Source organism: Heterodontus francisci, chromosome 35, assembly GCF_036365525.1.
Source record: "Heterodontus francisci isolate sHetFra1 chromosome 35, sHetFra1.hap1, whole genome shotgun sequence".
Lineage (NCBI taxonomy): Eukaryota > Metazoa > Chordata > Chondrichthyes > Heterodontiformes > Heterodontidae > Heterodontus > Heterodontus francisci.
In genome coordinates, this window is record NC_090405.1 from 46,478,175 (window position 1) to 46,622,353 (window position 144,179).

Sequence of the window (144,179 nt, forward strand, 5' to 3'; positions counted from 1 at the left end):
TCCATATCCCTTGATACCTTAGCATAACAAAAATTTATCCTCAGTTTTAAAATGAAAAATTGATCTAGCATCAATTGGCATTTGCGGACGAGAGTTTGCCACCCTTTTCTGTAGAACTGTCTCCTAACTTCTCCCCTGAAAGGTCTGGCTCTAATGTTTTTTTTAAACAAGCCTCCTGATCCTAGATTCCCCAACTAGCAGAAATAGTTTCTCTCTATCGATCCTATCTGTTCCCCTTAATATTTTGGAAACTTTCATCAAAACACCCCTTAACCTTCCAAATTCCTGGGAGTACAACTCTAGTTTGTTTAATCTCTCCTTGTAGCTTAACCCTTGGAGTCCCGGTATCATTCAGGTAAATCTATGCTGTACTCCTTCCATGGCCAATATATCCCTCCACATTTTATTAGCTGTGACTCAGTTGATCACACTCTCACCTCTGAGTCACAAGGTTTTGGGTTCAAGTCCCACTCCAGAACTTGCGCACAAAACTCAAGGCTGACACTCCAGTGCAGCACTGAGGGAATGCTGCACTGCCAGAGGTTCTGTCTTTTGGATGAGACCCTGTCTGCCCTCTCAGTTAGGCGTAAAAGATCCCATGGCACTATTTTGAAGGAGCAGGAGAATTATCACCAGTGTACTGGCCAATAGTTATCTCTCAATCAACATCACAAAAAACAAATTATCTGGGCATTAGTGGGAGCTTGCTGTGTGCAAATTGGCTGCTGCGTTTCCTACATTATAACAGCATCTATGCTTTAAAAATACTTCATTGGCTGTAAAGTGCTTCGAGACATCTGGTAATCATGAAAAGTGCTATGTAAAAACAAGTCTTTTTCTTTTTTAAAGGTATGGTGCCCAGAACTGTTTGCGGTATTGGAGGATGAGTGATCATATCTACTTTGGGGGGGGGGGGGGGGGTGGAAATCATTCTATTTTCCCCTCGAGAGGTGCATTAACTGCACAACCATTGTTGCCCCTAAGCAGTCAAATTGTATAAGACTGGAGTGAGACATGTAGGACAGTGATTTTTTTCAGTCGTTTTTCCCCCGACACCAGCTTACAAGTTGGCACAGAATTTGGCAACTCCAAATCAGCAGGGTACCCTACCCAGGGTTTCAGATGTTGAGGTGCATCATTTGGCCACGCCCACTTACAAAAAGTTACTGGCAGTGATAATTCTCCCATTTGAAACAGTGCCAAAAATAACCTTCCTTAAATATAAAAGGCATTACCTGCAATCGGAGCGGTGATCTTCTGGTCCTGTGAAGTCCCTCGTAGCTCCTGTCCAGCTCGGAGAGAGTGAGAGGCGGAGATCGCAGGAGCCCTTGGCAGTTCCAGCTCCCGCTTGCCCCCAACCTGTGGCGCCGATCCTGCTCAGCCAAGTACCGAGGGGAACCTCGGCTGGGGGTGAAATCAGCCATTTGTCAATTACACGCTGCCCGAGCCAGGCCGGGAATGTGTTCCTGCAACCACATGCAGCATTTTGGGAGGGATCAGCCAGAAATAGAGTTCCAACGCAGCACAACTCGCCTGCAACTCTTTGCTGGATATTCCTAACTCCATGAAAGATACTTCAAATCACCTCTGCATTGTTCACCGCAAAAAAAAAGACAGAAAAATCCTGGCACTTGCGAGATGACAGTGAGAGAAATAATTCTTCTGTTGTCACTTGGAAATACCCCCGCCTTCTGCACCCACAGTAACCAGAAACACACACGTATCTGCAGCCAGTCCTATCTTTCTCCCTGGCTCTTTGTGACAAGTTTTCGGGTGGTTTTGTAGCCCCCTCCTCCCCCTTTCCAGTGAGTTTCAATGTATCCGAGGTATTGTATACTTTCTTGGAACCCCGCGACAATGTATCCACCTGAAAACGGTCACTTTCAGTTACAATGTATCCAGCGCCCTGTGATTTCAGGCGGACTGCGCCTGCGTGGCAGCCCTGGCGGCGCGGGGAACCGCGGGAATTCCACTTGTGAATCAAATAGAAAAATAAGACGGGCATTTATATAGCGCCTTGCACGACCACAGGACGCACCCAAAGCACTTTACAGCCAACTAAGTCTTTTGGAAATGTCACTGTTGTAGGAAACATAGCAGCTACTTTGCGCACAGCAAGCTCCCACAAAAAGCAATGCGATGAGGACCAAATAATCTGCTTTTGTGATGCCGATTGAGGGATAATTAGTGGCCCCACATCTGGCTCTTCTTCAAAATTGGGATCTTTCATATCCACCCGAAGGGGGCAGACAGGGCTTCGGTTTTACCATCTCATGTGAAAGGTGGCATTAGTGACAGTGCAGCACTCCATCAGTGCTGCACTGGAGCATCAGTATTGATTTTTGAGCTCAAGTCCTGGAATGGGACTTGATCCCACTACCTTGTGCCTCAACAGCAAGAGCCACAGCTAACACTGAGAAGGAGAACAATCAGCAGAACAATCAGGAATCACTAACATAACACAATGACCTCTACATAGGCTCCATCACTTGCATTTTTAAATTTCCATTTACTATCTTATTACTCAGCTTACAACAATAACTACTTATATTTATATAGCACCTTCAATATAACAAAATGTCCCAAGGCACTTTACAGGAGCATTAAAAAACAAAATATGATACCAAGCCAAAAAGGAATATTAAGTGAGATGGCCAGCAGCTTGGGTTTTAAGGAGCGTCTTAAAGGAGGAAAGTGAGGTGGAGGGGCAGAGAGGTGTCGGGAGGGTATTCCAGAGTTTGGGGCCTAGGCAAGTGCAGGCAAGGCCACTAGTGATGGAGCAATTGAAATCAGGGATTAAAATCAGAGATCAGAATTAGAGCAGTGCAGAGAACTTTGAGGGTTGTGGGGCTGGAAGAGATTAGAGATAGGGAGGGGTGAGGCCAAGGAGAGATTTGAAAACAAGGATGAGAATTTCAAAATCAAGACGTGGCTTGACTGGGAGCCAATGTAGGTCAGCGAGCACAGGGGTGACAGGGGAACAGGACTTGGTGTGAGTTAAGACAAGGACAGCAGAGTTTTGGGTGATCTCAAGTTTACTGAGGATAGAATGTGGGAGACCAGCCAGGAGTGCATTGGAATAGGGTTTCAGCAGCTGATGAGCTGAGACAGGGGTGAAGTTAGGCGATGTTACGGAGGTGGAAATAGGCAGTCTGCATGACGGCACGAATATGAGGTTAGTTCCGATGAAAGGTCACTGACCTGGAATGTTAACTCTGCTCCTCTCTTCTACAGATGCTGCCAGACCTGAATATTTCCAGCACTTTTTGTTTTTACACCAGGAAGGGAAGTTGGGCTATCAACAGTTTAGTGTGAATAGCTTTGAGCAGACAGGAGTTGGGTTTCATGGACAAGATGAGCTGAGAGGGCGTGAGGCGAGATGGGAGAGAAACTAGAGAAGTGCACGAGCTCCTTGCACTTATTGTTGGAGGTGAAGGTGGAGGAGACAGGGGAGAGGGGGTTAAGAACACAGTAGAGAAAAGCTGGGGTTATCTTTGCATTCCATGATGATCCTGGAATAGTGAGCAGTTTTAGCAGATGAAAGCAGGACTCAATAATGTTTTAAGTGCTCCAGCCAGATCTAGCGGTAGATGATTAAAACAGTTGTCGGCCATATCCTTTCAGGTCTGCGTCCTTTGGACTTAAGGGAGCAGAGAGATGGATCGTACCGGCGGTATCAGTTAGGGTGAGATAGACTGATCTTTTTATTGTGGACTAGGGCATCAAAGGTGGAGTTGAGGGTGTGAAGAGGGCCAAAGGCTAGACAATTGAGATTTTGAAAGTGCAGTTGTAAGTGAATAGGGGATAGGTTTTTTTCCGGGGATGGATACAAAATGAGGTCAGGTTGAGGCATGGAAGGGGGATATGGGTGGAGAATGATACAAGGAAGTGATGAGATGGCCTTATCTGTAATTAAAACAATGGGACTAGCAAGGCCAGGTGAGATGGCAAGGTTGCAGGGTGGCTGTGAATATGGATTGAAGAGTTTACATGCAGGGAGGCATTTAGGGAGGATAGGAAGGTAGTGAAGTCAGAGCAGAGAGCACACGATGAGTTGAGATGGAGATAGAAATCATCTAGGATGAGAAGTTGTTTGGTATAGAGGCTGAAGGAGGAAAGCAGTGAAGATGGGCGGCACAGTGGCGCAATGGTTAGCACCGCAGCCTCACAGCTCCAGCGACCCGGGTTCAGTTCTGGGTACTACCTGTGCGGAGTTTGCAAGTTCTCCCTGTGTCTGCGTGGGTTTTCACCGGGTACTCTGGTTTCCTCCCACCACCAAAAGACTTGCAGGTTGATAGGTAAATTGGCCATTATAAATTGCCCCTAGTATAGGTAGGTGGTAGGGGAATAGAGGGACAGGTGGGAATATGGGATTAGTGTAGGATAAATGGGTGGTTGATGGCCGGCACAGACTGGGTGGGCCAAAGGGCCTGTTTCAGTGCTGTATCTCTAAATAAATAAAATAACTCGGTGATAACATTTTTATCGTTTTTGGCAGGGCCCTAGAGAATGATGATTTTGGAAATGAGAGGTGAGAGGGGTGAAACAAGGTATATTTTGAATTAAACAAGAATAAATGGGCAAATTTGAGACAATTCAAAGCTTTGGGACTTGAAGACTCCCCTTTACCTTATAGTCTTGCAGGTCCCTTGGAAATGACTCTCAGGTTGTGATTGTAATGTCAATGTGCTTTGCTCAGGAGTCAGGTAGGCTCCCGATTCCAGACACCAATGTTGCACACCCTACAGCCTTAAATGTTCTCGCTGAAGTACCTGATTTCTCTAGACCCCTCCACTGCTTCATCACACTGTTTACCAAGGCATCCAGTCCTGGTTAAGCCAAAATTTCCTCCAATTAAACATTGGGAAGACAGAGGCCATTGTTGTTGGCCCCTGCCACAAACTCTGCTCGTGAGCCACTGACTTCATCCTTCTGCTTGGCCATTGTCTCAAGCTGAACCAGAACATTCACCACCTCGGTCTCCTATTTGACCCCGAGTTGGGCTTCCAACTCTCTATAAGCTCCATCACCAAGACCACCTACTTCCACCTCTGTAATATTGCCCGTCTCCACCCCTGCCGCAGCTCATCTGCTGCTGAAACCCTCATCCGTACCTGTGTTACCGCTAGACAACTATTCTAACACTCTCTTCGCCGGCCTCCCATCCTACACCCTCCATAAACCTAAGTTCATCCAAAACTTTGCAGCCCAATACCTAACTCGCATTAAGTCCTGTTCACCCATCACTTCTGTCTTGTAAACCTACATTGCCTCCCAGTCCAACAATTTCTTGATTTTAAAATTAATATCCTTGTGTTACAATCCCTCACTGCCCATGACCCTCCCTATTTCTGTAACCTCCATTAGCCTTACAACCCGTCGAGATCTGTGTTCCTCCAATTATGACCTCTTGTGCGTACTTAATTTTGATCACTCCACTATTTATTAGAATGCTTCTGTGAAGTGCCTTGGGGCATTATCAGGCAGTAATTTAACACTGGAGCACTGAAGGAGATATTAGGACAGGTGGCAAAAAGCTTGGTCAACGAGGTAGGTTTAAAGGAGCATCTTAAAGGAGGAGAGAGAGGCGGAGAGATTTAAGGAGGGAATTCCAGAGCTGAGGGCCCAGACAGCTGAAGGCACAGCTGTCAACAGTGATGCAAAGTAAGACGGATAAACGCAAGAGGCCAGAATTGGAGGAACACAGGGTTCTCGGAGGATTATCGGGCTGGAGGTTGTTACAGACATGGGGAGGGGGTGAGGGAATCGAACACAAAGTTGAGAACTTAAAATCTGAGGTGTTGTTGGACTGGAAGCCAATGTAGATGAGCGAGCGTGGAGTTGATGGGTGAACAGGACTCTCTGCGAGTTAGAATATGGGCAGCAGAGCTTCGGATGAGTTGAGGTTTGAGATGGTGTTAGATGGGAGATCGGCCAGGAGAACATTGGAATAGTTGAGTCCAGAGGTAACAAAAACAATGAACGAGGGTTTTAGCAGCAGATAAACTGAGCCAGGGGTAGAAATTGTACCAGCTTGCGACTCACTGAAGTCTTGAGTTCAAACTACATCGAACAACTTTGTAATCCAGAAACGTGGTAAACCTAACTGTCTGCCTGCAGCCCTTCTTAACTTACACACACTGCAGAGACCAGCTCATCTATGTATATTGAGGTCTCCATTTGTCAGTCCAGGGATTCAGCATCATTCCCATTCATTTTCTTGCAGTCCTGTGTCAAAGTAAACAGTCTCTATAAGGAAATATAGCAATCTAGCAACTATATGTCAAATGGCCAGGCATTAATAAAATTACTTTATTTGTTTTAAAAAAAATAGAACTATTGTTCTTGTAATTGCACTCCAGGGGATGGGCCTGGTTTCCATTGTGGTACGTTTAAAATCAAGACAGCAACCCCCGCCCCCCTCCCGTGTTTGAGCTGGAGCTCAGTTAGTAACATTCCTGCCTGAGTCGGAAGGTTGTGGGTTCCCGTCCCGCTCCAGAGACTTGCGCACAGAATCTATGCTAACACTCCAGTGCAGTACTGAGGGAGTGCTGCAATGTAGGCGGTGTCATCTGTTCGATGAGAGGTTAAACCGAGAAATTAGCAGCTTTTTTTTATTCATTCATGGGATGTGGGCGTCGCTGGCCAGGCCAATATTTATTGCCCATTCCTAATTGCACTTGAGAAGGTGGTGGTGAGCTGCCTTCTTGAACCGCTGCAGTCCATGTTGGGTAGGTACACCCACAGTGCTGTTAGGAAGGGAGTTCCAGGATTTTGACCCAGCGACAGTGAAGGAACGGTGATATAGTTCCATGTCAGGATGGTGTGTTACTTGGAGGGTAACTTGTAGGTGGGGGTGTTCCCATGCATTTGCTGCCCTTGTCCTTCTAGTTGGTAGAGGTCGCGGGTTTGGAAGGTGCTGTCTAAGGAGCCTTGGTGCATTGCTGCAAAGATGCAGTGCATCTTGTAGATGGTATACACTGCTGCCACTGAGCATTGGTGATTTTTATAACCTCTGGGCCAAACCCTGCAAGCTGATTTCATCAGAGAATGGGGCAGACTCTTTGTGTATCATATGATCCCACATAAACTCTCAGTAGACAATACGCTTGGTCCATACCTCTGAAAGGATCATTGCTCATCTGATTATACAACTGGGAATGCAATGGACTTTTTCTCATTCAAAATCTCTCTCCAGGGCTGAATTTATGTCTCAAAATAAAAATCAAAACCAGATTACAATTGGTCGTCCACCATAAGCTGTTTTTGCTCGGTGCTGGACAGCTGTGAGGAGTGGAGGTGATACTTGATTCTCACTGGTAACACAGTAACAGGCAATCAGAACAGTCCCATTAGCTTCTCCCACTCAGAAACCAGCTGCCACCTGCTGGTGCACTTGCAGATAAACTTGAGAAGCTCACTTGAATAAATCCTGACTGTGCTCACTCAACCCATTCTCCCAAATTGGCTTGCTCTTCCCAGGAAGATCACCAATCTAATTCTCCACTCTCCCCAAAGACATTGGAGCCACGTTTCTAACCATGCACTTAAATGGCAATATTTTAGGAGTAACTCTATTGCTGCCAATCAGCATCGTCCTTCCCAGCTGAATAGTTGGAGTAATTCAGAATCTTAAGTCTCCTGAAGCTTCATCGCCTTCATAAGTCAGAGGAGAATTTCAGTTTTCCAACTAAACTGGCAGACTGCTTTTTATTTGCCTCTCCCAGTAGATCATATGAGTGCAGGGGATGGGGTGATGGAGTGCAGACTGGGTAGATGATGGGACAGGCTTGACCAGAGGTAGGCACCAACATGTTGCACATGGACATTTGACAAAATTATTGACTTAGCCACAGACATGCGAGCAATTAATCTGTATATAAAGTCTATAGCCAACCTAATGCCGTCAAAACATAATCCGATTTGAAACGCATTTCTCCCTTTTTAGTGAGATTCCTGACATTGACTACCTGTGCAAGCAAAAATAATGTTTACCTGCACACTTGATATAATGATGTGGAGAATTCAGATAGATGTTCATCTGTCATGAGTGATCTTGATCTCTTTCTCTCCCCCTTTCTTCCTCTCTGTGGTTATCCCTCTCCCACCTGTGTACATCTCTCACCCCTCTACCTCCTTGTATCCCTCTCTGTCCCCATCTCTCCCTCGCCAGCTCTCTCTCCGCATCTCTTTCTCCCCCTCTGTCTTTCTCTGCCTGGCCCTCCCTCTCTCTCTCCACCCTACCATCCCTCCCTCCCTCGCTCTCTGTCCATCTTTCTCCCCATGTCCCTCCCTCTCAGGGATTAATCAGGGATAGTCAGCTTGGCTTTGACAGAGGGAGATCATGACTAACAAACTTGATTGAATTTTTCGAGGTGACAAAATGTCTAGATGAACGTGAAGCAGTTGATGTAGTCTACGTGGACTTCAGTAAAACTTTTCATAAGATACCACATGGGAGATTGATTAAGGTCAGAACCCATGGCATCCAGGGCAATTTGGCAAATTAGATCCAAAATTGGCTGAGAGAAGGAGGCAGAGGGTAATGGTCGAGGGTTGTTTTTGCGAGTGGAAGCCTGTGACCAGTGATGTACCACAAGGATCGGTGGTGGGACCCTTACTGTTTGTGGTATACATTAATGATTTAGATGTGAATCAGTATGCTCGCAGATGACACAAAAATTGGTGGGGTCGTCAAAAGTGAGGAGGAAAGCCTTAAATTACAGGATGATATAGATGGGCGGAGCAGTGGTAAATGGAATTTAATCCTGAGAAGTGGGAGGTGAAGCATTTTGGGAGGACGAACAAGGCAAGGGAAAATACAATGGATGGTAGGACCCTAGGAAATACAGAGGGACCTTGGTGTACTTGTCCATCGATCACTGAAGGCAGCAACCCAGGTAGATAAGGTGGTTAGGAAGACATATGGGATACTTGCCTTTATTAGTTGAGGCAGAGAATATCAGAGCAGGGAGGTTATGATGGAGCTGTATAAAATGCTAGTTAGGCCACAGCTGGAGTACAGTTCTGGTCACCGAACGATAGGAAAGATGTGATTGCACTGGAGAGTGCAGAGGAGATTCACCAGGATGTTACCTGGGCTGGAGCGTTTCAGCTATGAAGAGAGACTGGAAAGCGTAGGGTTGTTTTCCTTGGAGCAAAGAAGGTTAAGGAGGGACCTGTTAGAGGTATACAAAATTATTAGGGGCATTGATAGGATAGATAGAAAGAAAATTTTTCTCTTAGCGAAGGTGTCAATAACCAAGGGGCATAGATTTAAGGTAAGGAGCAGGAGGTTTAGAGGGGATTTGAGGGAAAAAAAATTTCACACAGAGTGGTTGGTATCTGGAACACACTGCCTTAGGGGGTGGTAGAGGCAGGTACCCTCACAACATTGTAATATTTAGATGAGCACCTGAAACGCCACAGCATACAAGGCTACGGGACAAGTGCGGGAAAATGGGATTAGATTGAATGGGTGCTTGATGGTCAGTGCAGACGCAATGGCCAAAGGACCTGGTTTGTGCTGTTTAACTCCATGACTCTCCTCCTTGGGACGATGTCTGTTTAAAGGGCTGCCCGACTCTCCACGCTTCCTCACTGCTGGCTGTGTGCTGGCCCACTTCCTCCTCGCCCCTCGGTCACTTCCTTTCTCTCTCCTCCCACCCGGTAGCAGCCATTCCCGCTGACTCCCTGAACCATGTGAAAACAGCAGGGGCAGCTGATCCTAGGATGCCTGTGCCGCGAACCACCAATTAGCGCTCACCCCACCTTGGCAGCCTACTGTCAGTTACAGACACGGAACAATCACAGGCAGGTCCCGCCAACCTCCTTTGCCCGACGAACATTTCAATAGGAGAGCAGTCAATGAAAGCCAAGCCACGGGCAGCCCACTGTCAGTCACAGAGGATTGGCGGACCAGATGGAAACCACAGACCTCAAAATATATACTACAGACATATTGCTGAGCCCTGGGCTTGACCAGCTTGTCTGTTCCTGTCTTCCTTGTTCATATGTTTTATTATTTAAATAGCAGCCAAGTGTTGTTTTTATTTCCAATATCTAGCATTCCCAATTTTTCTTTCTATGCCTGGAATTACACCCTTCAGTAAACTGACAGATTCAGAATAAAAGACCAGTCCAACAGAAACTCTCAATTTTATTTAGTGCTTTCTTTAGTTGCATCAAAGAAGTCACGTACCTTCCAGAACGCAGGACAGTATTTGGATTGAAAATCTTGAGACAACAGATTTACATTCTGTAAACGTTAGTCAACATCAAAGCAAGAACACATCCACAAAGCATCTTGGTCACAATTACTCAGAGTAGCGACCTTATAACTACAAGAAACTGGTACAGCACAAGTGTGACATGCATCAGCTCTGGTTCTAGTGCTCAATGTCCAGCCTTCAAGCTAGCTGAAAACTACATAGCAAGAATTACAGACAGGAGATGCTGTCTGAATTAGCACGTAAGTTGCCTTCAATATTTAAATCAACTAACAAAAGGTGAGTGAATGCTTTCACTTGTTTTTGAAAAATATCCACATTTACTCAAAAGATCACCACGTCACAGTATACCCAGTCTATTTAATTCTTTATTCAGTTAAAAAAATCAATTTCCAATGAACAACAGAGGTTTTTCCAAGAAGCGACTAGATATAGCAACTGCAATACAAAGAAGCAAGGGGGTGAGTGGGGAGGAAAGCAGCACCGGTGACCACTTGTGCTTGCATCACAGTACAATATTTAACACTGCAGTAACGCAATATACTCCCCAAAGCTTGGCTGATGATGCACTTCCATTGAGCACATGTGCGACTGTTTGGGGGGGGGGGGGGGGGGGGCATTCCTTCCCTAAAGTTATTGGTGGTGCAGAATGTGCCTGTAAGATTTGTAAACACTAACAAAAAAAAGGAAAAATTATGCATTAATGTTGAAATACTGTAAGAATCAAGTTTCATAAGCTGTAGTGATCGAACGAGGACTTTTAGGGAAATGCTTGGTCCCAGTGAATTGACTACGTGTTCAACATTTGTTCCATTTTGATCATTTCATTCACAGTGATAAGTTTAAATAAAGGACATTTCACCCCACTCTGGGCAGCTGTAGGCCACTATGAAGAGACTGTTAGCAACCTTTCCCACTAAATTAGATTGACTGGCTTAAGGAGTGGAACTATATGTACTTGTAAAGCTCTCATGCTTCAGCAGACAGCAAAACAGTCACCAACACACAGACACAATTACTTCTGTTTGAACAATAACTTCTCAAATTTCTTTCCAACTTTTGGTGTACAATTCCTGTAGCTCTCCAGTCCTTCACCAAGTAGCCATTCTTCATGATTGAGCTGGAAAATGAATTTTGGCAGGTTTTTCCAGCTGCACACCTGTCCTCACTCAACATCCCACACACCAGTACTTTGCACTGGAGTGAAACTGGAGATTGGTCAGGAGTGGGAAGTTTAACTTTTTTTCTCCCCCGTCCTCTCTAATACAAGAACTCTGATGGTAATAAAGGCAGTTAGCATACACTGGAAGGCCGACCTGGAATAGCTCAGCCTGGGTGGTCCAGTGCCACAACACATGCTGCATTCCATCACCAAGGCATCATCGAAGATGCAACAGCTTGTGATGCGCAGTAACATACCCCAACTCAGGAAGCTTTGTGCTCTTTCGTGGATCTTGCTGTGCATTTCAGTCAACTGTGCATAATTTGGCGTCCTGAGGCTAGCAATATTCCCTCTAGAAGCGGGAAGGAGTTTAATGGTTTCTGTGTGCAAAAACAAAGTAAGGCAAGGAACTACATATTGGATAATTCAAGTTGTTTGTCATCGCCTTTCACTGTTGATCTAATACAAATCACTAAAATAACCATTTGCTTCATTTTACAGAACTAAAATAGGACTTGACTTCTTCACAACTTCCTGACTCCGCAAATCAGTGCTGCCATAACATAAAATGACCTGAAAGGTTGAGGTCTCTTAAATCTGGCAAACTGGATAGAATTTATTATTTTTTTTAAATAAGCAAAGAATAATCTAGGCCTCTGTTCTTCCTCCCTTTATGCAAGAATCTCCACTGCAGGGACTTGTAAAAAAGCTCTGTCCAAGTGCTCAACTTGAATCCCAGGCCAAAAGTACGACATACTCCTCGTACAGGGCCATTATGGTCATCTGGGATCGGGAAGAAAGGAAATGAAGTGCTGTGGCATCAAACCAGAGTGCTCACTAAAGCATGGGGTGGTATACTTTGGAAAACGGCCCATGTTTTCTCTCTGCTTGGAACAAAAGCACCAGGATGTTTGGATTCCGCTCGACTGCTGTGAACAATGAGCTAAGGGTATTGAGGGCTTGGTGTTATTACAGTACTTTTTGAAATAGCGTGACATGGATCTGGCTTACATTTTCATCACCACCCCAAGCATAGTGTAGTCAGTGTCATGGTGTATCGTCCATTTTTGTAGACTATGGGAATCCACCTAAAGAAAATTAAACTTTTAAAAAAACACATTATTTGGCTTAAAAATGGGATATGATTGACAAAGGCAGCCACTGCCTAAAGCTCGAGTGGACAGCACTTGCACGCAAAAATAGCTTTACTAAAATATTGTCTATTTGTAGCGCAAACTCGAAGCAGTTTGATTCAGATTTTCTTCAAAAAGAATGTGATGCACTGTGCAAAGCTCTGCATGCACCGTCTCCAGTCCTTAAACAAAATCGCACACTTTCTTCAAAAGTATGCTTCTACTAATGTAAGTAATGCTTGTTTCCCTACATTCTTGTCAATGAAAAACATGCACAGAAGTTTTGTCCTTTTAAACACCACAAGCGTTAAGTTACACAATGGATTGCATAAAATGAGACTTCTCTACTGTTGTGCTCAAGGATCATAGAAGAATGGCTCAACAGCAGGCAAATGTTATTCATTTAGCCTAAATAATACAGACAGTGGCAAAGAATTTGTGGTTCTGAGAAATAGGTATATTGTTGCCACTGCATCAGTTTTGAACATGAAACTAAAAGGGGGCTGAATTGTCAGACACTAAACCAGGGTCCTTGGGCAAACTTACTACAGCAAGGGTGCAATGTTAAGTGTCGTCAGGCTTCAAACTCCTTCCCCTAAAATGAGACCATCCACATTCGCCACTTAAATGAAAACACTTCACCTCCAAAATAAAACAATTAAGCTAGGCAAACAAATTGTTGAAATTAACTTAATTCTTTATGATGGCTCGATTCAAGCTGCAGACTGAACTCCAAGTCTTACCGACCACTGCTGCTCAAGGCAGAGAGAGGCATGCAAGAATCATTGCTGGCATTCCAATAAACAGTTAAACTGGTTCAAAACGTCATCACATTGTGTAGGCAACCACGTCCTTCAAAGCTGTGAAAGGTAATTATTGCCGTTGTGCTACCAGAGATTTGGGCAAATATTAAAATACGGAGACCGACGTCATGCAACAGTTGGCATCTTACAGGAGGCAGTTGAGAGAAGTAGAACTTGTAACAGTTTTTAAAAATTGTTTGCAAATCAAAATCTTCCTCAGCCTCTTGAAATATTGATACTTGCAATATTGCCAAATTGTACTGTCAAGAATATTGCATAGAAAGAAGACCAAGTGTGCATCTTCAAAGAAGACTGACTCTCTCATTCACAGAAAATTGTCAGCAGTAAAGCTGAAACTATATCTATGTCTTCACAAAGGAAATTTAAGCTATGGATAGCCTTGTTCCATTCAAGAAGCTGCATTTCTGCACTCCAAAGAATGTTCAGTGGTTGTTCATAAACATTAGGAAACTGCAATTTCTCTGGAATTATCATCCCTCCTTCAACTCCCATATTTTCTAGTGACCAGGTAAGATTGTCCAAGCAACAACAATGAGATGGGGAATGAAGTACTGGGAGTTGAGGAACAAAGAATTTATCTACACTCAAGAACACAAATACAACTTTCAGGTTGAACCGTGTGCATTTTTGATGACTATTCACGTGGCAATTGAAGAACCAAAAGGTAGCCAAACTAAAGCAACAAGGACAGCGACTTTCGCTGCTATTGTAATGGTGAAGAAAGGAACACACAATAAAATAAAAGACGGAACAGGAAGGTACGAGGTTGTGGATATCTGAAGGACATCTTTGGGCTTTTGTGAAAATAGCTTTAGTGGAAAAATAAAAACTCCCACATACCACTTTAATGAACCTACTTAGAATGCTCATCATCTGTAATACCACAAAATAGTTTCTATGCTAATCTGGTCATGCAAAAAAAAAAGTCTTTAGAAATACTTCAACAGATTAGGAGCACAATGAAGGTGTGATCATTCTGCTGGCTCCAGCTTCACATACATATCTAACAAAGAATTTTGACGTTCTATTCTAAGTTGTTCTACATATGCGAGTTCAGCTTGACTTTCAACACATCTCACTTCCTCCCATCAGCTGCATTTCTAAGTAGGATGTTAGGCTTTGCCCTGGCCCAAAAAAACCCAGGTGCTGAAAGCATCAAATTCAATATTGAGTTTTAAGAAAAATACTTACTTAACTAATGGTCATCAACTATTGTGTGAACACTTGCGACTGATTTAAACAACCTACTTGGCAAACAAAACGAGCCCTCGTGATACCTTCCCTCCAACTGGTAGGTCTATTAAATTGACACCTGACAATAGAAGACGTACAGAAACATTCAGTGCTATGGACCCATCTAAAAACCTATGCTAACAAGGTTGAATCCTTGTTCAGTCTTAAGACACTGCAGTCTATTACATTCAAAATTGTTTCATATCTGGTCAGCTCAAATTTCTAGTATTGGCAGGAATGCAGCTGATGCCATCAGGGCTCCTCCTGTATTGGGGATGACTGGGAACTACTAAGACTGTAGCTACTCCACCCAGCTTTTTATCCACCTAAAACTGCATCTCCACAGGAGCCGCTTTCAAGCCTCTGCTGCACAAGGGGGCACTATTAGTGCAAACGAAAGATCACAAACACTACAGGCATTTTGATCTTCTCTGTAGTATAAAAAGCTGGTGTTTCACCACAAATGCACACATCAACTGCATAAAAACACAGGGTTTCAAAGCATTGTTTTAAGCCATTAGCACTATGAAAAAAAAACCCATCAGTGATTACTTCGAAATGGTGCATAGAATTTGAAGGAAACCGCAAATGCGACAATTACTACTTTTTTTGTATGAACTTCTTGCAACTTCAAGCTTGCTCACACTTAAGACAGCAGTTCCAATTCCCCACCCCCATCAAAGTAATCGGTTGAATAGTGGGAATATTCAACAAGGCAAACTCACTCATGGGTGGTGCCTATTTCACCCTTGCCAAAAACTCTTGCAAATGTAATGAACAGTACCATGCACAGCCTTCTCAATAAAGGCACAGTAACGCGTGTTGGAACAAGACATAACTGCAACCTTTTGCGCGGTCATCCCTTATTGGAACGTGGTATGGCACCAGTCGCAACAGGACACTTGCTTTCCCTGCTTCAAACCATTTCCTGTAACAATAAAGATTATTTAAATCCAAGTCATTTGTACATTAAGGCTTCTAACGCTTCTCCGTACTCTTATTTCCGCTAGTTGCTGAGATGTTTTATGGCATGTGTGTTTCTCTCCTCCTGTGCATTAGACGATTATGCTGAGTGCAAAGGTATAACAAACTTGCAGCCAAACGGCGAGTGATAGGAGATTCCCACTTCCTGGAAAACCTTCTTTGGTATTCCAATATCACAGAGATATACCCGTCCAGCACTTTCCCCCAGTGGTAAAGGCAGGCCGAGAACTAAAGACCATTTGGCGTCAATGACGTGCTCCAATTCACCCACAGGCGGGTCGATGCTCAGCACAGGTGCCCGATTCTGGTTGGCCCATTCAACAGCTGCTCTGTACCATGGCTGCTCGCGAAGAAACGGGTTCTCGTGACAGTCAAGGCAATTGATCACCAAGTCAACAGGAGTATCTGGTAAGTCTGGAAATTTGGAAAGAAAAGGATAAACTAATCAGGAAAAGACATGTAAAATCCAATGAAGCAATTGGCTTTATGGTATTTAGTACAAACTGAACACTGGGAAAACCCAAGCCACTCTGCTGCCGCTGCATCATAAGGTTGTAGGGTTCAAGACCCACTCCAGAACTTGAACACACAACCTAGATTGACACTTCTGACATGTCAGCGCAGGAGAGAGGGTGCTGCATTGTCAGAAGTACCGTCTTTCTGATGAGACATTAAACTGATGTCCTGCAGGTGTACAGAAAAGGTTTTGTGACACTTTTACAAGAGCAGTGTTCTCCCAGTGCCTGGACAATATCAATCCCTCAACTAACAGCGATTAACCAGTTAGTCACCTTGCTGTGCACAGATTGAGTAATTAGTTGTGTGTGAAGTGCTTTAGGACATCTCATAAGTATGAAAGACTTGATTTCTAGGTCACTGTGGCAGAGGTGGTTAGGCAGGACCCAGAAGCTTTCTCCCTGCAATATGAGCCAAAGCCAAGAACAGCTTCACTGACACATCCTCACCAGAACACCCTTACTCATTTGTTCTCAGGATGTGGGCAACAGCAGTAAAGCTGCATTTACTGCTCATCCCTAGTTGCTTCAGGAAGGTCATGATGGTGGCGTAGTGGAAGTGTCACTGGACTAATAATCCAGAGGCCAAGGCTAAAGCCTTGGGAACACTGGTTCGAATCCCACCGAGGCAGATGGTGCTATCTGAATTCAATTAATGAAAAAAATCTGGAATTAAAAAGCTAGTCTAATGGTGACCAGGAAACCAGTCAATTTTTGTAAAAACCCATCTGGTTCACGAATGTAGTTTAGGGAATGAAATCTGCCGTCCTTAGCTGGTCTGGTCTACATGTGACTCCAGACTCTCAGCAATGTGGTTGACCCTGAAATGCCCTCGTAAGCCACTCAGTTTCTCAAGGGCAATTAGGGATGGGCACTAAATGCTGGCCTTGCCAGCGATGCCCACATCCCTTGAACAAATAAAAAAAGATAGAGTTTCTCCAACAGTTGCAGAGCTCCCATGATGGTGTTATGTCGGAAATTACAGAACGTTGAGTGTGAAAGTGAGGCAGAGAGCATTCCAAAATAATAGGAAAGCTCATAAGTTCTGTCTTGTGTTAGAGTCTATAGGTCTCAGCCAGCGCACCAGTTGGGGTGCTGCAGTCCAGTTGAGCTCGCTGGCTCACCCCTTGCAACCCTGTGGACTCTTTTGGAAAGTGCATGTACACAGACAGAGTACTAGGTTCAGCTGTATTATTGTGTAACAGACGTTATGGTATAAATAGAAAAAGGGTGGTAAAAGGAGGAGTAAGACCAATTAGGGAGTAGAAGGGGGATTTACACATGGAGGCAGAGGACATAGCAGAGGACATAGCAGAGGTATTAAATGAATACTTTGCATCTGTCTTTACCAAGGAAGATGATGCAACCCAGGCAATGTTTAAAGAGGTAAGTCCGACACTGAAGGGGTTTAAAATTGATAAAGTAGTATCAGATAGGCTGTCTGTACTTAAAGTGGATAAAGCACCAGGGCCGGATGAGATGCATCCAAGGATACGGAGGGAAGTGAGGGTGGAAATCACAGAGGCACTGACCATAATTTTTCAGTCTTCCTTAGACTCACAGCTGGCGCCAGAGGACTGGAGAATTGCAAATGTCACATTCTTGTTCAAAAAAGGGTGTAAAGATAAGCCCAGCAACTACAGGTTAGTCAGTTTAACATTGGTGGTGGGAAAACTTCTAGAAAAAATAATTTGGGCCAAAATCAATAGCCACATGGACAAATGCGAGTTAATTGAGGAAAGCCAACATGGATTTCATAACGGAAAATCAGATTGAATTTGGAGTTTTTTGAGGAGGTAACAGAGAACGTTGATGAGGGCAATGCTGATGTGGTGTACATGGACTTTCAAAATGAGTTTGATACAGTGCCACACAACAGACTTGCGAGCAAACTTGTAGCTTATGTAATAAAAGGGACGGCAGCAACACAGATACAAAATTGGCTGAGTGACAGGAAACAAAGTAGTGGTTAATGGATGTCTTTCAGGCTGGAGGAAGATTTGTAGTGGAGTTCCCTCGGGGTCAGTGTTGGGACCCTTGTTTTTCCTGATATATATTAATGACGTAGACCTTGGTGTACAGGGCACAATTTCAAAGTTTGCAGATGATACAAAACTTGTGAACTGTGAGGAGGATAGTGCAGAACTTCAAAAGGACATAGACAAGTTGGTGGAATGGACAGACAAGTAGCAGACGAAGTTCAATGCAGAGAAATGCGAAGTGATTCATTTCGGTAGGAAGAACATGGAAACACAATATAAAATAAAGGGCACAATTCTAAAGGGGGTGCAGGAGCAGAGGGACCTGGGTGTACATGTGCATAAGTCATTGAAGGTGGCAGGACAGGTTGAGAGAGTGGTTAATAAAGCATACAGTATCCTGGGCTTCATTAATAGGGGCATAGAGTACAGAACTTGTATAAGACACTAGTTCGGACAAAGCTGGAGTATTGCGTCCAATTCTAGGCGCCACACTTGAGGAAAGATGTGAGGGCATTGGAGAGAGTACAGAAAAGATTCATGAGAATGAGGAATTTCAGTTATGAAGATAGATTGGAGAAGTTAGGACTGTTTTCCTTGAAGAGAAGGCTGAGAAGTGATTTGATAGAGGTATTCAAAATCATGAGGGGTCTGGACAGAGAAACTGTTCCCACTCATGAAAGAATCGAGAACGAGGGCGCACAGTTTTAAAGTATTTGGGAAGAGAAGCAAAAGTGACATGAGGAAAAACCTTTTCACGCAGCAAGTGGTTAAGGTCTGGAATGCGCTGCCTGAGAATGCGGTGGAGGCAGGTTCAATTGAAGCATTCAAAAGGGAATTAGACAGTTATATGAAAAGGAAGAATGTGCAGGGTTATGGGGAGAAGGCGGGGAATGGAACTGAGGGAATTGCTCTTTCAGAGAGCTGGTGCAGACACGATGGGCCGAATGGCCCCTTCTACACTAATGATTCTGTACTGAAGATCTGTGTAACAAAGGTTAAAGTACGAGGAAGTTGTACAATAAAGGCTATAGTACAGAAGTTATATAATAGATACAGTATACCAGAGAGTCATGTAATAACCTAGGATGACACTGTTACAGTACTGAGGGAGCTCTGTACTGTCAGAAGTGCTGTCTTTCAGGGGAGACATTAAACCAAGGCCTTCTCTGCCTGCTTAGGTGGACTCCACAGCACTATTCAAAGAGCAGCAAAGGAGTTCTCCCTAGTGTCCTGGCCAATATTTATCCCTCAACTAGCATGACAAACAGATTAGCTGGTCATTTATCGCACTACTTAAGGGACCTTGCTTTGCGCAAACTGGCAGCCAGGTTTCTCTATATTCCAAGAGTAACATTTTTAAAACTACCTAATCAGCTGTGAAGCATTTTGGGGCATACTCAGGCTTATAAAAGGCACTATATATAACTGCAAGTTCCTTTCTTTCTCCTCTGCAAAGGGTATAACTATGAAATTAAATTATCAAGTAACAAAACAAAATGGTAAAATATTTTACAGGCACATAAATTAAAAAACGAAAGCTGCCATGGGAATAAGACCATTAAGGGGTGGACAGGATAATACGTAGGGACAAAGGAGGAGTAGGCCATTCAGCCTGTCAAGTCTGCTCCGCCATTCAATTAGATCATGGCTGATCATCTACCTCAACACCACTTTCCCGCGCTATCTCCATATCCCTTGATGTCATTTGTCTCCAGAAATCTTTCAATTTCTGTCTTAAACATGCTCAATGACTGAGCTTCCACAGCCGTCCAGGGTAGAGAATTTCAAAGGTTCACCACCCGCAGTGAAGAGATTCCTCCTCATCTCAGTCTTAAATGGCCAACCCTTATTTGGAGATTATATCCCCTGGTTCTCACCAGCCAGGGGAAACATGGTATCTACATCCACCCTGTCGTGCCCTGTAAGAATTTTCTACGTTTCAATGAGATTACCTCTCATTCTTCGAAACTTTAGTAAATACAGGCCCAGTTTCCTCTATGTGTCCTCATAAGACAATCCTGCCATTCCAGGGATGAGTCTGGTGAACCACTGTTGTACTCCCTCTATGGTAAGTATATCCTTCTTTTGAGAAGGTGGCTAAAACTGTACACAATACTCCAGGTGCAGTCTCACCAAGGCTCTGTACAGCTAACAATAGATGGCAGAAATATTAAATAATTATTCTACTTCGGTGTTTACGAGGGAAAAAGAACAGGTAGACAGGACATTGAATGATACGATAAGCACTGCAATAAGTGCATTTAACTTTTAAAAAGGGATGTACTGAATAAACTAATCAAACTCCAAGAGAGTAAAGCCCCTTCTCCGGATGGACTGCAGCCACGTATTTTCAAAGAATCGAGGGAAGAGATAGCAGAGGCACTGTTAAACATTTTTAATAATTCGTTAGAAAAAGGTGCAATGCCAGAAGACTGACAAGTAGAATGGTTACAGAAGGAGGCCATTCAGCCCCATCATGTCCTTGCCAGCTCTCTGCAAAAGCAACCCAGCTAATATAATTCCTATATTTAAGAAGGGGGACAGAACATGCCCAGGTAATTATAGACCAGTCAACATAAAATCAGTGTTTGGAAAAATAACTGAATCCTTATAAAAGGACAGAATAGAAGAACATCTCGAAACAGAAAACAGATCAATGAATAGTCAGAATGGATTCCAAAAGGAAAAATCTTGCTTGACCAACTTTACTGATTTTTTGTTTTGAGGAGTCAACAGAGAGAAGACAACGGTAATGCAAAAGATGTAATTCAGCTGGATTTTCAAAGGGCTGTCGATAAGGTGCCCCATAAGAGACTAATGAATAAGGTCAGAGAATGCGGAGTCCCAGGGGTGGCAGCGGCGACAAGAGGCAGAATGGATTGCTTGCTGGCTTCAAGACAGAGAATGGGAGTAAAGGGTAGTTATTCAGAGGGACAGAAGGTGGGAAGTGGTGTTTCGCAGGATCAGTGCTGGGCCCAGTGCTGTTCACAATTAACATTAACGATTTGAACTTTAGAATCAAAAATACAACTTCTAAATTTGTGGATGACAAAATTGGGAGCAGAGGGAACAGTCAATACTGAGGAGGACTGCAACAAATTACAGGAGGACATAAATAAACTTGCAGAATGGGCAACACTGATAAATGTGAGGTAGTGCATTTTGCCAGAAAGAATAGGAAGGTCACATTACATGGAAGGTGTAGGCCTCAGTGAGGTAGAGGAACAAAGGGATCTTTGAGTACAAATGCAATCAATAAAAGTTGCGCTGCAGGTTTGCAAGGCCATAAAAAAGCAAGCCAAGCACTAGGAAATTAGTATTAGTAAGAATGTTGTATTGGAGAAATTAATGGGGCTGAAGGCTGTTAAGTCCCCAGGACCTGATATCCTACATCCCAGAGTGTTGAAAGAGGTAGCTTTGGAGATAGTGGATGCATTGGTGATCATCTTTCAAAATCCTATAGATTCTGGAGCAGTTCCTGCAGATTGGAAGGTCGCAAATGTCACCCCACTATTTAAGGGAGGGAGGGAGGGAGAAAACAGGGAATTACAGACCCGTTAGACTTACATCAGTCATTGGGAAAATGCTAGAATCTATTCTAAAGGATGTGATAAATGGACACTTGGATAATAATGATCTGATTGGGCATAGTCAACATGGATTTATGAATGGGAAATCATGTTTGTTTCATGACTGGCATGGATTAAGGGTTGGTTAACAGGCAGAAAGCAGAGAATAGGAATAAACAGGTCATTCTCGCGTCGGCAGGCTGTGACTAGTGGGGTACCGCAGGGATCAGTGCTTGGGCGCCAACTGTTCATAATATACATCAATGATTTGGATGTGGGGATCAAATGTAGTATTTCCAAGTTCACAGATGATACAAAACTAGGTGGGAATGTGTGTTACAAGGAAAATGCAAAGCAGCTTCAAGGGGATTTGGACAGACTTAGTGAGTGGGCAAGAACATGGCAGATGGAATATAATGTAGAAAAATGTGAGGTTATCCACTTTGGTAGGAGGAACAGATGTGCAGAGTATTTCTTAAATGGTAAAAGATTACAAAGTGCAAATGCACAAAGGGACCTGGGTGTCCTGGTCAAGAAGTCACTGAAGGCTAATATTACAGGTGCAGCAAGCAATTAGGAAGGCTAATGGTATGTTAGCTGGCATGGACTGGTTGGGCCGAATGGCCTGTTCCTGTGCCATTTCTTTTGGGCCTCCTTATCTCGAGAGACAATGGATACGCGCCTGGAGGTGGTCAGTGGTTTCTGAAGCAGCGCCTGGAGTGGCTATAAAGGCCAATTCTGGAGTGACAGGCTCTTCCACAGGTGCTGCAGAGAAATTTGTTTGTTGGGGCTGTTGCACAGTTGGCTCTCCCCTTGCGCCTCTGTCTTTTTTCCTGCCAACTACTAAGTCTCTTCGACTCGCCACAATTTAGCCCTGTCTTTATGGCTGCCCGCCAGCTCTGGCAAATGCTGGCAACTGACTCCCACGACTTGTGATCAATGTCACACGATTTCATGTCGCGTTTGCAGACGTCTTTATAACGGAGACATGGACGGCCAGTGGGTCTGATACCAGTGGCGAGCTCGCTGTACAATGTGTCTTTGGGGATCCTGCCATCTTCCATGCGGCTCACATGGCCAAGCCATCTCAAGCGCCGCTGACTCAGTAGTGTGTATAAGCTGGGGGTGTTGGCCGCTTCAAGGACTTCTGTGTTGGAGATATAGTCCTGCCACCTGATGCCAAGTATTCTCCGAAGGCAGCGAAGATGGAATGAATTGAGACGTCGCTCTTGGCTGGCATACGTTGTCCAGGCCTCGCTGCCGTAGAGCAAGGTACTGAGGACACAGGCCTGATACACTCGGACTTTTGTGTTCCGTGTCAGTGCGCCATTTTCCCACACTCTCTTGGCCAGTCTGGACATAGCAGTGGAAGCCTTACCCATGCGCTTGTTGATTTCTGCATCTAGAGACAGGTTACTGGTGATAGTTGAGCCTAGGTAGGTGAACTCTTGAACCACTTCCAGAGCGTGGTCGCCAATATTGATGGATGGAGCATTTCTGACATCCTGCCCCATGATGTTCGTTTTCTTGAGGCTGATGGTTAGGCCAAATTCATTGCAGGCAGACGCAAACCTGTCGATGAGACTCTGCAGGCATTCTTCAGTGTGAGATGTTAAAGCAGCATCGTCAGCAAAGAGGAGTTCTCTGATGAGGACTTTCCGTACTTTGGACTTCGCTCTTAGACGGGCAAGGTTGAACAACCTGCCCCCTGATCTTGTGTGGAGGAAAATTCCTTCTTCAGAGGATTTGAACGCATGTGAAAGCAGCAGGGAGAAGAAAATCCCAAAAAGTGTGGCTGCGAGAACACAGCCCTGTTTCACACCACTCAGGATAGGAAAGGGCTCTGATGAGGAGCCACCATGTTGAATTGTGCCTTTCATATTGTCATGGAATGAGGTGATGATACTTAGTAGCTTTGGTGGACATCCGATCTTTTCTAGTAGTCTGAAGAGACCACGTCTGCTGACGAGGTCAAAGGCTTTGGTGAGATCAATGAAAGCAATGTAGAGGGGCATCTGTTGTTCACGGCATTTCTCCTGTATCTGACGAAGGGAGAACAGCATGTCAATAGTCGATCTCTCTGCACGAAAGCCACACTGTGCCTCAGGGTAGACGCGCTCGGCCAGCTTCTGGAGCCTGTTCAGAGCGACTCGAGCAAAGACTTTCCCCACTATGCTGAGCAGGGAGATTCCACGGTAGTTGTTGCAGTCACCGCGGTCACCTTTGTTTTTATAGAGGGTGATGATATTGGCATCGCGCATGTCCTGGGGTACTGCTCCCTCGTCCCAGCACAGGCATAGCAGTTCATGTAGTGCTGAGAGTATAGCAGGCTTGGCACTCTTGATTATTTCAGGGCTAATGCTGTCCTTCCCAGGGGCTTTTCCGCTGGCTAGGGAATCAATGGCATCACTGAGTTCCGATTTGGTTGGCTGTATGTCCAGCTCATCCATGACTGGTAGAGGCTGGGCTGCATTGAGGGCAGTCTCAGTGACAGCATTCTCCCTGGAGTACAGTTCTAGGTAGTGCTCAACCCAGCGGTCCATCTGTTTGCGTTGGTCAGTGATTATGTCCCCCGATTTAGATTTGAGGGGGGTGATCTTCTTGATGGTTGGCCCAAGAGCTCTCTTCATGCCATCATACATTCCTCTGATGTTTCCGGTGTCTGAGGCCAGCTGAATATGACTGCATAGGTGTTGCCAGTAGTCGTTTGCGCAACGCCTAGCTGTTCTTTGTGCAGTACTTCTGGCTGCTTTAAGTGCTGCGGATGTTAAATCGCTGGGGGCTTTCTTGTAGTTCAAAAGTGCAATGCGCTTAGCGGCTATGACAGGTTCCAGCTCTTCATTATGAGATTGAAACCAGTCTGCATTTCTCTTCGCACTTTTGCCGTAGGTGGTCAAAGCTGACTCATAGATGGCGTCTCTGATGTGGGCCCACTTGGTCTCAGCATCCCCTGTGGGAGTGTTTTGAAGGGCTGTTACAAGTGAATTTAGAAATTTTTGTAACAGCTGTGGGTGAGAAATTCTGCTCGTGTTGATGCGCGGGTGGCCCTTCTGCTTGGAATGATGCAACTTCTTTGGTCTGAGTCTAACCTTGCTGCACACCAGGGAGTGGTCGGTGTCGCAGTCCGCACTGTGGAAGCTGCGTGTGATTTGAACACTGTTTAAGGCGGCTCGCCTTGTGACAATGAGGTCTAGCTGGTGCCAACGACGTGATCTTCCTGTGCCATATATCCTATGTAATCCTATGTATGTAACCCAAGTTTCAGCTGGACTCTCCAGTCTAGGAGAAAATGTAAAATTGTCCATTTTGACAAGACGAATAAAAAAGTGTTTTATTCAAATGGTGAGTGATTGCAGAGCTGAAATGTAGAGGGATCTGGGAGTCCTAGTGCACGAATTGCAAAATGTTAGTATGCAGGTACAGCAAGTAATTAGGAAAGGTAATAGAATGTTATGTTTGATTGCGAGAGGAATTGAAGACAAAAGTAGGGAGGTTATGCTTCAGTTATACAGGGCATTGGTGAGACCACAACTAGAGTACTGTGTACAGTATTGTCATTTAAGGAAGGATGTAAATGCTTTGGAAGCAGTTCAGAGGAGGTTTACTAGTCTAATACCTGGAATGGGCGGATTGTCTTATGAGGAAAGGTTGGACAGGCTGGGCTTGTATCTCCTGGAGTTTAGAAGAGTAAGAAGTGACTTAATTGAAACATAAAAGATCCTGAGGGGTCTTGACAGGTAGGATGTGGAAAAAATGTTTCCCCTTGTGGGAGAATCTAGAACTAAGGGTCATGTTTCAAAATAAGGGGTCGCCCATTTAAGACAGATGAGGAGTAATTTTTTTTCTCTCTGAGTGTCGTGAGTCTTTGGAATACTCATCCTCAAAGGGCAGTGGAAGCAGAGTCGTTGAATATGTTTAAGGCACAGGTAGATAGATTCTGGATAAGAAGGGGGTGAAAGGTTATCAGGGGTAGGCGGGAATGTGGATTTGAGTTTACAATCAGATCAGCCATGATCTTGTTGAATGGTGGAGCAGGCTCAAGGGGCCGAATGGCCTACTCCTGTTCCTAATTCATACGTAGACATAACCCAGTGGGTCCCAACCTAAAGCTGGAAACTGTTGACATTTACGCATAGGATGCAGATGACCAAGAGACTTGAATTGGCATGACTTGCAACTTTGAAGGAACGTGTCAAAGTTCGAGAGAGAGAGATTCTCACCAACAAATTCTCATTCCATTTTTAAGAATTGTATTCATGCCTTGTGGTATACTGGTGTCAATCAGAACTGGAATCTCAATTTGTGCCAAGCTGTAAGCAATTGCAACAGGTGGGCAAAAAATTGTGCCAAAGGCAAGATTAATGTTTCTTATTAACTTTGACTAATTGAGGGCTGTAACACTTGAGATTTTAGTGTGAGAAAGAACTAGCATTTAAGAGCCCCAGGTATGAACAGTTTTGAGACTGTAGTTGAAAAAACATTCGCCAAGGAGCCAACATATTCTCTTCTCCAATAATCGAAGCTGGAACATGACTTGGCCATTGCACCCTTTTGACTGCCATTTCCTGATGACCTTAAACCGGAGGTGCAATTTTTATTGCCCGGGACATGATGTTATTAATGACTTCCAAAATTTACATCACGTTAACCTTTTCTGAAACTTTTTTTGTAAAGGAATTCCAGAACTACACAAAGAAGCTACAGAAAAATACCAGATGACTAATGGAAAAAACACTTTTCCTCTATGCATACATCACACTCAACTGCTCTTTATGATGGAGGGAAAAAAAAAATCAACGGTGCAGGTTAGAACAAGGGCTTATTTATAAAGGAGAAAGAGCACCTGATCAGAATGACACAAAGATCTTAAAAGGGACGGTGTCTCTGCACGAGGAAGGGGGAAAAGGGGATCAGATTGGGGTTGGGGTGGTGTACAAGAGGGAAGGGAAGACGACCAGTTTGAGTAGCAACCTGCGTATTTTTATTACATATAGGAACTAGGGAATTATAAAAAGAACTAAACAGCAGTGTAATGACCCTAAGAAAGTTAATCAGTATGTATAATGTTGAGACTTTTTTTTTTAAAGTTAGGAAGCAATGTTAAAACCAATTTTGGTTGGTCTGGACAAAACTCTGAAGTTTCAGCGTAATCCAATATGGATCATTATAACGTAGTAAGATATTTTGCAGCCAACAATAAAAGTTACCATTGTTTAAACAGCAGTACACTGATTAACTGACCCTCTAAAGACATAATATTCCTTGTACAGACTTTACAGGATAACTGCAATGCTGAACAATTAAGCTCACTGAACAATTGTCCTTACTTGCTTTCTTGCAAGATGCCAGAAACCACTGAATATACTGCACCAATTGAAAAATAGAAAAGCAGTCCAGTCCACGTTCTCCACCTCAGACGGGTTGGTCTGGCAAATGGCCAACAAAGGAAATACAATTTGAAGGCGGAGCAGAGGAAGAGAAAGAGAGGGAGTCTGGAAAAAGGAAGACTTTACGCTTTTTGTTTACTGCCGTATTGTTGATCTAGCATAGGCAGCTCCTGACACCAAGGTTCCACACAGCCGACGTAAATTTGGGAGGTATTTCTGAGGCTAGTGGCCTTAGCGAAACTGACAAGTTTTCTTTAGTACAACCCTCACCATTTCAGTAATTCATGACACAAACAGTGCAGTCAGCTCAATATAAAAAGCAACGACACTTGGGTCTTCGAATCTATTACATTTAGAAGGTGTGAAGTAAATACATTAACTGCTCTTCAACCAGGCTCTGAAGACTTCTTATGTTGTCATTAGAAATATTTTGTGCATTGCTACCAATAAGCTGAGGGAAAGATTGCACCTGTACAATAGACTTTAATGTTGTTCGAGATTGATCAACTCAACTTACTGCCACTAGCAGTGGCAGGGCTGTAATCACTTGTATTTCACGCTGGCATTAAGATATCTGTAAATGCTCTTTCCAGATACAACCTGCATTTGAGGTCAAAATCTTTAAAGGTACTATTGGGTGATTTCCAACAATTCAAAGGGTTTGGTGTTTCACTATCATCGCGCTTCACTACAATCCCAGTTTTAAAAACTTCGTCTATATTTCTCAAATAAAAATCTGGTGTTATAAAAATTTCACCTAGTGATGAATACTGTTGAGGTTAATTCAGAGATGACAACTGCACTGGGACTAACATCCTTCATGCATTTTATTCAAATAGTTCAGTACATCTTGCAGAAACATCTCAAAGTGCATGACGTAAAATGAATTACTCCGAAGTACTGGGATCTGCTTTGATGGAAAACATGAGAGCCATTCTGCACAGAGATTCAACAAACAGAAACCAAGTCAACAGCCAGTTATTTTTTTAGCTGTCAGTCGAGGGGGCGGGGAGGGGTGGAGATTGTGGGCACATCAGAATTCCCTGGTTTTCTTTGCATAGTGCCATCTAAACCACCAAAACTGGCCTCATTAATGTCTCATCCTAGAATTCGCATCTCCAACAATGCAGCACTCCCTCAATACTGCACTGAAATTTCAGCCTAGATTATGTGCTTAGGTGCTGGAATGGGACTTGAAGTAATCACCACCTAACTCAAGTGAGGGTGCTACCACCACAGTCAAGCAGACACTTGTGTCCCCTCTAAGAACTACTTGGATTTACCTTGTGCTTTTTTCCGTTTTTTCTTTAATCTGCTCATGCAAATCACTAACCTAAAATTATTTTTAAAATAGTAACTTAGCAACAGCATAACTGCATGTTTAAAAACTGAATGTGTTCGTTGCTCAGTTCTAGTAGAAATTAAATAGATGCAATCCCATGCTGTGGAAACCCATTAATTTGGTGATAGACTTCTCAAAACCCAGTCCTGCCTTCTGAAAACTGCCTGAAGTCCAGTACATCTACATTCACACAGGCTCCGCACAACCTGCGGTAGACAAACAGGCAAAATAATGAAATTCATTCAGGCTGGATGATCATGTACCTTTGACACTGGCCACTTGCTTGCCGTCAGTCTTGCTGAAAAGTTGAAGCTCCGTGGTGATGCACTCCAGCATCTTCACAAAGTTGGGCAAGAACAGAATAATCTGAACCTGGTGGTTTGCAAGGTGGCGGCCACAGCTGATTCCCTGAGCGCCCTTCACATGGGGTCCACACAGCAATGCGACAGTCGGGCGCTGGTGAACATTCTTGGGGTTTAACCTTGAACACAGAATAAATATCATCCCGATTTAACCTTTAACCAAAATCACCGTGTTGCTCACTTGCAATCACATGGAATATTGTACGATGCGCTGTAACCGACAAAAAACTCAACACAACAAATCATTTTCTTAACAAAATTATAGTTTGGGCACTATGCTACCAATTTTCTTCAGAATTTCTCCTCTCAATTGGAAATTCATGCTGCAGTATGGGTCCATAGGAATTGGCAAAGTTCCAGTACCCTGCATAACTGAACATTCGTCACCTCTAAACTTATACTCAAGTGTTGAAAAGCCACACATTGTGTGGTTTCAGGTGCTAATGTAATAGAATGGGTGTCATTGCAATTGAATTATTTTAAATACAGTGGTGTCGACAAAATGCTTTTTTAGTAAAAAAATGTTATTAAAAGGTGACTGCACATAAGCTAGTCCCTGTGTAGCCCATGTCATACAGACCAAGAAAGTCTAGGTTTCATCCCAGTCTGTTTAAAGTAGCGACATTACAACTGGTCACATTGTCAATGCAGTAGGGAGAAGGAAAATCTGATTGTATCCACTTGATTGTCATCCAGTGGCCCCTGTACAAAACTGTGTATGAATATTGGGGGACTTCAGGATCAAGCTCGACTGACTACCCCACCTCCACACCATGCAGGCTTATGCATGGGGAGAGCACCTGAGCATTGTGAGCAGCCACGGAACCATAGTCTCACTGGAATTAGCTCCTTCAGAAAGTGGGTTGGGGGTAAAATTTTTAAGACAGCACTCACTAGCATCTTAGCCACTCTAGAATCTGAGCTCTGGTACTACTTGATTGCTTGGAACTATACAGTCATGACCAGGGCCCGTACTTAATGGTGACTAAATAGACCAAAGGTCAAATGTTGCTTTTATCACTTGGGATTCTGTAAGCTTGCGTTCCAGCATCTGTCCACTTTTCCCATGAAAATCAGTGGCTTCACCATTTCACACAGGCAAGAGTTATTATAAAAAAGTAAAACCTTTGTCAGCCAATTTTGAACTTCACTGACAAATAAAAGATGGTATCTTTGGATTCTAAATATTTAAACATTTGAGAAATGTTCCAAGAATGTGCAGCCTCAATAAAGATGTAACATTACTGAGTAGAATGAGGGGCCCCCACCGTGCACAAATGAACATGGCAGAGCAAAAAAAACCATTTTCCTCCCACCCACCAAACGATAGTCACAAATTGGCTGGAACTCCTAATACTTGAAATTGTGATTTTTTTTGAGTTCCACACCCAAGGAGGAAATTGCCTGTCAAATATCTTGCACCATATGAAACCATTCCCTCAGTTGTCACTCCAAAAGACATCAAATCACATTGGAATTTTAATAAATAAATATTTGCTGGGACCAGCTAGTACCCTGTATGAAAGACAAAAACGGAATCAGTAACATTCGGAATTAAGTTTAGCATTGGGATCAATGCACACAGCTGAGACTTAGCCGCTTTTGTATTGGGTTCAGTTAAGTACTGGTGCAACTGGCTCCTAAAATACAGCTCTCATGCAGCCTGTTGTATCCCCCTAGTACAACCGTTATTTGAGTAAGTTAAGCCTAGCAAGTTAGTGTTTGGGACCAATCCAACAAGGGTTAAGCCGAGGCTATTTTTGCATTGCATTTGCTAACGTGCTAGTGCGACGAGCAAGACTCTCACCACCAGCAATAACAACCCAAATGCATTAACGCGTCATTATCCTCATGACGTTTGAGCTTCCGCATATTGCAGGCTTTCAAAGCTAACATCGCTTCTCGTTCAGAATACATGCCTGATTTTTCTGTTCTTTCCCTGACTTAAGGACCAGTCATTTCACGTCTCTACTGTTACTTGAACCCATTACATTCACCATATACACGAGGTTGGTGCTTCAAGCCAGCCTAGATGTCAAACCGCAGTTATATAAGCTGGAAAAAGTTACTAAGAGTAGTAAAGTTTCAAACTAGAAGAAACCATTGCTGCTTCGTCTGAAGCACTAACTTTCATCAGAGTGAATGAAGGGGCTCCATTTTGTCACTAGATGCAGGAGTGGGAGAATCATGATACTAAAGGAAGGCTTCCATGTGAAGAAAAAATGATTGCATAAAAGTTAACAAAAGTAACTGGTATGGAGAAGGGAGGGAATTACTTTGCACTGAATCTTTGGCTTTCCTCCTCTTTTAAAAGACTAATACTTTGGATACCACAGCAGCTTAAGTTTGTTATTTCAAAGTAGTTCATAACAGGCACAGGCCCACAGCAGACAATCATCCGCCACTAAAATTGTTCATGTCACATGGACACGTCATTTACAACCCCCACAACCACAAGCATAGAACTGAGAAGCCCACCAGATTATAGCAGGAACAGTGTGTATTTTTTTTTTTAATTGAAAGTGACAAACATTAACCTGTTAGGCCCACCAAGCAGTGTTAGCGTCATTTGGCTGGCACACACTCCAGTCATTTCCAGTCTGCGCTCCAATGACAGGCCATGCCTTTCTGCGGCTGCCAGCAACTTCTTGTGCAAGTCGTAAGAAATACTAGGGACAACCAATCCTGAATCTGTAAGGCAAGCAAAGACAATGTCGTTGTAAAATGGGGAAAACATTCAGGAGCTATGCTTTAAAGACATTTTATTTTTCTCCCCTAAACGTCCTGAAGGCAGAAAGACTGAGTTCAAATCACGCTGTAGCAGCTTGAGAATTTGAATTTTCCATTTAAAACACCAAAGTGACCATGGGAAATTATAATAAAAGCCCCACTGTTCCACAAATATCCTTACCTGGTCAGGTCTACCTGTGACTCTAGCACCACACAATAATGTGGTCGACTCCGAAATGCCCTCTGAAATGTCTTAGCAAGCCACTCAAATGTGGCAACGAGGGATGGACAACAAATTCCAGCCTTGACAGGGACACCCAAATTCCGAGAATACTGCATGGTAGTCTCTACATTAGCTGGGCACAATTATTAACATACTCCATAAGGCTCTTCATATCGTGCCCATTGGTTCAAAATGATCTGTTAACCAGTCTTCCAACTGCTATATGTTAATCTGAATTCTTTAAAAAAAATTCCAAGTTAGTTATGTCTGGACTAGGCACAGAGATATGAAAAATGTTTCACATCTGTTTCAAGCAAGTATCACTTCCAGCTCAAGCTGAGCTACAACAATGAAACAGTTGAGCATTCTGTAAATAATTTACAACGTGGGTATTCACTTCAGTGGCAATAGAGTAGTATCTGATAAATCCAAGGGGTACTATTCCACTGTGCTGTTATATTCAGTTGCAGAGGTTAAAGTGGTCCTAAGTAGTGTGGTATGTTAATTACCTGATCACTTAATGGAACACAAAATTAACTGGGCATGGTCAAGCCTACAACTGACAGACTAATCAAAACCTGGTTTATGAAAAGCAGCCAGCCAATGTTCATTTTATCCAGGAGTGTCTTGATATAGTGAATGTCCAGTACAATGAATTTCCACTGAGATGTGTCATTTGCAGAATAACCACATCCATATTTTTATATATTTAAATAACATAATTTTCACCGCTATTCTACTTGCAATGACTCTGAAGTCCAGAGCTTTTGCTCAAACAGCTTTAAGTGCATCACCTGAAACTATAGCTGTTCCATGAACAGCTGCTTGCAATGAAAGCTAGGCACATTCTTTAGGAATGCAGAAAAGGTGCTTATATAATTGTAAAACTGAGCTAGTGACTGGGGAATCCAGTCAATTTAAATTGAAGCCAAATGTAGCACAAACCAAGTATATAGCTGAAAATATTAAGCAGAAAAGAACTGTCCAGCTTTTTACAGAAGGACACCGTCCAAGCTTTTTATATACCTTGTGGTACCATAAATCAAGCCTGGGATGACTGCCTACGGTTCACATTTGTAAAAATATAAACTATCCTGTGAAAGAGGATAGAGGGGGAAAAGAAAAGGCCTTGCATCCAATGACAAAGCATTGGAGAAAGAGGGGAAACAGGTGCAGCAATGCCACAGATAGTGCATCTCTCTATTCAATCCTCACAGTGAACCAACCATAACACTGCAGCCAAGAGGAATTGACAAGCAGAGACCATCAACTACACCAAAATGAGGGCAGAATGAATGAATGGAGCACAGCTTATTAAAACAGCTGGTATCAAAGCAGGTCTCCAGCCAGCACTGCTCGCTGGGGAAGAATGATTGCTTCATGGAATGACTTGAGAGGAAATCAAATTCCAAGAAGAATTGCAGGGAATTCTTTAAAAAAAAAGCACATTGTTGGAATGCATTATTGAAAGGCTTAGAGACTTAACTGCTTCACAGGAGTGGCCATTGTGGAGACCATGGCCCCCATAATTATTTGCAGTGCGTTAGCACGACTTTCTGAAGCCCAAGATTGAATGTTAAACTTTATTGGTTATGTCAGCCCGTTGCAATGGGTGAAAAGTGATTAACTGAGTTTCTAACCATGTTCCACAGTGACAAAGATTTTCTTAGGAATTCACCGTGCGTAATAACTGAGGAGCACATAAAGAAAGAAAAGTTGAAATTTTCCCAATCACAATTTTTTGAAATAAACGGTATGGGGGTAGAAGTGGTGACCATACACACGTGCTTATAAAAAAAATTCCACAGATGCCTAAAATCTGCAAAGTGTTAGATTCCGACAGTATGTTAGATTTTTGGACTGTTGGATAGTTCAAATAATGACAAGCAGCGCCCATTGAGAAAGCCAAGGTTCAAATTCCAGGCTCATGGCTCACACCACTTGCTTGTCTTCCATGGACAACTTCCATTTCTTAGGGAGCTTCTTTTTTGTGGGAGAGGATGAAAATGGTAGAGATATCTGGCATGGCCTGTTGCACACACTGTACTAGCTGCTGGAAAGTGCTTTTAACCTTATGAGTTAAACTCCACAATCGAGAACAACTTGATGTCCTCGTCAAATGACAGATCGCATGGAGTTGGGTGGGTAATTATATAGATGCGTCCCAGCTACAAGTGACACACGCGCTTGTAGTAGCTTTATGTAGTCTTTTCAAATACTTACAGTAAAGTTTACGAGCTTGTTAAATGCTTACATTATTCTCACTATACTGTGTAAAGTCTGTGAATTGGATTTTTTAAAAATCTTTCCCCCGAGTCTTTGATTTTCTGCCAGTTTCCTGCCATTCTCCTGAATGCAGTGACTCTTTGTGGAGGTGCAATTCCACAGGGTGCTCTCCAGTACTTGATCTGGGTAACAGAGCTTCATCCACAAATCTAGACAATGAATGCTGGCAGGCTATACAACTGTGAGGGGAGGCATCACAGCAATCACAATCCTGTTCTTAACCAACAGAACACAAGTGCAATGAGGGTTTCTCAATAGCAACCAGTAGTGGCAACACTAGCCAATTTCCCCCTCACTAATGCAGTCACGGCTGCAATTGTAGTACCCCCTACTGTTGCCTCACCCAAGACCAGAAATTAAACCTACCTGGTCTGTTTGGCTTAGTCACTCAATGATTAAATAGCTGCAATATTGGATAGGCTGGAGATTATGGATTTCAGCTGCACTTGTAACCAATAATCATAGTTAACCGAGAAGGCTTTTAAAGGACTTTTTTTAAAGAACAGACTTTGATTTAACAGCCAAGTTAGATCCCATTAACTTCAAATAGCACTAATGCACCCTTTAACTCCCAAACACTATATCTTTTCTTTCTTTCTGGACACACTTTGCCACAGCAACTTGTACTTTTCAGCAGTTCTGGTATTTACAAAAGAAACCCAAGAGATGATAGCACTCATTTAAGTGTATTAAGCCTTTAGGGACCGAAACAATCAGATGGCTCCTGGTACACATACTTAAATAGAACAAAAATGTGGCCGTCAGTCAGGTGAGTTTATGTTGTTTGCCGGAGCCGGTTTGCACGCCACTGGAGAAATTCTGAACAAGTAGTTCGGAATCAGCACATACCAATTACATAGCAACAAAACGAGAAGAATGAGGAAACTGCTACTGTTTATTTAAGCCTAAAATACACAGTTTGTAAACTATGGGTTGCCAAGTAACAGTGCTACTTAACACGCAACAGTAGGTGGCACGCATGCTTTCCCTTGAGAAAAAGTAGAACATATTTTAAAGGTTTTTGTCACAAATACTGTAACTCCTAACCAGCCCATGACAAGATAAAGATCAGCAGAGGGGAGAATACCTGGTTGTAATCAACTATATAAAACACACTGGCACTGGAATCTCAAATTTGTTTTTCTAAAATGGGTTTTGTAATGGCCCTGGAATTCTCCGAGCTTCCCCCGCTACGGAAGCAAGTTTCAAAAATGAATTGGATGTGTTACAAACTCAGAAGTAAAACACACGTTCTGAATGTCCAACAGCATCTGAAAACAGCTATTCATCTGGGTTTCTGCCGGGTGCTCCAGTTTCCTCCCACAGCCAAAGACTTGCAGGTTGATCGGTAAATTGGCCATTTTAAATTGCCCCTAGTGTAGGTAGATGGTAGGGAATATGGGGTTAATGTAGGATTAATATAAAATGGGTGGTTGTTGGTCAGCACAGACTCAGTGGGCCAAAGGGCCCGTTTCAGTGCTGTATCTCTAAATAAATAAATCCCTTACTTAGAATAATTTGCAGCATTGAATTTATAATCTGCAAAGTATAATGCAAGAGCCTGCAAATCGTAATTACTATTTGCTTGGGAACTAGTATCGCTGATGATCTTTAAGACTTCAGGTGCTTTTAAAGTTTTTTTGTGTCATTTTTGAGAACAATGTACATTATTTCTTACCTCACTCTGCTGATTAAGAATATCCAGATAACAGGACACGTTTAATGCACACACACTGAAAGCTGGCCTCTCCAATAGTCTTCTCATGCACATATTACAGTACTTTATATTAAAATCAGAAACAAAGAATTGGTGGTGCTAACCAGCAACGGTGTAAAATATTGTTTAGATCGGAGTATAGTTTTGAAATAGCCTCTTTGCGGGCTAGGAGAAATGGATACTAGCCAGACATTAAACAATGCAACCCTGCCACCTCCAGGCGCTTATCCATTGTCTCTCGAGATAAGGAGGCCAAAGAAGAAGAATAGTTTTGAAATAGCCTCTTTGCGGGCTAGGAGAAATGGATACTAGCCAGACATTAAACAATGCAACCCTGCCACATCTAGATCGTATGTACCATAAGGGGCACTTAGTAAAACAATACCTCTGCTGCTGAATAGAACAAACACTAAACTAAAAAAAATCCCAACTGCACTTGGCAAAATCCTGACATGTGCCACAGTCCACCCCAACAATCAATCAGAAACCTGAAAGGACCTGATCGCAGCCAACAACAAAAAACAAGTTTAATTGAAAATGTGCTTTTCCTGGATTACAACAGCTCAAAAATATAAAAAGGATTAGAGTTTTTAAAATTTTGCAGCTTGGGCACATGCTAGTGGCATTCTGGGAACTGCAAGTGTCGCTTTCAGTTTGTCGTGCAGTACAGGAAAACAAAAACATGCATTTATATAGCGCCTTTCACATCCTCAAGGCATCCCAAAGTGCTTTACAGCCAATGAAGTACTTCTGAACTGTAGTCACTGTTGCAAGGTAGGAAACGTGGCAGCCAATTTGTGCACAGCAAGCTTCCACTAACTGCAATGTGATAATGATCAGATAATCTGTTTCTGTGATGTTAGTTGAGGGACAGATATTGGCCAGGCTCATTGCAGACCCGGTAGTGATGGTGGCGTTCAGCTTGTTTCTTCTGAAACAGAAGGTCTTAAGGGTCACAAATATTCAGGTCCAGAACACCACTGGGTGGACAGGGGATCATTCCATATGCACAGAAGAGTGACAGGTGGCGATGCTGCTGCTGGGAAACTTAATAAAAATATTGTGGAATGCAGGAGGTCCCATTTTTCACAAAAAAGAACCAACTTACAAAGTAAGGAAGATCTGGCAAAACCTGTGACTACCTGATTAGTGGCATCTATTTCAAGATGCTGTGGCCAGAACTTGGATATTTCTTCCCATTCTCAGAAGAGTGAGTGTATAAATCAAGGGCAATCTTACACAGCTGCCTAGTATAATGCAGCAGAATCTTCCCTTTGCCTGCAAGACTGATTTGAAATGACGGATGTGGTGAGAAATGATAGACTCGAGTCTCTTCATGTGAAGGCAATGCCAATCTTTTTCTGTAGCTCGTCAAAGCCTGGAAGCGATACAGAAGATTGTGCAGGCACATGATACATCAGCAGCTGGCCCCTGAAAAGCCAAATCGCCCTGGGGTACTTGCAATGTGTTTTCCCTCAACCATGTTGTTACTGATACTGACTACACACTCAACTGACTGAAGACTTCTCAAATTGAGAAGATATTTCTGTTTGGCCTAGATTTATAAAATATGAGGCACAAAAAAAATTTAAACAGCTTAGGTTTACCTGGGACAGATGCCATACAAATGTGAGATTCTCAGTTCAAATTCGATACAAGTGGCTCACAAGGCCTGTTTTGAACGATAATAGCAACCTTTTTCAAATGGCTACTGGGCCTTCCCTTGTATGTTCAGCAACACCATGAGGCAATTTAAATCCCAATTCGACCATGCTACTAAGAAATCATGTCAGCATCTCAAAAGTGCTTGTTCCTGCAAGTACTTGACAATTTCTGGTTGTTATTCAATTTTATTTTTGTATTGCTTCCCAAAGGTTCTGAAGTGTTGCAATCATTTTATACAGCATCCTGCCCAATCAAACAAGCCAAGTACTGGTTTACTGCAATGAAAACCAAAACTAATTTGTTGCATTCAGAATTCAAGGCAGGTGGCGCTCTATACATAAAGTTCCACAGATGCCTCGCTCACGCAATTCAATTCCAGACATACTATGTTCCATTTGGCAATAAAATGAAGGTGCAAGGATTTTTTTTATAAAGTAAGGTAGAGAACTGATTGTTATGTAACTTTTCATTAACAAAGAATTTTTCCCAGAGTTATGCAGTTAAACAACAAATTAAATCACAGGCAGCTGTACATGAGGGCAAAATACAGAACCACTTGCTGTCATGTGGCCATGATCATAAAGGGAATCATTCAGAACAGTGAGTTTCTGGGGTTCATTAAATTTCAGAGTTTCCTTCTCAGGCTTAAAGCAGTCCAGCTCCCCAGCAGGTACAGTGTGATGGCAGGATGCCAGCCCAGATCATGTATAACCTGTTCAGGTTGGCAGATTATAGGTACTATACATGCCTAAATTGATGGTGGGGGCAGGGGAGTTGCTACAGTGCAATGGGCTGCACACGGTCATCTTGCACCTTACAGGTGTTATCGCCTCAGGGGGAGCCTCTAGGACTTGCCAGTATGCTCCAGTAGGGCCAGAAGCACAGGAAGGACCAGAATGCAAATAATTATGTACTCCTGCAGCACACACCTGTCAGACAGCAAGAGGTGGAATCTGAATAGCCTGTATGGGGTGTGGCACGTGCAGTTAATTGTTTTTACATGGCCCTCGCACATTCTGTTGCCGAACCTCAATGAATGGTTGGTTCATACATCCTATTGGCCCATCAGGTAGCAGCCAAGGCCTCGCCCACCATTCTGCTAAAATCACAAATGACCAAAATTGCTGCATTATTTCGAGAGAATATTTCCACCATATCATTATGTGAGAATGGAGCATCACTACTTGAGAACATTCTTGCTGTGTTCAATAATGGCACTGCAAGAAATGAGCACAAAACCCTGCTAGCATTCCTGTCACCACCAGAACTAGAGCGGCTAGGACAATGCTAATTTGTGCAATAGTATTATTGCTTTCCTCAAGAATGGTAAAGACAAACTTGTATTAATATAGCTTCTTTCAAGACCTCAGGATATCTCAATGTGCTTCACAGCCAATTAAGTACTTTTGAAGTGCAGTTACTGTTGTATTATAGGAAATGCAACAGACAATTTAGCATAGCAAGGTCCCACAAACAGCAATGAGATAATGACCAGATAGTTTTTTTTTAACTGGGCGTTGGGTAACTGATAAATATTGGCCAAGCCACGGGGAAGAACTCCTTTGGTCTTCTTCAAATAGTGACGGGATCTTTTATGTCTACCTGAGAGGGCGGATAGGGCTTTAGTTTAATGTCTCATCTGAAAGACTGCATCGCCAACCGGTACACATTAACACAGGACTTGTTTAGCAAAATGATGGGTACCTCGGCGATAAGCAGCAACAACAGAATTAAAGTAGGTAGGTCAGGGTTACGGTTGGTCGGGAGAGGCAGCACCGGGACCGAGTATGACAAGGAAAGGAGTGTGGCATAATTACGGAGACGCCCAGCAAATCGACAGATACTGCTTCAGCAACACTGCCCTTCATGAATTGAAAAACACAGTAAAACCACACAACCAGTGACCTCTGTGACAAAAGGTAGAAATTTAAAGATGTCTTTTCCCAGCTCAACACAAAGATAAAAATCGAACACTGTACCAGTGGATGTTCACCCACATTTCAATGTACATGAAAATTTCACAACTACCATTGTTTCCACTTGTCAGGGAGACAGTAAAGAGAGCGCATAGATTTAAGATAATCACAAAACAAATTGGGGCAGTAGGAGGGGTTAGAAAAAAATTCATGCTAAAAGTTCTGCCACAAACCACTGCTGAAGCAAGGTATACATTTTTTCTTAAAAGGATTTAGACAATAGCTTAAAGAATGTTCATCGCAATGGGGAACAAATAGAGTGCGATTAAACCAGTGGCTCAAGGAGAAAAACACAAGCACAGATTTGATGGGCCAAATGGTCTGTTTCTGTGCTGTAACATTCTATGATAGAGTTTCTACTATGACTTAGTAAACCACAAAGATCAGTCTACACACAATTCTTTGATGCTGTCTTAGGTCTTATAACAAATACTGCTAAAACTGTGCACAGCTTCTCCTTAAGCTCTAGACTTCTAAATGAAGCCACAATTTAAAAAGGCTTCCAATTTAATGGCTGTGATACAGCAATACAGAAAAATAGATCTGTTCAGCTTCACAACACTAAGACGAGGACCAGAAACAGGCTCTAGTCTGGCAAGTCTATGTTTCAGCAAGGTAAGCAATCATATGTTACCACAGCTGAGCAATTAAAGGGTAATTTTCTTTAAATTAGTGTTATTTCAGAAAGTTAGAAAAAAATGATCTTGCTTTATCCACCTTCCTACCTAGCTAGTAGTTTGGGTCAGTTGGTAGCACTCTTGCCTCTTATTCATAAATTTTGAATTCCACACTGGATATCTGACCCGGTCATCTTAGTTGACATTGCGTGCAAACGCTGCTGCATTGCCCAATTCACCAGTTCTTAAATAGAACATTGAACGGAGGCCCTATCAGCCTGCCTAAGTGGCTCAAGGAGATATTGAATACTTCCAGCATTGTGTAAATAGTTTTAGATCGCCTGATTTCATTTCATTGACGATGAGGAGCTACATTTGCGCTCTAGGGTCCCTGTATTAATAATTTTTCTGTGGAGACCAGCTTCCAAACCTTGAAGTGGTGGTGGGAGGTAGGTGGCGGGGGGTTGGGGGTGAAGTACAACACATACAGACTACTCTCCCAAGTGTTTCTGGTAAGCACGTTATCAGTAACTGTTCAGTATTTACAACTCCTCATAGTTTAAGCGTAGTGGTACCATAAAATCTGGTATATTATCTGATGGTCGCTCTACTATATTTAAAGGGAATTAAAAACATGCTTGAAGGTTTTGACTTTCACAATTAAGAGGCATACCAGCACTGTTAAACACACAAAACAATCAAATCTCATGCCAGTATCCAATTAGGCTTGCATGTACACAACCACATTAGGGAAACCTGTGGCTTGGAGAAGAGTTGCTAATTACCATTGCGGAGAAGAGCTCGTGTTGCCAAACCTGGCTGAACCACATGTAGAGTGAAGCCCATTGTGCCCATCACATCCAAGCTAGGATTCCAGAGCACAACACATGTTATATGCACACAAAATTCGATATACTATGTTAGGTATCAAACGAGTAACAATTGCACCTTAATACCTATTCATCCTCGACATCTCATATCATACGAACATACGAATTAGGAGCAGGAGTAGGCCACTCGACCCTGCTCCACCATTCAATAAGTTCATGGCTGAGTTGATTACTCCACATTTCCACCTATCAATAACTTTCCATCCCCTTGCTCATCAAGGATCGATCTACCTCTGCCTTAAAAATATTCAAAGTCTCTGCTTCCACTGCCTTCTGAGGAAGAGAATGTCAAAGACTCATGACCCTCAGAGAAAAAATTTCTCTTCATCTCTATCTTAAATGGGTGACCCCTTATTTTTAAAGTGACCCCCAGTTCGAGATTCTCCCACAAGGGGAAACATCCTTTCCACATCCACCATGTCACCCTGTATCAGGATTTCAAACTGAGGGCTAAACGATGTTATTTTACTTTCAACATTAACTGTTTACACCACTGTTGTTTAAACAAGATCTTAAGTTAACTGATCCTTTACTACATTTGATAACATTATCTGCATGCCCTCATCATGGATTTATGATGTGAGAACAATTTTCCATTCTGTCAAAAAAGCCGTGTGGCTGCAAGGAACTTGATCCTTCAAATTAAAATGCAATGAATTACACAGGACTACTCAAAATAAAGAGACACCTTCTTTAGCCTCCTTTATGAAAGAATGGGAAGGCAGTAAATTTCAAATATAATTATTTTGATCCAAGTTTAATCCAGACAATGGGTTAAATTTATAAAACTAATATGATGGAAACCAGATGTAAAAGTTTAGTACTGCAAGGCTGCCTCACAGATGTAAGTTCAGGTTATTTCTGATATCATCAATGATACTCCTTATGGAACAAGGATTTTGTGAAATGCACCTTTGAAAGACTGATTAAAGTTACATCAAGTTCTGTTAAATAAGACACTTGCCAGGTGTAAAGGATTCTATAACCTGCAAAGTCAATGCACGTTTAAAGGTTTAAATATTATTTACCAATATACCCAGAATCTATAATTTGGTCAGTCACTATTTACAATGGAGCTGTGAAGTCTATCATTGTATTGTGATCCTGACATGGTGCATGGGAAAACAACGGTCTTCAATTTTCTCTCCAAGTCGCATACCCAACTTGAAAAATACATCTGTGTTCCTCTATCATCGCTGGGTCAAAATCCTGGAACTCCCTACCTAACAGCACTGTGGGTATATCTACCCCAAATGGACTGCAGTGGTTCAAGGAGGCAGCTCACCACCACCTTCCCAAGAGCAATTAGGGATAGGCAATAAACACTGGCCTTGCCAGCGACACCCACAACTTGCAAATGAATAAATAAAAAACATGAGGCACAGATATATAGATCTTTTGCACCGCATTACAGCAATTGCACAGCTTAGGTATAATGAACCTGTGTTTGCTAGAGAAAAAAGATGCTAATTATTTCTGGCTCTCAGCTCATTTCTAAAAAGTCCTTAAAGAAAAAAAACGCACAATTTAAAACAATTTGAGTCTTGGCTTTTCAATATTGAGCACTCAGTCCATTGCAACTCAACCAACTGCTGCACACAAGTTTTTAAAAAACAGAAAAATAGTTATACAATTAGGATTTTTCCCAGTCATTGGATTTTTCTAAAGTTAATTTTAAAAGTAACACATTCTAAAAATACAAAAGGTGGGAGTAAGTATTGCAGACAGAAGAAACTGCAGGTCCACTAAATGCAGCCAGCAGAGAAAGGCAGAGGCGGACAATCTACCACTTAGGTAAACATTGCATCACAAAGTCCTTCAACAACAAAATGCTTTCCTAAAAAAAAGTAAACAGTTTAAATCCATATCGGCTGGGGTTATGTCGACTTTGACAGGCATATTTGTTCAGTAGCAGTGCCACATTAGCTAAATCTTTTTGGAAGCAGCAGCATTCCTGGAGTTGGACGCAGATTTACTGGACAGCTGGTTAATGAAGACTATGCAAGACGCCAGGGTTTTGGCAATTGCTTTGAAATTCAGGTTAAATTATTTTTCTAAAAACCAAATCAGATTGTTTATCAGTGGGATTGCTTGACAGTAACGTCTGTCTTTGGGTACAAATTATGTTTCCCCACCCGACCCCTCCCCAATGGCTGGCATAAAGATGCATCACCAGAAGGGTAAGCAAAAAATGTTAGTGCTGCTAATGCTAAGTGTCATATTGCAGTTGTGCATGGTTTGGATATCAGGAAAGGGGCAAAAATCACACCAACATGGGCAAGCATATTGTCACACATATTGCTATGCAGAAGTGTCAAATAAGTTTTATGTCCCAAGGCTGTGAAAATCAGTGTATAAACAGAAATTATGTCTCCAATCAAAAAAAAATTAAAATAACCCTAATCCTCCTCCTCGCATCTTCAAATTACCTGAGAAATAACAAATTTAACAGGCCATCGTGACCCAGTAAGCATTGCATCGCAGAGTTAAAATGGGTGGCGAGGGAATAGTTTAATTTTTTTTCAGACCACTTCAATTAAACTGGTTGAACTAAGGTTTTAAAGAAGCATCTTCTTCATAAATAAAAGTTAGTCATATGCTTTTCTAAGAGATGCCGAGGGATCTGACAAGTAGTCTGTTGGGTTGAACAATGTCACACAATTAGAGCAAGGATGCATCCCAATACAAATTCTGTTACGAGTCCAGAAACAAAAAAAAGTAGTTAGCAAAAATCTTTTCCACAAAAATATCAAACCCCTTTAACAATCATTTGTTTCAAGTCATGAGTTCTCCCTTCCAACAGTGTTGCTTCTGACTAAAGTTAAGTTTTGGCGAACCTTACAGTCCTAAATTGTTGGCAGAAAGAGGTTAATTAGCCAAGCACGTATCCTAAAATTTGTTGGAACAAGTTATTGAGCTAGTTTGGTAACATCCGCAATAGCAAGCCCGAAGAGCTAAGCTGGGACTGATGTAAGTAATTAAAGTGAATCACCAGCTGCCACTTTAAAATGTTTCACTTTTAACCCGACAGACAATTGTTTCTAGTCAATATACAAAATTGCAACACACTCTCACATGGCTGATCTTCAAAATATGAGTAAAACTATTTACAATAGATTACTCAGGGTACCAACCATTTTAAGCAATTTTATAAAGTATAAAAAGTTTCACCACTTTAAAATCCATAAAACTTATAATAAACTCAATTCAGGAGCTATTTTATCTTGATTGCATAATCAGACCATTTTAACATTTATTCATGTTTGGATAATTTGGCCAGCATTTTACAGCCCTATTAAAATTAACTGCATTTCCTATTTGTCAGCATTGATATTTCTGTTGTTTTTAATGTCCATTTGCAGGTTTTCAAAAATAACTGGTTGGCTGTTTCATGGCAACGCTTACTGATAAAAGTAAAATACAAATTTGTGCTACCTCCACATCTCCAACCTTAATTGTGTTGTCCTAACTCTTTCTGTACAGCTTCTCTCAAATTTCACATCTATATCAGCAGTAGACAACATTTCACCACTTACTCTCATCTCTCGATCCTTTAGTTTCCTCTGCCTGTCTCGCAATCTCAATTTCTCCCTTTATCTGTCTTTAGATCCTCAGTTCACATATATAGCTCTCCTTTTGTTCCCCCTCTGCCTTTATCACACTACACTTTAGTACTCCTTTGCTAGTCATAAACTACCTTCAAAACTCTAGCAGAGTTAAGCACTATGTACATCGCTGGAGTTACTACAGAAATCATTTCTGTCAAGAGTTATAATCCATTGAACAGTGTGAACGTGTAAGACTTTTAAAACAGAATAGTCAAGTCAACCAGACTACACGGCTGTTAATACTGAAGAGGAAACAGAAAGCAAGGGGACATGCTTAATAACAGTACGCCACCATTTTCTGGCAGGAAAATGTGCTAACAAATATTTGTGGCACCTATTAGGAAGTTGGCAAATTTATAGGCTCAGAGACCCCTGTTTTAGAAGCATTCTAAAGCAGTTCCATCCATTGCAATGGGAATCAGTACTTCAGCCTTGGAGCCAATATGCAGGTACCTATTACACAAACACCACTGTTAGAGCACAAAGCAGCAGTGTTTATGATATGAGGCCAGCAGCTCTGGAGCAGCACCTCACCCAACTGCAGTGTGCAACTAACTGGCAACAACGACCACACTTCACAAAGTAATCGATTCATGTGAAGCGCTTTGGGACATCCTGAAGATGTGAAAGGTGCTATATAAATGCAAGCTCTTTCTTTCAAAGAAACCTCTTACTCTCTAGCACAGCACAAGTTACTACATGCAGAAAATATGAACTGGGAATTAGTTTATTTCTTGAAATAATTAAACAGAAGCACGTACTGTAATTTGCACAGTGGCCTTAAAGTGCGTGATGCATCACAAATTGTGTCTGATAAACAGGGCAAAAGTCTGTACTATTTAACCAAAAGGAAACAGAGAAACAATGCACTTTGCTCTAATTGATACTGGGCAGTCTGTCTGGATGGAGCTATTGGCTGCCAAGCCAACTTCCCGTCAAGTATACACGCGATGTATAACCTGCCCTGAGAGGTTATCGGTAGACTTGCAGCACAACCCTAAAACTGCAAGTGTGATAAACTATAAAAGGAAAAGAATCAAGGTCATACCACAGTGTGCACACAACAGTAACACTCCACCTCAATGAAGGAAATTTACTTGAATTGTAGCCAATACTAACTACAACTGGATTAGTGCAGTTAAATATTCTCAACAGTGAAAGGCACTTCATTTTTTTTTCCATTACAGGACATCACATCATCATGCAAAACATAAAAATGCTTGGATGAGCAACTTTGTAAAGGCAGCAGATAGCTGAACGTTGCTGGGTGGGGGGGGGGGTGGGGGGGGGGAGCATTCCTGCATGCATTTAACATACGAATTAGAAGCAGGAGTAGGCCACTCGGTCCCTTGAGCCTGCTCCGCCATTCAATAAATTCACGGCTGAACTGATTACTCCACATTTCCACCTACCTCCGATAACCTTCCACCACCTTACTTCTCAAGAATCTATCCGCCATTCAATAAATTCACGGCTGAACTGATTACTCCACATTTCCACCTACCTCCGATAACCTTCCACCACCTTACTTCTCAAGAATCTATCTACCTCTGCCTTAAAAATATTCAAAGACTCTGCTTCCACCGCCTTTTGAGGAAGAGAATTCCAAAGACGCACTACTCTCAGAAAAAATTTCTCCTCATCTCGGTCTTAAATGGGTGACACCTCATTGTTAAACAGTGACCCCTAGTTCTAGATTCTCCCACAAGGGGAAACATCCTTTCCACATTCACCCTGCCAAGACCACTCAGGATCTTATATGTTACGATCAAGTCACTTCTTACCCTTCTAAATTCCAACAGATACAAGCCTAGCCTGTCCAATTTTTCCTCATAAGACAGCCTGCCCAGTCCAGGCATTAGTCTAATAAACCTTCTCTGTACTGCTTCCATGCATTTACATCCTTTCTTAAATAAGGAGACCAGTACTGTACACAGTATGCCAGATGTGGCCTCACCAATACCCTGTATAGCTGAAGCATAACCTCCCTACTTTTGTGTTCAATTCCCCTCGCAATAAACAATAACATTCTATAAGCTTTCCGAATTACGTGCTGTACCTGCATACCAACCTTTTGTGATTCATGCACTCGGACACCCAGATCCCTCTGCATCACAGAGGTCGGCAATCTCTCACCATTTAGATAATATGCTTCTTTGTTATTCCTCCTGCCAAAGTCGACAATTTCACACTTTCCCACATTATTCTCCATTTGCAAGGTCTTTGTCCACTCACTTAACCTACCTATATCCCTTTGTAGCCCCCTTATGTCCTCTCCACAACTTATTTTCCTACCTTTGTGTCATCAGCAACTTTAGCAACCATACCTTTGGTCCCTTCATTTAAGTCATTTATATAAATTGTAAAAAGTTGAGATCCCAGCTCCAATCCCTGTGACACACCATTCTTTACATCTTGACAACCAAAAAATGACCCATTTATGCCTACTGTTTCCTGTTAGCTAGCCAATCTTCCATCTATGCCAATATGTTACCCCCTCCATCATGAGCTTTCATTTTCTGCAATAACCTTTGATGTGGCACCTTATCAAACGCCTTCTGGAAATCCAAGTACAATACATCCACTGGTTCCCCTTTATCCACAGCACATGTAACTCCCTCAAAAGAACTCCAATAAATTGGTTAAACATAATTTCCCTTTCACAAAACCATGTTGACTGCCTGATTACCTTGAATTTTTCTAAATACCCTGCTATACCATCTTTAATAATAGCTTCTAACATTTTCCCTATGACAGATGTTAAGCTAACTGGCCTGTAGTTTCTTGCTTTTTGTCTCCCTCCCTTTTTGAATCAAGGAGTCACATTCGCTATTTTCCAACCTAACGGAAAATTCCCCGAATCTAGGGAATTTTGGAAAATTAAAACCATCAACTATCTCACTAGCCACTTCTTTTAACAGCCTAAGATGAAATCCATCAGGACCCAGGGACCCGTCAGCCCACAGCTCCAACAATTTGTTCAGTACTACTTCCCTGGTGATTGTAATTTCTTTGAGTTTCTCCCTCCCTTCCTTCCATTTCCTGACTTACAGCTAATACTGGGATGTCACTTGTATCAATAGTGAAGACCGATGCAAAATATCTGTTCAATTCATCTGCCATCTCCTTAACATCCATTATTAATTCCCCAGACTCACTTGCTATAGGACCAACACTAACTTTGTTAACTCTTTTCTTTTTAAAATATCTATAGAATCTCTTACTATCGGTCTTTATATTTCCAGCTAGCTTTCTCTTGTACTCTAATTTTACCTCCTTTATTGATCTTTTAGCCATTCTTTGCTGTTTTTTTATATTCTGTCCAATCTTCTGACGTGCCTCCCATTTTGCGCAATTTTAGGTCTTTTCTTTGATACTATCTAACTGTTTTAGTTAACCACAGATGGCGGGTCCCACCCTTGGAATTTTTCTTTCTCGTTGAAATGTATATATTCTGCGCATCCTGAACTATCCCGTTAAATGTCTGCCACTGCATCTCTATCGAACTATCCCTTAACCTGATTTGCCACTGTAGCCTGCGCTTTCAGGCCCCTCATAATTGCCCTTATTTAAGTTTAAAATACTAGTCTTGGAACCACTCTTCCCGCCCTCAAACTGAATGTAAAATTCAATCATACGATCGCTGCTACCTAGGGTGCCTTATCTATGAGGTCATTAATTAATCCTATCTCATTGCACAATACCAGGTCTAGTATAGCCTGCTCTCTGTTAAGTTAGTTTTCCATAGCTTGGCTGGCACTGCAATTTATTTCAAAGTAGCTGGACTACAGCTGGAGGTGGTGGTGTGGGGAGTAAGAATTATCAAAAGTTCCCACTGCTGATGCGTTTCAGCTTTGTGAAGAAAGCACTGGACTCAGCAAGCATGCCCTCCATCGTTAAATAACCTGCCAACACATGCATGAAAAATGGGCACACAGGCCAGGCAATAGAAGGTGATCAACATCTATGGAACCATACAGGAGCCAATGCCTTAAGCAGATGAGGAGGAAAGGGGTAGGGAGGGGGAGAAAATGTGCAATAAATCAAAAATATTTGGCATATATTGAAGGTCAATTAATATTTCAAAGAAAATCTAAAGTTTCGATGGAAGACCTCGATCATGTGCATTTCCAGTATTTTGTTTTCTTTTCATCATTCTGCATTTTGGTATCGAAACATCAAATGACACCAACAGGTTTGCAATCCCACGCTAGGATTTACAATCATGCACTTTTGAGCTTAATAACCCATTTGTAGTGTCACCAGCTAAGGCACAACAGTCATTTTGGAATGATAGGTTGATTAAATTCTACTTAAAAAGATGAAACATAGATACAAAAAATCATTTGAAAAATAGCATCTCATATTGGAAGAACTCTGAACACATCAAGCTGATTATGGCCGAAAGAAGTAGCCCATAACCAAAAGGTAGTGTGGTTCCACTAAAGAAAATGGCAATGCTTGTCATAGGAAGCTACGCATTTTTGCTGTTAGGTATCCAGATAATCTGGACTTCAAATGTAAAATACTTAATCTGACCAAAGGGACAATAAAGGACAAATCTCCTCTGCTTCCATCAGGTAGTATTAGTTATGACCTTCAGATTTATGAAGAGGGCTGAAGACTCATTACAACTGACAACCCTACAGCACTCCTCACATACAAAAAGACGTCTTAGAACACTTAACAGGATGGTAAATTTAGAAGAAATGAGATTTTATAAATAGTTGTAAAATCTGCTAGAAAAAGGAAGCTAATACGGCACAAATCAGTGGCCTTTGGAAGTTTGCCACAATGCAGCTTTCTGCATCGTTCATGACGCACATCAATTCTGTATCGTTCATGACGCACATCAATTCTGTTATTCTTTACACTGCACACAAACTTGATGTGCTAGATTTGAACCTCAATGCTTCAGGCGCTCCCTAAAATAACTTCTAATGGCCTTCTGTGGTAAATTTTGCTTAGTGGGATCCTCTGCACACATAGCTGGGTTCTTCCCAAAGCATAGCAGACTGGTACCAATAGGTGACAGGAAAAGCAGTACTTAAACTAGTAGGTTTTACACTGTTCCAACATAATAGCCCTGATTTTGTATCTGTAATGATGGCGAAACTATCAACCTTTTCTGTCATTACGTGTGAAAATGACAGCAACTTCTGCAGTTCGCACATGCGCAGTTAAATGCGTAAATCCAGAAGTTGCTGCCAGTGGTTCCCTGTTCCTCCATGGGGTGCACTGTTGAAATACCGGCAGATGGAAATCTCCTGAAATCATTTGGCTTGATGTGAACTTCCATCTTTGTTATTAATCTCAATAAAAACACCTGTAAAAATTACACCTCGTCAAATAAGATGTAACTGGGTTATTGGCATACTAAGTCCATAATTACTCAACAACTTCAATGGCCATGAAAAACTGCCTTGATATTTGTAGAACGTCAAATTTTTCCATCGAGAAAAAAAACAAATTTTTGAAATATTGCCTGTAAAATTTAATGTAGCTGAGATATCATAACCTATTTCCCAGTCCTTGTTCTAAAGCCTGGCTCCAGTATAAAATTAAAACCCGATCCAGGCCCGACCTGACAACAGCCTACCTGAACCCGACCCGGGCCCAAGTCCTTTAATTTTTTTTTAATATCCGACCCCGACACATGTAGTCGGGTTTGATCGAGTAGCCAGGCTTTACTGCAGAGTGCAGAGTTCCCACCTTGACGTCCTGAATGTTCATTTGAAGATTACTTCCCGCAGAAAGGCAGCACTGTCCACGTCCAGCCCAACCCGACCCCGAATGCTGGACCCGCAAGAGAGACCCGATCCGAACCAGACACGTCGTCGGGTCTGGTAGGGTTCGGGTAGGGTAGCCACGCTTTACCTTGTTCTGCTGCCTACAAAATGATTAAAAAGTGAAGGATAATCAGTGGTCTTTACTTCCTGGTTTGCTGTTTGTGAGAATTCTTCGAAGTGATTAGCTGCTTAGCATGTTTAATGGTATCACTGCCGCTGGACGCCAGAGGTCCCCTTGAGCAGACACTGGAATCAAGTTAATATTGGCAAAGGGGAAATTCATGCTCCAGTGTTCACTAGATCTACATGGACAGCTTTCCTGAGGTCAACAGCAAGCATCGTTGCTTTGCCGCTGACTGCGAAATACAGGCCACTCTATCAGTAGCATTAATTCATCAGCGGAAATGACTCCCAATAAGCCACTCGTTACCATTTAATTAACTGCATGTTACATAGGTTCTCTCTCCAGAGCTAAATTTGGGAAGACAAAATGTATAAGTTGTATCAGTGCAAATTTTCACAGTTCCATATAAAATACACCCTGAAATCAAATTCCCGCTACACTTAATTCAAAACTGAATGGAAAAAGTGCATGCAGTGTAGTGCAGCAAAATTTCAGACACCTATCACATTCTACCAAAATCCCTGACAATACCAATATCGGTATGGAGGGCAAATGTGCAAGTGAAGAGTTTAACAGATGTTTGCTAAGCACAAAAGCAATTCCAAATTTTGATCTATAGGTTAAAAACATGAATTAAATTAACCCTGGAATAATGGTGATTCAAGTTCAACATTTCAGTTGCCTCAATTGTGAGCACAACCTAAGACCAATTAGGTACTGTATCTAAGACTAGAGTTCTAGTAATGCAAGATTAAAGGGAGTACATGACAAGCTTACACAAGCGCTCTTTAACAAAAAAATTAGGTACCAACAGAATGCTAGCTTTTCACCTACAGTTTCCACTGGCCAATGCTGTGCAAAGTATAATTGCTTTACACTAAATGCAACCTATTAAACCATCTTTTGCCTTCCTCTATCAATACAGCTATCATATGGAAGGCTGCAAGTTTGAAGCAATCCTTTTACTAAAATTGCCCAAAATGACCAGTTGAAAAATATGCTGATGAGACATGTTGCACTGTCCACATCTGAAATTGTTTAAAAGTTGTAATATCCTTTTCTCAAGCACTGCAATTTCCTAATTTAAACTATACTTCTGAAAATTGCAAAGAAGCCTACCTAGTCACTTTCAACTTTATTTACACTATCAAGTTTGAACTGAGCAACTAGTAAAAACTTACCCACTTTCTCGAAGCCAAGTTTCACTCCGGATATATTCAACACTGCATGGATCTGAAGCTGGGTTGCTGTTTCTCAGCACACCTTGGTAAGCGCTCATTCATTTACTTTCTTTGCTAGTTTGTTCAGCTTCATGTAATACGACATAGTCACTAGCACCAGAAGTCTTTTCAACTTTATCAGCAATATATAATGGTTTGTTCACAAAAGAATGATCATGAAAGCCAAACTTAGCCTTGCATCAAATCTTGGAAATTAGGAAACATTTGCTTTCATGAAAAGTAACTGTTGTCGCTCTTTCACAGACAAATGGCCTCAAGGCCTTGAAGTCAATTTTCTAGCAAAATAACATTGCAACTTTTATTACTATACTGCACGGATGTAAACATAATGCAATGAAGCTTACATGTTTAACTAGGAATCAAAATATATATTGCTTTCTTGTGCTAATTATAACTACTCCCTTTTTGTTCTCCATGCTGCAGAAAAATTAAAAAGATAAAAAGTGATTGGAATGATCTGACAAAAACTCCAAAGACAGAGTCACCTGAAGGTGATCTAGTGTCCGGGAGTTAAGCGCAAATCTGACATATCTCAAGCTGAACTCTCACTGACAAGTAATTAAAACTTTTGAAATGAAAAATTACCAAATTTGATTCGATAGTGCTGCCTCTAAGATGCTAAGTCGTCCGCCCTGAGCCTGATGCTGCTGCATCCATACCAAAAACGCAGCATATTTCTCAACAAAAGCAGTCAAGAATAAAATCTCTACCATATATTGGATTTATACTTACACTTGAATTCCAGACAAGTTAACATTTGTCACGTAGTCAGCCTGCACACAGAAGAGACAAGTTGTTTGCATTCATGAATGCAAACCTGGTCAACAAAGTGCAATAACTGTAGAATAACTTAAATATCTCCACAGTTTGAAATTTTATGATCAAAGTTTTATTTGACACCTATTAGAGCATTTTTCCACACCAAAGCGCACAGTGTGAGTAAAATGGACAGCAGTTAACTACGTAGCACTCCAGACTTGGAGCACCAAACCTAGAATGCATTACATTGTAGTGCCGATGGAGTGTTGGATTGTTATATCTCAGGAGACATCCCATCTTCCTGTTTCAGTTCCGAAGAAGGGTCACTGACCCGAAACGTTAACTCTGCTTCTCTTTCCACAGATGCTGCCAGACCTGCTGAGTGAATCCAGCATTTCTTGTTTTTGTTCCTGTTTCATTGGTTCAGATGGACATTCAAAGAAGAGAAAGGCGTTCTCTCAATGCCCTGACCAACATTCCTCGTTTAACCCAACACTACCAAACATAGATAAACACGCTATTCATCCCATTTCCTGCCGACAGAGCTTGCAATGCACAAACTGGCTGTCGGATTTGCTTAAAAATACAACAGGGATATATATATATATATATATATATATATATAGCAAATTGTTCCTTCAGATGAGCGAAGCCCATAAAAAAAGTCAAGTGATTTCAGTCCCCAGGGTAACAAGTGTTTTCCATTCAACACAATGCTAAACTAAAGATAGCGCTATCTTGCTATAATCACTGCTGAACCAAAACAGCCTGAGCAAATTATATCAATTCGAGAGCTGAGAGGCGCACAGAAAGTGGAGGGGCGAAATCAAAAAAGAAATTATGAAAACAGAAAGGGCAAGAAAGAATATTGGTAAGGAAAATCAAGGAGAACCCAAAAGATCTTTGATCAATACATTAAGAGTAAGAGGATAACTAAGCAAAGAGTACAGCCCATAAAAGCCCTAAAAGGTAAATCATCTTAGGAGGTGGAAGATATGGGTATGGCTCTTAATGAATACTTTGTGTCTTCCTTCACAAAAGGGGACGATGCAGACATTGTAGTTAAGGAGGAGGAGTGTGAACCATTGGATGAGGTAAACTTAAGGAGAGAGGAAGTATTAATGGGATTAGCATCCTTGAAAGTGGATAAATCACAGGGCCGGATGAAATGTTTCCCAGGCTGTTACAAGAAGCCAGGGAGGAAAAAGCGAAAGATCTGACCATCATTGTCCAATCCTCACTGGATTGGAGGTCTGCTAACGTTGCAGCTTTGTTTAAGGGAGCGAGGGTTAGAATAATTACAAGTTAGTCAGTTAACCTCAGCAGTGGGCAAATTACTGGAATCGATTCTGAGACACACAATAAACTGTCACTTAGAAAGGCATGAATTAAACAAGGATAGTCAGTGTAGATTTGTTAAAGGAAAGTCCTGTCCGGCTAACAATTGAATTTTTTGAGAAAGTAACAAGGAAGATTGAGCAGGGTATTGCAGTTGATGTGGTTTACATGGATTTTAGCAAGGCTTTTGACAAGGTCCCACATGGCAGACTGGTTAAAAAAATAAAAGCACATGGAATCCAGGGGAATGTAACAAGCTGGATACAAAATTGGCTCAGTAGCAGGAAATAAAGTTTAATAGCTGACAGGGGTCAATACTAGGTCCCCTGCTTTTTGTGGTATGCATTAACATTTTGGATATAAGTGTAGGGGGAATGATCAAGAGGTTTGCAGACAACACAAAAATTGGCCGCGTGGTTGATAGCAGACTGCAGGAAGCTATCAATGGACTGGTCATGTGGGCAGAAAACTGGCATCTGGAATTTAACCTGGAGAAGTATGAGGTGATGCATTTGGGGAGGTCAAACAAGGCAAAGGAATACACAATAAATGGGAAAATAGGAGGTGCAGAGGAAGTGAGGGAGTTTTCAGTGTACGTCCACAGATCCCTGAAGGTAGGAAGACAGCTCAATAAGGTGGTTGAGAAGGCATATGGAATCCTTTCCTTCACTAGCCGAGGCATAGAGTATGAGAGTAGGGAGGTTATGTTGGAACTACACAAAACATTAATTAGGCCACAACCCGAGTACTGTGTGCAGTTCTAGCCACTTCATTCCAGAAAGGACGCAACTGCATTAGAAAGGCTACAGGGGATATTAACAAGGATGTTGCCAGGACTGGAAAATTGCAGCTATGAGGAAGGAATGGATAGGCTGAGGTTGTTCTCCTTGGAACAGATTGGATTGAGATCTGCAAAATTGAGGGGGGCCTGGATAGAAAGGGCCTATTTACTTTAGCAGAGACGTCAGTGACAGGGAGCATATATTTAATGTGATTTGTTTCGAGGGGAGATGAGGAAAATATTTTTCATCCTGAGGGTGTTGGGGGTCTGGAACTCTCTGCCTGAAAGAACAGTAGAGGCAGAAAACCTCATCTCATTTAAAAGGTGCCTGGATATGCACCTGAAAGTGCTCCAACCTGCACAGCTACAGACCAAACGCCGGAAAGTGGGATTCGGCCGGGTGGCTCTTTTTCTTTCGGCCGGCACAGACCCGATGGGCCAAGAGGCCTTTTACTGTGCCGTAAACTTCGTATAATTCTATGAATGTTATTCATTGATGCTGTAGAGCAGCTACAGTGAACTACATCGTGTGGCTATGATAATTCAAAGCTTAGTGGCTCAGTTAGTAGCATCATTGCCTAAGTCATAAGGTTCCCAGTTCAAGTTCCACTCCAGGGCTTGAGCACAAAAATCAAGGCTGACACTCCAGTGCACTACTGAGGGAGTGCTGCACTGTTGGAGGTGCCATCTTTTGGTTGAGACATTAAACCGAGGCCCTATCTGCCTGCTCAGGTGGATGTAAGATATCCATTATTTCATTATTTCAAAGACGAGCAGGGACTTTATCTCCAGTGTGCTGGCAAATATTTATCCCTCAATAAACATCACAAAAAACATTATCTGGTCGTTATCACATTGCTGTTTATGGGAGTTTGCTGTGCGTATACTAGCTGCCGCATTTCCTGCACTACAACAATGACTACACTTCATCAAGTACCTTAGAAAGGAACACTGATAGTTAAAAACATAGTTATGAGATTATCGTTTTTTTCAGTTAACCTACATGGTTGTTTTTAAAAATAAAGACCTCTCCTGATTTTGGCAGGGGTTTGTGGGGGGGGGGGGCGGGGGGGGGGAAAGGAGAGAGGGGTGAGAAGGAAAACTGTTTTATGGCCAATAGCAAGAAATGGATAAACAGCATGCATTGTTACGGGAAAGAATGACAAAACAATGCACGTGGATTAACAGCAGTCTGGCGCCATTAAGCACGCAAATAAAAGAATACTTATACCACGTGCATCAGTTGCTGTGGTCTACTGAGTTGATATACATTCTCATGGGATCAAGCTCTTTATTACACAAATTAGTACCGCTCCAAGTTGGTCTACTCTGTACAGTGCAATTCTCGTAATAAACTTCAGATGGACTTAACTGCAAGCAGATTAATCTTGTACTCAATGTTCTATAAACTTGTTGTACAGGTATCCAGTCTGCCTTGACAAGGCATTCGGTAATTACAGAGACACTTATGGTGCCGACTTATAGCCGCAAAAACCTTTAATGCTTTGTATTCTTAAATAATCACATGACCCTGATACTGTTGAGCACATTTAAAACTATGTTCAAGGAGAAAATATCAACTACACAAAGACTTTACAGGTGCAGTTACACACTTTGAAATGCGGCTTCTTGATAAAACAGCTGTGGAAACCAACATTTCATACTGGCAATCACAACATCATCTTGCATTTATATAGTGCCTTTAACATAGCAAAACACCCCAAGCTACTTCTCAGGAGGGTTATCAAACAAAATATGACACTGATCTGCAGAAGCACAGATGAACAAAAGCTTGGTCAAAGAGGTAGATCTTTAGCAGCATCCTAAAGGAGCAGAGAGGGGGAGAGAGGCTTAGGGAGGTAATTCCAAGCCGAGGCCTTAAGCAACTGAAAACATGGCTGCCAATGATGGAGGGATTAAAATCGGGAAAGCGCAAGATGCCAGAATTGAAGGAGCACAGAGAACTTGAAGGCTTGTAGAGCTGGCGCAGGTTATAGAGGTAGGGAGGGAAAGGTCATGGGCAGATCTGAAGACAAAGATGGTCATTTTAAGGCCTGTGCAGGTCAGCAAACACAGGGGTGGAAGTTTAAGATATGGTCAAGTTTGCTGATGGAAAGTCCCCATTTAATTTATGTATCTAAAAAAAAAAATTGGGGCTCTGAAAGATGATGTTCACAACATGGATTTGGTCAGAACATTCAGTACAGTTTGAGTAAATTTAGTGAGGCTGTACTCTCAAAGCAGAGCCTTGCTGGACAGTAGCAGGAGTCAGAGGTTAAGCTCAAGCATTATAGCCCCAAATCTCAAAACCATGGTTTCACCAAGATAGACTCTGCTCTGGGAGCGTAGTCTTACTGAGTTTTCTCTTAAAACTTTTTACGGTTTAAACTTCTGCAGTTTAGGGGAAAACAGTATTTCATCTAAAAGCGTATCCAATATACTGCCTGAATTAAGCACCTTATCAATACAGCACACACCTAAAATTCAGAGGATACCAAAGCTCAAGACTCTCCAATCTTAACTAAAACCTGAAACACGATGGGCTCTAATTTATGTTACTCTATACAACATACAAAAGTTGGGTTTGTCGTGTGACCTTCCTGGCATTCTATTTTGCTGGTGGCAGGTGGCAATAGTGGATCTTAATGAACGGCAAGCACCACTAATCAAATCATGGTTTGAAATGACATACCACAGGTTCTTATTTTGCTGCACATTGACAGCAATAGCATACGAAAGTATACAGGAAGGTGAGTTAAGAGGTGTCAAGAGGTTTACTTACTATAAAGTGACGAGACTTGAGCAATGCTGACTGAAGCCGAGATGATTGCCTTGATGCACATCACCATTAAAAAATAAGTTGACAGTTGCAACAAAACTGAATGGAACCTTCCTACAGACAGCCACGATCATATAATCTGATTTATGCTGTAAAATATGCACTGACTTCAGTTTTCGGGAAATAACATTTCATATAATAAATGCAAACTGCTATATACGGATGTGCTCAGCCACTAGTTATGAAGCATAAATGTGATGAGTACAAAAGACGCTGAGAAACAGATTACACCAGCTTTACCTCCTTTACTGGAGGGCTGAAAATTGGGCTCGATGTCTTGAGTTGACATCTAGAATTACCAGCTCTCAGATTATAAATGCTTTGAAATTTGGCGGGCACAATTGTTAACATACACTTAGCAACAGTAGCACAGCAAGTTTCAGACAGGTGATGACGATGTCCTCTGGCCCATCGAGCCCACCTATCCACATCGTGCATTTCCTATAATCCTCCTTTGTCCACTAATTTAACAGGGATACTGATCAATTTTAAATAGGTTAGCGGAATTTCAAGGTCCAAAAAAAAGACTGCTGCTAAACCTAGGACATAGTTCAGGAATTCTCAGCCGTGCAGCAATGGAAGTCAATTGGGGCGGCACAGTGGCGCAGTGGTTAGCACCGCAGCCTCACAGCTCCGGGGACCCGGGTTCAATTCTGGGTACTGCCTGTGTGGAGTTTGCAAGTTCTCCCTGTGACTGCGTGGGTTTTCGCCGGGTGCTCCGGTTTCCTCCCACCGCCAAAGACTTGCAGGTGATAGGTAAATTGGCCATTGTAAATTGCCCCTAATGTAGGTAGGTGGTAGTGAATATGGGATGACTGTAGGGTTAGTATAAATGGGTGGTTGTTGGTCGGCACAGACTCGGTGGGCCGAAGGGCCTGTTTCAGTGCTGTATCTCTAAATAAAATTAAAATAAAACAAAATTCTGAATTTGGAGTTTAAACATTCAATCAAATTAATACAGGAAACTCTGCCCTGATGCTGAATATTGTTACAGAAGCTTAAATGAAAAAAAAACTATTTCCTTGCAACTGTGTTGCCCTGAGCACAAACTGAAACAGACCATATTATGAAGCAAGGATGTAACACTAGACTAAAATCTGATACAAACTGATATAGCAACAAAATTATCGATGGACTCATGACATTAGACCTGCCAACAATATTGTGAAGTTATGGTAGACTGCAATAAATTATAAGTGACAGGACTGGAAAACATAACTGTGAATCTTAGTTAACCGCAAGCATGGTAAAACACACAATGTCAGATGGACAGCATCTGGTGTTCATTACACTGTTGCTAACAAGACAAAACTACCCACATGTAGTTGATTAATTCACCGATTGTTGTAGATATAAAAGCCATATTTAATCACTTGAATTTCTATGGTAAACTAGGTGGCAGCAAAACAAATCCAGACCCTGCTACCAGATTTTTTCAGGGATAAAGTTTCAGCAGAAAGTTAATTTCTTTTATGCCCCCCGAATGCCGATAGATCAAACCTCAGATGTTTAATTAATTACTTCTTAGCACAGAGGTTTATTTTACAAATCTAGAGTTTACTGGCTGCCAAATGTTCAAGTTAGCTGTGTGAAAAACCTATTTGTTCCCATCGAATTTTGGCAGCAAGTGCTTTCGGCATATTAAATTACAAACACACTAAATTACCAGCACACAAAATGTAGCTTTTTGAACAGCAGTCAAACTGGTTTTATAAACAAACAATCTTGGGGGGGGTGGGGGGAGAGACGAGATACTCACAGCAGAGTGTGAAAATTTAAAACTCTAGTCCTACAGTGAAACTAGAAAAGACAAACTTCCCATCAGCTCCAAAATGAAGTCAAAAAGGATCCCCGCATATCAAGATACGAAACACAATTACTTGTTTTGCTCCCAGATAGTATACTTTTAGAGATATAAACACGATCTTTTTTTTTGAAAAAATGTTGCTTACAGCCGTAGTTCGATGCTGCGTCTACAGGGAGCAACTCTGTTACACAGTAACAGGAATAGGCTATTTAGCCCCTCAATCCTGTTCGGCCATTCATTCAACGAGGTCATGGCTGATCTGCGGCCTAACTCCATATACCCACCTGTGCTGCAATAGGAACATTGTTGTTCTTAGAACATTTGTTGGTGCTAGAAATCTTCATAACTTGTTTTCTGTATATATTAAAATACTTGTACCTGCACTTACTGTTGTGCAACTTTACTTCCTGTAACCACTTTTTCTGTCTGTGTCATGGCATCTCCAAGTTTTCTGCTTCTTTTAAATGACTTTACTTACCTAGAGTGCTGTATTACTTTGTCTCCAAAGTAGGTGGTGCTGTTGCCTACTTGTCTTGGCGATCTCCCAGGTTCGGTCTGCATACTCGGTGGCGCTTGGGGACAAGCTTTCCAGGCGAGGTAATATAATTTAATAAAATGTTTTGAAATGAACCGCAGCAGTCTCTACTGTTGCCGTTTCCCACCATCATGATGATCCAATCCAGCTGTCATTAGCCTCTTTTACCAGGTCTCAGCTTAGTACTGGGAAACCTGTTTGATATCAGGCAAGTAAGGGGTGGGGGGGCAGAAATTTAGGGAGGGAAAGGTACAAGGTGGAGGGGCAGAGGATGGCGTGAAGGTGAACTGACAGGCTGAGTGAAAAGGGTTTTATTGCGGAATCACACTGAAAATAAACTGGCTGCATTCATGGCACAAACATCAATTGCACAATTTGTGCTGTTAAAACTTAAAGAGCAAAATACAGAACTGCTTTTGATATGAGGCATTAAAAATATCTGAGGCACTCTTAAGACAAGGTTACATAAGTTCAATCAACTCCTTATTTAAATAAAGCTGCTAAACCCTTCTCATTGCAGTCAACAGGGCTCTCACTAGTTGCTGCAAGAAAATATATAATTCCTCCCTGCGACAGTGCAGCCCTTCCCACAACAAACATACGGATGAAACATTTGTATCACACACACACTAGACAAAACAAGTTCAGCCGCTGCCTGAAACAAGGGAAGTGCCAGGTTGCAGCCCTCCGGCATACCTGGAGTAAAACTCCTCTGAGCATTCAAATCATCTCACAGTAGGAGAAATAGACAAAAGAGGGGCGGTGGAAATTTCTCTAAGAGTCATTTAGGATGAAGCCCTACAACAAGATTATCAAGCAATAAAAGTGTACAAAAGATTTCCACAAAAATGAAAGTTTGGCTTTTGAGACCTAAAACATGAGCATCTCATTTGTATTGTACACAAAAGCCTTTGTTTACTTCCCAACTCATTGGTAAATACAGCAAATAGCACAGTACTAAATCATTCTGATCAGGAAGGCCTCAGGTCTATATTCAGTCTGAGATATTTTAGATGATCTCAACTGACAATTTGCATGTATATAGTGCCTTTAACGTACAACAAACATCCCAAGGTACATTAAGGAAGAGTGTTAGACATCCACTATCTAGTGGCACCTGGAAAGTGCACCTGTGAGGAAAGACGACCTAGCTCTGAAGCCACCCAAGGAGGAACAGCTGGCAAACAGCTAGGACTATGCAACAGCAGTCACTTTGGCAAGGTAGCAAAGGGCCATCGATGGCTGGACGCCAGTATTAGAAAAAAATAACTTTTCAGAAGTTGCAATTCTGTCACTAATTCTGTGGATTTCACCACTGGACAAAAATATTCCAACCTATACCAATTCCATATCTTCTACTTTTAATCCATAATGAACATGTGAAAAGACACAGTCAATCGCAAAGTACTGCTAGTATCAGCCACACACCAAAAGAACTGGTTTGTGGAAAATATCTTGCAGCAAAATCTATAAATAGTTTGTCATCTTTCGCCTGGCCTAAGTCACCTGATGGTTTGCAGCAGTGCCATTTTCCAGTACATTATTTCTGAACCAGCTGTCACATGTCCAATTGTGCTGCAAAGCCACAACATTTAAAAACAAATCTAACCCATTCGAAACCAGAGTATAAGAACTATCAAATGACGCTGAGCTGAGGCACCGGGGACAAATCTGTCTTGACAGCAACTATTCATTCAAGGAAATTCAGAACGATTTCATACTTTGACAAGCACCTCAAGTTTTAGCGTTCCAGACCTCTGCTTAAGGTGCAGACCCTTGGTGGGATATGTTATCATACTCCTTCCTCCACATTCCAGGTGGGCATGACTCATTTGAGAACTTGGACAACACATGTGGGAGGGCTATTTGTCTATGGCGGCATCACACCCAATCTTGTTCTCATCCAACGTCCACACACATACTTTCTACCAGGGATCACCATGCAGATTACCAGGTATGCAAATCCAAGCAAATTCTCCACTATCCTGACCAACAAAAGATCATGGACGCCACAGCTTTTCTGGCAAAGATAAGCTAATCCAGCATGGGAAAACAAATTGTTGAGCATGTGATTAAGTTCATTGAATAAACCAAGTGAACTCATGTCACGTCACAACATAAAAGATAGGGCTGACAGATGCAACAATGAGGTCATGTCTCCTGAATTGAATTCTGCTGGTTCCTGGAAACGTATCAAGACCGGGCGGGGGGTGGGGGGGGGGAGGGAGAAGAGTGGGGAAGAAATGAGAAATAGACGAATCAAGGTACAACTCTGCCCATTAGTACTGCATTTCTGATCCTAATGCTGTTCGCTCAGCAGCTTGCAACACAAATTCAGGAAATTTGATCATCCTGTGGGTTACCAGTGGCCAGAAACTTACCTGCACCAGCAATATAAATACACTGGCGACAAGAGGAGGTCTGAGGTTGGGAGTTCTGCGGCAAGTAACTCACCTCCTGCCCCCTCAAAGCCTGTCCGCCATCTACAAGTCTGTAACATGATGGAATACTCTCCACTTGCCTGGATGAATGCAGCTCCAACACAAGCAGCTCAATGCCATCTAGGACAAAGCAGCCCACTTGATCAGCACCCCATCCACCACCAGCACAGTGGCAGCAGTGTGTACCATCTACAAGATGCAGTGCAGCAACTCGCCAAGCCTTCTTCAACAGCACCTTCCAAGCACACATTTACTGTCTAGAAGGACGAGGGCAGCAGATGCATGGAATCACCACCACCTGCGAGTTCCTCTCCAAATTACTCACCATCCTGACTTGGAAATATATCACTGTGCCTTCACTGTCGCCAGCTCAAAATACTGTAACTCCCTCCCGAGCAGCACTGTGGGTGTACCTACACCACATGGACTGCAGCAGTTCAAGAAGGTGGCTCACACCACCTTCTCAAGGACAATTCCGGACGGTCATCCCAAGAATAAATTTTTTTAAACTCATCGGAGTTGTATTTGTGGTAATGAAAGATCTTATCCTCTCCCATTGTCGACCCACTCTCTTTCTCATCCCTGGGTGCCTTAAGTAGATAAAGTCCAAAGCTTTAAGACCCAAGAATCTGCCAGTCATCAGATCAAATTTATCCCAAAAGCCTGCCTAGGAAAATACACAAACTCGATTTAATTTTAATTGCCCTCCCAACAAAATGACTTTGCAGCTCCTAGTATTTTTTCCACTCGGGTCTTGCTGTCAGATTCCTTCACAAAACAATCTCGATATCAACCCATATGTAATATTCTGCATCTTTAACAGTCAGCACAAAACATTCTAAACTTCCAATTCCTCACAAATACATAACTGCAACAAATCACCTGGAACAAACTGAATTTAAACATTCATGAAGACACTCCCACCAGCATTCCCCAACCCACCCCCCTTGACACCCCAAACCAGCCCTGGATAAAGGTCGTACTTTTGTTGTTGTAAGCAGTTGTCCAACATTCAGCGAGGGAGGGGTGCAGAATTTCACCCATAAAATGTGAATAATGCATTCTCAACAAGTTGCATCTCCAAATAAAAACAGAAAGTGCTGGAAATATGAGTAGGCCATTCGGCCCCTCAAGTCTGCCCGCCATTCAAGATGATCATGGCTGATCTGCCCCAGACCTCAGCTCCTCTTTCATGCCAGCTCCTCTTAGCCCTCAACTCCCCAATATTTCAAAGATCTATCTACCGCCTCTAAATACTGTGTGATCTAGCCTCCACAACTCTCTGGGGTAGAGAATTCCAGACATTCACTATCCTCACAGAAGAAATTCCTTTGCATATCATTTTAAATGAGTGTCCCCTTATTTTGTAACTATGTCCCCTCGTTCGCGATTCCCCCACTAGTGGAAATATATTCTCAACATCTAGCCTGTCAAGCCCCCTTAGAATCTTATATGTTTCAATAAGATCACGTCTCATTCTTCTGAACTCTAATGAATAAAGGCCTAACCTGTTTAGCCGTTCTTGACAAGACGACCCCTTCATCCCAGGTATCAGCCTAGTGAACTTTTTCTGAACTGCCTCCAATGCGAGTATACCCTTCCTTAAATACAGGGACCAAAACTGTACGCAGTACTCCAGGTGCGGCCTCACCAACACTTGTTACAGTTGTAACAAGACTTCCCTATTTTTAAACTCCAATCCCATAGCTATAAAGGCCAAAATTCCACTTGCCTTCTTAATTACTTGCTGTACCTGCATGCGAACTTTTTGTGTTTCATGCACAAGAACACCCAGACCCCTGTGTGCAGCACTTTTTGGAGTCTCTCGCCAGTTAAATAATAGTCTGCCTTTTGATTCTTCTTACCAAAATGAATGACCTCACACTTTCCTACATTAAATTCCATCTGCCAAGTTTTTGCCCACTCACTCAACCTATCTATAATCCCCTTGCAGATTCCTTATGTCCTCATCACAACATGCCCTCCCCCCTATTTTGTATCGCCAGCAAATTTGGATATATTACACTCTGCCCCCTCCTCCAAGTCATTAATATAGATAGTAAATAATTGAGGCCCCAGGATTGCTCCTTATGGCACTCCACTAGTTACGTCTTTCCAACCTGAAAAAGATCCATTAATCCCAACTCTGTTTTGAGTTGACCAATCCTCTATCCATGCTAACACATTACCCCCAATACCATGAGCTCCTATCTTGTGCAATAATCTTTTATGTGGCACCTTATCGAACGCCTTCTGGAAATCCAGATACACTAGATGTACCGGTTCCCCTTTATCAACTCTGCTTGTTATATCCTCAAAGAACTCTAGCAAATTTGTCAAACATGATTTCCTTTTCACATTCTGTTAAGCTTTTCTAAATGTCCTACTTCTTCCTTAATAATGGACTCCAGCATTTTCCCAACGACCGATGTTAGGCTGATTGGCCTGTAGTTTCCTGCTTTTTGTCTCCCTCCCTTCTTGAACAGGGGCATCACATTAGCAGTTTTGAAATCCGCTGGAACCCTCCCAGAATCCAGAGAGTTCTGGAATGTTTCGCCTAATGCCTCCACTACCTCTGCAGCCACTTCCTTTAAAATCCTTGGATGCAGGCCATCAGATCCTGGCGACTTGTCTGCCTTTAGTCCCATTAGTTAATGTTTCAAGTCTGTGACATTTCGTCAGAACTCTGCTTCTCTCTCCACAGATGCTGCCCGACTTGCTGAGTATTTCCGGCACTTTCTGTTTTTATTTCAAATTTCCAGCATCTGCAGTATTTTGCTTTTATTGTATCTCCAAATGTTGGCTAGATGAAGAATATTCTTCTGGAGATTTTATGGGAAGCACCTAAAAGCTACCAGCACACATCAGAATTGAGGAGGAATATGTTGCTTTAGCTTTTTAAATACAAGCATCTTAAAACAAGTTACCAGGGGTGTTTCTGTACCAATTCCCAAAACACGTTCTGCTTAAATTTAAGTCTTCCTTTCCCAATTAGACAGCTTTAAAACTGTGTTTAGGCTCACCAGTGCAATATTCTTTACCACTATGTTGTGGCACTGTGATTTGCCTGTAGATAATGGGCTCAGACTCCAGAATGTTCTCGTCATGGCGATATCTTGTTGGCTTCTCATTGGGTGTCCCCCTGGACCTTGTTCCATTCCTTCGTTCGAAAGTATCTATCTCTTCAAACACAGCTGCTTTGTCAAAGAGTGCTAGATTGCCTTCAAAATCAAAGTCTGTGTCAAGGATTACTTCGATTCCATCACCAAAACATTCATCGTCTTTATTTTTCATTGGTCCATTCTTTACTCCGTTTTTCTTTGGCGTTGCTTGATTAGGAATCTTGCTACTCGAGGACCCTGAGGAAGAAAAGAACAATGCTGAGATTAGTACATTATACTTTTAAAAGAATCCAGGTTGCCCTCCACATTACAAGGGTTTTGCCTATTAATTCTCTAACAATTGTGCCTTTGTAACCTAGCTATTAAGTAAAGTATTCAACTGGGCAATTGCATTCTAAGAACTTAAGAAATAGGAGTAGGCCATACTGCCCCTTGAGCCTTCTCGCCATTCAGCAAAATCACGGCTGATGTCCTACCTCAACTCTACTTTCCCACATGATCTCCATATCCCTGATTCCCTCATTAAATATACTGCAGCTGGCAAAATAGGTAATGCCTAGTTCAAATTTGCATTTCTTTAACGGACATAAAAATTAATTCATCTGTAAGTCCTTCTACCATATTAAGTGTAGAGTTAAATGTAGTAATTTCCCCATTGCAAATACATAGAACAGATGGCTTAAATGATTAAACCACTAATGGAAAACCACATGGATCAAAAAGCCACCTGAATTCAAAGATAGCTCAGAACTATCAGCATCCTTGGTTTCAAGCCCAGACTAATTGCTGTCTACGTGTTCAAAGTATATTTTTGACAGGATATCGCATACCTACATGATGGACGTGCTCTCCAAAATGGGGTTTGGGGACAGAATCTGCAATTGGATCAAACTGCTCTACACAAACATCAGTAGCGCAGTCTCAATCAACGGGTGGGAATCAGCAAGTTTCCTGATCCAATTTGGAGTCAGACAGGGCTGTCCTCTCTCCAGTCTGGTTTGTTTGCTGTATCGAACCTTTTGCTGAGTTCATTCGGAAAGATGCGGGCATAAGAGGGGTGACAATCCCAGGCAGTGGAGGCACTCAGGTTAAAGCCTCCCTGTACATGATGACATCTTCTGCTCGGATCTGCTGTCCGTTCACAGACTGATGAGCATCTGCGACCAGTTCGAGCTGGCCTCGGGAGCCAAAGTTAACCACAGAAAGAGTGAAATCATGTTCTTTGGGTAACTGAGCCAACCGATCCTTTGTCCCCTTCACCGTCAGGTCAGACTACCTGAAGGTGCTGGGGATAAGGTTCGGAAGGGCCGGGGCGTGCACCAAAACCTGGGAGGAGCGAGTAGCCAGGGTACACCATGCACTGAGCATATGGGAGCAGCAATCTCTCTCCATTGTGGGTAAGAACCTGGTCATCAGGTGCGAGACATTCATGTTGTTGCTGTATGTGGCGCAGGTCTAGCCCATACCCCACTCCTGCGACGTGGTGGTCACCTGAGCCATTTTCCATTTTATCTGGGGACCCAAAATGGACAGGATCCACAGGGACACGATATGCAAATCTCTGGATAAGGGCAGGAAAAATGTACCCAACATCGCCCTCATCCTGATGACCGCCTTCATGTGCTGCTGCATCAAGCTGTGTGTAGAGCCCCAGTACGCAAACACCAAGTATCACTATGTGCTGAGGTTCTATCTGGTCCCCGGTGTTGCGAAGGATAGGTCTGGTCATATTGCCGCTTAACACTCCATCCAGTTGGACCGTGCCGTACCACCTATCCTTCATGGGAAAGTTTCTGCAGGAAAACACCTTTAACCACCAATCCATCAGGCAGTGGTCTGCACGGAAGGTCCTCAAGGTCCTACAGAAAAAGGAGATGGTGGATCCTGCCGGATGGTTCCCCGAGCAGACTGCCAAAATCATTTGGCAGAATGCATCATCACCATAACTTTCAAACAAGCACCAAGACGTAGCTTGGCTGGTGGTGAGAAGGGCCCTCCCTGTCAGATCCTTCCTGCACGTCCGGAGTCTCACCCCCTCCGCACGCTGCCCTCGAGGTGGCTACGGTGGGGAAGAGATTGTTGCCCACCTCCTTCTGGAATGTGTCTTTGCAAAACAGGCGTGGAAACAGATGCAGTGATTTTTGCCAGGTTTCATCCCAAGCAGCTCTGTAACACAGGAGTCTGTGCTCCAAGGTCTGTTCCCAGGGACCCACACCGAGATAATCAACTGCTGCTGGAGGACCATCAATTCGGTGAAAGACGCTCTTTGGTCTTCCAGCGCAAAGAGTTGCCCACGACCGAGTGTTGCAGACTGGCACATTCCAAGGTCCAGGACTATGTGCTGAGGGACGCACTAAAATTTGGGGCAGCCGCTGCAAAGACTCAATGGGGAAAGACCACTGTCTAAGGTCCTCGCAAAGTGAACTGAGGAACTGAACCTATGGAAAACCCCGCGGGCTGTACACACCAAATATGGGTTTGCTGTAAAACGTACATGGCATGTAAAATGGAATGGAAGGGTTATGAGGCAACTCACTCCTGTATTGAAGAAAACTGATTTCCTTTACACTTTTTGGAATGTCAACTTGGTGCTGTTTTGAACTGTGTTCTAACGTATTTTTTTTTTTAATACAGATTTGTGAAAAAAAATATTTTTTGAAAAAAAAAGTCCGCTTGCTCACTGGTCAATGAATTGATCCAGACTTCACAGCTGAATCTCATGCTGTTGAAAACATGGGCCATTTTTTCCCTTGTCCTCCCATGGCTGCCGCATATGCAATGGTTTCTTTGCTCTTGTTGTCAGAACCATTGTACCAGGACAAGCCAGAGAGCAATTTTTTTGCTGTTTTAAAAATACTGCTCAAATAGCCAACAGCTCACAAGCAAAAATGTTCATCTTAAAAGATTAAAACATATGCAATTCTTCCTAATTGGTTTGCTCTTTATTTTGTTTTCAATCCTTAATTTACTTCTGTACATCTCAATTATCTTTAATGATTTTAACCTGTGACTTACCTGCACATAATTATAATTATCTTTGCATTTAACAATATGGGCACATTTTCAATGATGTACCTTTACCTTAATAGTAGCAATAACATTTGATTTAATCAGGGTTTTTCTTTAATTACAAAAATCTACATGTCCACTGTATTTGAAGAAAGGCGTGAACAAAATGAATAGTGAAGTCAGAGAAGTGTCAACTGTGGCTCAAGTTGATAGCACCCTTGCTTGAGTCACAAGGTTCAAGTCCCACTTCAGGACTTGAGCACAAAAATCAAAGCTGACACTCCAGTGCAGAACTGAGGGAGCGCTGCATTGTCAGAGGTGCCGTCTTTTGGATGAGATGTTAAACAGAGGCCCTATCTGCCCTCTCAGGTGGATGTAAAAGATCCCATGGTACTATTTTAAACAAGAGCAGGGGAGTTATCCCTAGTGTCCTTGCCCTGGCCAATATTTATCCCTTCATCACCATCACAAAAACACATTAGCTGGTCATTATCACATTGTCGTCTAGGGGAGTTTGCTGTGCGCATACCAGCTGTCGCATTTCCTGCATTACAAGAGCGACTACACTTCCAAAAGTACTTCATTGGCTGTAAAGCACTTTGGGACATCTGGTGAATGTGAAAGGGGCTCTATAAATGCAAGCCCTTTTTCTTTCTTTTTCAGGGGATAACAGCACCAAGCCAGGATAACCAGAGTTTGGAATAGGAGCCAATCTGGAAAGATGCATATCAGAAGGGTGAGCGGCAGAAGCAGAACTTGCACGAAGAGAGCAGAAAATTGAGCAGTGCATTTGGGACACATGCAGTCATGTCAGAGCTAAAGGTTGTGAAGAAGCAGTGATATGTGGGCTCTAACAAGGCGATAAGGAGAGTGAGGAAGTTTCAGGATCTGGACTCGCCCGATGATTTTATGCCAAGGTTACATAAAATGTACAGCACAGAAGTGAGCAATTTCGCCCAACTGGTCCATGCAGTGTTTATGCTCTATACCGTACCTCTTCCCATCCTTGTTCATCTCTCAGCATCAGCATATCCTAATATGTTGCATCAGCCTGACAGTACAATTGCACTCTGTGCACTGCGATGGAGGCTAGTTTGCCATGTGGGAGTTGGAGCATGCTTGCTTGACTCAGAACTTAGTCAGGCATGTTGTACCATAAAGCACTGAGGGTTGGGTATATAGCAACTGGAGACATTCCAGAGGCCTGCTAGGGTACGTCAGGTTGTGTACTGGGGTGGAGATTATTAGAGAAATAGGGAAGCAAAAGGGATAGATGATTAAAAAAATAAAAATCAGAGCGCAAGACTTTGTGTCATCTGAATTACACTTGCATTATTGAGCAGAATAGGTAACCAATTAGAAAAGGAGGGAGACATGTCAACATATAACCAGCAAGATAGAAGATTGACTGACAGCTCTACCTACATAGATAAACTCAACAAACATGACGCACAAATGAAAAATATCCTTCAGCTTGGCTTTTGGCAGTGGCTATGATGAGAGGTGGTTTTAAAAAAAAAAAAGATTGCTCAGCAATGCTAGTTGATTATGGTCCAGGGCCGGGGGGAGGGGGTGTGGAGGGCATGCAGGCGCATGAAGTGTTGCTATGCATCAGCCCAAAAATGGGGCATGTTCCACACACAGCGAAGGACACTTGGTCATGCATCTTTGTTGAATATTGAATGCGTTGGTTGAGAACATTCTTCAATTAAGTAGCTTCCTAAAGAATGCTGAGGGGAAGTGTAAGCAGTGTACCATGATAAATGATTCTATGAATGTCCTGATCAGATAAAGTCTCCAGCTAGTTATTTGGCACAAGTGAATTTCATATTATAAATAGTAGTGACATTCCTAACAAAATCTCTGCACCGCTTCCTGGTCTCAGGAGATAAAACCTGGAGAGATGCCTAGAATACACTTTCAACTACCACTGTGCTTCCAGAAAAACATGGATTGTATATTTCAGTAAAATATTTTGCAATTTCTGCCCAACAAATAAGTGAATATCCTTAAAGTAAAAACGCTTCAGGATACATTTTATAAATTACAACTCGCATCAGCCATCATTGGGTAGCATTCTCATCTTTTGAGTGTTAAGGTTGTGGGTTTGTGCCCCACTCCAGAGACATAAATAAAGATGACACTTCAGTGCAGTACTGAGGGAGCGCTGCACTATCAGAGGTACCACCTTTCGTAATAGATGTTAAACTGAGGCCCCCTTTCTACTTTCTCAGGTGGATGTAAAAGATCCCATGGCACCGTTTCCAAGAAGCAGAGTTCATCTGGCGTCCAAGCCAATATTTATCTCTCTTCCAACATGACTGAAACCAGATTATTTGATCATATTGTTGTTTGTGGGAGCTTGCTGTGTGCAAGTTGCCTGCCACATTTCCTATATTACAACAGTGACAACTTCAAAAGTACTTTTGTTGGTTGTAAAGCTCTTTGGGATGTTCTAGATTGTGCAAGGCACTATATAAACACTTGTGAAACAACTGGAGAACTGATTTCATTTTATTTATTCTAATTTCAATATTTTGAAACAGATAACTGGATCTAATTTAAAGATAACAGCAATATTGTTTTAAGCTTTTGGTCTTCTCAGGCCTCATTGAAAGCCTTATAGATAATTACTTAGATACATTTAGTATAAAAATTATACAAGTTATGACTGAGTTACCCACACCATGCAGAAAAGCCTGTTGCCCAGTTTTGTTTCCAGTCACTGAAATCAGCTAGACTCATTGTTGGTTGCAATGATAATCATTCATTGCTTCTCTTATCAGGATTTCACAAGACAAACGCTTCAGTCACAATACACCGATTAGACAGTTACCATTAAAAAAAGTGCTGCGCATGGAACTGAGGAATACCAGGCCATATGTAGCCCCTTTCTGCAGGCCAGGCTTCCAACATCGCAACCTCCCACAATCAGACCAGAGTACTTCTTGAGGGGACAAGTCACACAATGTCAACAAGAACCTGCAAAACTACTGCCGCACATATCCCCCTAGGGCCAACTGACCAGGAATGCCCCCAGCTCAACACCCCTTACACTAATATACACAACTGTTCAACAACATATGACCCTTACAGCAGTAACTTGCAAGTCATGTGAAATGTGTACTGCAGCCATGTGTACTCTATGACAGCGTGCAAACATTTTATATTAAAACATTAAATTCAAAAGTGATACCAGGAGTTGCACTTAAGTCAACATATATTCCGGAGTTCCGAAGAAGGGTCACTGACCCGAAACGTTAACTCTGCTTCTCTTTCTACAGATTAGATTAGATTAGAGATACAGCACTGAAACAGGCCCTTCGGCCCACCGAGTCTGTGCCGACCATCAACCACCCATTTTATACTAATCCTACACTAATCCCATATTCCCAACAAACATCCCCACCTGTCCCTATATTTCCCTACCACCTACCTATACTAGTGACAATTTATAATGGCCAATTTACCTATCAACCTGCAAGTCTTTTGGCTTGTGGGAGGAAACCGGAGCACCCGGAGAAAACCCACGCAGACACAGGGAGAACTTGCAAACTCCACACAGGCAGTACCCGGAATCGAACCCGGGTCCCTGGAGCTGTGAGGCTGCGGTGCTAACCACTGCGCCACTGTGCCGCCCGATGCTGCCAGACCTGCTGAGTGAATCCAGCATTTCTTGTTTTTGTTTCAGATTTCCAGCATCCGCAGTATTTTGCTTTTATATTTTAATTGCTTGTGCAATACTCTTAGTTCATCACCTCAAATAGCATCTCCCACAAGAGACGGACCTGCAGCCACCACTACTTGAAAAGGCAAGTGAAAAAAAATCAAAAGTCCATTATGCTGTAATGGAATCCAAGTGACAATTCTTGGAAGGGCTACAGGAGGAAGGAAACCAAATTTTAATAGTTTTTGGATTTTTTCTAATAATGGTCAATTAATGTTGCTTTTCATCTATAAAGCAGAATAGATTTTGCTTAATTTTTCACCAGTTCATTCCTTTCACAGAATTTTTAATCCTTCACCAATTTCTACCACAAGTCATAGTACTGAAAATACTCCACAAAATAGGTTTCATCCTTTATCCTTTTACAAGCTGGGTTTGGTTGACCGCTGCCATATACTGTGCATCTTGCTTGCAAACAGATATTGCATAAAACACCCAAAGCCTCAGCCCACTGAATTTTTCACAAAGCCTACAGTGTTTTAATATTGAAAAAAGTAATTGCCAGTCTTTGTTCGAAAGACAATGTCACCAACTTCAACTCCCTTTGAAGCAGTTGTACTGGTTGGCTATGAATTAAATGTCTCCATTTCATGATGGCAAGCCAACAACGCAACATTAACAAAAGGACCAAACACATCATGTTCAAGCAAAAAGAAAAGCTCAAATGCAGTTTAGAAAGTGTATAGAAGGAGAGCTCTGTTCAAACTACCAAGCCCAAATGTCTTGTTAACTTCACAAAGTTCAATGGAGCTTAGAAGATTACAGGCTGCTTTGCAATACAGGAAATGTCATTTCAGTAAAATAAACTTCAGTGAGATGTTGGGGTAATGATTATTGAGATTCCTAGACATTTTAATATAACAAAACAATAAACAAGTTCCACGACGGACTTTGTATCTACTCCTACATTTATTCACATCAGTGCACTCTAAACTTTTCTTCATAGGGGTCACTATAAATACTGACAATCGCACTGATCTCCTACAAATACTCAGACCCTCAGGAACCCCTGCCTAAGTATCCAAAAAAAACAGCATCAGCTATGTAAAGCAAAGCAGTGCTATCACCGCAGAAAACATTTTTAATTAGCATTCAGCAAGAGAAACCCTGTGCCAGTATGTCAACAGAGCAAATATACAGTACAGAATTTGAAGCATGGCAGGCACATCACAGGCAGCTTAAAGCTGCTCAATCAAGTTTCCTTAGGAAGCCAGCAGTATACACAGTGGTTAGTACCACAGCCTCACAGCTCCAGCGACCCGGGTTCAGTTCTGGGTACTGCCTGTGTGGAGTTTGCAAGTTCTCCCTGTGACCGCGTGGGATTCCGCTGGGTGCTCCAGTTTCCTCCCACCGCCAAACACTTGCAGGTTGATAGGTAAATTGGCCATTATAAATTGCCCTTAATGTAGGTAGGAGAATGGTAGGGAATATGGGATTAATGTAGGAGGGGATGTGGTAGGGAATATGGGATTAATGTAGGATTAGTATAAATGGGTGGTTGATGGTCGGCACAGACTCGGTGGGCCGAAGGGCCTGTTTCAGCGCTGCATCTCTCTATACCCGAATAGATCTAGGCTGAAATCTGACTGACCTCACAAAACACCAGGATCCACTCTCAGAGCTGGTGGGTCTATTCCACTTGGGGTCGACACAAGTCTCGACATTTAAGTGAGAGAAAAAAAAAAGATAGAGTATCATGCAACTCAAGACACTTTTTATTGTTGTGTTTTTTTTTGTGATGTTAGATTCTAGGAGTCCAACATCACCAAAGCAGCTACTCTGGTTTACTCTCTTAAATCCTTAGAGCACCAACAGTCTTATCAACACAAGTAAAATTCAATCACTGATGTAGGAAAAATAAATTTAACAGGACACTTGTCTCTGACACCAAGCTCCCAGAAGCAGACATAAAAGACAAATGGCAATGGGTCCTCTGACAACTTTCAAGAATTTTATAATCCTATCCTAGGTTGTTCAGAAGATAAATCAGAAACTTGCATTTGTTAAAAACTTCCAAGGTGCTGCATACAGATGAAATGTGTAGGATGAATGACCAAAAGCTTGGTTGAAGTGGGTTTTAACGAGGGTCTTAAATTAAAGAGGGAGGTAGAGATATTCAGGAATGGAATTCCAGACAACAAGCATTCCAATAAATTTTCTTAGACGAAAAAGATGCTGTGCAACTAGTTTCTTTATGCCAAATGACAGTAGAGGCACGAACCTCTGCTCTGGTGCTTTGTGAGGATAGCACACTTGCAGACAGCTGTAAAATGGCAAAAGAAATAGTTGTTTCTTTTTAAACTGTACTTGGCAAATTTGACTATTCGTTTCCATCTGTTCCTCTTTGGATGGAGTCACAGAACATTCCAACTGCAATTCCAACTCATTGGGAAGTTGTACATTGACAAAACTAGTAAGGCAATGTTCAAGTTGACAATTAGTCATGCTTGGAAAGAGGCAGCTCATGAAGTCATGGGAAAAATCAAAGCACCCTCTGCTCTAAAAATAGCCATCATTAAAACTGAATAAATTTTGTTCAAGAATTAAATTTAGCCAACTGTTGTACACTTCATCCAACTTGAAATTACTGTTTACTTTAGCAAAACAAACTGGATATTTGACTATCACTCATTGCTTAACATGACTCACTACACATAAAACCCACAGAATGAGTTATTTTTAAATGGTGTGCAAATCACAGCCTTGCACACAACCAGTGACAACATTCATTCAAGTGCTGCCATTATCTTGATCAAAATAATGCAACACACCTCTGGATTTGATAGCGAAGTTCACCAAACTAGCATTAGTTTTCACCATTTACACTGCGGTTCGTAAACATTGGCCTGGATTTTGCATCAGTGATGACGCTCTTTAATTGCTTAAATCTTGAATGACCCACGGGTGAGAAAAGTCAGCTTTAGCAACAAAACCATTAATGGAAGCTAAAAACATAGAAAAATTAAACTGCCCTTTACTCACCCAAACAAGATGCTTGCTCAAGCCAGTAAATAATATCCATGGGTGATGAGCTCAAGTGGCCATCCCTTACATGCAAGCCCAGAGAACAATCAGTAGACGATTTGATCAAAATGCCAAGAACTTAACCTTCACACAGTACCTCATCATGTGTCAGCAACATTCCAAAGTGCTTCATACACAATAAATCAGTTTGTTACCTGTCACGCACAAATCAGCTGTCGCATTTCCATACAAGGATCCTACCAACAAAAATTGGATGAATGATCAGTTAACAGGTTTTGAAATAGCGCTACTTGAGGAAAGAGCGTTGTCCAGGAAACAAGGGGAACTCCAAGCTCTTCGGATACTGTCACAGGATCTTCAGCATCCATCTGACAGGCAGATCGGGGCCTCAGGTTAACGTCTTTCTACCTTAAAATTTACCTACATCATCCAAAGGACATTATAACAGTGCAGCACCTCCTCATCACTGCACGGGATTGCCAATCTACTTTATGTCCTGAAGTTGGACTGGAGCCCTTAAAATCTGATTTGGGGGTGGGGGAGGTGGTGAAGGGGCTGCCTACCAAAGAAAGTTAACACATGCTTAATGAAGCCACAGCAGCAGGACATAAGTAGCATGCTGACATCACAAGTGAATCATGGAGACTGTGCTATGATGTGGAAGTTGGGGCTACAGGGTGCAAGACCATTTATATTTGGAACTGTGCTGTCATTGGAAGTCTGCAGTGTAGCAACTATGCTATCCTTGAGAGCGCATCTGAAACCATTTAACAAGCACGTGTTCACTAGCACTTAAACCAGCATAGTTTATGGCAGAGATATATTTCCTGAATGCACAATGTTGGCACCAAAGCCTGTTACAATATACTGAATGTTTATGATTTCCTTCAGTGACAACAGATATTGTTACTCCATTCCTAATATAAAGGAGCTTATTCATATCTCTAAACATACACATGCAAATCAAATAAATTGAGATATTTAATGTCCTCTAAATAAAAATGTCATGAAAATGGATAACCATCTAGAAGTGTATCAATTATTAGAGTTTCTGGTGCTTCTCCAGGGTAGTGTAATGTCCAAGAATAGCTTCCAATTAGAGTTTAGAAAAAACTAGAACACATTTGGTGCTATGTTCTTATTTTTTAAAAAAAAGGTGTCCAAAAGAAAAAATGTGTCATATTCCCCCTCCTCCCCACTTCTATTCATATGTAATCAGTAAACATTTTATTGCTGCAATCTAATCAGTGTCATAAAGGCAAAATGGTTACTTCAAAGCTTTAAAATGTGCCTAAATTTTAGATTAAACTGTAATCAAAGATAATATACTTGTGCACAAAGTTCAGTTCAAGACTTTTGCTTAAGTGTCATTAATATAATTAAACTGTATATAACTAATCAAATTAATATTCTCTCATTTTCCCCACTCTTTCTTTGAAGGTGCTAATCATACAGTTGCACAGTTCTACGGGTATCATGTGGTTTCCAATACCTCACTCCCAAGTGACCATCCTCGTGTGTGATGCCAGATAGCAGCCATTTGATCACATGGGATCATCATAACCAAAGCAGATTCTGTTCTAACCTCGCATCCAAAGAACAAACGATAATCTTGCGCCTTTCACAACCTCAGGACATTCCAAAGTGCTTTACAGCCAATGGACGTACTTTTCAAGTGTAGTCACTGTGTAGTGCAGGAAGACAGCAAGCTCCCACAGAACAGCAATGTGATAACCAGATAATTTTTTGGCGATGTTCATTGAGGGATAAATATTGACCAAGCCACTGGGGAAAACTCCCCTGCTCTTGGAAACAGTGCCATGAGATCTTTAACATCTGCCTGACAGGATAGATGTAGTCTCCATTTAACAACTCATCCAAAAGACAGCACCTCCAACAGTGCAAGATCCCCGCAGTACTGCACTGCACCATTAGTTTTGTTTTATGTGCTGACCTCTCTGGATTGGAAAGTGAACCCACAACCTTCTGACTGAGGGGCATCCGTGCTACCAACTGAGCCATGGCAGACACATGGGCACATTTCAGCAAGAGTCACTGAATAACAAACCAGAGAAGGAATGCAAGAAACAGGAAGGCTAACTGTAGCACTTTTGCCACCCTGCTCAAGATCAGCTAACCCAGAACCCAGCTCGAGGAACAGCACCTCCATCTTTCAACTGGGCACTTCACAGCCTTCTGGGCTCAACATTGAGTTCAACAATTATAGATCTTAACCTCTGTCCTCATTTTGTTTTGTGTTTCTCAGCTATCATGCTCTTTTAAGTCTTTTTTCCTTCACTTTGCTTTCAGATGGCAGCCATCCCACCATCCACACCTCTACACATTTTTGATTCTTTACTTGTCCAATTACATAGAACATAGAACAGTACAGCACAGTACAGGCCCTTCGGCCCACAATGTTGTGCCGAACCTTTAACCTACTCTAAGATCAAACTAACTACCTACCCTTCATTCTACTATCATCCATGTACCTATCCAAGAGTCGCTTAAATGCCCCTAATGTATCTGCTTCTACTACCACCGCTGGCAGCGCATTCCACGCACCCACCACTCTGTGTAAAGAACCTACCTCTGACATCTCCCCGAAACCTTCCTCCAATCACCTTAAAATTATGCCCCCTGGTGATAGCCCTTTCCACCCTGGGAAAAAGTCTCTGACTATCCACTTTATCTATGCCTCTCATCATCTTGTACCCCTCTATCAAGTCACCTCTCATCCTTCTTCGCTCCAATGAGAAAAGCCCTAGCTCCCTCAATCTTTCTTCGTAGGACATGCCCTCCAGTCCAGGCAGCATCCTGGTAAATCTCCTCTGCACCCTCTCTAAAGCTTCCACATCCTTCCTATAATGAGGCGACCAGAACTGAACACAATATTCCAAGTGTGGTCGAACCAGGGCCTTATAGAGCTGCAGCATAACCTCGCGGCTCTTAAACTCAATCCCCCTGTTAATGAAAGCCAACACACCATACGCCTTCTTAACAACCCTATCAACTTGGGTGGCAACTTTGAGCGATCTATGGACATGGACCCCAAGATCCCTCTATTCCTCCACACTACCAAGAATCCTGTCTTTAAGCCTGTATTCCGCATTCAAATTCGACCTTCCAAAATGAATCACTTCACACTTTTCCAGGTTGAACTCCATCTGCCACTTCTCAGCCCAGCTCTGCATCCTGTCAATGTCCCGTTGCAATCTACAACAGCCTTCCACACTATCCACAACTCCAGCAACCTTCGTGTCATCGGCAAACTTGCTAACCCAGCCTTCCACTTCCTCATCCAAGTCATTTATAAAAATCACAAAGAGCAGAGGTCCCAGAACAGATCCTTGTGGAACACCACTGGTCACCGAGCTCCATGCTGAATACTTTCCATCTACTACCACCCTCTGACTTGTATGGGCCAGCCAATTTTGTATCCAGACAGCCAACGTTCCCTGTATCCCATGCCTCCTTACTTTCTGAATGAGCCTACCATGGGGAACCTTATCAAACGCCTTGCTAAAATCCAAATACACCACATCCACTGCTCTTCGTTCATCAATGTGTTTTGTCACATCTTCAAAGAATTCAATAAGGCTTGTGAGGCATGACCTGCCCCTCACAAAGCCATGCTGACTGTCTCTAATCAAACCATGCTTTTCCACGTAATCATAAATCCTGTCTCTCAGAATCCTCTCCAATAATTTGCCCACTACCGACGTAAGACTGACTGGTCTATAATTCCCAGGGTTATCCCTATTCCCTTTCTTGAACAAGGGAACAACATTTGCCACCCTCCAATCATCCGGTACTACTCAAGTGGACAGTGAAGACGCAAAGATCATCGCCAAAGGCACGGCAATCTCTTCCCTCGCTTCCCGTAATATCCTTGGGTGTATCCCGTCTGGCCCCGGGGACTTATCTGTCCTCATATCATTCAAAATTTCCAGCACATCCTCCCTCTTAACCTCAACCTGTTCGAGCATATCAGCCTGTTCCACGCTGTCCTCACAAACGACCAGGTCCCTCTCACTAGTGAATACTGAAGCAAAGTATTCATTTAGGACCTCCCCTACCTCCTCCGACTCCAGGCACAAGTTCCCTCCACTATCCCTGATCGGCCCTACCCTCACTCTGGCCATCCTCTTGTTCCTCACATAAGTGTAGAACGCCTTGGGATTTTCCTTAATCCTGCCCGCCAAGATTTTTTCATGTCCCCTTCTCGCTCTCCTAAGTCCATTCCTCAGTTCCTTCCTGGCTACCTTGTAACCCTCTAGAGCCCCGTCTGATCCTTGCTTCCTCAACCTTAAGTAAGCTTCCTTCTTCCTCTTGACTAGCTGTTCCACATCTCTTGTCATCCAAGGTTCCTTCACCCTACCATCCCTTCCCTGCCTCATCGGGACAAACCTATCCAGCAGTCGCAGCAAGTGCTCCCTAAACAACCTCCACATTTCTGTCGTGTATTTCCCTGAGAACATCTGTTCCCAATTTATGCTCCCCAGTTCCTGCCTAATAGCATCGTAATTCCCCCTCCCCCAATTAAATATTTTCCCATCCCATCTGCTCCTGTCCCTCTCCATGACTATAGTAAAGGTCAGGGAGTTGTGATCACTATCACCGAAATGCTCTCCCACCGAGAGATCTGCCACCTGGCCTGGTTCGTTGCCAAGCACCAAGTCCAACATAGTCTCCCCTCCAGTCGGCCTATCTACATATTGAGTCAGAAAACCTTCCTGGACACACCTGACAAAAACTGCTCCATCCAAACTATTTGCACTAAGGAGGTTCCAAACAATAGTAGGGAAGTTGAAGTCACCCATGACAACAACCCTGTTACTTCTGCACCTTTCCAAAATCTGCCTCCCAATCTGTTCCTCCATGTTTCTGCTGCTATTGGGGGGTCTACAGAAAACTCCCAAAGTGACTGCTCCTTTCCTGTTTCTGACTTCCACCCATAATGACTCAGGAGACAAACCCTCCTCGACGACCTCCCTTTCTGCAGCTGTGATACTATCCCTGATTAACAATGCCACTCCCCCAGCTCTTTTACCTCCCTCCCTATTCCTTTTGAAACATCTAAACCCTGGAACATCCGACATCCATTCCTGCCCTTGTGATATCCACGTCTCCGTAATGGCCACAACATCGTAGCTCCAAGTACTGATCCATGCTCGAAGTTCATCACCCTTACAACATGAAACTTGATCATTTAATCTCTCCTCTCCTCTATTCTATCACAGACCTTCATTTTTGTTCTTTTTTCCACCCTCCCATCTTTCATTTGCTCAAAACCTTATTACTTCTCCCAATTCTGATGAAAGGTCACAAACCTGAAATGTTAACTCTGTTCCTCTCTCCACAAATGCTGCCTGAACTGCTGAGCATTTCCAGCATTTTCTAACAGTGATAGAAGTTATCTCCATAGGCAAACTATGTATCAAGGATAACATAGTTGGGTTGCTGCAAACACCCATTGGCATCACATTTTATAAATGGTCCAACTCCTTGTATCTAAATACAAGTAGTTCCCACAAAAATACAAGATTGTGCAATTGTCTAATGGTAATGACGCAGGAATCAGCGTCAAAGAAATTCCTATAAATTCATGTTTCTCAACTATTTTTTGGGTAGGGGCTGGGGTGGAAGGAGTGCACAAGAACAAGTGAGGAAAGGAAAACAGAGAGCCAAATGGCTAACAATTTAAATCACAATTTTGCCTTTTTAATTATTTTTCATTAGGTGCAATACGTAATGTTACCAAAGTCTCTCAGCGGCGCAGTGGCTAGCACCGCAGCCTCACAGCTCCAGCGACCCGGGTTCAATTCTGGGTACTGCCTGTGTGGAGTTTGCAAGTTCTCCCTGTGACCGCGTGGGTTTCCGCCAGGTGCTACGGTTTTCTCCCACAGCCAAAGACTTGCAGGTTGATAGGTAAATTGGCCATTGTAATTTGCCCTTAGTGTAGGTAGGTGGTAGGAGAATGGTGGGGATGTGGAAGGGAATATGGAATTAATGTGGGATGATTATAAAATGGGTGGTTGATGGTCGGCACAGACCCGGTGGGCCGAAGGGCCTGTTTCAGTGCTGCATCTCTAAATAAAATAAATAAAACAAAGGGAAAATGTAACTGCAATGAAACTGGTTTTTCAAGTTTCTTAGAACAATTATACTGAAACAATGACCTACATTTGAAAACTACTTTGTAATGCACCTATAATGTAGACCAAAATAACTTTTTCAAAAAAAGGCTGCGACTAAAAAAAGGTTTGTCAGTCAAGTGATTCAATGGAATAGTATCTGATTAAACTGAATGACAATGCAACCAGCGACAGTCCATACATTTACACAATGCACTCGTTCGCTATTTTTAGCAGTTATGGAACAATAAAGGCGAAAAAGTTCAATGGAGCCACCTTTGGTTTCCCTAGAGACACTGTATATTCTGCCTGTGCAATGCACATGTTTTACGTTAGTAACTTCCATTAATTTCGTATTACCTCAGTTACCCACACATTAAAAGAAATCCAGGCAGCAACAATGAACTGTACTAGACAATTTCAAACATGCCAAAAGCACCATTTCCTTCATTTTAGCTGGTAATACACCATGATATTCTGGCACAAGCATGATGGGCCACATGGCCACCTTCTGCGCTGCATTAAATGCTTTTCCTTACATTGATCTTTCATAATATTCGTTAATATCAAGATTGGATAAATCCAACCACATATTTCCAAGCATCTGTTCTTGCCCTTGACTGTGACCACACTCATGAGTCAGAAGGTCATGGTTCAAGTCCCACTCAAGACCTGAACACTTAAGTGCACGGAAGAGTGCAGCACTGTCAAAAGGTGCTGTCTTTTGGTTGCGACAGTAAACAGAGGCATTGTCTGCATGCTCAGATGGATGTCAAAGATCCCATGGCTCTATTTAAGGAGTTCTCCAAGTGTCCTGATCAACATGTATCCTTCAACGCCAACAACCGATAAATCTCCCAACAGGAGATTCAGGAAATTGCTTCACTGAAAGAGAGTGGCTAGGATGTGGAACTCACTACCACATTGGAGTAGTTGAGGTGAATAGCGTAGACCTTTGAGAAGCAGGATAAGAAAATGAGAGAGAAAGGAATAGAAGGATATGCTGATAGAGTTAGATGAAGTAGTGTGGGAGGAGGCTCGTGTGGAGCATAAACACCACCTTGGACCAGCTGGGCCAAATGACCTGTTTACACTGTAAATGCTATGTAATAATCTGGTCTATTAACTGTGCTGTTTGTGGGACCTTGCTGTCCATATTTCTCCATCTTACAACAGTGACTCCACTTCAACAGTAAATCAATGGTTGTGAAGCACTTTAAGATGTTTTGAGGACATACAAGTCAAATACTTCTGGCCGACAGTCCCAACCTAAATGTTAACCTTTTAGATGCTGATCTGCCAGATATGGGTTTCCACCCTCTTCTTATTCAGTGTCTTTACTTTTTGCAGCCATTTGAATCTACATACTGGCAAATTGGGCATCCCAAATAAAAAACCGTGCAATTCTCACCCATGCAATGTTGGGCAAGAAACCCAAATGAGCAACTTATTTTAAATTATAGGTTGCATCAAACCACAAAAAAAACAAAACTCAAATAATGGGAACAAATTCACTTGATCGCTTTCGATGACCTAAATAGAAACCAAATAATTAGCAAGTGGTCAAATTTACATCGAGATTGCCTTCCCTTCATGGAGGTAGTACAGATTTCCCACAGATATGCCACTTCATGGTTAAAACCATCTTTTCAAATCTTTCTCATGCAAACCTTAAATGCACACATCGAGCAGGTCACGCAACCTGAGGAGTATACAAACACATGACTGTTGAAAAAGTAAGTGAATTTATCCTCCAAGTCACAGCAATCAATGGTCTCAACAGAACAGCGAGCAGCTTAACATAAAGCCGGCACTTTACCCAATATGAAAGATAATTCCATATTTATTAAAATACTTCCAGCATTTATACTTTTAATTATATTCCAGCAAAACTAAGAGCTCTCCTTGCCAATACGATCAGAACCACTGCCTTTAGGCTGCCTTTTCACAGCCTCCCATAGCGTGATAAATTAAAGGAAAGAACTGCATGAAACCCATTGTTACATAACTTGCTTCACTATTTGTTGTTTATTGATTTTTGTCACACAAGTATTATAAAGTGGAACTTTGGACTTCATTTAGCACGCTATGGTACTTTGAGGTCAGCAGCAATAATTCTCATTTAACCATAGATACTGTGAGAAAGGCTGCATGCAACTGCAGGTTTTTACAACCTGCAAAAAGAAACCCGCCTTGCTTAGCAAATGAAACCACCAGAGTCAGTACCTTAGAACACTAGACAAGAGTACAATACTGATTGAATATCAAATTAGAGGCCATATACAATGAGGGAAAAAAAATTCTTCCATTAGTAGATTTGAGTTGTATGGTTATATTTTGAAATTGGGACAAGTGCAAGAAAGAAAGAGTATTCAAGTATTTCGGCTTTGTGGACTGCTTAGGTGCTTTACAGGTCATATTCATTTGCAGCCTTCAACTGCCTCGGCCCTAAACACTAATTTCCTCCATAAACCTATGTGCCTCTCTCTCCTGCTTTAAATCGCTCCTTAAACCCTACCTGTTCAACCAAGCTTCTGGTCATCTGTCCTAATATCGCCTTATGGGGCTCAGTGTCAAATTTTATCTGAACATTTTTATGAAGTGCCTTGGGACTTTTACTGCATTAATATGCATTTATAGAGCACATTACTGATGCACTTACCTCATGCTGTTGATACATACAGTCCCGAAGTTTTTAAATCGAGTTGACAACACCAAAAACAGCCCATTTCAAATCTTCAGACCCAAAAATTCAAAGACAAACCAGTAGGAAATACAAGATAAAGATAATCAAGCTTTTTAGGCTACAAGAGATGACTTACTAAGGAGTCACTGGCTGTAGTTTTAACAATATTGCAGTGGAAGACACTAACCTTGCCTTTCCTCGGTATTTAAATACTAGTTATAAGAAGTGAACAATAAGGTTAGCTCCTAATTATGAAATGATCAAGACACAAAATGTACAGGAATAATGCAATCCCACTCATCTTAACTCCTTAAATCAACTAACTTTGTAGAAACTCGAGACCAGTTTGAGTAGGTTACGTACACAAGTTGCGACAAATATGACAATGACAGTGAGCTACAAATTAATAGGTCTTAAAGGAGTGGTGTCGAACCAAGAATGGTTATTAGTATTGATTCAGCAGGTTTCATGCTGCTCACTGAGCTGTTACAGCTGAAACAGAAAGGAATGGGATGAGAGAGCTGCGTAAGTAGCAGCTATTGATGTAAACAGACTCAGCAGCTAAGCACACAGTAAATTGGCTTTAAAACAGTACAAAGAACAAAGAACAGTACAGTACAGGAACAGGCCATTCGGCCCTCCAAGCCTGCGCCGATCTTGATGCCTGCCTAAACTAACACCTTCTGCACTTCCGGGGCCCATATCCCTCTATTCCCTTCCTATTCATGTACTTGTCAAGATGTCTCTTAAACATCGCTATCGTATCTGCTTCCACCACCTCCCCTGGCAGCAAGTTCCAGGCACTCACCACCCTCTGTGTAAAGAACTTGCCTCGCACATCCCCTCTAAACTTTGCCCCTCTCACCTTAAACCTATGTCCCCTAGTAACTGACTCTTCCACCCTGGGAAAAAGCTTCTGACTATCCACTCTGTCCATGCCGCTCATAACTTTGTAAACCTCTATCATGTCGCCCTTCCACCTCCGTCGTTCCAGTGAAAACAATCCGAGTTTTTCCAACCTCTCCTCATAGCTAATGCCCTCCAGACCAGGCAACATCCTGATAAGCCTCCTCTGTACCCTCTCCAAAGCCTCCACGTCCTTCTGGTAGTGTGGCGACCAGAATTGCACACAATATTCTAAGTGTGGCCTAACTAAGGTTCTGTACAGCTGCAGCATGACTTGCCAATTTTCATACTCTATGCCCTGACCGATGAAGGCAAGCATGCCGTATGCCTTCTTGACTACCTTATCCACCTGCATTGCCATTCAGTGACCTGTGGACCTGTACGCCCAGATCTCTCTGCCTGTCAATACTCCTAAGGGTTCTGCCATTTACTGTATACTTCCCACCTGCATTAGACCTTCCAAAATGCATTACCTCACATTTGTCCGGATTAAACTCCATCTGCCATTTCTCCGCCCAAGTCTCCAACCGATATATATCCTGCTGTATCCTCTGACGATCCTCATCATTATCCACAACTCCACCAACCTTTGTGTCGTCTGCAAACTTACTAATCAGACCAGCTACATTTTCCTCCAAATCATTTATATATACTACAAACAGCAAAGGTCCCAGCACTGATCCCTGCGGAACACCACTAGTCACATCCCTCCATTCAGAAAAACACCCATCCACTGATACCCTCTGTCTTCTATGACACAGCCAGTTCTGTATCCATCTTGCCAGCTCACCTCTGATCCCGTGTGACTTCACCTTTTGTACCAGTCTGCCATGCGGGACCTTGTCAAAGGCTTTACTAAAGTCCATATAGATAACATCCACTGCCCTTCCTTCATCAATCATCTTCGTCACTTCCTCAAAAAACTCAATCAAATGAGTAAGACACGACCTCCCCTTCACAAAACCATGCTGTCTCTCGCTAATAAGTTCACATAAGTAAACAAAAATTCTTCTGAAAAAACTACCACTGTGCTTCTGCAGAATATATAAAAGTAGTATTAGATTGAGATCTCTCCAAATGCTGGACAGACTTGCTGCAGAAGTTGGCCTCGAGATGCTGAAAAACCTAGTGACCCTGTTTCAAACAAACTTTTCATAAAGAGTAGTTCTCTAGTGGGTAGTCCATGTTACTGCATGAGCAATTAACTCAATGTGGCTGCCAGTCTTCAGGAATGCACTTCCCTAGGAGTAACTTCAGCACACGAGCAGCTTAAACTTCTCGCTTCATGCCTCAAAACAATGCCTCATGCTAAGATATGATTCCAATGGTATCGGCAACCCTGCAATAACTTGCCCAGACTATTTTTCTTCATTAAAAGGTTGGATAGTGAGTATCACTACGAAGCCATTTCAGCGGAGACCAACATATGAGTGCTTGCAAGCGAGGTGAGTTCACCTCGTATCGGCAAGAGATCAAACCAGTCTATATGGCGAACTACTCAAACCTCATTGTTTATTAACTATGATTAAGTCACCAGGGAAACCCTAATATCCAGGATTCTGAAAGACAACTCAACTGCTCCAGATTCAGTACAAACTGGCTTTTGATAAATTTCCACTATTTGGCAGACTGCTGCCAATGCAATTTTCATTTGCTATGAGAATACCTGCTTTCATTATTAACAAAAAAAAAAGCTGAACTACATTCACACACCCAGTAAATAAACAAATTATTTTCTGCATTGAAGTCATACAATGGCCAAACCAACAATGACAAAAGTACTGCCGATTTGTTAACTATAAAACATCTTTCACACAGTTCCATGCTTGAAACTCTCCAATCAGGTTTTCGTTGCTGCCATGGCAACAAAATGGCCCAAACAAAAGTCACAGATGACATCCTGTGACTATGCAGCATTACATTCGTACTCCTATACTTCATTGCAGCCTTTAGCGCAGTTGGCCACACCATCCTCCTCCAATGCCTTGCTACCATTGTTGGGCTCAGCGGCATTGCACTTGCTTGCTTTTAAGCATGTCTAGCAATGGCTTCTCTCCCCACCCCCAAACCATTAGCTCCAGATCCAAGGATCTATCCATGGCCCCCTCTTCAGCCATGCAGTCCTTTTTGCAACATCATTTGCAGGTACGAACCTGGACGACACCCAGCTCCATCTCTCCAATGCCCGTGTTCTTATCCAGTCATGGACCAGCTGCAATTTCTTGCTAACCATTGGGTTAACTGAAATCATTGTCTGCAGCCCCTGCCGCAGATTCCATCCCCCTCTCCGGCCACTATCGCTAAGGCTGAACCAGACTATTTGCAATCTTGTTCAAATCTTCATCCACACCCGTGTCATCTCAAGATTTAACTATTCCAATCATCACCTGGCCAGCCTGCCATCCTTCACCCTCAGTCACCCTCGACTCACCCAAAACTCTGAAAATACCGGAAAGTCAGATTCAGTCAGGAACTTAAAATCATAGACTATGCCTGAAACACGAATAGTTTCCTCTCTTTAGACAGGTTGCCTGAACTGCTGAGTGTTTCCAGCATTTTGTGCTTTCCTCCACACCGCGCCCCCACCCCGCAAGATTTCCAGCACCTGCAATATCATTTCCTGTTTTATTCAAAGCCCTGTTGCCCATAACCTACTATGCAACAAGTCCTACTCGCCAATCTCTCCTGTTGTTGACCTATACTGATTTTCGCCTCGGTCCCTCAATGCCTTAAATTTAAATTTTTCATCCTTGTGTTTAAATCACTCAAGACCTCACTCCTCCCTATCTCTGTGAAAGGTTGCATCAAGACAGCAGAGGTGACAATGACTCTGGTCTTTTGTGTTTCATGCCACCAACCCCTCCCACCCCTTTTCCCCATCATTACTGGCCATGCCTTCAGCAGTCTAGAGCCCACATTCTGATTCCCTCCATAAATCCCCTGTGCTTCTCCTCCTCTCGCTCTCATTTAAGGCATTCCTTAAAATCTACCTTTCAGCCAAACGTTTGGTCACTGAAGAGCCTCAAGATGCTGCTCTATGTCAAAGCCACTATATAGTTGCAAGCTCCTGTAAAGAGGCTTAAAAATGTCAAAACTGGGTCATTTTACCATCTTTAAATGTTAAATATGGCAAGATCCTAGATCAATAACATAAGTTTAAATTTATAATTCCTAAAAGGAACAGATATGAAGTTTTTAATCCCCCAAATTTTGAAACAAAGCTTAAAATGCAGCCTGCCATAGCCAGACTGTAAAATTTCAGGTACCAACTTCTCGTTTCTATATCAGCAGCATTTTATTGCACCATTAGTATCTATGAGGAAAGAGGTCATGCCACATTTGCACTGAATATTCAGCTTCACCAAATCATTCATTACATGCTGTCACTTGTCAAGGCAGATACCCATCTCCTTTTATCCAATTTCCTTTTCTCTTCCTCATATTATAGACACAGCCAATGTTCTTTTTGCTGTGTGCTGTCTACAATTCTGCTGTGGAAACACTACTCATCCCAATTTTTATAATACATGTGTTTTAAACGGCTTCTCAATAAAAGGGTCATAAGTAATTGCCATTACTATCAGCAGCTGTGGTATAGGGCAAGTCTGATTAAATTAAATGGTCAGGACCCATTGAACTTGTGTTCTTATCGTGTTTCCCTCTACTGCATGAAATAAGTAGAGATTGAAGTGGGGCTTTCAAGATAAAATGATTTGTATTATTAACAGAAGCTACTTTATCAGGTTAAATTGCATATTACAGTGAGCAGATAGAATACACACACTAGAATTCATCAAGTTATCTGGACATAAGTTACATTGGACAATACAAGAGGGCTGGATGGTGTAGTAGATTAAACGCTGACCCTTCACCCCTGGGACACAGGTCACAAATCCAGTTCAGGGTAATGGTGTGAAAGTCTTCTCGATGTGCTGACTATAAATCAGTTTGGACAGTTCTAAGTTTTACTCAGTGACCATGCACGTGGCCACATAACAGAAATCTGCCCCTAATCTTGCAATAAATTTACATGTGCACAAAAAAGAGAGAGAGAGAGAGAGAGAGAGAGAGAGAGAGAGAGAGAGAGAGTGTGCCCGCTGGATGTCTGAACTGAGAAATGGAAAACCGCAACATAACTGAGGTGGGCAGTACTCTTCTGATGTTCGGGCTGAGGCACATTTCTGGGGCAGAATAAAGGAGGTTTTTTTTTAAACTTTCTACATAACCATGATTAACCTGACCTGGGATTGTTCGTTTATGGTTGTCCAAAAAGAATTCCAACTCCCCACTTTTAACTAATTACATATGGCAATGTAGCAAGTGTTTCAGCCTCCTCAGTATGAGAACCAAACACAAGCAAAAAAAATGAACTGATTTAATTTCAATGATTATAGTATTTACACTAAGAAAGCTCCATACATTTTAAAACTACAATTCTCAAGTATTAATCAGAGTTTGATTTTCATGAATGGAAGGGAGGGGCTGATGCTCCGTCTAACATTAAACATATGCATATTCACATCTATTCCGCGCTCCCTCGAGTTTCATAAATTAGTTTCCCACCAAACTAGCATTTTTATGTTTATTTTAATGCCAAATTGAATAAGAACAGGTATTTGATGTGTAAAGCAAAAAAGATACATAACACCCAACTTCCAAGTGACAAATCCTGGAGGTTAAAAAAATCTTTGAAATGTCATTGAAAACTATTTCTTTATTCAACAAAAGCCCTTGTTGAGCTATCTTTAGAGTTTGGCTTTCAAAAAGTTATTGTGTGACTCAAATCTAAAGGATGACCTTTACCCTTAGTCCAGATATTCTACAATAGTTAGGATTTTCAGTTTGAAGCTGGCTTCCAAACCCTGTTGCAAACCTGCGCGCCTCCATTTCATCAGGGCTACTATAATCATTCATACTCTTTCGGAACTCTCTTCTCATTCCTCCTGAACTATAAATACACCATTAGGCAATCTCTTCCTCTCTGCAGTCTCACTGTGTTGAAACCAATGCGCATCACACAGGCTCCTACTTTCAGTGCCATCCCTCAAGTTTCCCCCCACACTACGGCTTTTAAAATGCAGGTTTTGCGTCTGATTCAAGATTCTGTTCAGTCAATTCAGGCCCTTCCCCCCCACTATTTCTTAGGCACACAGGTGCTAGAAGAACCATTTTAAAAGTTTTTTTCATATCAAATATTTAATTTAAGAAACAGACTAGTGCACACTAATGAAATGTTTTTTTTTTTAAAAAGGTCATTGAGTGATTTTAAATCAGGTTACTTACAGGTGGTTGACTGGTCACACCTATTAAAATGCTGATAGACCCCATTTTAAGCTGTATAAATAAAACTGCACCATGTTACCACTCAAATACATCAAGGAATACCTTTGAATGAAAAAGTGTTTTTTATTGCATGATACAGATACGACTGGAATCTCATGCTTCATCCAAAAGCTTCTCAATTTTGTATCCCAAATGTTGTTTGAATGACATTTAACACTTACCAACAGTAGTCATAGAGAGATCCAGCACTGAAACAGGCCCTTCGGCCCACCGAGTCTGTGCCGACCAACAATCACCCATTTATACTAATCCTACATTAATCCTTTATTCACTACCACATCCTCACTTTTCCTCAATTCTCCTACCACCTACCTACATTAGGGGCAATTTACAATGGCCAATCTACCCATCAACCTGCAAGTCTTTGGCTGTGGGAGGAAACCGGAGCACCAGGAGGAAACCCACGCGGTCACAGGGAGAACTTGCAAACTCCGCACAGGCAGTACCCAGAACTGAACCTGGGTTGCTGGAGCTGTGAGGCTGCGGTGCTAACCACTGCGCCGTCCCGGCAGCTGGTGGAATTTAAATTCAATTAATAAATTCAAAGTAAATTGAAAGCTATGAAACTATCATGGATTGTCGTAAAAACTCACCTGGTTCACTAGGGAAGCAAATGTGCCATCCTTACCCGGTCTGGCCTACATACGACTCCAGACCCACACCAATGTGGTTGACTCTCTACTGAAACGGCCATGCAAGCCACTCAGTTGTCAAGGTCAATTAGGGATGCGCAACAAATGCTGGCTTTGCCAGCGATGCCCACATCCCATGAAAGAATTTTTTAAAAATATACCATCCTGGCAGTGGTGTCGCTGAAGCACCCCCACTGGGTGGGGAGAAAGGTGCACTTAGTGTGGCAAGTTTGTATAGACAATTTCCATTAGAAATGTGGACAAAGGAATTTATAAAAGGTAATTAAAAATGTGTGAATTTAAAATGGGAGCTGAATTACAACTGTGTGCATGGTCCAATTAATTCAGGCTCCCCAACAGTATTTCAAATGAAGGCAACATTCAATAACCTCATCAGGTGAGAAGACTATAAAACCAAAGACAAAATTGGATTCACTTAGTGAATTTCACCAACAGTTCATAGAGTGCGCGCCAAACTGGATTTAAGATTGAATGAACTTTACTCAAATTTCCAAAGGGCTGTAAATACTCTATTGACACTATAATCACACCTGTGGCTTTTGTGCGTTTTGGTTTAGTGGAGGCTAATGTGAGCATACTGCTTTTAAATGATTAGTGCAACCAGTGGAATTTGAAATTGAACAGAATCATTTCAGTACCGCATCATAGTTTAAACTTTTAAAAGGAAAAAAGGTGCATTGACTGCATTTCTCTGCAAAACTTTATTGGTTAAATTTAACCTGTCTTGATCGCTATCACACTGACGAGGTTTTATAGTTGTTTGCTCTATTCTATTTACTATTTGACGTACAATGAGTCACAGGAGTAGTTTTGATTAGATTAGAGATACAGCACTGAAACAGGCCCTTCGGCCCACCGAGTCTGTGCCGACCATCAACCACCCATTTATACTAATCCTACACTAATCCCATATTCCTACCACATCCCCACCTATCCCTATACTTCCCTACCACCTACCTATACTAGGGACAATTTATAATGGCCAATTTACCTATCAACCTGCAAGCCTTTGGCATGTGGGAGGAAATCGGAGCACCCGGAGGAAACCCACGCAGACACAGGGGCATAGCAATTGATTGAGCTTGCATTTAGACAGAGGCTTTCACAACCTCAAGATGCCCTGAAGTGCTTGAATTATAGTTACCGTTACAATGTAGGAAACAGGCGAGTCAACTTATGCACAGCAAGGTCCGGCAAACAGCAATAAAAGGAGGACCAGATTATCTCTGTTCAGGAATATTGCCCAAGACACTGGAAGAATTCCCCAACTCTTTAGAGTACTGTGGTATCTTTTACGTCTGCTCTCACCCTTGGTTTAACATCTCATTCAAAAGACAGCAGCACTAACAATGCAGCACTCCCTTGGTACTGCACTGAAGTGTCAGGCTGGTTTTTGTGCTCAAGTCTCTGGAGTGAATGGATAAGCTTCAAACTCAGAGGGCAGAGTGCCACCAATGGAGCTAAGGATGATACTTTGGAAGTTTGATTGCACCTTTATAATAAATTGCACCGACTATAAAGAAGAAACAAAGAATTACACTCCAGCTTACAAATGGCCACAATCAGAAAACTGTTATAACTTTTTTTTCAAGTACTGGAAATTACAGGTAAGTACAAAGACCCTATGGCATTGCTCGTGGTGAGTCAGAAGATAATCAACTTTTAAAGAGAGATGCTATCAACAAAGCATGACGGGGAAAAATGTGACTGGAAATGTGTTACAGGAAGTAAATAGGCAAGATGTTTAATCTATAAAACCATGTGTTGTCTTATCTGAAGGTTATATGTCAGCTTCGGTCTATCTCAGTTGTATCCCTTTGCAAGACATGAGCTCATAATCAAGTCTAGGCTGACACTTCACAGCAATACTGGGGTGCTGAGCTCCTGGAGGTGCAGTTCAGGTTTGACATTAAACTGAGACCCTTTTTGTCTGTTCACCAAGATAGTAAAGATCCTATGGCACTATTTAGGGATGATTTAGGGAAGTGCTTTCAGTGTCCTGGCTAACATTTATCCCTCAATCAGCACTACCAAAGACAATGAACTGGTCAAACAATGAAGCAGCTGGGTCAGATAAGATTAGGTAGCTACAAAGTTGGATGCAAACTTAAAATCACAGATTTTGATAACAGTGCTGAGATAAGGCAGTAGGAAAAGGACACACAAGTCAATGTACTTCATTGTTGCACAACAAGGTTCTCAATGCACAATAATTTACCACTCCAAATTGCTTCCACTAATATACACCCCATTATATAGCTGAAACTGTCTCTCCTGACACAACTGAAGTGTGGAAGGACAAAATCATTAATCATTCCAGTTGAATGTTTTTCGTACTTCAAATAAAAATTTTGAAAACCTATTAAACTATTTCTGCATTAACATGCTTCAGTTAATAGTCAACTCCACATCCGAAAGCAGCAGTTTGGGCTTTAGCCCCACTCCAGGATTTAACAAGATCGAAACTGACACGTTAGTAACGGAATGCTGCATTTTGTTCTATTCTTTCATGGGATGAGAGTTTCACTGGCAAGGCCAGCATTTCTTGCCCATAACTGACTGCCCTTGAAAGGTGATAGTGAGCCACCTTCTTGAACCGCTCCGGTCTATATGGTGCGAGTACCCCATAGTGCTGTTAGGGAGGGAGTTCCAGGATTTTGATTCAGCGACAGTGAAGGAACAGCAACATATTTCTAAGTCAGGATGATGAGAGATTTGGAAGGGAACTTGCAGGTGGTGGCATTCCCATGAGTCTTTTTTTTTAAATTCATTTGTGGGATGTGGGAGTCACTGGTTAGGCCAGCATTTATTGCCCATCCCTAATTGCCCTTGAAATGAGTGGCTTGCTAGACCATTTCAGAGGGCATTTTAAGAGTCAACCACATTGTTGTGGGTCTGGGGTCACATGTAGGTCAGACCAGGTAAGGACAGCAGATTTCCTTCCCTAAAGGACATGGTTGTAAAAACCCATCTGGTTCACTAATCGACTAGCTTTTAATTCTAGATTTATTAATTGAATTCAAATTTCACCATCTGCTGTGGTGGGATTCGAACCCATGTCCCCACAGCATTTGCCTGGGCTCCGAATTACTAGTCTAGTGACATTATGCCACCGCCTACCCTGCTGTCCTTGTGCTTCTCGGTGTAAGAGGTCACAGGTTTGGAAGGTGCTGTTGAAGGAGCCATGATGAGTTGTTGCAGTGTATCTTTTAGATAGCGCCACTGCTGCCACTGTGCACCGGTGGTGGAGGGAGTTAATGTTAAGGTGGGGATAGGGTGCCGACTAAGCGGGCTGCTTTGTCCTGAACGATGTTGAGCTTTTTGAATTTTGTTGCAGCCATTCATCCAGGCAAGTGGAGAGTATTCCATCACGTTCCGGACTTGTGCCTTGTCGATGGTGGACACGCTTTGGGGAGTCAGGAGGAGAGAGTTACTCGCCGCAGAATTCCCAGCCTCTGACCTGTTCTTGTAGCCACAGTATTTATGCGGTTGCTCCAGTTCAGTTTCTGATCAATGGTAACTCCCAGGATGTTGACAGTGGGGCTTTCAGTGATGGCAATGCTGCTGAATGTCAAAGGGAGTTAGTTAGATTCTCTCTTATTGGAGATCATCATTGCCTGGCACTTGTGTGGCACAAATGTTACTTGCCACTCATCAGTCCAACCCTGGATTGTGTCCAGGTCTTGCTGCATCTGGACACGGGCTGCTTCAGTATCTGAGGAGTCGCGAATGGTGCTGAACATTGTGCAATCATCAGTGAACATTCCCATTTCTGGCCTTATGAAGGAGGGAAGGCCATTGATGAAGCAGCTGAAGATGGTTGGGCCTAGGACACGACCTTGAGAAACTCTTGCAGAAATATCCTGGGGCTGAAATGATTGGCCTCCAACAACCACAACCATCTAAGAAGTGCTATGATACAAAGGATTCATCTGCTGCTCAGGAGTGGTTCAGGTGGATCAGAAAGATCCCATGGCATGATTCAACAAAAAGCAGCAAGCTCTGAGTATCCAGTCAACATTCCTATCAACATACAACTGGTCGCTCAGCTTCGATTGTTCGTGGGATCTTGCTGTGTGTAAAATGGCTGCCATACGTCTTTTTAAGAGCAGTTGCTGCAATTCAAAGCACTGGGAGAGCTAAAGTGATGAGGTGCTAAGTAAATGCAAATTATTCTCTAAGCCGAATTAAAATACCTCATTACATGGTGGAGCCATCATTCAAAACAATTCATTTCAGAGCAAGTAGTATATCAACAGGAGAAAAAATATAACTGCACATCAACATTAGGACTGCAAACTCTGTTGTATTCAGCCATTGACAACATCTGCAACCGAAAACAACTTTGTAGCAGTTATCTGAAAAAATGTTCCATTCCATGTAGCACTTGTCATTATATTATCTAATCTACAAGTTGCAGTGACACTACAGCAGTAAACAGGCTGAGCATTTAAAAACCCTGCCCTTGACTCACCTGCTCTGACGGCAAAGTTACAACAGATGAATACACATTGTGTTCATTTAAGAGTTTACAGCACTAATGAAGTTTCTCCAACAATTACAATTCTACAATATTCAGAGAGAGAAAATAATCCCTATTTTCTATATTACATCTCTCTGGCAAATGTCCAAATTTTCCTCTCAGCTAAACAAGAAAATACAGGATCACAGTACTTCTAATCATTTTAACTGTAGCTTCCCTTTAAATGAATCAATGCTAGTTGCTCAAGATGAAAATCTTTCACACCCCTCAAAGATACTGCTTCATTAAACAGCACCTCCAACCAGAGGGGAGATTTTCAGATGTGCCAGTCAGATGCAGCTACATGGAAAACTGTCACAAAGGGGATCTCAGCCAAAACCAGAGCTTAATTCTTTTTGATGGCAAATGATCAGCCAAGTGCCAAATTGCACACACAAGACAAAGCTAGTCTTTCACTTAGTCTTCCCAACAACTGAATGGTTTTAGCCAACAAGTGGCCAAAATGCAAAGACCAGCACCCCAGGTTCAAACACCGAGTAAGCCAATCGCATCTGATGTGGTGGGCAGGGGGCTACATCTGAGTACAGAGTTTGGAGTTGAGGGAGGAAAACAGGCCCACATCATCACTAAAATATCCCAGCTGAAAACTGCATACAGGGTTTTGATGAAATCAGGAACTAGTGTCTGTAATCAACCATGAGGCATGCAGCCTGCAGACTCAATATCTAGACTTGCCTGAATGGCTGAATGAGTGAGGTGCCAAAGGACTACCAAAACCCCTCCACAAAAAGGTAAGGAGTGAAAGGGAGAATACTGACAAATAAAGGAATAAGAAAAAAACCTGATCTAATGGAGCTCACCCATCAGACGTAAGCACATTTAGCTCTCAAAGTTACTTTTAGATGGGCACAAAGACTTTTTTTTTTAAGCTCAGGCAGGAATCTGAAAGTCAAAACATTACAAGGATGAACTGTTATATAAGTGTTAATCATGACTAAACTACTTTAATTTGGTTTACTTTTCTTTTGTTGTTCTTTCCTTCAAGTCAGGTTTGGGTTAACTTCCAAACCCAAAAGCACTTCCAACCAAACTCTCCACTAGATTTCACCGATTATACTCGGATCAATTTTTCCACACACAATAAGAGGCACAAAGAGAAATCAAAACAAAAGCAGGAGTCCGAAACAAAAGAGCATTTTACTCAGAACTATCTTGGTTATAACACACTACTACTGGTTGCATCACAAAGGCTCTATATACCATTCAATGCCAAAGGATCAAAGGAGCTTTTGTAAACTATCAAGTAGCAGTGCAGTCCTATCAAAGGACAGCACACACAAAAAAGTAAACAATTCAAAGTAGTCAGGTCAAGTGCAACTGTAAACAGTTATTCTGCAAATCCTCTGTAGAGGTTTAAGGCCCACCAAGTCCCATCATGACAGATGTCAGTCTTCAGCCAATTCAATTCACTCCACGTGATATCAAGAAACAACAGAATGCACTAGTCACAGCAAAGGCTATGGATCCTCACAACATTACAGCTGTTGTGCTGAACATCTGTGCTCCAGAACTAGTCATGCTTCTAGCCAAGCTGCTCCATTTCAGCTACAACATTGGCATCTACCCAATAATCTGTCCTGCCCCACAAAAGGCAAGGAAATTCCAATTTAGATAATCACTGTACTACTAGTCTACTCTGTTACGACCAAGTGAGAAAAGTGTCTCGGGGTCCCTCTCACCTGGTCTTACTGTAACAGGGTTTAATTTTAAACAGACTGTTTTTTAGCTCCCCCTTGGTGAATCCTTGTTCACCGCTTTCCAATTCCAAAGCATATAAACCTGCACAAACAGGCTCTCAGTTTTCAAGAAAAGTTGAAATTTATTAAACTTAAACTTTAATTCGGTTAATGCCTACAGATACATGAAGCGCCCACGCAAGCATGCATATGCAATACACACATGCAAATAGCGACAGAGTAACGAAAAATGAAGTGGAAAAGTTTGACGCAGTATCTGAAGTTATTACGGTTCTTCGAGCTCACTGTAGAGTCCTTGATTGTAGGTAGATCTTGCTTTTCGTTGGGGCCCAGTATTATTCTTAAACCTTGTTCACTGTAGGAGATTTTTCTCTCTTGGGGCTCATGTGTCTTCAGTGGACTCAGAGGCTTGTGAGAAAGAGATGGGAGCAGACAGGAGAGATCTTCTCAGTCCAGGAGCAAACAGACTTTCTGCCTTCAAACACTGTGTGGCCAGTTCAAAGGAAAATCCTGGAACAGCCAGGTAGTCATGTGACTAGCTGGTCTAACCAGTCCCGGCCCTTGTGGATTGTATCCTCCTTAGCAGGCCCTGGAATGCACTTCCGCACCTTCGATGTCTGTTAGTATGTAAATGCTTTTTTTCTAGCCACGGCTGATCTGTTTAACAAGTCATTTCCTTGCTCCAACAACAGTTAAAAATCAATGTTCGTGACAAAATTGATCTGCCTCATGCTTGGCAGGTGGGACCTAGCATGGCAACTCAATAATCAGCAAAGTGATGGAGGGAGTCATCAACAGTGCTATCAAATGGCATAAACTGCTCACTGATGCTCAGTTTGCGTTCCATCAGTGCCACTTGGCTCCAGACCTCATGACAGCCTTGCTCCAAATACGGACAAGCGCTGAATTCCAGAAGTAAGGGGGAGTGTGACTGTCCGCGACATCAAGGCAGCATTCGATCGAGTGTGGTACTAAGGAGCCCTATAAATCTGAAGTCCGTGGGAATTAGGGAGAAAAAGTTCTCATGGTTGGAGTTATACCTAGCACAAAGAAAGATGGTTGTGGTTTTTGATAGTCAGGACATCGCTGCAGGAGTTCCTCAAAGCATTGCCCTGGGCCAACTATTTCCGGCTGCTTCATCAATAGCCACACTATTCCAAGTTCACTAATATTCACTGCCAATTGCACAATGCTGAGTTCCATTTGCAATTCCCTAGATTAGGAAGCAGTCAATGCTCACATGCAGAAAGACTGGTTAATATCAAGCCTTGGGCTGATAAATGGCAAGCAACAGGCAATGACTATTAGAGAGAGTTTATGCATGTCACCAAGACATCACTTAATCCCTCAAACATTCTGTTGGTCGCCATTGACCAGAAACTCAACTGGACAAGGCACAGAATCATCATGATTACTAGAGCAGGTTAGAAGCTGGATATTTTGTAGCGAGTGGCTCACCTTAACTCCTCAAAACCTCTCCATCACCTTAAACATCCACTGCATAGCTGCAGTGCAGTATCTAAAGGATACACTGCAGTAACACACCAAGGTTTCTTCAACAGCACATGGAAAATCTACTATCTCCATCACCGAGAAAAACGCCAAGTTTCCAAATGTCAATTCGCAACCTCAGCCATTGCAAGATGCCATACATAGGCAAAAGGAAGAAAGGCAAAATCAAAGGGAACCACTATTCCTGTGTACCTCCCAGCACATTAGGGTTTCATAGCAGCAGGTTACTCATACAGTCCCAAGCAAGTGGAATTCACACTTGGAAGTAGTTCACAGTATCTGTGTGTTACTTCCAGTGCCACAGATCCTTAAAATACACTGGAAAGTAATGCCAATTACCTGCCAGATCTGAACGAGTCAATTTTGTAGGTTAGAAAATTGCCTGGTCAGTATTGCAAAATCTAGCACATAAGTAGAAAATGCTAACACACAGCAATTCAGTCAGCATCTGTAGAGAAAAGACAGATTTGCATTTCAGTGCTCCTTTTCTCCTCAATCTGCCTTTTTCCTCCTCTACTGATCTGCTGTGATTATTTTGAACCTGCTGTGCGCTTCAGTATTTGTTTCTTTGTCTTGGTTTCAGCAATAATTCAAAGTTTGTTTGAGCAAAATGGGGCAAGAACAGATTGCAGAAAGCCAAGGAACTGGTTGTCCATCATTCTCGAGATCTTTTCAAAAACATTTAAAGAAGAATCATTCCTGGAGCAAAATAAAATGACATCTGAAACAAAACAAAACCCCTAACTTTGTCACCTGGCAAAACGGTATCTATTACTACAACTAACCAAGAACTACATGGGGAACTCAAAGAAAAGGATAGGACTAGTCCTCAGGTTGAAGTCCTAAATTGGGGGAAGGCTAATTTCGATGGCGTCAGACAGGAATTCTCAAAAGTTGAATGGGAGAGGCTGTTTACAGGTAAAGGGACATCTGGCAAGTGGGAGGCTTTTAAAAGTGAGATAGGAAGAGTTCAGGGCCAGCATGTTCCTGTTAGATGGAAGGGCAAGGCTGGCAAGTTTAGGGAACTTTGGTTGACGAGGGATATTGAGGGTCTGGTCAGGACAAAAGAGGCGGCATGTGTCAGGTATAGGCAGCTGGGATCAAGCGTGTCCCGCAAGGAGTATAGGGGATGTATGAGTACACTTAAGAAAATTAGGAGGGCGAAAAGGGGCCATGAGATCTCCCTGGCAGATAAGATAAAGGAGAATCCTAAAAGATTCTATAAGTATATTAAGAGTAAAAGGTTGGCTAAGGAGAGAGTAGGTCCCCTTAAGGATCAGTGTGGTAATCTATGTGTGGAGCCATGGGAAATGAATACATCTCGTCTGTATTTACCATGGAGGTGGTCATGGAAGCTAGTGAGTTCAAGGGAGGGAACAGCGATATCCTGGAGCATATCAACATTACAGAGGAGGTGGTGTTGGAGGTTTTGAAGCGCACTAAGGTGGATAAATCCCCAGGGCCTGACCAGGTGTATCCTAGGATGCTATGGGAAGCAAAGGAGGAGATTGTGGGGGCCCTGGCAGAGATTTTTGTATCGTTAGTCACGGGTGAGGTACTGGAAGACTGGAGGATAGCTAATGTTGTGCCTTTATTTAAGAAGGGCAGCAGGGATGAGCCAGGGAACTACAGGCCGGTGAGCCTTACATCAGTGGTGGGAAAGTTATTGGAAGGGATTCTGAGACACAGGATTTATATGCATTTGGAAAGGCATGGTCTGATTAGGGATAGTCAGCATGGCTTTGTGCGTGGGAAGTCATGTCTCCCGAATTTGATTGATTTTTTCGAGCTAACCAAGAGGATTGACGACGGCAGGGTGATGGACGTTGTCTACATGGACTTTAGCAAGGCCTTTGACAAGGTCCTGCATTGGAGGCTGGTCCGGAAGGTTCAAACACATGGGATACAGGGTGAGCTATAGATAAACTGGGAAAGTAGGCAAGGGATTGACAAGTGGAATTTAACGCAGACACGTGCCAAGTGATGCATTTTGGGAAGTTAAACCAGGGCAGGACATTTACAATAAATGGCAGGGCCCTAGAGCGTGTTGTTGAGCAGAGACACTTTGGGGTGCAAGTACATAGTTCCTGAAAGTGGCAACATAGGTAGACAGGGTGGTGAAGAAGGCATATGACATGCTTGCCTTCATTGGCCGAGGCTCTGAGTACAAGAGTTGGGACGTCATGTTACAGTTTTACATAATGTTGGTTAGGCCGCATTTGGAGTACTCTGTGCAGTTCTGGTCGCCGCACTACAGGAAAGATGTGATTAAGCTAGAGAGAGTGCAGAAAAGATTCACAAGGATGTTGCCTGGTTTGGAGGGCTTGAGTTATAAAGAGAGATTGGATAGGCTGGGTCTGTTTTCCATGGTAGGGGTGACTAAAACTAGAGGGCATAGATTCAAGGTGAGAAGGAGGAGGTTTAAAGGGGATCAAAGGAGTAAATTTTTCACACAAAGATTAATGGGTAGCTGGAATGAGCTGCCAGAGGTGCTGGTGGGGGCAGGAACAGTAGCAACATTTAAGAGGGATCTGGACAGGTACTTGAATGAGCAAGGCATAGAGGGATATGGAATTAATGCAGGCAGGTGGGATTAGTATAGATAGGCATTATGGTTGGCATGGACGCGGTGGGCCGAAGGGCCTGTTTCGCTGCTGTACGACTCTATGACTATGACAAAGTAAAGTCTTTTTAAACTGCCTAAAATACCCAATTTCGCGTAACAAGCCACTGCTTTTTACGCACCATTTTAAAAGTATTTAATATATTCAAATTGAGGAGTGCCTAAACCCTGAACAAATTTGCCACAGATTATGGTTGGGCTTGATTCTGAAATGGGTCCTGATGTAAATAAAGCTGAAATGATTGCCTTTGTTTGAAATACTCAGACCTTCAAATCCAGTAATAGATTAGTTAACGTACTGTACAATGACACCCATGAAGGTTTTAATATCTCTAGTACACTCCCTTAATTTTATTTTTAGGCAGCTACTACTGATCCAGCTCCGATGACAACAACTCTACAATCAAATTTCTATGGGAATCCATTCCGTATTCTCCATTAGAGGGAAAAACCTTTTTTTGCTAATCACTAAGCAATTCAATTTTCTGGCCTTATAAATCATGAGTGAAATAGTGCACCACTTGTACTTTCAAATATGTATTTAGTGGATATCAAACAGAAAAATGATGAATAATTCTGTGCAGCTGTCTCCAGAAAAGTACATTTGCCAAGATAAAAATGCCCAAGGTGCAAAGTAAATTGAGAAATCTTTCAATATTGTAATGAAACCCTCAAATGCACCATCCAAACCTACTCACAGGAATTATGTCTCCGACGAAATGCTTTAGATGGAGTAAGGGCAGAATCCATGTGACGGTCCACATAACTTTTAGAATACTGCTGAGGCGACGTGACCAGGTCCTGAACCTTGAGTTCCGCACGGCGTGGAATTGCTTGTGGAGCACTTCCTGAAGCATTTGATTTCTTTACACCCTTGCCAGCACCATTCTGAGATGAGTAAGCGTTGAGACACAAATTGGTAGATGTGAACACTGAAGGCTGAGCCAGGCTTGTATTCATCTGCGTATGAGGGATATCTAATATTTTCAGGTCTTTGATATCAATTGCACTGCAAAAAAACAGACAAAAAGTGGAACTGCACAGAACAGCAACTTCAAATCTGGCTACTGAGTATGGACAGATGGCACTCCTGTATATTGCAATCAGATCACAGAACTGTTACAGCATAGGATGCCATTTGTACATTGTGCCCGTGCTAGCTCTCTGAAGGAGCAATTTACCTAGTGGCACTCTGCCGCCTTCTGCCCTGCCCGTAGTCATGCACATTCTTCCTTTTCAGATAACAATCCAATTCCCTCCTGAATGCCTCGATTGAACCTGCCTCCACCACGCTGTCAGGAATTGCATTGCGGAACCTAACCACTCATTGTGAAAAAGTTTTTCCTCATGTCATCATTGCTTATTTTGCCAATTAACTTAAGTCTGAGACCTCTTGTTCTTGATTCTTCCAATGGCAACAGTTTCTCCCGATCTACTCTGTCCAGATCCCTCATGATTTTGAATACCGCTATCAAATTTACTCTCAACCTTCTCTTCTCCAAGGAAAACAGTCCCAACTTCTCCAATTTATCTACATAACTGAAGTTCTTCACCCCTGGAAACATTCTTGTCAATCTTTTCTGCACTCCCTCCAATGCCTTCATATTTTTCCTGAAGTGTGGCACCCAGAACTGGACACAATACTCCAGTTGAGGCCGAACCAATGTTCTATACAGGTTTACCATAACTTCCTTGCTTTTGTACTCGATGTCCCTGTTAAAAAAGCCTAGAATGCTGTATGCTCTATTAACTGCACTCTCAACCTCTCCTGCCACCTTCAAGTATTTATGCAATATACACCCAGGTCCCCCTGCTCCTGCACCCCCTTTAGATTTGTACCCTTCATTTTATATCATCTTGCCGCTTTCTTCCTGCCAAAATGAATCACTTCACACTTCTAATAAACATTACTTGCGGTTTTACTTCATGATCGCCAGGAAACCACAAGGTTGATTCATGTTTGCCATTAGATCAATATGAAGTTAAAAGCACTCAGAACCTATCATACAATAATTGTTTCATGAAAAACAGTAAAGAGAATTCTCAATGGTGCAGACACTGATTAAGCCTGCAAAAGCCAATTACCATGCTTTCCTGCCAGCTTCCCATTCCAAGTATTCTTCCTTGCATCACTGTGCCATATAGCTAGGGAACAGTAATAAAGATATTTGTATGCATGGCATGTTAGTGCATGCTGAGATTTTTTCCTCCATATTTTGGTCTGCTAACTTCTAATTTAACAGCTGTTAAAACATCAACATCGCATTGCGGAATAAGTTTTAAAACTGTACAGCTTGAGATCTAGAGCCTTTTTAAAAAAAAAAGAACATGCCAACCTGTGAGAAACCCAAATTTAAACAAGAGGTCACTGATCAAATTTAGTAATATTTAGGCAAAGCATTTTGGAAAAATTGAGAGAATTGCTGACCAAGCAATATCAAGGGTCGGAGTTACCAGGCAACATCTGTACGAGAACTTTACTGGCACTGCACTTTTTTTTGCCGTTTATCCCACTTTAATTTCACATGACTCAAGTCACATAAGTATTGTCATGATTTTAGCACAATGCTTGGCCGGAAATATTTTTATACTACCTCCATTTTAGCTGTATTAGAAAAAAAACTACCTGCAATACAATTATAAACTTTGCTTGTCCAGAACACAAGTTTTGCCTGAAGAAAGCAATTTGAGCTATCTAACTCTACAGTAAAATACTGGTGGCTACAAGTCTAGCCACTGGTGGTGGTAGCAAGTCAACATGAATCAAGTGTCACAAAACATGAAAACTTATTGCTAATGTGGATCTTTTTACTGCATATTTCTAGAAATCTATATATTAACATGCTATCCCTGTTGAAAAAACATACTTTCTGTGGCCACATTTTTGTGTCAACTTTCTCCATTATATAGACTTAGGAATTTACAAGAGAAACTGCCTATGTAAACTTGTCACAATTATTTACATCCTCCAGCCAGTGGTGGTGCTAAAGCACCACAGTTTTCCATCTGCCAGTTCCTCAAACCTGTACTGCAGAGAAACACTATGCACCAACCAACTCTCAAGTGTCAAGAATGTAGGTATTTAACTACAATGCAAAATAATTTTAGATGAAAAAAAATTAAAGATAGAATGCATAACTTTAAAATTCCATCTACATACTCTGGCTGAATTATCCACTGCCCTCTAATCCAGTTTTTCCTGAATAATACACTTGGCCTTGCTGCCACATATGCAACATCACAAGTCAACAAAGATACTAAATTTGCACACAGCCACCATCATTCTTGATTTAATAGAGTCCTTTAAAATTCTCAAGTGTAAGGACAGAGAACACTGAAGAAAAATTGCTTCCAGTGGCTCAGTGGTCCGGAACGAGGAGACAAAAATAGATTCATAAAGTGAGGAGATTTAGCACAGTGAAAAACAGTTTTACAAAAAGGAGTATGAAGCCGCGGCATGCACTACCAGAGTTAACGAGCGAAGTAGAAATCATAATACTTAAGGATAGGTTAGGTGAATGAAAGAAAGGGAATAAAGGAATGTGGGAACAGGGCAAGCATATGAAATTCAGACTACATCTTGTGTGAAGGATAAACATCTGACTGGTTGGGCCAAAAAGGCTGTATCTATGCTGTTTCTAAGTAATCCTATTTGAAAATACAGAATCAGGACATCTGGCAGCACATAGTCGCTACAATGAAATTGCAAATCTCATTAAATTTGGCCAAAGATCTAAAAAAAAATTAGCTTTTTCCATTTAACACATGCCTGCCACCCAGAAAACCCTACATCAGCCAATGTCTGAAAGAAATCCTGACAACTAGCAATTGAAGAAATTAAGTTTCATCACGATTTTTTGTACCCCAGGAAAAAATATCTGAAGACACTAATTATAATGTTCAAATTTACAGGCGAGAGCCCTGGAGGCACAGGTGCCCAACGCAAACATCATAATTTGGGCTAACTAAGGAAACTGAGGCAGTAAGTTATCCACCAAAAACTATGGAGGGATACAACTTGGCTGCATACGTGGGTGATAATAAACTTTCATGAAGCCAAGTGATTTGAAAAATAGTAGGATCAAGCCATCTTGTTAGAAATCAATCAGGCAGAGATAAGGTTCACCATTCACCTGATCATATTAGATGTGTCAGTTTAATGAGAGCCTCTGCAGCAGCCTGAATGTTAGAGAAATGCAATTTCTACTAACCTAAGACTTTTGATACACAACAGAATATCAAGGACCCCTCTGATGTAAAGCACTACCAATTTAAAAGTAACCAATTTGGCAGAATTGTGCAGCCTGACTGATGGCTTTTTATACTGTAATAAATAAGAATCTGGCAAATTAAGACAGGCGATACAAACTGTGACACATTTTTCGCCATCAGAGCTTTAGTAAATACTCACAGGCCTATAAGAAATCAATTCTAACAAATAAACACATATTTAGAATTGTTAAAGTAGTTTAATTTTACATGATAAAAGTATATTATGGGTGGGGGAGGGAGGGGGGGGAGAAGAGATTTAAATACCATCAATTAATTTCTCTCTCTTCTTGTTCCCTTACCCTAGTTAGGCTCTTTCAAAAAACTTGAGTTGGAAATTTTTCCTCCTGACTGACAAACATGGTGTTTTTATACATTTGGGAGCAGCTTAATGGTTGCAACTCTGGGACTGCCCTAACGAGCTTCAATTGAAATAAAATTGATGAAACTGCCTTCCTTTCTAACCTAGCCTGGAGGATTTCAAGCTGGAAAGATTCCGTTCAGCTAAGTGTCACTGGAGGCCCTGGTGTCCAACCTCTGAAAAATGGCTTCAATGACAGAACAAAACGGGCCTCTTGATCTGACATCACCCAAGCCTCAGCAAGAACTAATGGGCAACTATTACAAGCCCCAGCAATGATGACAGACAATTTTGGGGAGGGGCGGGTGGGGTGAAAAACTCAATTGCAAACTGAATTCACACAATCACCCACAGAAAGGCACATGTGCCCACCACCCACACTTTTATTCAATAACTCAAAAATGCTCTCCAAACATCACCCAAATTGAGGACAAGATCTACAACTGTACTGCTGGGTGCTTACAGATCAAGTTCATGTTCCACTATCAGATGACCCCAATTAGTTCACGTTGCTAAGTTACTAAAGAGCACTTACCTAAAGGTTAACTCAGGAACTGAACATTTGACTCCATTGCGGAATGGCTGTGTAAGAGAGATTGTCTGACTGGTTTGATCCACTGCAGAAATTTTTCCCTGATACACTCCAAGTGTCTCTCCACAGTTAATAGAAACAAGGCTCCCAATCCAATTTACAGCCATCCTCTACAGCAGAACTATAAGAGTCAAGGAGACAAAGAGATGCAGAACAAAATAAATACATCTGCTTTAATGTTCAAGTCGATCAAACTATTAGCAGGCACAGTAATCCACGAATCACATAAGGACTTGAACTACAGCAAACACAAAGTACTAGTCTTAGCAGCAACTTCCTGCTCTACTATATTATCCATTATGCTTCTTCTTGTTGAGAGCTATTCCTGAAAGCTTACCTTAAGAAAACATTTTTAAAAATGTGAAACGTAGTGATGCACAATTAAATGCCAAAACATCAGTTTTTAGTTAATATACCCATCAAAGCATATTTTTGCAAAGCAGCTCTTTTTGCAACTATGCTTCATTGATCAAAAAAACTTAGGTTCTCAACAGGTCAGTAAGTTTGTGTAGTTAATAGCCAAACCATACAGAGCAACAAATTCCAAGGTTTGATCAGTGATCTATGTTGAGTTAGTTGGTTTTAACTGGAAACAGGAGCAAGGATTACAGTTTGCTTCACTCCCTCCAACTTATTGCAGGGTAAATCTTCCAAGTGCCTCATTTCTGAGCACATCTCCTTCTGGAAGTGTACATGTCAAGGGATGACAGCAATATGCTCTCTTGTGATGCCACTACTGTCAAATAGCTCCCTGCCACATTGCATCAAACTCACATGAATAATGATGCTTGGGCAGATTTCCGGAAGACCAATGGGAAATTGATACTTTCAAGGAAACCAGTTCAGAAAAGGTGAGGGAGAAAAATCACACAAAAAACACTCCTTTTAAGCTTTTACATTAATTTACTTCAAAACCCCAAATGAAGGAACAGTCATTGTTTAAAACCATCAACAAGGAAAATGACTACTCCACAAACTTTGCATATTTAAAAAGACATCTTTTTCATTCCTTAAAAGTAAAATACTGTGGATGTTGGAAATCTGAAATAAAAACAGAAAATGCTGGAAATACTCAGCAGGTCTAGCAGCATCTATGGAGAGAGAAACAGAGTTAATGTTTCAGGTATGAGACCTTTTATCAGTTCACAGACCTGAAACGTTAACTCTGCTTCACTCTCCACAGATGCTGCCAGACCTGCTGAGTATTTCCAGCATTTTCTGTTCTTTTCATTCCTTGTGTTAAAACAAATTTGTGTTATTTTAAAAAGGCTCCCTTTCTCATTTAGCATTCTCATGCCAAGTACCATTTATCAACCAAAACAGGCAGGCAGGCAACTGGCCTCGCCCTTTACTTCCCCAGTGTTACTCTACAGAGCCAAAATATCAACAAGCAAGAGCGACACCTGTCATGGAAGTGCCTGGCCTCCACTGTGGCACATTTTGGTGAACGCATAGTGGGGAGTTTTCATACTCATGGAGTATTACTCCAGGTACCATACCTTTAAGCAACTTGAACCACAATCACAAAAATATTTCCCTTGTGTTTTAAATAGTCTCAAGTAACCTCATGCAACAAGTCATTTCTTCATTAAAACCAGATTTGGCACCATTAACTCCAGGTTATTCACAGGGCTACTAATGTCACTGATGTAGTTCTTGCACTCCAGAAAATGAGTGCAATTTAAACCCAAATATTAACAGTAATGAATGTATTTGCTAAAGAAATACCTTACCACATTTAAAGTTGCTACACAAGAAAATACCTGACCCAATCTTGTGAAAATCTCAAGAAAGTGAACATTTACAATAATTAACTCATTTTAACCATTTCTCTTCAGCACAGGTCAATTTTTAAACTTCTTACGATACTCCTCGATGTTCAACAAGCTATTTTATAATCCAAATGCATAACTATTCCACCCCTTCTCTTGCTAGGGATATCTGCAGCACAACTTCAGAAAGCAGTTTTCCAGTTCCATATGAAAATTATTGTTTCGCTCAATCGGAATTTATATTGGATTTTTTTTTAAACAATTAAAAATCTGGGATCAAAAATCATACTCCACTGTTAATAAAAGTGCTTGCTGAGCACAAAACAGAATTAGAATATCTGTGCTCAGAATCTGTCACTAAACCATCATACTCTATTGGGTGAAAGCAGGAACCTCTGAACTTTACCTTCAAATTGAACTGCAGTATCAGTTTTAAGTCACCATTTCACATTCTTACCTCATCACACCTATTTTCTGAACAGTAAAACTCCAAATTGACAGAGCCGCTTCATAATAATGCAATATAAATGCAAGTTATACATCAAGCTGAGAACTCGAGGGTAAAACACAGCACCCAGTGTTGTGACTGTTAACCATTTAAACAGACAATACTGAACCTGTGTCCTCACATTAAGAATTAAGTGCAGTCAAGTAAATCCTAAATAATAATTGGAACACATGTATGGGTGTGTGCATTTCTCTATCCCCATAAACCCCCACGTCAATACAAAGCACAGTAGTGAGTTTTATGTTTCGCCCAGCTTAAGAGTATCGAGACTATTGTCAACTATTGTTGGGGGAAGGGGAAAGAAGAACATAAAACCTTAATGCAATTTATCTTGCCTTGGTGGCCACACCTTCAGTTGTCTCAGCCCCAAGCTCTAGAATATCCTCTCCACCTGGCTTTCCTCCTTTAAGAAGCTCCTTAAAACCTACATCTTCAACCAAGCTTTTGATCATCTGGCCTAATATCGCCTTCTGTGGCTCAGTGTCATACTTTGTTTAATAATGCTCCTGTGAAGTGCCTTGGGACGTTTTATTAAGTTAAATATATGAGTTGCAGCTGTAAGTTGTTGTTGTCTGATACTTTTTAAGTGGCAGGAGAACCAGAAGCTATTAATTTCTAGAAAACTGGAAGGCTCAAACAGGGCTGCAAATGGAGAATGAGCCACAAGAGTGATAATTGCTAATTAATGATCATTAAGAACAGGGTTTCTGCAGGAGATAGACTTTTCTCTGTTTGAATGGACTGCAACTGGAGTGTAGACTAGGCCCAATCCAACTCCCAAACACATCAGTATTCGCAGCTAAATCCCCACCCCCGGCCAGGCGTTTCCCAAACAGGTATAAACGCGACACGACAACAATCCCTTACGTTTCTCTCTAAACGGTGCGGACTGAAGCTGGACCGGATAACAGCCCTACAAAGGCTGAACAGCAGCGCAAACAACCACACACTACACCGCCATCACCTGTCCCAAACTTCTGAGCCTGCGCGGTTCCAGCATGCCGACGTCACTTCCCCTTAGCAACCAGATCCACTTCCGGCCTGCCTCCCCTGGTCCAAAGCACAAGGGATGGTTTGCATTCCGGTGCAAGCCATTCAACAGACAAAACGACTGGCTCTTTCTGTAGAAACCCCTCCTTCATGTTCACTATTTAGTAACTATCACTCCTGTGGCTCATTTTCCATTTACAGCCCTCCTTAAGCCTTGCAGTCCTTTAGGCAGTTATAGCAAATGGCACTCCTGCCACATAGGCGTTGGAAAGGAAGCCACCAAACTTTGGCCAACTAACAAAATGGGCATGGAAAAACAACAAACTGACTCGCGGACCGAGCTGCTTAACTACAAGGCTTGTATCCTCAGCAGGTGGCTGTATGGCAGTAAAACCTGGACAACTTACACCTGCCAAGAAAAAGGCTCAATAACTTACTTTTAGTGTCCACGATGCATCCTCGGCATTACATGGAAAGACAAAGTCACCAATGAAGCGGTTCTTTCTAGGGCAAACATGCCAAGCATGCTAGTGCTAATCAAGCAAAGAGGTCTTCGCTGGTTTGGGAGGTTGGAAGATGACCACATCCCCAAGGAGATGCTATAAGGGTTGGTAGCCCGTGCCAAGAGATCAGCAGGGCGCCCAAAGCTCCAATTCAAGGATACTTTCAAAAGAGGCATGAAAGCCCTCAACAGCAATCATGACAAGTGGGAAACTCAAGCTGACAGTCGATGTAAATGGTGACACCAGCTGTGCGCAGGAATTTGCGCACCACGACGACATACGGTTTCAGAAACTCCAGAGCAGACACTAACCCTGCAAACAAGGCATCAGCAGAGATCATCCTGCACCACCAGCAAGGGACAACTTTATGTGTGGCACTTGTGGCAGACTTTGCCTTTCCAGAATCGGCTTGTTCAGCCATCAAAAGCTGATGATCTCATCTGACCTCACCAAAGTTCTGAGGCTGCATTCCTGTCATCTCTCACAGATGGAAGGATGCCAATTATTGCTCCTGCCACTTAAAAAAAAGTATTGGCACAAATTGCATCAAGGTTTTATGGTTTTCTTCTCCCTACTTCCCCAACTATAGTTGCCTCAACTCTCAGTCGATCCCGGCCTGACTGCAACCACAGCCACTTTCATTTATATAGCACCTTTAATGCTGTAAAACATTCCAAAGAACTTCACATGAGCATTATCACACAAAAGTTTGACACTGAGCCAGATGAGAAGATATTCGGACTGAAGATCAAAAACTTGGTCAAAGAGGTAGGTTTTTAAAGACCATCTTAAAGAGGAGATAAATAGAAAAGTGGAGAGGTTTAGAGAGGGAATTCCAGAGCTTAAGACCTAGGCAACTGAAGGTACAACCACCAGTGGTGGAGCGATTAAAATCAGGGATTCTTGAGGCCAGAATTGGAGGAGTGCAGGTATCTCGGAGGGTTGTAGGGCAAGCATGTAGTTGTCAGAATTAGAGACCTGTTGGGGGTGAATGTGGATTTACGGTAAGAAAGATTGAAACAGACCATAACTTGAGTTAAAGAGATGGAGTAGAAGTAATTAAATGTTTATACAGTGAAATTAAAAGAAAATACTGCAAAGGTTAGAAACTTTTCAAAAATAAATATAGAAAATGCTGCAGCTACACAGCTAGTTAGTCATCAGTTGTTCCGATTACATTTACTACATCAGAACAAGATACCAGCACTAAACATCGTAACAGATGCCTTTTTAAAATTAAAACGATAAGGAGATTGTCATTAAACGATAAGGGACACAACTAATGTAAACTAAATCATAAAACAAAGAAAACTTTGCACTTTAAATTTACACTATCCACCATGTCCTATGGTCCCTGCAGTGGCCAATTGTCACAAAAGGCTCCCAGCATACTGGCAGACACCACACATTTCTGCAGGACCTCCTAGACAAGGACAAGCCTGCGGAAGAGACCCAGAGAGACCACCCCTGCCACAGGCCATATCCAACCTGAACCTTTGGACAGCAGGTCATGGAGCACATCCGCAAGGTCTGCCAAAGGTAGCCAAAGATGAGGAATGTGGGACTGAAGTGGAGCCAGAATCCTAACACATGCTGGTTGACTTGTGTGTTGCCAGCATCTTCGGCCTTTGTTATAGATAAAAATGATTTGCATTTATATTGCGCCTTTCAGAACTTCAAGACATCCCAAAGCACTTTACAACGAATTAAGTGTAGTCACTGTTGTAATGTAGAAAGCACAGCACACATTTTTGCATAGCTAGCCCCCACAAAGAGCAATAAATAAATGACCAGATCATCTATTTTAAATGTTGCTTGAGGGTTAAATATGAGCCAAGACACCCGCTTCTTCCTTAAGTAGTGCAATAGAAGGCCTTGGTTCAATATCTCATCAGTTTAATGTGCAGCATTCCCTTTGTACTGCACTGAAGTGTCAGCCTAGATTTTGGTGTTGAAGTCTCCTACTATCTGAAGCAGAGGCGAGATTGCCTCCACAGAGCCACAGCTTATATAACATTTAATCATACTGAAGAGATGGCTAGAGCTGGAGTGTCCAAGCTTTACTCTTTGTAGACCACATACATACACACCATAAAGCTTTGGTGGCTCACAAATAAAGTTTAAGCCCACATTACCATTAATTTGCACATAATTTAAGTTGCTGACAGTCACAGACAAGGCTCCGTTCCAAGAGCGGAGCCAAACAACCCTTTTAAACTTGGACATCTCAGAACTATTTTTAAAAGGGAACTAGACAAGTTACTTGAAAAAGAGGAATCTTAAAAGATATGGGGACTGACTTAGTGTGATGAGACTAATTAACTGATGGAGAAATCATTGGGATTGATGTACCGATTGGACTATTCCTCCGCTATAACATTCTACGATAAAGATATTCTGAGTTAGGTCTTATCCACCAATGAGGCAACAAAGCTAAAAATAGCTGCATTAAAACATCCAGGATTACAAAAATCAATCAGAATACACCAGAAAATAATTGGCAGGGTTCAAAGCCGTATGTGGCTCGAAGGCCAAAATTTGGATAACCCAGTACAGGGGACAGAAAGCAGGACATGGGGGTAAAGTGATGTTCTTCAGATTGGTGAGATTGGACCAGTTGGACTGAATGGTCTGTTCTGTGCTGTAAATTCTATTTAATTCTACGTAAAGACTCCTAACAGATTGGAGGAATAGAGGGATCTCGACTGAATATACATAGATCATTCAAGGTGGGAGAGCTGGCAGAACAGCATATTAACGAGGCAATTATGATTCTGGGTTTTATGCATTGAGGCATGGATATAAGAACAAAGCGATGCTATATTTACGCAGGGCGATAGTTAGGTCACAGCTGGAGTATTGTGATTGGAAGAACAATAGAGCCATGAATAGGTACAGAATGATATGAGAGGTTATAATTATAAAGAAAGGCTTGAAATAGTGGGGCTTTTTTCCCTGGAAGACTGAAAATTATGTGGGATGTAACAGGTTTTCATAAATATATAAATAGTTTTGAAATGGCAAGTTGTGAAATATTGTTTCGACTAGTTGGTGAATTAATAACAAGGGAGCATACACTTAGGCATGCCATTACAAGAACAAAATTAGAAGTTGAAAAAATATTTTTACACAGCGAGTTATTAGACCATGAAGTGCTACAAGTGGCTATTGAGGTAGATACTCCAACATTATTTAAAAGATAATTGGATAAGTATTGGAAAGGAAGAATATGAAAGGTCAAGGGGAAATGGCAGAGAAGTTTGTTTCGGCTCAGCAGCTCCAGTTAAGAAGTATGACGGACAGGCATGAGAGACTGAAAAAGTTACACTATAATTTCTGTGATTCATAAACATGTTGTACAATGAATCACAATGAAGCATAGTCATTATTGTTGTGTAGGCTAACACAGCAGTTATTTTGGGCACAGCAAGATTCCACAAACAGGACTATGATGACTAACCAGTTAATTAGTACCTCTGGCGGTAGTAGTTGAACAAAGAATGTTGTCTAGGAGAACACCCTGTGTATTTTTTTTAAATAACTCTGTGGGGTCAAACACAGTGGAACAGGCAGTCCAGGGATCTTTTTAACATCTCAGCTGAAGGACAGTACCTCCAACATAGCCTCAGTACTGCACTGGGTTCTTAGCCTGGATTATGAGTTCAAACATCTGGTTTGGGGCTCAAACCCGCAACCTCTTAACCCAGAAGCAAAGGTTCTACCATTTTTACAAAGCTGAGACTTTTAAGAGCTGTTACATCAAAAAGAGTTTACATTTTAAACCAAAATAGCTGGTAAACAAACTTCAATTCAACTAATTTTGCAGACGGTCAACTGTCCCATTCATTCTGGTCTAAGAATATAACTATCTGCTGCTGAAACCCTCACGCATTCTCTTGTTTCCTCTGGAATTGGCTGTATCAATGCTCTCCTGACAGGCCTCCGATCTTCCACTCTCCATAAACATGAGTATATTGAAAGCTCTGCTTCCCATATTATAACCCATACCAAGTCCCACTCACCCACCACACTTATGCTTGCTGACTTACATTGGCTCCCAGCCCACCAACATTTTGATTTTAAAATTCACATCCTTGTGTTCAAATCTTTCCATGGTTTCACCCCTCCCTACCTCTGTAACCTTCTTCAGCCCTATATCCCTCTGCGAATTCTGCATTTCTCCATCTGTGGCCTTTTATTCATCCCTCACTCCTATCATTGGCAGCCTTCAGCCGTCTAGGTCCTAAGCTCTGGAATTCCCCCCCATGCCTCTTAGTCTGTCCACCTCTATCTCCTTTAAGATCCTCTTTAAAACCTACCAAACTTTTAGTCATCTAATTTAATATCTCCTTCTTTGGCTTGGTGTTAATTTTTGTCTGCCCACGCTGCTGTGAAGCACCTGGGGGCACCTGGCACTATGTAAATGTAACGTATTGTTTTAACCATCCCAATTGCTTAAGCTTCAAGTCTCCTCTATTGTGCCATATAGACCAGCAAAAGTCTGGGTTTCCTCCTTGGTCTATGCTGACAACTAACCTCATCTGGGTGAGAGTGGTGAAAATCAGCCATGGTTACTAATCTAGTGAGCAACCTTAACCAGAACACGAGAACAACACATTTAGGAATGCTGCATAAGGGCTTGGCATAGATGTTCTTCATAATTCAATAGGCTGCTGGCATTCATTGTCAAGACTCATATCTGAAGACCCCAGCTGAGTGATAGTTGCATTACTGGTTAAGGAGAATATTACAGCTGTACTGCGGGAGGACACCTCGGAGAGGTCATGCAGCGAGGCAATATGGGTGGAACTCAGGAATAGGAAGGGTGCAGTCACGATGTTGGGGGTTTACTACAGGCCTCCCAACAGCCAGCGGGAGGTAGAGGAGCAGATATGTAGACAGATTTTGGAAAGATGTAAAGGTAACAGGGTTGTAGTGGTGGGTGATTTTAACTTCCCTTATATTGACTGGGACTCACTTAGTGCGAGGGGCTTGGATGGGGCAGAATTTGTAAGGAACATCCAGGAGGGCTTCTTGAAACAATACGTAGATAGTCCAACTAGGGATGGGGCCGTACTGGACCTGGTATTGGGGAATGAGCCCGGCCAGGTGGTCGAAGTTTCAGTAGGAGAGCATTTCGGGAACAGTGACCATAATTCCGTAAGCTTTAAGGTACTTGTGGATAAGGATAAGAGTAGTCCTCGGGTAAAGGTGCTAAATTGGGGGAAGGCTAATTATAACAATATTAGGCAGGAACTGAAGAATTTTGATTAGGGGCAGCTGTTTGAGGGTAAATCAACATCTGACATGTGGGAGTCTTTCAAACGTCAGTTGATTAGAAGCCAGGACCAGCATGTTCCTGTGAGGAAGAAGGATAAGTTTGAAAAGTTTCGGGAACCTTGGATAACGCGGGATATTGTGAGCCTTGTCAAAAAGAAAAAGGAAGCATTCGTAAGGGCTGGAAGGCTAGGAACAGACTAATCCCTTGAGGAATATAAAGACAGTAGGAAGGAACTTAAGCAAGGAGTCAGGAGGGCTAAAAGGGGTGATGAGAAGTCATTGGCAAACAGGATTAAGGAAAATCCCAAGGCTTTTTATACGTATATAAAGAGCAAGAGGGTAACCAGGGAAAGGGTTGGCCCACTCAAGGACAGAGAAGGGAATCTATGTGTGGAGCCAGAGGAAATGGGCGAGGTACTAAATGAGTACTTTGCATCAGTATTCACCAAGGAGAAGGACTAGGTGGATGATGACCATAGGGAAGGGAGTGTAGATAGTCTCAGTCATCTCATTATCAAAAAGGAGGAGGTGTTGGGTGTCTTGCAAAGCATTAAGGTAGATAAGTCCCCAGGGCCTGATGGGATCTACCCCAGAATACTGAGGGAGGCAAGGGAAGAAATTGCTGGGGCCTTGACAGAAATCTTTGCATCCTCATTGGCTACAGGTGAGGTCCCAGAGGACTGGAGAATAGCCAATGTTGTTCCTTTGTTTAAGAAGGGTAGCAAGGATAATCCAGGAAATTATAGGCCGGTGAGCCTTACGTCAGTGGTAGGGAAATTATTAGAGAGGATTCTTCGGGACAGGATTTACTCCCATTTGGAAACAAATGGACTTATTAGCGAGAGGCAGCATGGTTTTGTCAAGGGGCGGTCGTGTCTCACTAATTTGATTGAGTTTTTTGAGGACGTGACGAAGATGATTGATGAAGGAAGGGCAGTGGATGTTATCTATATGGACTTCAGTAAAATCTTTGACAAGGTCCCTCATGGCAGACTGATACAAAAGGTGAAGTCACTTGGGATCAGAGGTGAGCTGGCAAGATGGATACAGAACAGGCTCAGTCATAGAAGACAGAGGGTAGCAGTGGAAGGGTGTTTTTCTGAATGGAGGGATGTGACTAGTGGTGTTCCACAGGGATCAGTGCTGGGACCTTTGCTGTTTGTAGTATATATAAATGATTTGGAGGAAAATGTAGCTGGTCTGATTAGTAAGTTTGCGGACGACACAAAGGTTGGTGGAGTTGCCGACAGTGATGAGGATTGTCAGAGGATACAGCAGGATATAGATCGGTTGGAGACTTGGGCAGAGAAATGGCAGATGGAGTTTAATCCGGACAAATGTGAGGTAATGCATTTTGGAAGATCTAATGCAGGTGGGAAGTATACAGTAAATGGCAGAACCCTTAGGAGCATTGACAGGCAGAGAGATCTGGGCGTACAGGTCCACAGGTCACTGAAAGTGACAACGCAGGTGGATAAGGTAGTCAAGAAGGCATACGGCATGCTTGCCTTCATCGGTCGGGACATAGAGTATAAGAATAGGTAAGTCATGCTACAGCTGTACAAAACTTTAGTTAGGCCACACTTAGAATACTGCGTGCAATTCTGGTCGCCACACTACCAGAAGGATGTGGAGGCTTTGGAGAGGGTACAGAAGAGGTTTACCAGGATGTTGCCTGGTCTGGAGGGCATTAGCTATGAGGAGAGGTTGGATAAACTCGGATTGTTTTCACTGGAACGATGGGGGTGGAGGGGCGACATGATAGAGGTTTACAAAGTTATAAGCGGCATGGACAGGGTGGATAGTCAGAAGCTTTTTCCCAGGGTGGAAGAGTCAGTTACTAGGGGACATAGGTTTAAGGTGAGAGGGGCAAAGTTTATAGGGGATGTGCGAGGCAAGTTCTTTACACAGAGGGTGGTGAGTGCCTGGAACTTGTTGCCGGGGGAGGTGGTGGAAGCATATACCATAGAGACGTTTAAGAGGCATCTTGACAAATACATGAATAGGATGGGAATGGAGGGATACGGACCCCGGAAGTGCAGAAGGTGTTAGTTTAGGCAGGCATCAAGATCGGCGCAGGCTTGGAGGGCCGAATGGCCTGTTCCTGTGCTGTACTGTTCTTTGTTCTATCCAATACCATTAACTGACTGAGTCAGTACCTTCAGTAGAGCAAAGGCAAAAATTAATGAGGAGCAAAATGACCAGTAAGAGACTATTTTGATATATTTCAATAAGCACAACTCAACGTGTTTGATAGGTTTTTGATCTTTTTTGATCACAAATTTCTTTGTATATTTCCCCAGTCCTGACATTTGCACCTCAATTTACATCAACATTGATATCATCCATTAAATGACATTAAATGTGATTTCAGTTGTAGTATACAGTGTTCTTTTTCTTGTATTTGTTGTCTGCACTAGAGAAGCAAAATCACTTTATAAAGACTCAGTCAGTTTTTTTAAATTAAAATGGCCTTCTACAAACTATAAGAGGTTTACAAAGAACTACTAGCAACCTAGGTAGTGCCTCAAATAAAAAGACGCTGTACTTACCCCACTACACTAACACTTTTACTTTTTGAGTTCACAGCAAGGTCATGCCTGTTTTCTTAAAGTGGCAGCTCACGGTACAATCAGAAGCTTAACTTAAGGAGTAATTTGTTCACTTTTGATTTGTAGAATGTAATACTTTCCAATCAAGGCTCTACTGACTGATTAAGCATGTAGTCGGGAATGCATTGAATCGCTGATTCAGTGTAGAGTGGAAAAATGCAATTTTCAGATGGAAAGAGATGAAAAGTAAATGTAGAACAAAACAAGCAAACTAATGGGAGATTGGTTACAGAAATTGTCTTGATGAGGCAATAATGACTTCATGCAAACATACAAATTAGGAGCAAGAGGAGGCCACTCGGCCCCCCGAGCCTACTCCTCCATTCAGTAAGATCGTGGCTGATCTCATTGTAACCTCAACTCCACATTTCCGCCTACCCCCAACAACCTTTCACCCCCTTGCTTAACAAGAATCTATCTACCTCCGCCTTAAAAATATTCAAAGACTCTGCCTCCACCGCCTTTTGAGGAAGAGAGTTCCAAAGACTCACGACCCTTTGAGAGAAAAAGATTCTCCTCATCTCTATCTTACATAGGCGGCCCCTTATTTTTAAAAAGTGATCCCTAGTTCTAGATTCTCCCACAAGGGGAAATATCCTTTCAAATCCACCCTGTCAAGACCCCTCAGAATCTTATATGTTTCAATCAAGTCCCCTCTTCCTCTTCTAAACTCCAGTGGATACAAGCCTAGCCTGTCCAACCTTTCCTCATAAGACAGTCTGCCCATTCCAGGTATTAGTCTAGTAAACCTTCTCTGAACTGTTTCCAGTGCATTTACATCCTTCCTTAAATAAGGAGACCAATACTGTACACAGTACTCCAGATGTGGTCTCTCCAATGCCCTGTATAACTGAAGCATAACCTCCCTACTTTTGTATTCATTTCCCCTCGCAATAAATGATAACATTCTATTAGCTTTCCTAATTACTTGCTGTACCTGCATACTAACCTTTTGCAATTCATGCACAAGGACACCCAGATCCCTCTGCATCTCAGAGCTCAGCAATCTCTCACCATTTAGATAATATGCTTCTGTTTTATTCTTCCTGCCAAAATGGACAATTTCACATTTTCCCACATTATACTCCATTTGCCATTTGGCCATTTGCCTACTTACTTAACCTATCTATATCCCTTTGTAACCTCTTTATGTCCTCTTCACAACTTACTTTCCTACCTATCTTTGTGTCGTCAGCAAATTTAGCAACTATACCTTCAGTTCCTTCATCCAAGTCATTTATACAAATTGTAAAAAGTTGAGGCCCCAGCACTGATCCCTGTGGCACACCACTCATTTATTCTTGCCAACCAGAAAATGATCCATTTATCCCTACTCTCTGTTTCCTGTTAGCGAGCCAATCCATGCCAAAATGTTACCCCCTCCACCATGAGCTTTTATTTTCTGCAATAACCTTTGATGTGGCACCTTATCAAATGCCTTCTGAAAATCTAAGTACAGTACTTCCACCGGTTCCCCTTTATCGACAGCACATGTTACTTCTTCCAAGAACTCCAATAAATTGGTTAAACATGATTTCCCTTTCACAAAACCATGTTGACTCTGCCTGATTACCTTGAATTTATCTAAGTGACCTGCTGTAACGTCTTTAATAATAGCTTCTAACATTTTCCCTAGGACAGATGTTAAGCTAACTAGCCTGTAGTTTCCTGCTTTTTGCCTCCTTCCCTTTTTGAATAAAGGAGTTACATTGGCTGTTTTCCAATCTAATGGAATCTTCCCCGAATCTAGGGAATTTTGGACAATTAAAACCGACACATCAACTATCTCACTAGCCACTTCTTTTAAGACCCTAGGATGAAGTCCATCAGGACCCGGGAACTTGTCAGCCTGCAGCTCCAACAATTTGCTCAGTACCACTTCCCCGGTAATTGTAATTTTTTTGAGTTCCTCCCTTCTTTCCATTTGCTGATTCACAGCTATTTCTGTGATGTTACTTGTATCCTCCATGGTGAAGACCAATGCAAAATACCTGTTCAATTAATCTGCCATCTCCTTATTTTTTTTCCCTTATTAATTCCCCAGATTCACTTTTTAATAGGACCAATGCTCACTTTGTTAACTGTTTTCTTTTTTAAATATCCATAGAAACTCTTACTATTGGTTTTCATATTTCTAGCCAGCTTTCTCTCATACTGTAATTTTTCCCACCTTATTAATCTTTTAGTCGTTTTTTGCTGCTTTTTATATTCTGTCCAATCTTCTCACCTGCCACCTATCTTTGCGCAATTATATGCTTTTTCTTTAAGTTTGATACTAGCTTTTAACTTTTTTAGTTAGCCACGGATGGTGGGTCCTCCCCTTGGAATTTTTCTTTCTCGTTGGAATGTATCTATTCTATGTAGTCTGAAATATCCCCTTAAATGTCTGCCACTGCATCTCTATTGACCTATCCCTTAACCTACTTTGCCAGTTCACTTTTGCTAGCTCTGCTTTCATGCCCTCATAATTGCCCTTATTTAAGTTTAAAATACTAGTTTTGAACCCACTCTTCTCTCCCTCAAACTGAATATAAAATTCAATCATATTATGATCGCTGCTGCCTCTGGGCGCCTTCACTATGAGGTCATTAATTACTCCTATGTCGTTGCACAATACCAATTCTAGTATAGCCCGTTCTCTGGTTGGCTCCAGAATGTGCTGTTCCAAGAAACTATCCCAAAAACATTCTATGAACTCCTCTTCTAGGCTACCTTTGCCAATCTGATTTTTCCAGTTGTCACAAGAGTTTTGTTTTTTTATTGAAAGCTAAGAATTCTGTGTGTTTTTAAAAACAGAGAAAAAATATTTTCTGTGAGCATTGAATGCTGAAAATTGGTGTTTGAACTGAGTGGGACAGTCTGCAAGACACCTGTTCCAAACAATTCAGCAGAGGGAAATGACAGGTCACATGACTTATTGTTAGAGTTTTGGTTTCACTTGTTGCATTGTGAAAGACTCGTGAGCTGGACAGGCAGCAAGCAATGAAATCTGGATGGGACTTGCTTGCAGACCACAGAAAAATAACTCTCTCTAAAAAGGAAGACTTGCATCTCTTAGAAAGAAATCCTACATTGGAGGTGTGGCTGTAATCTGCCTGGAGAGAAAAAAAAGACCCCTCTGGAGAGAGAAAAGAGCCAGGAAAAGAGGAGTTGCTACACTCTGTGGAGCAAACTGCTTTGCAGAGAGGAAGCATATTCCTATTGCCTTCCGTCTCTGAAAAATCCCTGCCTGAAGAGTGATTCCTATTACCTCATGTGTTCTGAGAGATCCTGGAAAATCAAGAAAGCTGCTATTGCTAGACTACTACTTCAAAACAAGCAGACCGGTTGCTACACCCTTTGCTGAAAGACCTGTATGATGCCTACTGCAGACAAATTGCCTTGAAAGCCTACCTAAAACAGTCTGTTCTTCAACCTCACCTGGAGAGACTTTGAGTGGCATCTGACTATTCGACTCTAGGACACCTCACCGACCTGGAAAATTCCTACCAGACCGTGACAACCCAATTTTATTATTCCTAAGAAACAGTTGTAAACCGAAAAAACCTTTTTCCCCAGTTAACCTGTTTTTTTAATGTATGTGTGTGTGCATGAGGGATAGGATGAATAAGAAGTTTCCAAAGAATCTTTTCACATATAGAGTTATCTCATTATTGTTTAAAACTTAGTTTATTAATAAATAGTTAACTTTGTTGTTGTTTAAAGAAACCTAGTTTGGTGTGCTTCATTCTGGGGGACAATTTTTGTTTAATTTGGTTACTTTCCAGTAGATGGGAAACTTTACTAGTATGCTATGACCTGTGGAGTAGTGGGACTGAATTAACAGTGCATTACTCCCGCCTTGGTCGTAACACAGTCTATATATAGATTAAAATCCCCCATGATTATTGCCATACCTTTCTGAAAAACACTCATTATTTCTTCATTTATACCCCGTCCTACCATGTGGTTACTGTTAGGGGGCCTGTACACCACTCCCACAAGTGAATTCTTGCCTTTATCATTTCGACCCAAATTGCTTCTACATCCTAGCTTCCTGAACTTGGATCATCCCTCTCTATTATGCTAATACCATCATTAATTAACAGAGCCATCTATGCACCTTTTCCTAGCTTCCTGTCCTTCCTAAATGTCATGTACCCTTCAATATTCAGGTCCCAATCTATGTCATCCTGCAGCCATGTCTCTATAATGGCTATTAGAACGTACTTATTTATTTATATTTGCGCTATCAGTTCATCTGTTTTGTTTCGAATGCTACTTGCATTCAGGTACAGAACTTTTAATTTTGTCCTTTTATTATTTTTGTAACTTCTAGATTTAACTGCTGATTAACTCTGAGATTTGTACTGACTGGGCTGAATTTTACCAGCCCTCCGGCATCAGGGATCATGGCAGGGGGGCCCAGAAAATTCTTCCAGGAGAGGTCTGCCTCGACCACCGACGCCGAGAAGGCCACGCCGCATTTTACCAGTGGTGGTGAGCCCTCGGTGCGGCCTCCCCACCACATGGCAGCAGAGCCATCATTTGCATAATAAAATGAATTCAAATATATGTTAATGAACTTAACGGAACCAGGCAGCTATTCCGGCCGGTGGAGAAAACTGATTCCATTGGCTGAGGGGATGGTGGGAAGGGGTTGAAGGGCAAAGATCTTTAAGTTTGGGGGTGAAAGGTCGGGACCACCAAAGCATTGTTTTCGAGGGGGAGAAGGAAAATGAAACTTTTCTATATCATTGGCGGGGGTGGAAGAGGGACCTCGCTTGTTTTTTTATTGTGACCTTTCACATTTTCCCTTTAAAAATGCAAATTTCTTCTAAGGGCTTGAAGCCCTATAAAAATGGCGCCTGCATGGTGGCGCCAGACGCCGTTGCTGGCGACGGAGCGGCACCCCCTTTACGTCATCGGGGGCAGCCATTCCACCCTCTCCATTTAAATGAGCCCCCATGCAGAATATCATGGGGACTCTGCGGCAGCCACCCCATGCCAGCGTACCTCTGACTTCAATGCGCATCACTGCGATTTGCGGAGCGCTAGTAAAATTCAGCCCACTGTCCCTTCCTGTCACAGTCTGTTTATCTTTTCCCATATTTAATACTGTTCTCTCTTGTCTTGTCTCTACTCTTTGATTTACCACATCTCCCCAAATTTGATCCCTTGCCCCCACTATTTAGTTTAAAACCCTCTCTACTTCCCTAGTTATGCGGCTCGCTAGAACACTGGTCCCAACACGGTTCAGTTGTAGAACATCCCAACGGTACAGTACCCACTTTCCCCAGTACTGGTGCCAGTGCCCTACGAACCCATTTCTACAACACTAGTCTTTGAGCCATGCATTCATTTCTCTAATCATATTTGCTCTACTCCAATTTGCACTTGGCTCAGGTAATAATCCAGAGATTATTACCTTTGAGGTTCTGCTTCTTAATTTGATGCCTAGCTCCTCATATTGACTTTGCAGAACCTCTTTCCTTGTCATGCCTATGTCGTTGGTACCTATATGGAACAGAACGACTGGATCCTCTCCCTCCCATAGAACCATAGAAAAAATGGCACAGAAGAAGGCCATTCAGTTCATCGTGTCTGTGCCGGCTGAAAAAACTAGCCACCTAATCTAATCCCACCTTCCAGCACCTGGTCCATAACCTTGCAGGTTACAGCACTTCAGGTGCATGTCCAGGTACCTTTTAAATGAGTTGAGGGTTTCTGCCTCCACCACCGATCCGGTGAATTCCAGACACCCGCCACCCTCTGGGTGAAAAAGTTTTCCCTCATGTCCCCTCTAATCCTTCTACCAATCTGTGCTGCCTGGTAATTGACCTCTCCACTCGGGGAAACAGGTCCTTCCTGTCTACTCTATCTCAGCCCCTCATAATTTTGTGCCCCTCAATTAAGTCAGCCCTCAGCCTCCTCTGTTCGAAGGAAAACAACACTAGCCTATCCAATCTTTCCTCATAGCTGCAACTTTCAAGCCCTGGCAACATTCTTGTAAATCTCCTCTGTACTGTCTCCATAGCAATTATGTCCTTCCTGTTATGTGGTGACCAGAACTGTATGCACTCCCACTGTGAGTTCCTCTCCGGCCCTGAGCAGGTGTCCCGATTCCTGGCACCAAGCAAGTAACACAGCTTTCTGGACTCTCACTCTTTGCTGCAGAGAACAGTGTCAATCCCCCTCACTATACTGTCCCCTACTACCACTACTTTCCTTTTTTCTCCCCCACTTGAACGGCTTCCTGTACCACGGTGCCATGGTCAGTCGGCTCATCCACATTACAGACCTCACTCTTGTCCATACAAGCTACAAGAACCTCAAACATGTTGCTCAATTGCAAGGGCTGAGGCTCCTCCACTCCCACCTTCTCGATCCCCTGACCTGCCTGACTCGCAGTCACACCCTCCTGTCCCTGACAACTGACCAAAACAGACAACCCGGTGAGTGCCTTCTGGAACAAAGTATCCAGATAACTTTCCCCCTCCCTGATGCATCACAGTGTCTGCAGCTTGGCCTCCAGCTCAATAACTTGTGAGCCGAAGCTCCTCAAGCCGTAGACACTTCCTACAGATGTGGTTGCCATGGATTGCTGTCAATTCCGTCAATACATCCTGTATTTTCGCAATGAGGATGGATAGTTGAGGTCCAAACTATTGAGCATTTAGGTTGAAGAATCAACCCAAATTCTTTTACACTCATCAGTGCCTGAGCCTTTCCAGGCCTCTGGGGAACACAGAGCACCGTTTTGCTATATTAATCAGGCAGTGCTTTCAGAAGAATAAGGGAGGAAATTAAGAGAAAATATGTGACGTTAAATGGAGCCCAGAATAACGACAACTAAATCTATAAAAAGACAGGATCAATTATTGAACATACTTTTGAACTCCTGAGATTAACTGTTTATTGATTGGTTTTGTGGTTATTTTTGCATATAAGCCATTAAGGGTGTGTAAATATTGGTACTTTTCTACATGCTGTGTACTCTTTGAATACAGAAGAGGTTGGAACTGGAGCTTAATGAGGAACATATGTGTGCAATGGAAGTAGAGCAACAGGAACTAAAGCAACTTGCTCGAGGGGTTGATGTCCTGGCATTGGTAAGACAGACACGCAACAACCTGATTTAAAAAAAAATTACTGCAGTTAAATATACTCAGCGAAACTGATGAACTGATCACTTTTGTGAAGTTTATTGCTACTGCTATTTGACATTGTTCACAACGATGCCTGATAAACGTGTATTTTTTTATCTTGAGTTATAACCAGAGAGCATAAGGCGCACTGTTTCCCAATGCACATATGAAAGAGACATAATTTCATGTTAGCAAGGTAAATGTACGACTAAAGAGATAGGGGTTAGATTCCAGTCGAGGGTCGTTCTCAGGCGTCGACTTGGAGCTCCGCGGCCAGCCCGCACCACAACTGAGAGAAGACCTGTGGATCAATGGGAATTGGTCTTCAGGCTTCACCAACATATTTGTCTGCACAAGTATGTCATCCAGGCAAAGACATAAATGTTGGGACTCCTGCATTTCACTGGCACCAGCCCTTCGCTAAGTTCCAGGAGGAGAGACTGGAGCGGGCTATCGGGCAAGCGGATAATGACTTCCGTGGAGTCATGAAGGCATATTTTCTTTAAGAAAATAAATTAACTTATCGTTTCTGCCACTTTTGATGACTAATTTATGTCTGGGGTCCTTCAAGAGGTATACGACCCATAATTTGAATATTTAAGGAGCTTAACGCCTGTTTTACACATCTGCCAAGAATATCTAAAAAGGATCCGCTCATTTCAATGTGGGATCAACGCTTGTGCAGTTTTGGACACAGGCTATCCCACTGCTAAATTGGTGTGCTTTGCGGCTGTTTTAGAACCCGAATCAGGCGCAACACATTCGAATTTCTCCACCACGATACGAGAGGGAAGAGTTTAGATTCTTGGGGCATCAGGATGTGTCCTAAGTGCGTTGTAACACTGGGACCGTCTACGATTTCAGAGAAGTTAACTGGAGCTGTGGGGAGGATTTAATCCAATGTGGCGGGGAAATGAAGGGGAGAGCAAAAGCGCACAGTTCGTACTTGGAACTGAAAGTAAACTTTAGGTACATCGGTTATAAAAAGGTACAAGAATTGAAAGAGGTTAAGCTGCCTAACACCTGAAAAGTCAGTTTGCAAAGAATTTCACTCTGAATTAAATACATTTGCTAATAAATCATCCACTCTATAATCCTTCCCACACGAGGTTTGCTTCTTGAACTCCTTCAGTGAGGTGTAAGCAATGTATCGTGCAGCTGTGAAAGAGAAATCTTGTTATGATAATAGAAAGATCGTGTGACAGTAGGACAAAATTGATAAAATCACACACTACTTCAAACCACATTTCCATCCTGTTCCAAAGATGTGATGTTATCAGCTTTTGATTATATATCTGATACCACAAGTAGAGTTTTTGCACAATTAGTAGAGTGCAGATAAACATTAAAATGAAAGACACAATCTTGTTTTGTAATGGTAAACTCCTCTATGTGAATTGGTGCTTTAGAAAAACTCCCATATATCCTAGGTGATTAACATTATCTCTTACATCAAAATTGGTTAAAGATTCTTAAATGTAACGAGGACAAACAAGACATGCATTTATATAGCACCTTTTACAACCTCAGGACATCCCAAAATGCTTTAAAGCTAAAGAAGTACTTTTTGAAGTGCAGTCACTGTTGTCCTGTATGAAACACAGCAGCCAATTTGCACACAGCAAGGTCCCAAAAACGGCAGCAAAATAAATCTTTTTTTTAGGTATTGGTTAAGGGATAAATATTGGCCGGAACAGCAGGAAGAACTCTCCTGCTCTTCTTCAAAATAGTGCCGTGGGACCTTTTACATCCACCTGAGAGAGAGGACAGGGCCTCAGTGTAACGTCTCATGCTAAACATGGCACCCCTGACAGTGCAGGGCTCCCCCAATACTGCACTGGAGTGTCGGCCAGGATTACATGCTCAAATGAAAACAAAAAAGGCTGGAAATACTCAGCAGGTCAGCAAGCATATCTGGAGAGACAAACAAAGTGAACGTTTCAGATTGATGACCTTTCATCAGAACTGGGAAAAGTCAGCAAGCGAAAGGGTGGAGAGTGAAATAAAGGTAAGGTCTGAGATAGGGTGGAAGACAGGAGAGATTAAATGACAGAAGAGTTGGTGATGCAAGGCCAAATTGAGTGGTAATGAAATAAAAGATGTATTTCGAGGAGGTGTGAATGACAGAATGAAGAAGAGCTACCGTCGGGATGCAAAAACAGGAGAAAAACAAGAGTAGAACTGAAACCTGCAAAGAAAAAGGAAACAAAATGGGGGCAGTTATTACAGACTGCAATTGTTGAACTCCAAGATGAGTCCGGAAGAATCGAAAGGTAAGGCATTGTTCCTCGAGCTTACGTTAAGTTTCATTGGAACACTGAAAGAGGCCGAGGACAGAGAGTTAAGCGTGACAGCAAGGTGGAAAATTAAAATGACAGGCGACTGGAAGCTGAGGGTCACGCATGTAGACTGATGATTGATGAAGGAAGGGCAGTGGATGTTATTTATATGGACTTCAGTAAAGCCTTTGACAAGGTCCCTCATGGCAGACTGGTACAAAAGGTGAAGTCACACGGGATCAGAGGGGAGCTGGCAAGATGGATACAGAACTGGCTCAGTCATAGAAGACAGAGGGTAGCAGTGGAAGGGTGCTTTTTTGAATGGAGGGATGTGACTAGTGGTGTTCCGCAGGGATCAGTGCTGGGACCTTTGCTGTTTGTAGTATATATAAATGATTTGGAGGAAAATGTAGCTGGTCTGATTAGTAAGTTTGTGAACGACACAAAGGTTGGTGGAGTTGCGGACAGTGATGAGGATTGTCAGAGGATACAGCAGGATATAGATCAGTTGGAGACTTGGGCAGAGAAATGGCAGATGGAGTTTAATCCGGACAAATGTGAGGTAATGCATTTTGGAAGGTCTAATGCAGGTGGGAAGTATACAATAAATGGCAGAACCCTTCGGAGTATTGACAGGCGGAGAGATCTGGGCGTACAGGTCCACAGGTCACTGAAAGTGGCAACGCAGGTGGATAAGGTAGTCAAGAAGGCAAAAGGCATGCTTGCCTTCATCGGTCGGGACATAGAGTATAAAAATTGGCAAGTCATGCTGCAGCTGTACAGAAATTTAGTTAGGCCACACTTAGAATATTGTATGCAATTCTGGTCGCCACACTACCAGAGGACGTGGAGACTTTGGAGAGGGTACAGAGGAAGTTTACCAGGATGTTGCCTGGTCTGGAGGGCATTAGCTATGAGAAGAGGTTGGATAGACTCGGATTGTTTTCACTGGAACGACGGAGGTGGAGGGGCGACATGATAGAGGTTTACAAAATTATAAGCGGCACGGACAGAGTGGACAGTCAGAAGCTTTTTCCCAGGATGGAAGAGTCAGTTACTAGGGGACATAGGTTTAAGGTGAGAGGGGCAAAGTTTAGAGGGGATGTGCGAGGCAAGTTCTTTATACAGAGGGTGGTGAGTGCCTGGAACTTGTTGCCGGGGGAGGTGGTGGAAGCAGGTACCAAAGAGACGTTTAAGAGTCATCTTGACAAATACATGAATAGGATGGGAATAAAGGGATACAGACCCCGGAAGTGCAGAAGGTTTTAGTTTAGGCAGGCATCAAGATCGGCGCAGGCTTGGAGGGCCGAATGGCCTGTTCCTGTGCTGTATTGTTCTTTGATTGGAGATGTTCTGCAAAGCTGTCACCGAATCTGCATTTGGTCTCTACAATGTCAGGCAGACCACATTCTGAGCAGAAATATAGTATGCTAAATTGAAAGAAGTACACTTAAATCGCTGTTTCACCTGCAAGGATTGTTTAGGACCTTGGACAGCAAGGAGAGAGGAGGTAAAAGACCAGGTGTTGCATTTTCTGTGTTTGTATGGAAAGGTGCCGTGGGAAGGGGGGAGTTGTTGGGGGTGATTGAGGAATGGACAAGCAGAGGGAATGGTTCTTTTAGAATACAGGTAGGGCAGGGGAGTGGAAGATGGTGATTTCTTCATGCTAGAGGTGGTATGCTCAAATCTGTGAAGTGGGACTTGACCCCACAACGTTCTGAGACGAGAGGACTACTCACAAAGCCACAACAGACATATAAATGTGAAAAGTGGCAATGTAGGTTGGGTGTCAGATTCTGAACTGACCCCTGAGCGAACTAAGGCCAAATGATGTAGGACTGCTTCCAAGAGTACATTTCACCAACTTGTCAAATATTATATCAAATCTGGTCAATGTTATTAGGTAACGGACACCCTTGCTACACTCTCCTCACATTAAAAGATAACTTATGAGAGCAGAGCTTCATCAGTGAGGCAGAGAGCAGATTGCTACATAACAAGAGTCATTAACTTCTCGTTTGAACATCTCTGCCCCTGAATGGACACATTCAAGAGTTTCTGCCACTTCCAGCAAGAAGTCCCGGAAGTAGTGGTTGTGAGCTGGCAGAACAGCTCCCATGATTAATTCCTGGGCCACAGTAGAAAATCTGCTCCGATCAAGGATTTTTTTCTGTCAGTATATAATCTGTGATTATAAGGACAAAGAAGTCACTGCTTGGACTCAAGTGTGGAGACTGGTCATTTGAAAGAGGTACCAGAATTCTGTTGACACCCAATAAAAGGTAGTCCTGCATAAATTATTGTGTTCAGAAAAGCAGGAGGTTGAAATTAGGGAAGTGAGAAACAAAATATATAGAAAATCAGATGTAATCCTCTTAGTTCCGGCTTCTGACTTTGAGGAATTCATTTCAAGACCAGCTATAAATGAATCTTTAGGTTTTAAGATGCTCCCTAGGATTTTAGAAATTAATCTTCTTTAAAGGATTTAGAATCTGGGAGTTGTTACTGGGGGTGTTTAGTACAATAAGTGTGCACTTGATGCAGAAATAAGGACTGGATGATCAAATATCATCAGTGCAAGATAATTTAATTTCTGTACACGCAATCTGATCGAACTACCTTAGGTAAACAATTAATTCCTATTGTGTTGCATAATCTATTGCAGTTTGTAGGGATTCCTTCAGTAGGGAAGGAAATCTGCCGTCCTTACCTGGTCTGGCCGACATGTGACTCCAGACCCACAGCAATGTGGTTGGTTATTAAATGCCCTCTGAAATGGCCTAGCAAGCTACTCAGTTGCATCGAACCACTACAAAGTCAATAAGGAATGAAACTGGACGGACCACCTGGCATAGACCTAGGTACTGGAAACGACCATGGCAAACCCAGCCCTGTCGACCCTGCTGAGTCCTCCTTACTAACATCTGAGAGCTTGTTCCAAAGTTGGGAGAGCTGTCCCACAGACAGGTCAAACAACAGCCTGACATAGTCATACTCACAGTCCCACTGGCAGGACAGACCCAGCAGAGGTGGTGGCACAGTGGTATACAGTCGGGAGGGAGTTGCCCTGGGACTCCTCAACATCGACTCCGGACCCCATGTAGTCTCATGGCATCAGGTCAAACATGGGCGAGGAAACCTCCTGCTGATTACCATCTACCGCCACCCACCCCGATCTGCTGATGAATCAGTACTCCTCCATATTGAACAGCACTTGGAAGAAACACTGAGGGTGGCAAGGGCGCAGAATGTACTCTGGGTGGGGGACTTCAATGTCCATCACCAAGAGTGGCTCGGAAGCACCACTACTGACCGAGCTGGCAGAGTCTAAAGACATAGCTGCTGGACTGGTTCTGCAGCAGGTGGTGAGGGAACCAACAAGAGGGAAAAATATGCTTGACCTCATCCTCATCAATCTGCTTGCCGCAGAAGTATCTGTCCATGACAGTATTGGTAGGAGTGACGACCGCACAGTCCTCGTGGAGACAAAGACCTGTCTTCACATTGAGGATACCCTCCATCGTGTTGCGTGGCACTACCACCATGCTAAATGGGATAGATTGTGAACAGATATAGCAATGCAAAACTGGGCATCCATGAGGTGCTGTAGGCCATCAGCAGCAACAGAGCTGTACTCAACCACAATCTGTAACCTCATGGCTCAGAAAAAACCCCACTCTACCATTACTATCAAGCTGGGGGACCAACCCTAGTTCAATGAAGGGTGCAGGAGGGCATGTCAGGAGCAGCACCAGGCATATCTCAAAATCAGGTGTCACCCTGGTGAACCTACAACCCAGGACTACTTGCATGCCAAACAGCATAAGCAGCATGTGATAGACAGAGCTAAGCGATACCATAACCAACGGATCAGATCTAAAATAAAAGCAAAATACTGCGAATGCTGGAAATCTGAAATAAAAACAAGAAATGCTGGAAATACTCAGCAGGTCCAGCAGCATCTGTGCAGAGAGAAGCAGAGTTAACGTTTTGGGTCAGTGACACTTCTTCGGAACTGGCAAATATTAGAAATGTCAAAAGTTATAAGCAAGTCAAGCGGGGGTGGGGCAAGAGATAACAAAGGAGAAGGTGTAGATTGGACAAGGCCACAGAATAGCTGACCAGAAGGTCATGGAGCAAAGACAAACAATATGCGAATGGTATAATATGTTATTATGTTGGATCAGATCTAAGCTCTGCAGTCCTGCCACGTCCAGTCGTGAGTGGTGGTGGACAATTAAACAACTAACTGGAGGAATAAAAGCAAAATACTGCGGATGCTGGAAATCTGAAAGAAATGCTGGAACCACTCAGCAGGTCTGGCAGCATCTGTGGAAAGAGAAGCAGAGTTAACGTTTCGGGTCTTCTTCGGAACTGGAGGAGGTGGCTCCACAAATATCCCCATCCTCAATGATGGAGGAGCCCAGCACATCAGTGCGAAAGATAAGGCTGAAGCATTTGCGGCAATCTTCAGCCAGAAGTGCTGAGTGGATGATCCATCAAGGCCTCCTCCTAAAGTCCCCAGCATCACAGATGCCAGTCTTCAGCCAATTCAATTCACTCCGCGTGATATCAAGAAATGGCTGAAGGCACTGGATACTGCAAAGGCTACTGGCCCTGATAACATTCCGGCAATAGTACTGAAGACCTTTGCTCCAGAACTTGCCAAGCAGAACCGAGCCAAGCTGTTCCAGTACAGCTGCAACACCAGCATCTACCCACCAATGTGGAATATTGCCCAGGTATGTCCTGTATGCAAAAAGCAGGACAAATCCAACCGAGCGAATTACCGCCCCATCAGTCTACTCTTGATCATCAGTAAACTGATGGAAAGTGTCGGCGAAAGTGCTATCAAGCGGCACTTGATTAGCAATAACCTGCTCAGTTACGCTCAGTTTGCGTTCCATCAGGACCACTCAGCTCCTGACCTCATTACAGTCCTGGTTCAAACATGGACAAAAGAGCTGAACTCAAGAAGTAAGGTGAGAGTGACTGCCCTTGACGGCAAGGCAGCATTTGACTGAGTATGGCATCAAGGAGCCCTAGCAAAACTGGAGTCAATGGGAATCGGGGAAAACTCTCTTCTGGTTGCAGTCATAGCTAACACAAAGGAAGATGGTTGTGGTTGTCGAAAGTCAAACATCTCAACTCCAGGACATCACAGCAGGAGTTCCTCAGGGTAGTGTCCTAGGCCCAACCATCTTCAGCTGCTTCATCAATAACCTTCTTTCAATCATAAGGTCAGAAGTGGGGATGTTCGCTGATGATTGCACAATGTTCAGTACCATTCGTGACTCCTCAAATACTGAAGCCGTTCGTGTAGAAATGCAGCAAGACCTGGACAGCTTTCAGGCTTGGCCTGATAAGTGGCAAGTAACATTCGAGCCACACAAGTGCCAGGCAATGACCATGTCCAACAAGAGAGAATCTAACCAACTCCCTTTGACATTCGATCGCTGAATCCCCCACTATCAACATCCTGGGGGTTACTAGTGGAGTAGCCATATAAATACTGTGGCTACAAGAGCAGGTCAGAGCCTAGGAATCCTGCGGCGAGTAACTCATCTCCTAACCCCCCCGAAAGCCTGTCCACCATCTACAAGGCACAAGTCAGGAGTGTGATGGAATACTGTCCACTTGCCTGGATGGGTGCAGCTCCAACAACACTCAAGAAGCTCGACACCATCCAGGACAAAGCAGTCCGCTTGATTGGCACCCCAGTCACAAATATTCACTCCCTCCACCACCAACGCACAGTGGCAGCAGTGTGTACCATCTACAAGATGCACTGCAGCAACGCACCAAGGCTCCTTAGATAGCACCTTCCAAACCCGCGACCTCTACCACCTAGAAGGACGAGGGCAGCAAATGCATGAAAACACCACCACCTGCATGTTCCCCTCCAAGCCACACACCATCCTGACTTGGAATTACATCACCGTTCCTTCACTATCACTGGGTCAAAATCCTGGAACTCCCTTCCTGACAGCACTGTGGGTGTGCCTACCCCACATGGACTGCAGCGGTTCAAGAAGCGGTTCAGCTCACCACCACCTTCTCAAGGGCAATTAGGGATGGGCAATAAATGCTGGCCTGGCCAGCGATGCCCACATTCCATGAATAAATAAATAAAATGAATGTATTTCCTTTCATTTCGGCACTATATGTTGAATTATTATTGATAATGAGTGACTTGGCTTGGAGCCTATTATTTTTGCTTAAAGAAGCAAATCATTCTGTATGTTCAAGACTAACTTATTGTTTTCAGCAAGTGGGCAGCACTGACAAGGCCTCATTGATTGCCCATCCCTCGTGCCCTGAGAAAGTGATGGGGCTTCTTCTCAAACACTAATGAACTAGTTGGGCTTTTATAACAAGCTGCCAACTATCACATTCATTTCTGGTAGCAGATTAAATTAACTGATTTATTGAATTGAATTTCACAATTTGCCATGGTTGTCACTTTAGTGGGATTCAAACTCATGGCTGGCAGTTCAACACTAGAACCACTATACTAACAACATCCATTATTAAGGGCCACAATCCTGAGCAGTGTTGAAGTCTGTTATCGCAGAGCTACAATAAAGCAGCTCCAAGTTTTATTTTACACAGCATGGCTTTCTTTCTCTCACCTCCTCAGAATCCTAGTTCCAGAAATATACCCCAGCTGGCGCACTGTGAATTGAAACCCAGGCATCATTGGAACAGGTCTGCTGAAGGCCACAGGCAGACCTGCAAGTGGCACTGGGATTTTGTTATGAAGGAAGGAAGGAAGGAGGTAAGTAAGTAAGTTGTATACTGCCTTTCATAACCTCAGGATGTCCAAAAGCACTTTGCAGCTAATGAAGTATTTTAAGTGTCATCACTGTTGTCTTACGGGAAAAGCGCACAGCAAGGTTCCACAAACAGCAATATGCTTTATTGTGTTTTTGCGATGTTGGTTGAGGGATAAATATTGAACAGAACACCGCGAAGAACTCCCCTGCTCTTCCTTTTTTACACTCGCCTGAGAGGACAAATGGGACCTTCGTTTAACGCCATATCAAAAAGGCAACATCTCCTATGGTGCAGCACTCCCTCCGTACTGCATTGAGATGTCTACCTAGGTTCTGTGTTCAAGTCCTTGGAATGGGACTGAAACCCACAACCTTCTGATTTAGAGGCAAGAGTGTCACCCACAGATGAGAATGGGAATCATTGTAATAGACCACTTAAAGCAACACAAAAATTCTACTGAATTTGTTGAAACTGTGACAATAGGATAAGAAAACATTGGTGCAAACTAGCATAAGCAAATTCAAAGACCAATATCAGTAATATTTCTTCCTACAAGCACCTGGAGGTAAAATCATTTAAGAAACAGCTGGATGCTGTAATTGAGAGCCTAAAGGACCTATTTATATGCATGAGTTACGACAAGCTGAATGGTTTTCCTCATCCATGCATATTTTGTGAACTGCCCAGCATGTAACAGTTCTACTGAGGTTAGCTTATCTTCATGTGCAATAACTATGTTTGGATAACTTAGTGCAGATAGTTTGTACTAATCAACATCTGTATAGTCGGTAGGAATCAAAGCTAGGATCTTCCTGCTTTAAATTGTTCATTTTCATGTCACATAGTTCATTTACCCACTGAACCATCAAGGATTCTCCTGTCACTTATCTTAATGATTAAAGTAATGAATCCCCATAGTAAACATCTTATTCTGGCAATCGGTACTATCCATGTTGTAGCCTGTGGGTCACATGCAGCCCAAAAGTCTAGGCAACTCCGTTCTATTTGGATTTATATTTCTTGCGCTGTGATTTACTCTATTGGATTTAGTGGATCTGAGGATTTGTAAGGGCCTTGTTTTCCTTGCGGTCTCATTGACATAAAAACCCGACTGACAGTTTTAAATATGTGCAAATTAATGGGAATTTGATTTGAACTTTAGACATGGTCCGTGAGGCTCCATACATGTGCCCAAGCAGCCCACCAAGGCAAAAAGTTTCAACAGTCCCATGCATGTATAAATTTCAGTCCCATGCATCCACTAATTGCAGTTTGGTGGAAAGTTAGTTCAAAACTTTGACCTTCTGAATAACCAACAGCTCTGAACAACTAATTCCTGCTAAAAGTTCTCAGTTTAAAGTTTCATTGTTAAGTGTTTAAATAATATAATAAAAATAGGCATTATCATTTAAAGATACAGTAAATTCTTCATTGATTTTATTGAAAAAAAATCAAATTTATTGAAAATAAATACCAGACTACTCACCGCCAACCCTTTCCAAAGTTAGTAAATACTTGAAGCCCCAACAGTAATTTCTAGATGGCTGTGATGAATAGTTAGAACCAACTTCACAGTCAAAGGGGTTGACTGCACCTGTTTGAAACCCATTTTAATGGGACTGTCATTAATAAAAGGCCCTCTTTTGGTAACACAGGGTAACTGCCAGCTTGAAGCCACATCTACTCAAAGGTACTTCAATGTTATTCAACTATTTGAATCCGGAAAACTCTTAAATAAAAGCAAAATACTGCGGGTGCTGGAAATCTAAAATAAAAACAGAAAGTGCTGGAAATACTCAGCAGGTCTGGCAGCATCTGTGAAGAGAGAAGCAGAGTTAATGTTTCATGTCTGTGACCATTCATCAATTCAGGTCACAGACCTGAAATGTTAACTCTGCTTCTCTCTCCACAGCTACTGCCAGACCTGCTGAGTATTTCCAGCACTTTCTGTTTTTATTATGGAAAACCCTTCGCATCTTTGGAAATATCCATTTTAGCAAAGACAAATGCTAGTTGTACTGGTTATAAATGTTCCATAACTTTATGGAATGAGGAAGATATACAGAAGAATCAAATGCTGAGGAAAATATTTGTGTCTTTTAATTCCAATTTTTCTCCTTTTCCTGAAGATACTGCTTCATAATCGTATACGCTACCACCCTGCATTACTGTTCCCAAATGGCCATCTGCATATGTGAATCCAGGTAGGAGTATTGGCACTCTACCATAGACTACAAGAGCTCAAACTTATTCAGTTCTCATACCTGCATTTTCCAAAGGTCTCTTGATAGCAACCTGGTGCTTGAATCCTTGTCGATTGCTCTGCTGCCATTGTACCCCTATCTCCAACACTACTATCACTGTAACTTCAGTAGCGTAACTCACAGGCTGAAACTGGAACCTCCTCAGTGGTGCATTTAGTCACTGAGCAGACTAGCAGCAAATGTCTTATTACTTTAAAAACCTCTTTTTGAATCTTGGTGTTGAAATTCTTACAAGATGCACAGAAGGCTACGGGTTTCCACATAATTTCTGCTCTGGTAGTGGCTTAATGTGAGTGGAATCAAATAAAATAGTACAAAGGATCATGGAAGTTTAAGCATAAGTGGGTTGGGCCCATAGCTACTTTACACTGTAGTAACCGTGCTCTTTTAACCAAGTTCAACAGTACATTCATATGAAGCAGTCAATTCCCACAAACCATCCACACCCCATGAAGGAGAGTTTGTGTTTGCACTTGCGTGTGGGTTGTGGGAATTTCTTCACTTTGTGCCCCAATTCCCGGATGCACAGGCACCCGTGGTCATATGAATCCAGCATTAAATCACCTGGCCAGAAGTGACTAGCAGTTTAGTTGAAACCTCTGACCAGGTCTGCTCTTGCTGCTGCAGCAATTAGCTTAACAAGTAAGACCAAGATCATGAAATCTGTCAACTGTTCAGAGCGATTTACATAATCAGTTATTGTGTAAAGGTTTTAATAGTTTGCTGGACAGTGAGAAAAGTGCTACTTGTCTTGGCTTGCCAGCCCCAATATTAAGGGGAATTTCTGTTTCCTTACCTTCCATTCTACCGCATACAAGTGTGTGGGACCATATTGCCCCTGTTCCAGTCATGAATCTATTACTTGCAATTACGCCAATTCATGATTTTACATTCGTGTTAAAGCCAGTACATTTTTTGGGGAACCTTGAGTGTAACTTCACCATGTCAAAACTGGTGCAGTGTCCAGCATGTTCTGGGTGCAATTTTCCCACTACGCCCCTCATGGACTCTCCAGACCTATTTCTTTCAGAATGTGTGGTTTAGAGACGCAGCTTCGGAATACGTCTACAATTAGTTCAACCATTTGGGAACACTTTTAATGAGAATGGTGTTCAGTGGGCTTAAAGATCTGTAGCCTATGGCATAAGTGCTGAATACGAAGTCCTCGTTGGCTGCAGCATTTCAGTGGCAAAACCTGCTTGTAGGATGGCTTTAAATGCTTTGGTGCCAAAGTTGTCTATATTTCATGCTTGGCTGGATTGGCATACTTACCACAGTAGCAACATTGAAGTTAATGGAGTACGGGAAGTCCTCTCTAAAACTGATAATTACAATTCGTTGAAAATTAGTGATTCCAGTTCTGTCCAGCTACCACGTACAAATTTTGAGAGATATGCATCGAGCTTGCTAAGTTTCTTACTATTGATCATCTGGACCATTCATAAGGTACATATTCTGAGTATTATGTCCCATCCTGGAATGATGGTTATGGAGAATGGGCAGGAAAGTGGAGTTGAGGCCAAGATGAGATCAACCATGATTGTATTGAATGGCGGAGCAGGCTCGAGGGGCTGAATTGCCTACTCCTGCTCCTAGTTCTTATGATCACATTCACATTTCATAATGGTTATTTTTGAGTAGCAAACCTCTGTTTTATCGAATTGTTCGCTCATACAGCACAGGAGACCAATCAGCCCATCATACCCAAGCCGACTCTGAATAAGTTACCAGTTTCCCCATTCACCAGCTCTTTCCCCATGACTCTGTAAAATGTTCCTTTTTATGTATATATCCAATTTCCTTTTCAAAGTTACTATTAAATCTGTTCTGACCACCTTTTCAAGCAATACATTCCAGATCATTAGAATTTGCTGAGTAAAACAAGTTTTCCCTTGACTTTTTGCCAGTTATCTTAAATCTGTGTCCTCTGGTTACTGCCCCTCCTGCAGTGGAAATAGTTCCTTCCCATCTATTCTATGAAAACCCTTCATAATTTTCAACACTTCTATTACATCTCCCTGTAAACTTCATGGTCTAACAAGAACAATCATCGCTTCTCTAGTCTCTGCCTGGAACTGAATTCCATCATTCCTGTTGTACGGCTTTATAATGGACCCAGTATACCTATCCTCTCCAGTTCTGATGAAAGGTCTCTTCCTAAACAGTTGATCTGTCTCATCCCTTTTCAGATGCTGGCAGACTTACTGCGTATTTTTTGGCATTTTCTGCCTTTATTTCTCGCCATGTGTTTCTAGAATTTCGCTAACAAAACAGCAATGACTGTATTTCAAAAGTAATCTGTTAGTTGTAAAATGTTCCATGACATCATGAAGACATAGTAAGATTCTTTAGAAATGCACATTTTTTTATTTCTGTTCGTAACAAATTCTTCTGTTTCATCTGACATTTCATAAGTATAAAAATCATCAAAGTTTTGTTTACACAGTATAAAGAAGCATATTAATCTTTCCCTTATTACATGATTTTCTATAGTAAAATATTTTATATTTTTAAAAATACGTGTACATTGTTAAATGAGTTGCATCTGAATAAGCTTCAAAAACCTCATTTTCATCATTCTTCAATTCTGTTTATACAGTAGGATAATTCTTCATTGGTATTTTAAATATAAGGCATCAGTGGCACATCAGCAGCATATTACATTAAACATAACAAAACATACAATTTAAGGCATAGTTATTCCCTCAGACCATTGGTATGTATTTGTAATGTACAAAAATAGAGTTCTGTTCTCCTTTATTTAGTTCCTGCAGAATTAAGACACTGTTGGCTCATTCAGAGGCCATAGCTGGGAACCGGTGCACCGCCTGCACTTCACACCTCTTGTGCTTCATGGTCAGTCCATACTGTGGGGTCATATCAATAACCTGCCCAGGCTTTTTCTCAAATCGCAGCTGTTGGATAAGAGTGGCGAAAAACAAGAAGACTTCTGTGCGGCCAATGGGTTCTCCAATGCATCTCCTTTTTCCCATGCCAAACAGCATCACCTTTTCGCTTTCCTCTTTGTTGATGCTTTTACCATCAGGATTTAGGAACCGGTCCGGAAAGAAAGAAAATGGGTCTTTCCAGAGTGTACTGAAATACACAAGAAGGAAAATTGAAATATATGCTTTACAATGTCAACAGATAATGACATGAGAGAGTCAATTCAACTATTTTAGTGCTAAGCATTGCAAACACCTGCTGGAAATTGGAATTAAAAACAAGAAATTCTGCCGATAGACTTAGCACTGTGCAATAGTTAGAAGAGAAAATGGGACGTTAATACCCTGGCTGGACATTTTTGAGTTCTGAGAAAGAGCCTTTAGCCAAAATTGTGACCTGTCAATCTCTTTCGGATAGTTAAATTTGCAATGCATTTGTAAGATGTTGCAATTAACCTAAAAAGCACATTTAATGCTGAGAAATTTTTTGCAAAAAGTTTTATTTGGTGAATTTAAAATCAGTGCTTAATGGCAGAGAGTTTTTGCTTTATTTTTGAAACCAGTAAGTAAAGATATGATTTTCCACACCACCGGTACTATTAACCCTTCAACACTAGAAGTAAAAACAAACTAACACAGAGATAAAAATGCCCCTTACCAACTTGTGTTTTGTGGTTATTTAAAATAATATTTTATAAAATTCACTGTAAGATGCTTCAGAAAAAGAACACAAGAACTGCAATATATTTATCATTTACAGTATCGTAAAAAAAAATTCTCATCAGGTTGTCTGAATTGCCAAACGCTAAAAAAACATTACAATTTACATGAAAGCTTCATATGGCCACTAAAATACAACACAGAATAGGCCAATGCCTGAAAGAGACTGAGCACTCACTGGGAATAATTTTAACTTTGGGCTATGGTATTGAACTGGTTTTATTGAATTAGCCGCCCATTGTACACCATACCTGATTCTATTGAAGCCTATGGAAGGGAAAGTATCGCAAGGGGTGTTTAATGGACGGTCAAGCCAATATTGCCATCACCCATAGTTAAAATAACTCCCACTAACCCTTCCATTGTCTGGCCCCTTTCTTATGGCCTCCTGATACATCTTGTCTTATCTGTCACATTATCATCACTCCATATGTTCTTTCAAACTTCACTTTGGGATAATGAAATAAACTGGTAAACAAAACGAAGCCGCCACTGATTCTAATGCATGTCTGATATCGAAGATCAGTGGAGAGGTGTGGAATCTCTGCTGCTACTGCCTCTTTAAAGGGAGCTCTGTCTACATAGGTTGTGGTGGGAGTGGAGGTTGACATGTGTTCCTATTCACACCACATTGCTGAACAAGACTGGAGTTTAATATTTTATTTAGTCTCCCTGATATTAAGTAGGGAGGTTTTCTTTTACACTTGTAGATGTTCTTCCACCAGTAAATAAAACTGAATGAAACAATTTTAATCTGTATATCATTTAGTAAGTGAAAGAAGGTGACATATGACAGGATTTGCATTGGGAACCATGCCATCTTTGACAGCAGCTCCCAAATCCATGGCCTTTACCACCTAGATAGACAAGGCAGCACACCACCACCTGGAAGTTCTCCTTCAAATCACACACCATCCTGACTTGGAAATATATCACCATTCTTTCAACGTTGCTGGGTCAAAATCCTGGAACTCCCTTTCCAAACAGCACCTGTGGGTGCACCTGCATCATATGAACTGCAGCGATTCAAGAAGGGATGGGCAATGAACGCTGGCCTCACCATCCCATGAATGAATAAAAATATAGGTGCTTGGAAAGAGACAGCTTGTGTTTCATGGATATTTAAAATAATGGTGTACAGAATTTGCTGTAAGACTGCTTCAGAAAAGTAACACAAGGACTGCAATACATGTATCATTTACAGTATTATTTAAAAAAATCTCATCAGATTGTCTTAATTGCCAAGCTGTAATAACAAACGAATAAGGAACTTCCTGAGGCCATTATTCAATTCACTGCTTTCTACTCTCGTAATTCCTATTTGTTTCTCTGTGTTAAAAAGGTCATCGTTTATTTCCCGACTCGCAGTTTAATCTACTTTTAAATAAACAGTCAAACATCAAAGCATAACACCCTTCAGAGCCCCTAGGGAATGTGCTTTATTAGGTCACCTTTGTAGAAAGGTAACTAGTTTCTAACGCTGCAACTTTACTGCATATCTTATGTTGGTGCAGTGATTTGCCTACATTCCACTGACATAAGTTACATTGTATAGCTGCAGTAAAATTCTGCTGATCTAGTGCCAATCCTTTAAGAGGTACTTTCACATTGTCAATGATTATGCATCCGGAAAGTTGATGCAATATCGAACCACAAAGTGCAGGATTAAAAAAAGCAGCTGCCAAGGCAGCCTATGCAAACAAATTAGCAAAAGAATATCTTGTTTAATAACAAAAAGGGGTGATCATCTCTCAGTGTGATTACACTGCTGTTTTCTTTTAAGTTGATGCCAAACAGTTTTGGGCAGGCACTGGTACAAAAGTGACAGTACACCCTGGGACTCAAGTCCCAATCAAATTCCTTGGTACATTAAAGCCAAGGGGTCCTGGATCCCTTCAGAAAGCTTGATTCATGTAGATTTTCAGTTTGCACTACTGAACCAGCTGGGCACTTTATAAAATTACTTTGCAATGTTTTTAATGATAGGAGAACAGGGTCACCCCATAGTGCTAATAATTAGCTTTTGGGGTGAAAAGCAGCAGATACATTACACATTCAGAGCACTTTTGTCAGTAATCTCTGTGTCCCACAGTTGGCAGAACAATCAGAGTCTGCAAACTACACATTACACCCCACAGATAGCTGCAATCAATGAAAATTACAGTGAGTAAAGAGTAATTGGTCTCATCGAAGGAGTTGGAATGACTGTACCCAAGTACATACACAGGCTACTATATTCAGCTGCATGTGCATATGTTGGAAAATGGGTAGTGTGCTCAGATGCACATGTGAAAGACTCCAAAAATCTGATTGCAGTACTTCAATAAAAGTTACCAAACAGGCACCATCACTTTACTTACATCTTTGCAAATATACCAATCCAACAACACAAAGGCAGTATTATAATCCTGAACACATAGTTAAGAGGCAATTGTCAATGATGTTACAACAGCAACCCACACCACCTTTAGACCACTGGAACTAGTCCTATCTTTATAGGTGGGATTTTTGTTATCTTATGGGTAAAATGTATTGACACAATACATGGAAAAGATACCAACTGCAATAGCTGGCACTGCCCGCCAACAAGAATGTAAGGGGCAAAAGGAAGAAGTCTTTCAAACCATCCACTCATCTCCTCCAGGAATTTTAACCTGAACCTTATTTTTGCCATTGCTTGTTTTGGACATCCCCTCCACACCCCCACCCTATTTATATAAAGTCCAAAGTGATCTTTATAGGAGCCTGGATTAGGGCTGCAGGCATCTTTGTAGATCCCAGATTAAACATGACCCATAAGAGGTCATATGAATGCTCCCTTATGCTCAGAGCTTCAACTCAGGACTTCTTCTACAGTGAATTTTACAGGCCAACCTTGGGCGGCAGCAAAGCCCAGCTAAAGTTAAAGTGTAAATAGGTAGTCAGGCAAGAAATGCAACTCCCAATTTGGAATGGAAAAGTGACCCTGACTGCAGTTCAAAGAAAGTCTTCAGCAGTTCAGACTTCCAGACATTTTTCCAATCTCACCATTGAGCTTGTTGTAACTGCTTTGCCAGTTCAAATCCACCAACTTCAAGAATAGGAAAAGCATACTTACGAATCATGATTCACTTGCCACTGGTTCACAAAAACGCATGTGTTTTTTGGTATAAAATATCCATTCAACGCTGTATTTTTTGTTGTGCTGAAATGTAAAATAGAATTGATTTTCGTACCACTGAGAACTCTTTTTCACTTAACACCCTGCATTGCAAAAGTTCACGAGCATATCAGTGGACACTGCATGATACATCTCCAGCACAACCTGGACAGTGCAGAGGCGGACAATCAGAGTGATCCTTCTCCACAGATTCCACACATCTTGGACCCATGACAATTTTGACCAGGCCCCGAAGTAGAATCATGAAGAGGTCTTCCAAACTAGTTTTACCCCTCCTCACATACCAGATAACCAACGATGAGGAGCATTAGACTAAAATTCACCAAGATGTTAAGAAGTTTGTGTATTAAAATAGAGGGAGAAGGGCTGCAACATTTGACACAGTCAATAAATGTTGAAATCCATTTTATTGCAGGCTGCAGAATAGACCCACAGCCTGGGTCTCTGGGAAGTGGCTCAGTAGGTTATTGGAAACCACCTCTCCATGCAACACTCTCCACCTCCAACAGCACAAAGCTTTACATTGTGGATGCTAGACTCTGTAGCCTCATGAGCTGTTTCTCCAAGCGATGTCTGGACAGAAGACTGCAACGAAATGGAGAATATGCAGCAATAACCCACAACAGGAAATTCCTCTGTACAGAATGGAACAACATGGAGGGAACTTCTGAGAGAGAAAGACAGCCAGTCAGACAGGTTAAAGTCCAGTCGGAAAACACGGCAGCCATATCCCAAAAACAACATTGAGATAAGTGACCAGATCACTTGTTTTAATGATCTTGTCATGCTAGGTAGAGCATGGCTACCCAACCCAAACCCGATGGGACCCAAGGACATGCGTCGTTTTCGGGTCGAGTCTGGTTGCTCTTCCAGTTCCGGCATTCGGGCTCGGGTCAGGTCAGACACAGTGGCAACCAGGACGTCAAGGTGGGAAACACTCCGCACTAGTCTGCAGTAAGCGATTTCATCCAAGTTAGAGTACAACCTCT

The 144,179-nt window shown here is 42.2% G+C and overlaps 2 protein-coding genes and 1 pseudogene across 4 annotated transcripts in view; all 3 read right to left on the minus strand.

Annotated features, from left to right (window-relative positions):
* Nucleotides 1–1,902, minus strand: part of LOC137350653 (myosin heavy chain, cardiac muscle isoform-like) — a 101,712-nt pseudogene extending 99,810 nt beyond the window's left edge.
* An 8,247-nt stretch (nt 1,903–10,149) lies between these two features.
* edc3 (enhancer of mRNA decapping 3 homolog (S. cerevisiae)) lies at nt 10,150–109,509 on the minus strand. Of its 3 annotated transcripts, none has more exons than XM_068015454.1 (7): nt 109,401–109,509; nt 106,197–106,374; nt 101,730–102,040; nt 65,112–65,447; nt 31,260–31,413; nt 28,624–28,841; nt 10,150–15,979 (listed from the first exon to the last, which is right to left on the minus strand). In XM_068015454.1, exons 2-7 carry the CDS (start codon nt 106,358–106,360, stop codon nt 15,645–15,647), a joined length of 1,518 nt encoding a protein of 505 aa, XP_067871555.1. In that variant the 5' UTR covers nt 106,361–106,374; nt 109,401–109,509; the 3' UTR covers nt 10,150–15,644. The 3 variants fall into 3 exon arrangements, with proteins under 3 accessions (XP_067871555.1, XP_067871557.1, XP_067871556.1); XM_068015456.1 differs by lacking the exon at nt 109,401–109,509 and adding an exon at nt 108,483–108,566; XM_068015455.1 differs by lacking the exon at nt 109,401–109,509 and adding an exon at nt 107,987–108,036.
* A 29,200-nt stretch (nt 109,510–138,709) lies between these two features.
* The window catches only part of cyp1a (cytochrome P450, family 1, subfamily A), a 9,168-nt gene continuing 3,698 nt past the window's right edge, over nt 138,710–144,179 (minus strand). The window contains exons 6-7 of the mRNA XM_068015457.1: nt 143,128–143,214; nt 138,710–139,461 (exon numbers count right to left, since the gene is read on the minus strand). Coding sequence (XP_067871558.1) covers nt 139,158–139,461; nt 143,128–143,214 — 391 coding nt within the window. The 3' untranslated portion in view covers nt 138,710–139,157. The remainder of the gene's footprint in view (nt 139,462–143,127; nt 143,215–144,179) is intronic.

Bases quoted from the DNA above. Each gene is read 5' to 3' on its own strand.
- edc3 (XM_068015454.1), bottom strand. From the start codon at position 106,360: ATGGCTGTAAATTGGATTGGGAGCCTTGTTTCTATTAACTGTGGAGAG. The intron at 102,041-106,196 runs GTAAGTGCTCTT...GTTTTTTTGCAG, and splicing joins GTTCCTGAGTTAACCTTTAG to TGCAATTGATATCAAAGACC. The intron at 15,980-28,623 runs GTACATGATCAT...CCAAATTTCCAG, and splicing joins GCAAGTGGCCAGTGTCAAAG to ACTTACCAGATACTCCTGTT.